Raw genomic sequence first — 136,153 nt, 5'->3', positions numbered from 1 at the left:
GGTATTTAAGTGGAGGACAGAAGGTTGAATGTCAATCTAGGCCAGTCTCGCTACAGTGCAGTTTTCGGCGGTTTCCTTTTTTAGTCACACTTTGTTCATTCCTGTGCTTCTCGTGTGAATCATCATGAATCAAGCAGTGCGGCACTGTCAGCCCAGCAGTAAAACTTTAACATCACGACTATGTTTTTTCAAGTGCAAGTAGAAAAGACGGTTGATAGAACTAGCAGATCCAGTAGTGTCGGGAATGCACGACAACGTTCACTTCGATTAGTCGATTGGGAAGACCTTGGACGAGATGTCAAAACATACAAGACGTACATTTCGGTCTATGTTTTGGGCGGCTAAAAAGCAGGCAAGAAACATTCTGAAGCCGAGAAGAAACAGACTGCAATATTAATTTTATTTACTATGCAGCCTCGTTGGCATCATATCCGGCACCACAGCAAGATTGCTTACAAATGGCATCGAGTACTGTTTCGAGAGCGGAGAATTCAAAGAAACCATGAGCATCTTTCACGTGCCGTATTAGTTTCGTGTTCTCCAATCCAAAGATGTCGAACATTAAGTTAAGTAACTCTTTATGTAACTATTTTAACACTTATGCCGATCTTGATTGTTCGTTTTTTGTGAGGTAGCATCCCTAATTTAATCAACTGTCGCGGAAAAAAAAAATAAAAAAAAATTCCTGTATGCTTTGAGTTGTACGATGTGAGTGGTGTTACAGTCACTCCACTATTTGGCTGACTTACTATTTTGAGATTGGCGTCCCTTTGCCAGGGACTCTTGTGAGCAGGTTTATGTTTGGTAATTTGTTTGTAAAGTGACAACCACTTGGTCTAAAGTGTTGGACGTGTATGGCGGTTATGGCTACTTCTCCACGGTATGTATTCGCATCAACCGAAATTGATAATTCGATCTTGGAGTACTGAAGAAATATGTATTCTCCCACGTTATTAGTTGATTGTCGATATAATAAGGCAGATAAACGTTGACTGGTATTAGATTGTAGGAACGTTATTTTTTATTTATTTTTGTGTTCAAATTCAACGTTCGTTGTTAAGACGCGTCTCTCGTTTGACAATTATTCGTTCGTGTGGAAAAATCAGGGCTATTTTGGATTCTCCCAAGATTCCAGTTACGGTCGTAGGTATTGTGTACCCAAGGCGTTTTACTTTGGAATTTGGCATTTCCATCGCGCCATGTTTATTCACAAAAATACCAAAGCGAAGGTAAGATGTTGGTCAGTTGCGTGTGTGTGACTTGGTTTTTGGTGAGCTTGCATCAACGTATCGATGAAATCAAAGCTGGTAACGATTTATTTAAATCTAGAGCTATTTCAAACCGTGCATGCTTGAAGGAATCAGTAAAACACTACAATTCCACAATAGGTATATTTGTGCCCGTTTTCATCATGTTAGATAAGCGAGTTAGGAATTTAATGTGCATGAATGGGACTACGCCATGCTTCCGTACATGACGGCCATGACGGCCATGGTGGTTTATAATGTTAAACAAGAAGGTAAGAGTGTATGTGGTAAGTGTTCTGTATAGCATTGTTGAACGTTCAACCTGGCGAGCACTCGTTGAAGCTCACTGTTTGTTATTAGGAAAGATTTGAGCGGATAACCAGTGGTGAGGATTGCATTTAACAGTAAATACTTAGAACGTCATACACCGTGTGTGGTTTTTTTATACTGACGCGTCCTCAATTGGCTATGGCAGATGTATTGATCAAGAAGGTAAGTGGTCTCTATAAGGACACGTTTGGAAGTTCAACCTAGAAGAAACTCGTTGCAGTTCACCGTATATTATTATGAAACAGTAAAAGTTTTGAAGGCTTAAACGTGCAATTGCGCACAAATAACTAGATCGTGGCGAAGATGGCGAGAGTCTAAAGTAGAGTATCTGAGTTACAGGATATAGCGTTATGCAATTTGATTTATGCGATAGCATATATATGGAACGCCGTCACTGTCTTATGTGGTTGTCACTAAGTATATGGCGACATTACTGCATTATATAACGAGTTGCTTTTAATATATGATGAAAATACGTTTATATATGGTGTCGTTTGACCAATATATGGCGACATGGGGGTGTGGGTGTTGGGGGTGTGGGTGTTGGGGTGTGGGTGGGGGCGTGGGGGTGTGTGTGGTTGTGTGTGTGTGGTTGGGTGGGGTTGTGTGTGGGGGGGTGTGGGGGTGTGTGTGTGTGGACTAATGCACAGATTTGATTAGTTTTTGGTAAAAATTCATGCATATAATTCTCCTAATTTGCATAATGATTAGTAAATTTTCGGCTCTTCCTCTTATGTCTCTGGTACTAATCATCACATTTCAATGGAACTTAGGACAATGCACAGACAGATATGTGAAAAATTAATTACCTAATTTTGCATAATTAATCAATTTTCGGCTTTTGATATTTCAAGTACTATTACTTCATTTCGTTTCAATGAAACTTGGTACATAGATGATCTAGAACATCGCAGAGACCTGATTAATTTTGGTAAAACTGCATATTAATCAACTAATTTGCATAATTAGTTAGTTTTCGGCTTTTACACTGATATTGCAAGTACTAATTGTCCCGTTTCAATGAATCTTGGTACATAGATGTTCAAGGACAATGCACAGACCTGATTAGTTTTGGGTTAAAATCAGATCATAGTAACCTAATTTGCATAATAATTCATATTTGTTGGTTCTAGTCACATTTCAATAAAACTTCGTACATAGATGGTCTAATTAGTTTTAGGTTTATACACATCAATAATAATTACCTAATTTGCATAATAATTTACTTTTCAGCTTTCTGCTAATTCAGTCAGGATTACTTCATCACATTATAATTAAATTTTGTACATGCGAGTTCTGAAACTATATACAGACCTGAATCTATATTGATTATCTATTAGCCTATTTCTGATATCTAAAAAACTCAGATTTAAATTGAAATTGTCAAGAGGTGCTCTGGAAACAATTAGACTAAAAACCATGGATGAAAATTTTGATAATGTGAATCACATTGTTTTCATGTCGTGCATCTCAAATAGCAGACAAATCTTAGTTGCCACACTTCTGGTTTGAAAAGCAAATTTTTAATTAATTTTAATGTGTCTCCAATACTCTCAGCACACGGGAGTTCTTTCTAAGCTTCCTTTGATTGTGTTATGGCATATGTATAATGATTGTTACTATGTTTAGTGGTATTCAATGTTTACTTTGTTGCAGTGAATAAGTAACAATGGTTACTGTATTTAGATAGAGATGTTCTACGACTACTATTTAAAAATTATTGTGACATTTATTACAACGGTTACTGTGTTATGATGAAGATGTAACATTGGTTGCTAATTAGAGATGTTTAACGATTACTATTTAATGATTACTTGTGACATATATTGTGACATTTTTTATATTGGTTACTGTTATGATGAATATGTGACAATGGTTATTATGTTTAGATAAAGATGTTTAATGATTCAGTTACTTTGTTATGTAACTTTAACAAAACAATATTTCTTGAACTTAGTAATTGAGAAGGACTGCAATTACTTGGTTACAGTATCATGAATAAAGAATGCATTGAGAATTCCCACTCTGTATTTAGTATGTCTATCACTAGCAGTGATTCACAATTAATGGGCTGCTTGTGGCTATACCTCTTTGTGAAACAGAGGGACACGCCCAAATGGATATTTAACACTTTTGCATTAATATTGACTGATTGTCCATATTAAATCATATCTCAAAACAACTTTGTGCTAATCCATTTCTTGGTGTACTGCTTGAATGAAATGCCCATCTCCAAGAAATAGCTATGGACACATTTGTAGTTTAAGGATTTTGGACAAAATGGCAGTAAATTCGTCAAATTTGATTGAAATAACAAAACTCACTGTATTATGTGTGAGTATTGTGTGCAAATTTTTCAACTGAATCTGACAATATTTATGTGATAAATCGGAATTGACATGAATAAAATCAAAATGACCACCAGTCATCAGTTTTTGTTCAAATCTGAAAAAATTGACATGCACCTGTAACCCAATTTGCATAATCAGTTTGAATGAAATTGTTCAATATCTGAGAAACTGCTTTTAAATGTCAGAATTTAGCATATTTTAGGTCCAAATGGCCGCCAGTTGATCATATTATATCAAACTGTAATGAAAATTGACGTGTATATGTATGTCCCAATACATTATCAAGTTTGAACGAGATCAGTCGAAGCATTCAAAGAAATGGCCCCAGACAGATGAAGTCCTAATTAATAGTTCAGGGACTAACAATACAAATTATTTTAATCACTATTCCTGTAATTATTTTTAATGCATTTAAGTATATGTCTATATCGTAGTTGACAAAAGACAGTGTACAAGGGAGCCTGTTTGATTTGCATATTTTCCATTTATGTTTTTGAGGAGGCACTGTCAATCACACAAGCTATTTTTGTTTACTGTACTAATAATCATGATTATGAGTAAAAGCATTTCAGGAAGCTCATATCAGAGAAACACTACAGTGTATTTATTGACTGTGTGGCACATCAACATGCATATGGTTATTAATTATGTCTCTTGCTTTTACATACAAATCAATACCATAACAATCAGAAGTTGATGTCTGAGGTACATGTGTGGTTAACTCCTGTAAGCAATGCTCACTAAATTCATGTGATAGAGAGTCCACTACTGGTCTTGTATCACCTTCAGAGGCTCCATCAACCATTCCTTCAACACCATACTCCTTTATTAAACTACCAGATAGCTCAATCCCCATCGGGTTGTGTAACTGCCCTCCTATCCAGAGGCGTAGAGGTGAGGATCTTGTGGTCCGCATTCTGTGTTGTGACCAAGCATTTTTCCAGGTATTCAATTTCTCATTGATTCTTGGCTTGAAGATATAGTGAAGAGCAATTATATGAATTTTGCTCAAGGGATCTAAGAGACCTTGATCTTCCATAAAATAGAACAGTTGGTGATACAAACTCAATACGCCATCGAACACATCTCTCCAAAGTCTTTCAATACGCTGATTATGGACACTTTTGCCAGTGATCATGCTTCCACGTTCTGGTCCTCTTTGTGCAATCATATAGTCTGCTATCAGAATATTTTCCATTCCCATGTCACTGCGTACTCGACTAGGAACACCATACATATCGACAGCAGTTTTGAAACATTGTAAAAGTGTAGTTGATGTATTATTATCTGTGCAGTCCAACATGACGGGTAAACTACTGAATCCATCGATTCCACCAACTATGATGAAATTCCATCGAATCAGTTTATGGTTTGTATCTACATGCCATAGATGATTGGGTCCTTTAACATTGTATATTCTCCTTTGTAACCTCCCCGTTTCCTTCCCTCAACTCCAATCTCATCGATTCCATGGATGCTGTCTCTCAGTCTCATTCTTTGGACTTTAATGCTGTATTTTTTGACAAGCATATGTTTTAGCATATTCTCTCCACAATATGGATACTCTGTTGTTAATTCTTTGACATTGATATCAAGGTGGTCATCGGAGATCTCGGTAAAATCCATCTGCGATAGTTTGAATTGACTCATCCTACGGTAAATAGTACTTTCAGGTACACTTAAAAGTGAAGCTATTTCTCGAATAAGGAAACCCTCATCTACGAGATTCTTTAGTACAGTTTTCGGGATGTCAAATTGTGGAGCTCCACAAGTTTGCACTTTACGCGGTGCTTCACTTCCAAAGATACTGCATACAGACCGCAGAGACATCATGTCAGTACGATTACTTACACCAAGAAATTCCATTTCATGTACAGAGAGCTTGGGAACTAGATTTGGCGTTATTTTCTCATTTTCAAATCTGCCGATCAAGTTGTTCAAATTCAGCCGGTTTAAAACATCTGCCATCGATTCCATGATGAACCTATCTTCTAAAAATTCAATATGGATGCCAATTAAACGAGCATGCGCAAATGTTATTATGGGAAAATTGAACGAAAATTCGTAGTTGTGGTACACATACAATAAAATATGCATCAGATAAACCATCATATATAGAAGCAATGTCACCATGTATTGGTCAAACGACACCATATATAAACGTAATGTCATCATATATTGAAAACACACCATCATATATAGAAGCAATGTCACCATATATTGTAAACACACCATCATATATAGAAGCAATGTCACCATATATTGGTCAAACTACACCATATATAAACGTTATGTCATCATATATTGAAAACACACCATCATATATAGAAGCAATGTCACCATATATTGGTCAAACGACACCATATATAAACGTGTTGTCATCATATATTGAAAACACACCATCATATATAGAAGCAATGTCACCATATATTGGTCAAACAACACCATATATAAACGTGGTGTCATCATATATTGAATACACACCATCATATATAGAAGCAATGTCGCCATATATTGGTCAAACGACACCATATATAAACGTTTTGTCATCATATATTGAAAACACACCATCATATATAGAAGCAATGTCACCATATATTGGTCAAACGACACCATATATAAACGTATTGTCATCATATATTGAAAACACACCATCATATATAGAAGCAATGTCACCATATATTGTAAACACACCATCATATATAGAAGCAATGTCACCATATATTGGTTAAACTACACCATATATAAACGTAATGTCATCATATATTGAAAACACACCATCATATATAGAAGCAATGTCGCCATATATTGGTCAAACGACACCATATATAAACGTGTTGTCATCATATATTGAAAACACACCATCATATATAGAAGCAATGTCACCATATATTGGTCAAACAACACCATATATAAACGTGGTGTCATCATATATTGAATACACACCATCATATATAGAAGCAATGTCGCCATATATTGGTCAAACGACACCATATATAAACGTGTTGTCATCATATATTGAAAACACACCATCATATATAGAAGCAATGTCACCATATATTGGTCAAACAACACCATATATAAACGTGGTGTCATCATATATTGAAAACACACCATCATATATAGAAGCAATGTCGCCATATATTGTAAACACACCATCATATATAGAAGCAATGTCACCATATATTGGTCAAACTACACCATATATAAACGTAATGTCGTCATATATTGAAAACACACCATCATATATAGAAGCAATGTCACCATATATTGGTCAAACGACACCATATATAAACGTTTTGTCATCATATATTAAAAGCAAGTCGTTATGTAGTGCAGCAATGTCGTCATATACTTAATGACAAACACATAAGACAGTGACGGCGTTCCATAAATGATGCTTTCTAGGAGCTTTGATGCCCTGTGGGATCCACATTTCATGGCGATACTCTACGGGCAATCTTTTTGTACATTATATTTTGCCCACTTGAATAAACCATTAATAGAAAATTGCTAGTATATTTTTATTTGCAAAAGAAATTCCACAGCATTTTACAATTTTTGTCATTACATTGAATATTTTTTTCACATCCAACAAATGTGTACACTTCCAGATACATCTTCGCCAGCCAAGGTTCGTTCATTCAGTCATCGCTTCAATTTTACATCACTGAGCATAATTATCTAGAATGGAAGCAAAAAAATAAGTAAATCGTAATGATTAGAACACTGTAAACAGCTATAGTAAACAATGCAAACTGATTTTAAATTGTATAACGCTCACCGGCCCACGGCATCGACGCAGAAAATTGGAGCAAAAAATATTTCCTGATCAATTGCGTTGTGTTCCAATAAAAAATATTTTATTCCAGTCCAAATCAGCTCAATTACTTTAATAAAGAGTTATTGTATAATGTACAAAATGTTGATACAATTTGATGAATATTTACAGCTCTGCTTCAATGCCGTAGACGATGTTGGCCCGATCGTCAACAAAACATCACCCGTCTCCAGGGAAGGCGACTGGAAAAAGACACTGGTGTTCGGTCGAAACGGTGGAAACAAAATCGTTACTCCCAGAATAACTATGCAAATTAACGATCTAAAGTCGAACCATTCGAGCCACAATTTTAACATAAAAATGACTTTCGTTGCATTTGACAATGATAAACTTACCGAAAAGCCGTGTTATTCTCGGTCGCTAACGTCAGTATAATCCGCCATTTTATTTGAGTGTGTTTGCCACCCGACTCCGCCCGGTGACGTCATGTGCGCTATAGAAGGAGGTCTGTGATTCGTTGACTAAAATCGTCGATAGTGGGTCTCATTGAAATCTCGTTACATAGGCGTCGGATCAGATGTAGGTAGGGCGGAATTAAAAAAAAATCACAAAATCAAAGTAAAATAATAAAATAAAAGGGCATTAATAACAAAAGTAATAAAAAATAAAATTAAAATAAGTTTATACCCAAAATAATTAATGCCCGTACACTACATCAGATTTTAATCAGATTGGATTGTATGTAACAGTAAATACTTTGAAGGTGTTTTTTCATACACTGTGTGTTTTTTATACTGGCACGTCCTCAATTGGCTATGGCAGGTATATTGACCAAGAAGGAGCTTGATGCCCTGTGGGATCCACATTTCAGTGGATATGTTTGCTTTTTGACAGCAACAGTAAATTGCGACTGGAGCAACAGTAGTGATGCTGTCCAGGAGCTTGATCCTCTGTGAGTTCTACATTTCAGTGGATGGGGTCGCGTTTGACAGCAACAGTAAATTACGACTGGAGCATCAGTAGTGATGCTGCCCAGAAGCTGGATGCTCAGAGATCTACATTTCAGTGGATAAGGATGCTTTTGACAGCATTAGTACATTATGCGAGGTTCAACCCTAGCTGAAAATGTCCCAATACTGAGACAATTGATGTTCTTTCCCAAAGTTGGGATGGGAAACAAGCACTCAAAAATGGCTTTACAAAATTAATGAACAAGGTATGTGCGAAGTTGAGAAGAGACCAAGCTCGTGGCACATTATTCATTCCCATGTGGCAGTCGGCCTCTTTCGGACAGTGATATGCCCGGCTGACAATATATATGCAATTAAAGTGGAACGAATGGTAAGATTAATACTTGTATGCCACCATGGCGTATTTAATGAAACTTTCAATTTCTATCTGGTGGCGTTACACATTTGTTTTGTTCAAACGTTTTGGCATGAGAAGCCATGATGTAAGAGTTATTAACAGTGTTTTTTGTTTCAGGTCTGAGCCTGGACGACGTCCTATTCGGCTGACGAAGTATTACTTTGTGAATCGCGCAGCGAAAATACTACGGTAACAATCAAGAACATCGCGTACATCAATAATGGAAACACTATTATCGGCAAGGAAGGGTCACTTTTGTATTTTTTTTCTTATTTGTTTGAATGTTTGCTTAGTCTCCAACAGTCATGTTTACACAATTACCTATTACAGCTGGTTACGGTTATCCAACCATCCATCTTTTCACTGATAGTCTATCCCAGCATATATAGCATAAGACTCTGTATCTGCAGAAATATTTTGAAGTCGCTTTGTATGAAATACTCATTATGTACAGTTTTGTTAATTTGAAGAGTTTTTATTTTGCTATGTTATTTACGAAAACCACAAGTCATTTTTTATTTTCTCAGTTAAAGCTGAGCAGTGCAAACGGGGGTAATACAGTCGTTATTTCTAGACTCGATTGAGTTGTGTGCCGTTATGTTACACCAGAGCGAAGGAGACGATTGTCAAACGTCTTGGGCAGTGCATGGTGATGATGCTTTAGATTTGGCATTCATTCTTTGCGGGCAGGAGGTGCAACTGCCGCATCTAATGCACGTTTACGGCCAGGGCCAATCAGATACCGCCAAGATGGCGACGCTTTTGACTCGCTGGCTAGTCATTTGTCAATTTCGCAAACTTTGTAGGTGTACGTACGGGCCCGTTCTTTTTTTAATCTACGTGGCCGAACCTGGCATGAACCTTACCTTATGTAAGTGTGTGTTGTACATTGTCGGATGTGACGAGTCTAGTAAAGCCAAAACACTCAGGTGTACCGATTTTAAACTATTGGTGGCGCAATTCAGTGTACAATACAGAGAACGGGGAAGTCAAAGAACGCATAACGCAAAATTAAAAGTTGCGAGAACGTATCACCGGGAATTCATTACACCCAATAACGAAGAATGAGAAATTAGCTGAGAACGAATCACCATGAATTAATAAGCCCTCATAACGGAAAACTAAAAAAGTATAAAGGGGCCTGCTTATAGACCAGGAATGCTTTACACTCGAAGCACAGTCTGTGCTTATGAAAACAAGGGAAACTTTGATTTTTGCTCACATTTGTGTTGGATTTGGGTATTTTACAGAGCAAAATATGCATATTTAAAAGTTAAAAAAAAATATTTATTTTTTCATCATTTATTTTAATTTATATATCAGCATTTTCACAAATTTAACTTTTTTGATTTGCTGAACAAAAACTGTCACAGCTCTTTGTACTAATTGCTGTGTTGTCTTTCCGTCTCCTGTTATAATTGGATAAATCCAGTAAATATCTTATACAATGGTGACTTCAGACTTTAAATCAAATAATCTGATATCAGCAGCACATGGACTTGGGATGTGCTTAAAACTTAAAAGTATAATTGGGGTTCAAGCCGCATTGCATAATCTGTTAGTTATTTTGCAACTTCAACCCCAAAATATTTAGCCTATAACTTTTTTTTCATCATCAACTTTATAGGCAATATAGGTAATAGTAATTATTGAGAACACATTTGTACGATTAACTTTATTATCTTTTGTTCTCAAATATTTTTTTTTTAAATATATGCATAAGCGCGTGTGTGAATTCTGGAAAACATGGTGACCCCCTATTCATGATATCAAAAACAGGGTGACCTCCCCTATTCGCAAAATCAAAAAGAGGGTAACCCCCTACTGATCCACCGACCCACCCCAGGTCGAAGTAACTGTCCGAACCCTAAAGCAGTGCACTGAATATTTTATTATTTGCCAATTCATTGTCCTCAACGACGATCATGGACACGCAGATCGCCGCAAACCAACCGATTTTTGCGGCGATCTGCGTGTCCATGATCGTCGTTGAGGACAATGTCTGTGCTGAATAGCGCCACCTGTGTTGACACAATGCAACGACGATACAATGCTACATCATGTTAAAATATGTTAATCACATACCACCACCCCGCCGTGCTTCCCTAATGCTTGTTGCTTGGTCATTTGCGGTTGTTATCGATTTCACTCAAAAATATGGAAATACGGTTTGACGGAAAGAAGGCTCTGGTTACGGGAGCTGGCAAAGGTAAACATTGGTAGCTCTGTGAATGAGTGATTCATTTGTTGTATACAATGTAGACGTACATGAGCGTTTATTGACTTAACAATGCTAGAAATGACCCCGGGGAAATGACCCGCAACAAATCAGATCAGGCAATTCGATCAATCTGTGAAAAGTAATCAATATCATAGAAGCCGACGTACCTACATAGAAATTGGTGACGTTACAAAATACATGACCTTCAATCGGGGTAATTTGTTTGGTATGTACGAACACAGGGAGCCCAGGAACTATAATCATCTGTAATACATAGTCTCTATGAACGGGGTTGGGGGGGGGTATCGGCTGGTATCTAGTGTAAGAAATAGACAAGGGATGAAGGCTCCAGTCAGCTCACATTTTTTAAACTCGAAAAAACAGACGAAAAGAATGAAAAATAAAATATAAAAAAAATACCAGGTTGAAGAATATTAGTTGCTTCTTCAAATTTCGCCAAAGCCCTACCTACATTTTACCGATATCTGCAGAATAAATCAAGAAAACTACACAAATTTACTCCATTTAGGAATTCCTAATGGTTTGCCCGAACGCATGGCACAGTTGGAGGCGTGGCCTGTTCAGCATTTGTCAACAACCAATCACAAGACTGGTTACGAACCACATCGAGGTCACGACTCGGTTAGCCTTGCTCAACTGGTTCGTAACCAGTCTTGTGATTGGTTGTTGACAAATGCTGAACAGGCCACGCCTCCAACGGTGTCATGCGTTCGGACTAACCGTTAGGCATTTCTAAATGGAGTCAATTTGTGTAGTTTTCTTGATTTATTCTGCAGATATCGGTAAAATATAGGTAAGGCTTTGGCGAAATTCGAAGGAGCAACTAATATTCTTCAACCTGGTATTTTTTTTAGATTTTATTTTTTATTTTTTTCGTCTGTTTTTTCGAGTTTAAAAAATGTGAGCTGGCTGGAGCCTTCATCCCTTGTCTATTTCTTACACTAGATACCAGCCGATACCCCCCCCCCCCGCTCATAGAGACTGTGTATTACAGTTGATTATAGTTCCTGGGCTCCCTGTGGTACGAATTGGTACGTGTATATATATAGTCTGTCGGGTAACCCAAAGGTCACGCACTTTGTTGCAATATGGCCGTGTGATTGAAACTGGGATGCACTCAATTTAACAACTTGTCATCATGGTAGATATTAATTAAACGACAGATATTTACTCGCAAATACATGGTCACTATTTGTCGAGACTTGTATGTTGCACGGAATAACATACGACATCATTCAGTGTAACCGTGTTTTTAGAATCGGAACGTATTTCCACACAAACTATGGTTGTATTTCGTCATTATTTATTGTACGTTGTCACCTTACAAGTATGAACTATTATGAATGAATGTTAAATTGAAACAGCCCTTGAACTGACAATGAGTTTGAACCATGACCGACCCAAATTGATTTAAATTATTGATTTAATAACTGCGATAATTATTGCTGGTTTTGTTAACTCCGTTCATGACTACTCTCAGAAAGCATTAAACGGTTCGTGGAGTAGAGACCTGGATCATTATTCGTAATAGTCCATTATGTCTGGGTGTCAACTCTTAATACTGGCTTGAATTGAACTCATACAATTTTAATTCTGACGAACAATATAATCATGAAAAAATTAGTTGTTATATAGTTACAGGTATTTTATTATAAAAACGATGGTTTACGTCAGATATACATATGACTCATTAATAAATGTTTTTAGAATACAGATGGTCTAAGCGAGTGCGTCATAAAGATAATTGTTTTCATAATTATGAGGTCGTGTAATCTGGGTATCATGGCTGTACTAGTGATATGTTTGTAGATTGATTTCTTTGATTCAGGAGGTACAGTAATCATTGATGTTGATGTAGCCATGAACAAGGAGTCAGTAAACAGGCAAAGATTGTCTTATTTTATAAATTCGCCAAGCTAACTTGTCTCTATCAACCTCACTAACAAAGTATCACAGACTTGGGGTGATGACCGCTTGATAACCGGGGAAGTTTTGACCTCTATCTGTTTATAGTTCTGTATTTGAATATGTATAATTTTATTTGTTAAAATTGAAAATGTTCAAATTGAAATGTGCAAAGTTCCATCTTTTCCGTATTCACATGAAACCCATTAATGATTTTGGTGTATACTAGCTTTGTGATATTTGGCAAACTGTGAAAGGGCGATAGTCGTCACATTCCAATGCGCTCTTCTAATGGAAATACGTAGGAGTTTTGACCTGGGTACAACATGCACTAAATACTTTGTCGATACATTACAATCACAAACAAAATTACACAGTTAAAGCTTAGCAATGTCTCGGTCTTTGTTCATATGAGGTATACCATGTGACACTGCCAATTCCGTGGAATAAAGCTTGCTCCAGTGGTGGCTTAAAATAAGTCAAAACATTGTGTTACCATGGAAACATCACGAACTTGGAACAGTCTCACAGGTTGTCAGCAGACATTGCAATTGTCTGAAACTCGATTCAGTCATTCAGAATAAACAGGAAGGCGTAGCAGACAAAATAAATGAAAAAATAATAATCTGTACTAAATAAAATTGTATTAACATTTCGCAATAATATGAGAATTGAAATAAACGGATAATTTGCATACCTAATTTTATCAAACAGTATTTCATGAGCAATATTTCATTAATTAATATTGTAATATTTATTATTGTAGGTATTGGTCGTGCCATTGCTAAAATGTTAGTGACATGTGGAGCTAAGGTGTATGCACTAAGTAGAACACAGTCTGATTTGGACAGTCTAAAAGAGGAGGTAAGATCGCTACATTCTCATTTCACTTAGTGACACATTTTTGCACATTTATTTTGAATGCGTGTGTCGTATGGTCAATTAAACTATTTCGTTCTATATAGGTACCAGGAATAAGTACTTTAACAGTAGACCTTGTAGACTGGGATGCCACGACTAAAGCTGTTGAATCAATTGGTCCGGTTGATCTATTGGTAAATAATGCTGGCTTTGGCATTGTTCGAGCATTCATAGATGTAACACAAGAAGAATTTGATGAGTATGTTAGGTTATCTAGATATAGCCTACCCTAAAAAGTCCCGATTCTTGTCATGATCGTGTGATCATATATTTAAAAGAAATATCAAACTTGTATGCACAATGTTGATGCAGTACACTGTGTTTCCTTACAGGACACTGAACATAAATTTGAAAGCAGCTATGCACGTGGGACAGGTGAGGATGTTGATTTAATGTACGCGATTGTCGAATGCTTAGTTAAATAATTACCAAATAATTTAAATTAATAGAAAACTATTTTAACAGTTGCTTTTTTTTGGAGGCATATCCATGTTATTTATTATGTTAATGTATTGAAATCTACCGTTTTTTTTTCAAGAGTCAGTGAATACTATATATTTTATTTTACAGATTGTGGCTCGTAGTATGATATCAAAAGGAACTGGTGGAAGCATAGTCAACATATCAAGCCAAGCTTCGTTGATGGCTCTCACAGGTCATGCAGCTTACAGTGAGCATATTTCTCTTTATTATTTATTAACAATATTTTATGGGGATAGTAAAATGTAAATGTATATTTGGACAATATATCTCACAGTGACAATTTAAAACAGTCATCAAGTGACTCTTTCAGAATATCCTGAAACTGTAATATGGATTATTTCAAAGTATGACGTTATGCCCCTACCCATGTTAATTTTGTGACAAATGTATTTGTTATTTACAATCAGAAATACATCGCTATGCAGATTGCTTTGATATTTGGTTTCCACCAAATCTTTGATGCGCCTTTGACGTTTTCTATTCCTGGTCATTCAATTTTGTGATTATTTGTGTAAAGATATTTTCAATTTCTTCATCATATCTGAGCTCAAATATCATAGCATAAGAAACAAATGGTGCTTATTTCAAAGTTTATCGTTTACATGTGTTTTGCTTACGTTCGTCTTACGGAAATTTTTGACTCTGTCTGCGCATGTAAAAATCTCACAAGATTACATCATACTTTTATTATAAGGTTAATGGTAATGGCACAACAACAACAAACCCCAAATAACGAACAAACAAATGACCGATACACTACAGAATATTATAAAGTATATAGATGTATATCCGCGCTATCCGTGTTAAAGGGCAGTGGTCGTCCTACTACGCATGCGCGAGGTATGGCCTTCATATGAGCAAAGCTGGCGACTTTGACTGTTGCGCAGACCAACTAGTACAAACTGGTTTTAACTAGTTAATTTCTTTGGTAATTGGCATGTATCCAAGTAGTCACAGGCGGTTAGTGCACATCGCGCCAAGGTTGAATCTCATACTTGTGATTGCCATTAGAAGAGTGCACTTAACTGTGGGGAAATCAATCTTTATTAACACGTTCGAGGCGTGAACCTAGTCTTGTCAGCCCTATGTACTTTTGCATTGACTTAGCAACATAAGGGTTAATCAAATTCAATGTAATAATGGAATTCTTTTACATTTAAGGTACTACGTTTCCCACTAATGGCGACTAATTGCTCTTACTTTATAGGTGCTTCAAAAGCTGGACTCGATATGCTCACAAAGACAATGGCACTAGAACTTGCAACCCATAAAGTAAAGAATGATTTACTTACTTCTCACCAGAAAAAAACATAGTATTCACTTAGATTTCATTTTCTAATAACGCTAATCCGCGGGTGATCTCAAACGTCATCAAGTTTATTATTTAGTGTAACCTCTTGTTTCTAACTTATTATGATATTTGGTGGGTGCCATGTGTGGAAGAATACGTTCATATATATGCCACAAGATAGATGTATCTTTCCATACTTATTTGACTATGGTGTACTGATTCGGTTGCTTTGTTCTTGTGGATTGTTCGTCAGTCCTTTGTTTTAATTCTTGTCCTGATCATGACGATGTTATTATTACTTTACTAGTTTGATGTTTCCTCAAACCAAATTCTTAAAATTTCATGCTTCATACATTCATGTTTACAGTTGATATTGTGTAGCCGCTGTGAGTGTGCTTTGAGTTGAGATGTGTTACATAACATACGCCATAAATGGTTTTAACATTTTAGCATCTATCATAATCTTTAAATAGGTGATTTTCCGTACAATTGCGAGATCTCGCGAGATGCATGAAAGACGCGCGTCGAACGTCTGCCGCAAAAATCGAACGATTTGATTTTGAACTAGAATTTCTTTATTTCGTAGCTTACATTGACCGGCCGATCTTCGACAGAGGAATATTGCTTCCGAATACCCTTACTTAATCGAAATTGCCTATCATCAAATGTGGACAGCACATTATTAAGCATGGAAATGTCCCCGAAATACTTTCGTGTTTGTGGAATCCCACGCGATGTTTGACGCCACTACGACGCTATGACCTTTGTTTGTCCTGTTTTTACGTTCGATTTCACGCATAACGCGTGATTCTCGCAGTGAATGGAAAATGGTCTATTAAAAATGATTAAGATTTTTTTACTTCTCAGATCCGAGTCAATTCAGTGAATCCAACTGTTGTACTAACAGAATTAGGTAAACGTGCCTGGGCGGATCCTGTTAGATCAGAAAGTATGACAAGTCGTATTCCAATGAACAAGTTTGCAGGTATTTGTGATAAGAATGTAATGCTATCTAAATAAGATAAATTATTCATTTAAAAAAAAATATTTGCACACAGATTCATTGCATACATTAGTATGACGCATTGTACAATAACTGAATAATTTCCGTTTTGTCAACAGAGGTGAAAGATGTTGTCAACGCTGTTATTTATCTTTTGAGTGACAAGGCTGACATGATTACTGGGAGTTGTTTACCGATTGACGGTGGATTCGTGGTGGCAGGAGTTTGAACATGATTATGCTTGTTATTATGTATATAAATCATAGAATAAAAGAAATACATGTTAAATAGTTGCCGATGTACCATACTCAGTCTGATGAAAGAAAGTAGTGCATTTATCACAATCACAGCAGAGAATGATTTTTACATAGAGTAAACAATGAATACCACAATTTGAAAAAAAAAAACTTCCTATAACTTACAATATAAAGGAATACCAATGCATATAGATGCCAGGGCTGTGAATTCACAATGTTAATCAACTACTGTTATACTATGAATCTCATCGATGACTAAGGTTATAAACTGGTAAAGAGAATACAGATAAAACATTTCTTAAGGGTTAAAATACAAACATTTGTGTGGGATAGTGTGAGTGTGGAATAGTGTGAGTGTGGGATAAACCTATTTTTAAATCAGTAACCAAATGTGTAAATTATTGGTTACACGTAACTGAACTGAAAAATAGTGTGTAAAACCTATAGACAATCACAATTTACCACGGACAACAGCAATTAAGAGTATTCTGTTTTGGTGCCGTTTGGTTAGCTCAGGGACTGGGTGATGCAAAATTGTTCATATTGATGTTCAGAATATAGGCAAGTTAAAGAATGATATCCGATTCAACAGCAGTGCATTAGGGATAAAGGCCTCACGGTGTGTATATTATTGTCACTTGAGCTTGTAATCGTGAAGGACAATAATGCAATTGTTTAAAGAAATACATTCAATGTGATAAATAAAGCATACTCTTTATACGGATAACATGTTTTTTTTAGCTGGTCATCTGGTAGGTAATGGCCATGCTTATTCAGTAGTAATTACCTCAACGATACATTACCAATAAACTGTTACACAATTGTTACTAAATATGAGGCCATTACTAGATCCTCGGCATCTAATTTCCATGAGAATCTAGCATTATATGTTGCCAATAATGAGTTACACTATTTCACCAATTAATAATACAAGTGAGTTATCTGATAAATCAATGTTGATTAATTTCTTTATCTTAATCCGTTACGCCTGTTTTATACATCATTTTTTTGATTGATTTTGTGATTATTCTAAGGATATGAATTATGTGTTACGATCTGGTATCGAGAAAGTTAAATAGTTTCTACTGCTCCGACTATTAATGATTTCAATTGCGTTCTGTCACAGTTGAAATGAATACGTTATTTCGTCAATTCCGTACATGTGTGTGGACAATTGATAACTAGCTAATTATACAAATTTCGATTTTTTTTTTCAATAACAAAAACAAGTCTGGTGCCACGTGTGGCAATTCGTCGTCAATTTTAAAGTACTCGTGCTTCTGCAATATAGCTATAAATGCTAAATGTTCAGACAATTCTCAGTACCTTGAATACAGCTTGCCTGTTCGATTCGACACTAACCACGTGACTTTCGAACTTCCAAGGCAATTGCAATGAACCGTCTGTTCAGCCATCATAGAAGTAGTGTCATATCGGCCCTTCAGTGTGTTGTGTATTTTCATACAAATGCAGTTATCGACGTCTTGTTGGTGTTAAATTTGTCATCTCTCTCTGAACTCATGTTGTCCATTTTTAAGCATCAACTAATCAAAATGTATGGAATATTGGTTTACCAATATATTAAACCTCAAAACATACCAGTCATGTTAAGAATACAATTTGTTCACTTAGAATCTGCAACAGGAACTATTTCCCATATAAACTACTAGTTTTTCTGGGAAAATTTGTTTTCTATTCAGCATTCTATTTTTTTCTGTGTCAGTTCAACTATTGGACCAAGTTCAGAACATTCCTTGTTATTTTTCTGGCAACTTAAAATCCGTTAACTTAATATCCGACTTTTAGTATGCCTTAATGCCATGGTGAGCCTATTTTTATTATTTTTTAGCGACATAACTGTATAAAATCCATCTTAGTTATAATAAGATTAACATTTGCACTAAGTCAAATATTTCAATACATTTTAGACAACCCTTAACACGTTTATACACGGATAGACAACATTAAATGTTGAAGGCAAATATTGAGATGGTTTGCACATGAACACGCCATGTATTCACTGGTTACTAAGACTGATTAAACACATAATACTGGTTTGATTGTCAAGTTATTCACTTATGAGTGTAAGCACAAGTGATGAGAATCATTCACTCAGTGCAAATTTTACAGATTCTTTAAACATTCTATAGATTCTATAAAATAGAGTGTACAACACATTTTAGCTACAATAAAATCCATTTTATTCATTCTAAAAAACAGTGTAGTACTGAAATACAAATCGATACCTTTACCAGCTCTAGTAACCAGTGCACTCTTCCAGTCAAATCGAAATTCCATGTTTATAATTATATTATCCTACTTCAACTGAAAAACCAGTTTACAGCATATGTGTACTGTGCTTAGGGGCGTGGGTGATTGACACATAAAAATGCTCATTCTAAAATCATGGAAATGAATGACAGTTGTTCACATCCAATCACCCTCCAGTTAATATTGAATTAACTATGCTAAGTTTAAATAAGCGATTATTATGAATATCTTATTATTTCAGGTAAATTATGAGTGAAAAATATGGGAAACCTGAAAATAAGACAATCAAACGAATAGGAAACGGTAGTATTGTAGTCACACATGGCCTATTGCCTATTATTTTTGTTTGCCCAGCACACACGATATGGAATTATGGCATGTGCTATTATTTTAAGAAATATTTTAAGAACCAACTGCCCAATTTGAAAGCTGTTTTCAAAATACTTTTCTGCACGAAATTAACCGTTTTAGTTATGCATGAACAAAAATTGTATAATAAATATAATGATACGAATGTCCATTGTATTATAGACTTGAATTCTACATTCCAATACATTTCGTTTGGTATATCACGCAATGTGCCTTGTGTTTTATATCCTTCTACTTTTCTTTTTATAGCTTACTAACACATGTTTCAGATAAATACCTTATGTTTACATTTTGGGGGGGGGGAGATTTCTAATATTTTCATAAATTAACTTTCCTAATGACTTCCGAGTCATAAAGAAATGGCTGTTGTTCAAAACCTGAGGTTTACATCAAACAAGTAACATTGATGTCATCTGAGCTCACTGCATGGCAGTCTTATTGTATTTAACCACAACCACAATTGTATCTGTCAAAAAAACCGTGAATGATAAAGCTAGTCGATTTCTACAAAAGCCTTGGTTCGAAATGTCAGCATACTATGGGGTTATTACGAGGATACCTCAAAATATGCACGAAGAAAGTACAGCGGCAGTATCGACCGACGCACAGCGTACTGTCTGAGTGCAAACTTTGAGGTATCCTCGTAATAACCTTATTATTATACATCTTTTCCTTCCAAGGATACATCAGGCACGGTATGAACCAGAAGAATCAGATTTAGTGTTCATGTTTATCTAAGGTTTAAGTGGATGTATATCATTGGAATAAAATTACTTAATTTAGGATTCTTGATCATCTAAATCATAACTATATCTGAATGTGAAATGGATTTGACTTCTTCTATTCATTTTTAACTAATTCCTGCCCGAATATACCGTCTTAAGTCTTCTTGAACGATTTTGACATATCTCTATTTAAAATTTCTATTAATAACCCCTACGGAGAGTTTACAATAAACAAGCCATGTTACGCATTATGAGGCGGCAATAACATATCAATAGCGTACATGCGAAATGCAATACATGAACATTCTAAAGCTATTAGTAAATCATCAGAATCTAATTTTCATTGAAACCTTATATTATACGTTAATTCAAGGACAATGTTGTGGAAAAAGTAAGCTGACATGGTTGAGCCAATCTAATTTCTACAATGTGAATTCTTTATTAGAATAATTCCATCTGAATAATCTCAATTATGATAGGCTTTTAAATAGACTGACATGTAATCAGTAAATCGGTTGAATTGGGGATTTATTTTTGAACACATTTATCAATACAATATTGAACATTAATACCAAGAATATTTTATACTTAATATTACACACTGAGATTTTTGAAAATATCGAAAATGATGGATAATTTGCCAGACGTCGCAGAGATCTGATAATAGTAATGTTGATTATGACTGGACTGAGGGAGTCCAAATGTCCATCTTCACGTGCCAGAGGGCGTTCGGGCAACAAGTTAATTTCTCAAACATTTATCGGCATAATTTTTTATTTACATTGCCAACTCGAATAGATGGGTTGTTACTGTAAGGGGGTGCTCTGACAAAACGAATGCCCAAGACACAATGCACCAGCTAATTCAATCAGTCTTAGCAAGGGGGTTGCCGTTTCTTTCTATGTAAACTTACTTGTTCCTAGGATTGGGGCAAGACTCCAAAATGCATGATGTTTCAGGCCTAGTTCCCCCCTGTTGTTACTGTAAGGGGGTGCTCTGACAAAACGAATGCCCAAGACACAATGCACCAGCTAATTCAATCAGTCTTAGCAAGGGGGTTGCCGTTTCTTTCTATGTAAACTTACTTGTTCCTAGGATTGGGGCAAGACTCCAAAATGCATGATGTTTCAGGCCTAGTTCCCCCCTGTTGTAACCAGTAATAAACCCGACTGCGTTCAAGCAGTATACAGTATCATGACAGTACAAGCTACTAATTTTCAACACATCACAGTTGGGAATGGATGAATCTGCGACAACTTCAGACAAATAAAAACACTTTTGAGTATGGATCGATAATCAGTAAGACTAATGACATCAAAGTAATTTGCGTTTCTTAATATAAATCTGGAGATAAATTAGGACACCAACTAGTTCCCATGGAGCCCTGGGACCCCTTAGGGCCAGTCATAATTCAAAAATGTCTATTATTGTATCTGTGTGGGTTTTGGCAGAAAATTCATCGTTTTCGATATTTTAAACTATAATCATATTCGGGTTGTATGACTTTTCAAACTCCCGCTGTAACGAATCCACCTTCAATTGGTAAACAAGTACCAGTAATCATGTCAGCTTTGTCACTCAAAAGATAAACAACAGCGTTGACAACATCTTTCACCTCTGTTGAAAAATAAATAAATAAATAAATAAATAAATAAATTTATTTAATTAATTAATTGAGTGCGAGTACACAAGATTGTGATAAATACCTGCAAACTTGTTCATTGGAATACGACTCATCATAACTTCTGACCTAACAGGATCCGACCAGGAACGTTTACCTAATTCTGTTAGCACCACAGTAGGGTTTACAGAATTGACTCGAATCTGACATGAAAAATGATTAACTTTACATTGTTTGTAATGTTCATTGCAAATGTCAAAAAACAAAATTGTGATAAAATGTATTTGTTCGATGATTGCAAGATATTGGTGTGCTAAGTAACAAAATAAACTTCGGCACACACTTAAAACCGCTTCATTACTAGAATATCCATCCATACTGTGAACATGTATAAGCCATGAATCAATGAATCCCGTTCGCGAGTACATCAATCGAGTGAGGTAGATATAACATAATCTAACAACAGGATTCATTAGAAATCATTTGTCTAACAACTAAAAAATAATATTTATTTTAAATTTTTTTTTTTAGATGAACTAAATCATTCTTTACTTTATGGGTTGCCAGTTCTAGTGCCATTGTCTTTGTGAGCATATCGAGTGCAGCTTTTGAAGCACCTAAAAAGGAAGAATAGCTGTATTCATTATATTTATCATTAGTGTGAGACTTACTGCATTTAACCCCACTCTCTCTTGAATAAAGATAGAATGTTTAATTTTGTCTTCATAGGACAATTTCGGTATATTTGATTGGCAAGAAAAATACATCCTGTGTGATCGACATATGTTATTACATTTGGTACTTGTCACATTAAGAATACAATTGCAGAGTTTGTAAAATTTCAAATGTATAAAACTTTGTACAAGTATCACATTTATTGTGTAGATAATATTAAAAATAATAATGCGAAATAGGCTCACCGTAAGCTGCGAAACTTTTGAAAGCCATCAATGAAGCTTGGCTCGATATGTTGACTATGTTTCCACCAGTTCCTTTTGATATCATACTACGAGCCACAATCTGTAAAATCAATTATTCACGTTGAACCTTGTGTCCGAGCTCACAATTACATCAGCAATCGCTTGGGGCTGAACACTTCAGCAACAGTTATTAATTTATTCATATGCGTCACTTTCTACCAATATATATATATGTTATAAATGGTTAAATTAACACTTGACGATTTGAGTTTGAATTCTCACCTGCCCCACATGCATAGCTGCTTTTAAATTAATATTTAGTATTCTGTGAATAGACATAAGTAAATCATGAATATGTTGCATGGAGAGATGGGGTCATTTGCCCGCCATTTCACTTCATTAATATGTTATACAAATGTTGGTTTAAGAAGTGAGGCAACTGTACTAAATATATGGTTTTCTGTATGTAATCAATGATTGGCTACAATCAGTACATTGAATTGTAACCAATAGTATGCATATTATTTCAACGAGTTACAGTATTGTAATTAACGTAATGAGTATAGAGTAAGTATACGTCAGTGTACGACTGGGAGTGTAATCCTTCAAATATTGACTGACATGAGGAAGTAAGCTCGATTGGTGGTCAAATATCAAAGCAAAACTTTAGTGTTGGTCTGCAAGCAACCTCGGATTTTGTCCAAATACAATATCACCCAACGATTGGGTGATACAGTTTTGGGAGATTCGGCACACCTTTTTTTAAACTTATAGCATAATCCGTACCATGGGTTTTTCAAAAAGTCAGGGGTAGTTCTACAACACGTATTAAAAAAATAATGCCTTCTATGATTCTCATTGTAGGTGGTGTAACATATCATCTCATGGTACATGCTGAAACTGACCTGCATTTAATTAAATGCAAGGTGATATGTTTATTTAGAGAAATCAATTTAACATACCCATCTATTTCTTCTTGTGTTATATCTACGAATGCCCGTACACTGACAATACCAGCGTTATTTACCAATAGATCAACCGGACCAATAGATTCAACAGCTTTAGTCGTGGCATCCCAGTCTGCAAGGTCCACCTTTATCGTATTTATTCCTGTTATCTGTATATAGTTTAAATTACATTAAAGGGCGGTGGTCGTCGCGCCGCGTCGTGTTCGATATAGGACACATTGCGACGTATACAACGCGTGTAAAATACATTGTTTACATGACATTTTAGCACGTATTTTGAAATATATGAACAAACGACTTATCATATGTCACCAAGTGAATATTAAAATGAAGCGAGCGCACCATATCTTACCTCCTCTTTTAGACTGTCCAAATCAGACTGTGTTCTACTTAGTGCATACACCTTAGCTTCACATGTCACTAACATTTTAGCAATGGCACGACCAATACCTACAGGAACAAATGTACAAACACGTTAACCTAACGTCACTCAAATCACAAGTAGTAATGTTGTTTTGAAAAATGTTTTATACAATAATATCTGACAATTAGTTATGGTGCTTGTCATTGAATGTAAAACTTAATCTTAGCTAATAACAATTGTCCGTTTAGTATATCACTGAAACAATGTTGATATGATATCTGACGTACCCAGACAAGAATTGCAAACACTGTAAATATACATATGAATTGAGTGCAATGACAAACACGTCAAATTTTGATGATGTGACGTAAATTGTAACATTAATTTTAATGTACAAATAATGTACGTATATGAAATAGTTTGATGATGATCTCATAGAACGTTGACAGTTTCTACTGGTATTAGTCCTGGTCGTAAAAAACGTCACTTTCCTACATTAGGGAATTTAATTTATATTAACTCCTGCAATGGAGCTTCTTGAATATTCAGGAAAATCTAGGTAACGTATGGGAGAAATATTCTGATATTCTCAAAACGTTCTGATAGTTAAAACAAACCAGACTCGTTCAAGTCAATTTCGATGTTTCACTGTAAAAAAAAAAAAAAACTGTAAAATATTCCTAGTCAATCCAACATTGATTTAGAACACATAAAAGTAATACAAATGCTAGTCACGGGAACCTCCCTACAACACAGCACTGACTGTCCTGAACAGAAAAGCTCGAAAAGACGCATAATAAATAAGGTCCGACAGTGGAAGCCGAATCTCGAACATTATAAACATAGCATATAAATACACACATATGAGGCATGTACTGTAATACATGTCTTTTTCGCGAGCATGTCTTTTTCGCGAATTTAGCGCGAGAACTGATTCGCTAATTCAAGATGTCGCTAATGACTTTATTATCAATTCAAAATGGCCGCCAAACAAAGAAATCAACAATGACAAGAGAGATTCGCTAAATCAACATTTCGTTTTTACGTCATTTTTCACAATTTGCTAAAATTGCATGCCGCTTTTTCAACATGTTTTACAGTATTCTTAGTTCAATATGCAGTCAAAAACAGATCGCAGTAAAACATGCTGGTATGTTTAACGAAACCTATTTTACCCTGTAATTTAACTCTAAAATGCACTCTGGTTTAAATGAGATCGTTTTTCAATAAACACTTTTTCAACACGCTATCCAAGGTCGGTAACTCGTTTTGTCAAGTCATGTGATTCGGCTTATATATGTGTTTCTTTCTAGCTTGTATCTCTTGGATTAGACTACGTGCCACATATTCGCTGCCATTAACTTGTCAGCAATAGTACCTGTATATTTCATTCATTTTACATATATGGTGGAACATTTCATTCACAATTCAAATATATTTAACATTGGTGACAACCAATATGGATGTCACTGATTCTAGTATAGTAACACATCACTTTCGAGACAGAACCATATTATTATTTGTTGACAGACAACGTGGCAGGAGATAACATAAATTTCTGTTTTTTATTACTCACTTGAAAATACGTTACATATTTACAGATTTAAAAAAACATTTAAATAATTGAATCAAAATAGAAATTGTTTAATGATATCTCTAATTACTCTAATTACATGTTGAAAAAGCGACATGCAATTTTAGCGAATTGTGGTAAAATGACGTAATAGCGAAATGTTGATTTAGCGAATCTCTCTTGTCATTGTTGATTTCCTGTTTTCACAATACTTGTGTTTTCTTGCTAAATTCGCTAAAAAGACATGTTTTACAGTATGCAGTGGATGCGAGGTAGTACTATGCAATAATAATGATTATTAATCTATGTTTATAAATTGTATTGGCGGCCCTGTCTCGACCAGAACAGCGACATAACACTGACCAACAACAGTTCAGCAACAAACTAGTGAAATAATAAGTCATACCTTTGCCAGCTCCAGTGACCAATGCTATTTTCCCGTGAAATTGCAATTCCATGTTTATAAAATAGAGCACCTCTACCTCAGTTATAATAATCAAATGCGTCCTCTCTGAAAACTGGCATGCAATTGTAATTCTCGGGGAAAGTGATTGACAGTAGAACACATCCAATCACTTTCCACGGTCAGATTAACTAGAGTTTTCAAATATGAATGGAGGAATAGGGCAACAAACAAACTAACTTCATACAGAAAATTTAAAACTACCTTCAATATGGAGAATTATTTAATTGATATAAAACAATTAAAATTAAGGCGATCTTTTTGCAAATTTAGAATTTCTGACTATAATCTACTCATTGAGACAGGCAGGCAAAAGAAATTCCTAGAAATGAAAGAATATGTAAAATGTGCACAGATGATGAAATTGAAGACGAGTACTTATAGGCACACAGATTAAACCTGTGTTGTTGATTTGGGAAAACACTACTGAAGCTGCCTTGCTTCCCTTCAGAAAATCTATATTTTAACCAACTTACATGACATTCTAGGTTACGTTGACTTTATCAGATGAAAGTTTAAAGTGCATTTCATCAATTAATAAATAAATGTGAAAATCGTAATTTTCAACGCAAATAATAGTCTCGCTACCTTAATAGGATGTAGTATGTATGACGTACCTCGTAATAAATTATTTAAATATATACAGAACAAAAAAATTGACTTTTTGAAAATGAATGAAAAAGAAAAAAATCGATTAACTATGACGAGCTTTGCAGAAATAGAAACTGCACATACAAGTATGAACTTAAGAGATGGAACATAGCAACTCCATCAAATAAGTCTGCAGGTGGTTTTAACGCAATGGCATGTTTAGTAGCTAAGTAGTTCTATTATACTAATTTTCATGTATGTTTTTATTCTTAGCGACATTTATTCAATGTTTTATTCGTGATTTTGGTGGAGTGAACTGTATTTCAGTTTTGCCTTGTCTTAAACAATAACATTAGCTTATCTTGTTTTTTTTCTCCCATTCTATAATTACTTATATTTAATGTGCTATTTGTGATCTTAGAATTATTTCTGTTTTTGTTTTACAACCATAAAATTACTCTCTGTAGTAGATTTTCGTGTTGAATAAAATTATTATTATTATTATAAATACACGTATAATGTTGTTTGCAGTAGAAGCGTTCATATACAGGTACTTAGCACGGGCTAAGGGGTCAAATAAGTACGGATTAAATCTGGCCTGTTTTTACATCGAGCGCAAGATATTTACATACACCTAACTCCCGCACCCGGCAGATAATCACCGAGGGACTTTGCAATATTCCCAGACACTTTCCTAGACACTCCGACGACCGTTGTGACGCAATAAAGTTAGGTTACATACACGCCTACGTGACAGTTAACCCTTAGCACGGGTTAACGAAGTGTGCGTGAACGCTTTGCTCGGACTAAGCCTCAATAACGTCATTGTATTCAATGTGCATTTGGAAGATTTACTATAATATTCATAACTGTTCATTTAGGCATGACAATCTACGCAAGTACATCTACGGTCATTGTTCTTGTGATGTCACAAACATCACACTTTTTGAGAAATAATAAAAAGTAACGACGAGACTGTGTTACTTCTATCTTCTAATCTATCCGATATGCAAACTTTAGCAAAAAACGTAGCCCGTAATTCGTGTAGCGTGAACACTACTAATATCACAGCGGGTACTAAATAATACTACAATGTTTTAGCTTTTTTGTTTTTTCATCCGTATATATAAATAGTTTTTTTCAGAAAGGGGTTGGCAAATCACCATCTGATATCTGTAACAAACCACGTTTGTTGGTAACCGTGAACAAACATATTAATAAACAGGCAAGGCAACACTTAGCGCTGTGACCTTCGAAATCTATTCACCTTGTACTAATAGTAATACTATACTACATTCTCACTTTCGGTCCGGTTAGACTTAAAAATACCTGTCCACGAATATTTACTTTTGAGATATAATTGTTAGTATGTGTTGGCTCGTCGTCCTTTACTTTGTTTAGTAATTCAGACGGGCACGTGGGTGTGTGCACTTGTAGCACATCAACCTCAAAGCGTTAGGCAATCAAACCAAAAAATACTTTCCGCTAAAGTTTTCACCTTCGCTTATTATGACACCCTCAAAAGCAAGTAATTTCCGTTTCCCTCGAGGGTAAACAATGGTTCAGTCCTGTACTTTATGCTACGATCTGAAGCAGTGTTTTATGCTTCACGTGTTTATTTGCCTTCAACTACGTTTTGGTGGTCGGCATATCCATTCCTGAAATCTTGCCGATAAGGTTTTGGTCCCAAATTACTTAGCTATCGTCAAGGAAGTTTAAAAAACTTTCATTTATTTCAACTTACACGGCAGAAATTCAATTAGCATAATAATGCTTTTGACCTTTGCCGCCATTTTTATATATCCTCAACTTTCCCCGCACTACAGACAACTAGAAGAATTTAAACCTGAAATTCACGTGCATTAAGTTGCGTTCACCGTGTTAGACAATCAAAAAAATGGATTTGCACTAAAGTACGTTTAGGATCTTCACTTTCCCATAGCATGAACACAGTTTTTACTCCCGCATTCACGCGTTGCCTTAAATAACGTTTTGCGGGTCTTAACTGCCGTCCCTGGAGTCCTGCCGATAACTATTTGGTCGCAATTTCCATAGCTATCGCCATGGTAATTAGGATAACTATAGTTTGAAACGTTCGTCGTGCCTAGTGCTATAAGTGCGTTTTTTTAGAGTTCTTCAATTTTCTTTAAACGTATAATCATGGCAAAAATGGAATTAGCTTAACAAGGTTAGTTGTCATTTGTCGCCTATTCCCGCACCAGAGTGAACTACAACATTAATATTGGTTGCCGGGAATTTATAATCATATAATACAAAACGTGTCACTATCAAATTTTCAAACTTCATTTAATTCCTCAAGCACCAGATGCTTAAGTCATGGTATACTGTGGAAATGTCTCCCAGTATCCCATTCAAAATGATCATGTGAATTCGTTGAATCTCACCATGGAGGTAAAAAAAATCTCTTTTTACCTCTATGATCTCACCATGGAAGGTACTAACGGAAGGAGTCACGACGCTATTGTTTTAGCTTTACGCTATGATCTTTTGTCAATGTATGTTCACAAAGATTGGTTCTCGTTAGCTCTTAGCACATTCTTACAATGGATTACGCTAATCTCGAGCATTCGATAATATTTGGAGCATGTTCGGAAGCGATAGAACCTCGCATGTACTGAAATACTGAAAATGGCGTCTAGTTTGAATTCCGTTAGTACCTTCCATGATCTCACCATTTTCACCAGACGGCGAAATGCTAGTTTTAACACCCTTTGACGCTTGAGAACCGAATGGACACCATATGTCGGACACTGCTCCGGCCATTGTTTACGTGATTAAAAAATCCATACATCGGATACTTCGTATACGTTTCCAAATTCAGTTGCCATGGCGAATTCTTCAAACTCAGCATCGAGTCAATTACATAATTCTTTGGATTCATTTATACCATTCATTTTAATACTGTATTTTTTTCATACGTTTTTCATGTTAGTAGCTTATAAACATTTTCTTTTCTCATTTAGTGTGTATCATTCATGCATCTGATTGCATTTCTCATATACCTTTTATCATGCATGTTAATATAATAATATTTAAATGCAGTTCATTCTATAAGTAATACAATTTATTTGCATGCTCACCTTATCTACTTTTAATCATATGCATTAAACTATGGCAACATTCTTACTACAATTGATCTCATTAATTATCCCATGATTTGCCATTTATAAATATATACGTTGTATATATATAAATATCTTTAAAAAATTGTCATCAATTCCATTTTAACTTTTCACCCCCCTGCTGAAATATGGATACATTTGTTTTGTAATTACATGTCACCTGATTTATTTAGCAGTTTTCGAAAATTACAGAACCAATATCAAGCATTCCAAATTACATTACAGTTTTGTTGTGAACTGAACACAAAGCTATGCATTTCAGACCACTATATGCTTTCGTAACTATCCAAATCAGTTTACCCATCGTGAAGAGTTAGGGCAGATTTCATTTTATTAAAAAAATCTTTCCAATAATTATACATTGTCATCATGTAATATTGCATTTTAACTGAGTGACTTGTTTGGCACATGACATAGAATTCTACTCATGACAAGACTTATGTATATCTATTAACTGCTGCTAGGGGGCCAGCTATCACAACTGTCAATGTTCCAATCAAACCAAATACATTGCCATATTTCTCAATTTATCAAAACAATTTCTTATCTAATATAATATAATACATCTTTCGTTGTTTACAGATTCAAGCAAATGTCATCAGAACATTCACAGCACTGAAGTGTCACTTATGTGCTTATTTATGTTATTGCTGAGAATGAGGTATATTTGTTATACTTATAATTTCTTATCTATATGGAAAGATTGTACTGGGGAGGGAGGGATTGAATGACATTCATCGGTGATGAGGTAAAATTAAAACTACATTTGTTTTAATAATATTATTAAATAATTAAAATGCTACCTATGACGTAAACTATTTACTATTGTTACTAGTAAATTCCATATTACAGGTATTATATTATTGCATCATCGACACCAGTGAATAGAAAAAAACATACACTAGAGGGGAAAAAAATTATGTTAGATATTACCTGATTAAGTGGTTAAATTAGTAGTATATAAAGCGTTTATGCGTATGTATGTTCTTTTATGCCGCATTTACTTGGATAATGCAGCTACTGTGTTTAAAACTTAGTTACATTCTCCAGGCAAATTCAGCTTGGAAAGTTTTCAAGAGGCTTGTTCTGTTCTGAATCTTGAAATAATGATTAGTAAGTTTATGCGACTATTTGCATTTGGAGCCCGGACCACTGATTATTATGTAGACATGATATAACATATTACACGATAGAAATGCTTCAATGTTGTGTCACAGAGAAGCTACTCTATGGCAGTCAAACATGTGCACACAGTCATTTCTTATTTTACATAGCTCTTGTTCCCAAGTATGTGTTATACCATAGACATGGACAGACACACATTTTGTAATATAGACAATTGAAAATCTACATCAGGTCAGCAACATCGACAAATAAGTTAATTGAAGATGGTCTGATATTTGATCAACAATGAAGACGTCAATAGGTTTTCTATTATGCGGTGTTACTGTAGTGCTAAACACGTTTAGTACCAGGTTGAGTTGAAATAGTACCATGTTTTCTGGCACCAACTTTGCGGGCGAATCATTGCGTCATGAAAGATCTGTAGCTTATTACTGGTATTGTTTACCGCATTACGAGGTTGGAATACATCTGTCGGGTACTTCAACATCTGCCTGTGAAAAAGAGTTTTGGAATTCCGGATTGTAGCTTCCTTCCGCATACAGAACAGGGCTTGCCCTGGCTAATAGTGTTTTCCAAGACAATCAAAGTAGAATTAATTTTCCTTGACAGTTCAGGCTTTGACGAGGTCTTGTAGATGAAGGCATTCAACTGGGTTGTACATTTCAGAATACCCTTACTTTATTCTTAATGTTTATTTATGGATGAACTCTGGCTAGGGAATTTGTCATTTATTTTATGCCAAGGTCTTTGAGGCCTCTGATTGTTTTTTTTTCTAATTGATCGTAGAAGGCCTGAAGTGGAAGTCATTTTCTCGAACGTGTGTTTCCTCAAAGATATTGCATAGATGCTTTTATTATGGCTTGTTTACTACCACGAGCATTGTCACAAGTTTTGGGTAGTCTCCCAATGGCGTAACTCCCAATATATGTCAGTTTTTTTACTGTTAATTACAGAGGTGAAAACCTTCACTCCACTAATATTTCAACCATTGGACTAATTTTGATCGAGTTGCCAGTCTCTGGACATGGTGCTGCACGAAGTGTTTTCCTTTTGCTGAAATTAGGCAGTCGGTTTTCAACCGACCTATTCACATAGTTCATACCCACCATAGACTCGGGTCAGTCAAAATGACCTAGTTGAGGCCAGTGAAGAAACGGTGTCTTACTTTGCCAGTGCCGTCCCTGGAACAAAGCAAAATGCTGAACAGTGACAGGGTTTGGTATGCCCAAGAAAGCGAGACCCAAATTCTTGGGTAACCAGCTTTCAAAAGAAAAGGCCAAAACAGTTCTGCATGAGGGCATAGGTCGAAAGCGAGTTCCAAAGAGCGCTGACGAGAGAAACTTTTCCGTACAAATCTGTAGAGACTACTATATCTTTTATGTGCAGGGATCCCTGAGGTCATCCAAGCTGGGTCAGTAACCAAAGCCTGACCCGCTTCGATGAGACCCTCCCTAAAAATACCCTTCTTAATGGATTGGGTATCTTTTGAGTAGAAGTGGCAGTCATTTGGCGTTCTCCAGAAGCCTGCCCTTAGCACATGTTCGAGGGGTCATCTGATGCAAGAGCTAATGAGTTAGCAATCGCACAAACCTCATGTGCTCGTAGTTGATATCTCTGTAAACCCTGTGTCGAGGAAGCCAAATGGTTATAAACCTTGAACTTGGTCGCAGTGATCCACCTGAAAATGGAAGTCAGGAGGCTATTCTGTTCTGTTTACCCTGGACATAACACATAAACATGTGCTTGCTGCCATGCCTTGACTCTATAGTACGGCTCTCGTAGCAACTCAGGGCTCGAACTGGGCACCGAAGCAACTCCTCCTGATCCTGCGGGTCAACAATGTTGCCAGCCGGGGGATGATGATCGGTTGTAGATCACGTCCTGGGATTTGATTCTTGGCGAGGAACCATATTTGTGTCTTTAGCACTTTAGGGCGGTCTTCTTACAGCGCACAACACAACCCAATTGGGTGGCTCCCTCGTTTGGGTCTAGACCTCTGATTAAGCAGTAAACAGTCTCGTAATAGTAGGGCAACCTGCTAGCCTCGTCCCCAGAGAATTCTCAATGGGGTGACAAGGCTGACCTGTAGCCAACAATCGCTGAAATGACATGCCCATTTCGTCAAACAGATGGACCCAAATTGAGCTGCCTGGCCAACAGAGGGATGGCATGGATTTCCCTTCCACTACACCAATCAGTGTACGCTCTTTATTTTGAGGCACAGGCTGTGTTGGTGGGATCCCTGTTTGCCCTGTCCAGGACATAGGCAGCCCACTCAGAACAAGCCATGCATGGCACAGTCCTGTTAGTTATCGAATTTAAGATATATAGTTTTGTTTATAGTAATATAGCTGGAATATAAACATGTCAGGAATATGATTATGATGATTGTTTAACATTAAAATGATTGACATTTGTATCCGATCGTCAAAAGAGTACTTGTCCACATTGAGAGATATTGCTCTGGAACAGCATTAATAAAACAAAATCAGCTATTTTGAATACATGTATATAACATGATGTATAATGAATATATAGATTTTGAACAAAGCATTCATTAAATCAGCCATTTTGAATCCGATCTAAAAAATAAAATGACGTGCATCAGGAACTCGTAATGTCTAATGTATATTATAAGTTTGAACAAAATCCATCCATAAATGCCAGAAATGTTTGATATTTGATAATTTTGTTAGCACAAAAATGGCTACCATTCGGCCACTTTGAATAGGATCGTCAGAGAAACCAATATATCTGTATATATATGACATGATGTATAATGAATATTTAAAATTTGAACATAATCAGTCAAAGCAAGTCAGAGATATGGCACTAGAACCACATTCATTAAAACAAAATGAATCATTTTGAATCTTATCTGAAAAACAAAATGATGTGCATCAAGGTCCTATAATGTCCAAAGTATATACCAAGATTGAACAAATGAACAAATCCATCTGTAAACAGCCGAGAAATGCTTAATTTTGATGATTTTCAGTACAAAAATGGCCGATATTCGGCCATCTTAATGTTCATATGTATAATATCATGTATGATGTATGTATGAAGTTTGATTGTGATTGGTCCAAGCATTTCTAAGATAAAGGTCTGGACGCACGGAAGCACAGACGCACAAGGGTCAAAACATAAGTCCTTGTTTTCGGACTGCATCCAAACCGGGACTAAAAAGCCTGAGTGAGTCAACTGAGAGCCTTGATGCATGTAAGTGGTACTCCAAGGCAGTGCGCCATTCAGTTGGGACAGCAGATCCGGAAGTCTGGAAGCACCCCTAGTGTTTTGACTAACATTTCCAACAGTAGTGGAAACCAGACCTTGCCTGGCCCGTTGGGCACCACCCGCGTCAAAGTGCAGGTGCACTCTTGTCAAAGTTTTTCCAGTACCCTGTTAATAGTCCATGGGGGGTCGAGACAAAGCGTCCCTGGCCTAGGCTCCTGGAGTCGACAGCAGTGTCGCGTACGTCGGAAGCTTGGCATTCCAGAGTGTGGTGAATAGGTCTAACCCACCGCCAAAACAGTCTGGAGGCTACCCCATGGGGTATCTGCCACTCCATTCTGGAGACGGAACCGCCACGAGAGGGCATCCACTTAAAGGTGGTGGGTGTGTGGCTAGCTCCACATTGTATTTTAGGTATCAAAGAAGAATTTGCTCTGCTAGGACTGACAACGATGGGGGATCTGGTTCCCCCCTCCTTGTTGCTATAGGAAATCGCCACTGTGTTGTCCATGTGAAGCAAGACTGTTGTCTCGAACTATGGGTAGAAAGTGTATCAGTGTAAGTGCACTTCTTTCAGTTCGAGCCAGTTGATATGGCGGCCCTAAACCCAATGCAGGGGCCATATCCATTGGGCTTGCTCGTCCAATAAGTGAGCTCCCCAACCTGTGAGGGAGGCATCCATTACCAGAGTCATAGCCATGGCGAGTGGGTACAAGGGTACTCCCTGCCTGAGGTTGCGAATTGACGACCATCAGGACAAGGCATCCCTCACTTGGTCTGAGAGTGTTACTTGCCTCTCCAGTTCCTGTAAGTTAGCCCGGTGTTGAGACCAAGTGTGCTGCACCGGGCAACTGCGTAACGCGGCCTGGGGGAACTACCCTGCGAACCAAGGTCATCATTCCGATGATCTGCATCATTTCTTGGAGGGACACAGAGGGAACGCTGACTAGGCATTCGGCTAGGTCGCGTAGGCAATAGGCCTACAGTGACTGTACCAATCCCCCCTCCGTGTTGAACTCCATGCCCAGGAAGACCAACTGTCGTGTTGCAGATAATGGGACTTTGCTCGATTTACTAGGAAGCGCAACTGGTGTAAGTAAATCCTGTGTTAGCCTTACTGTTCCTCTAACCACTTCTTGTTCGAGTTGTGTAGCAACCAGTCATCTAGGTACGGATTGATGTGTACCGATGCCAGGCGTAGCAGTAGCACTAACTATTTCCACACTCTGGTGAATGCGTATGAGGCTATGCAAAACCTGAACGGGAGCATCATGTACTTGACTACTTGGCCCAACCGGGCGAATTGAGAGAGTCGAAACAGAGCACAGGAGAGTAATACTGTGCTCAGTGTCGCCAGGAAGCACATACTGATTTAGTCTGCTTAAGTCCAGAATGGGGTGCAGCCACCTGTAGTCTTTGGAACCGGCGCAACTTGCGAGTAGAAGCCACTTCTCTGTCCTGCATATAGCGCCCTTTGTAAGCAAACTCGTCTACCTCCTGTCAGATAACCTCCACTTTGCACGGATCCCCTGGTAGCGCCCCGAACAGGGGCTGATGGCAGGGGTTGAAGATTGCAGCAGGATCTTGTAATGGTGTATCACCACCTGGAGAGTCCAGGGATCGGTTACAATGAGACAGAGATGTGTGGGCTGTGAGACCCCGCAGGGCCTGTAAAAGTCGGTCACGTTCAACATATGCCAATCCCCCTCGTTGCAAGCGGAACCATCAAACTTGCTTCCCCTGCGAGCTGGATAGGCGGACCAAGAGGAAGAGGGGGCCGCCACCTGGTCCCTTCTTCCCTCTGGGTGTGTCACCACTCTTCCTTCCCCCAGAAGAGCTGGGATGCTTGCCTCCTGGCTACTTTTGGCCAGTGGGTGTAGACTTTGGTCATTACATTTTTTCAGCTTGGGGTCCTTTCCGCTTGCCGTTAGCAGAAGCCAAACTGGCTTGCAGGTCTCACCTGTACTAACTGGTCAGTGGAATCCCGCAGCACCAAGACTGCTCCTTCCACCCCCAAAGGAAAGAGGGTGGGGCAGGCCCAGCCTGCATAATTGAGCTGGTGGTGTACCCAGTGAAAACAGTCAAAACCGCATCCCACTGTACAGAGGCAGCCCCTGCCACGAGTGCAAGACATCCCGCATAGCAGTGTGGTGTCCCACCAATGGCTGTGTCTGCTGGTCTAGGAGGCTAGTGCATTCTGCCTTTGAGACTTCAGGGCTGGCGACACAAAGCAATGCATACCAGTGGGCTGGCCACAATTTGAAGGGTGGAGGGTCGCCACAACTCGAAAGGTGGAGGGTCGTCACTCTACTCTCAATGCGTGGATTGTTTCCGACTGAACTGTTGAAATATTTCATGAACGCCTGTCCCACCAAACCAAAATCAAAGAAAGCTTAGAAAGAACTCCTGTGTGCTGAGAGTATTGAAGACACATTAAAAATTAATTCAAAATTACTTGTACATGAGATATTGATGGAAAAGCTGAAAACTAATTATGTAAATCAGGTAACTAATATGAACAGAACAAAAAAATTATGAATTATTATGCCAATTAGAGAATTAATATGAACAAATTTTAACCCAAAATTAATCAGACCTGTCTAATGTTCTAGAGCATTATGTACTAAATTTCATTCAAATGTGATGATCAGTAATTGAGATATCAGTGTTAATTAATTATGTTAATTAGGAGATTAATAAGCATAAATATTTACCAAAAACTAATTGGGTTTCTGCATAGTTCTCTTTAAAAGTTTCATTAAAATCTAATTCGTGGTTCTGTATATATCAGTGGAACATTATGCAAATTAGGTAATTAATATCCAATTAAAACTAATCAGGTCTCTGCATAATGCTAGAAGATCTAGCAAGTCTCATTGAAATATGATTACTACTTGATATATCAAAAGTTGAAAATTAATTAATTATGCAAATTAGGTAATTAATATGTACTCATATTACCGTAAAAACTATCAGGTCTGTGCAGTGTCCTATGACATCTATGTACCGAGTGACATTGAAATGTGATAATTACTACTTGAAATATCAAAAGCTGAAAATTAATTAATTATGCAAATTAGCTAATTAATATATACTGATATTACCCAAAAAATTATCAGGTCTGTGCAGTGTCCTATGACATATATGTACCAAGTTTCACTGAAATGTGACAATTACTACAGAAATATCAAAAGCTGAAAATTAATTAATTATGCTAATTAGGTAATTAATATGTACTCGTATTACCCTAAAAACTATCAGGTCTGTGCAGTGTCCTATGACATCTATGTACCAAGTGTCATTGAAATGTGATGATTACTACTTGAAATATCAAAAGCTGACAATTAATTAATTATGCAAATTAGCTAATTAATATATACTGATATTACCCTAAAAACTATCAGGTCTGTGCAGTGTCCTATGACATCTATGTACCAAGTTTCACTGAAATGTGACAATTACTACAGGTCTGTGCAGTGTCCTATGACATCTATGTACCAAGTTTCACTGAAATGTGACATTTTACTACAGAAATATCAAAAGCTGAAAATTAATTAATTATGCTAATTAGGTCTATGTACCAAGTGTCATTGAAATGTGATGATTACTACTTGAAATATCAAAAGCTGAAAATTAATTAATTATGCAAATTAGCTAATTAATATATACTGATATTATCCTAAAAACTATCAGGTTTGTGCAGTGTCCTATGACATCTATGTACCAAGTTTCATTGAAATGTGATGATTACTACTTGAGATATCAGTGGAAAAGCCGAAAATTGATTAATCATTATGCAAATTAGGTAATTAATATTGCACAGATTTTTACCCAAAACTAATCAAATCTGCGCATTAGTTTGGAGCATCTGTGTGCCAAGTTTCATCAAAATCCAAAGAGTGGTTCTTTAGATATCAGTGGAACAGTCATGGAACAGCTAAAAATCAGCTAATTATCATGCAAATTAGGTAATTAATATGCATGGATTTTTACCAAAACCTAATCAAATCTGCGCATGCCCAGAGCATCTATGCACCAAGTTTCATCAAAAACTGATGTATGGTTCTTGAGATATCAGTGGAACAGACGGACACACATATACACACACACACACACACACGCCCACACACACATACAGACACACTAACTGCAAAGACTCCCTTTTTGTGCTTTGCACACGGGAGTCAAAAATTGTGGTACTGGGGGTCGGGAGAAACCAAAGGATCTGGCCTGAACGTGAGATTTGATTCCAGACTCTGCTGGCCCTGGTCTCAAACACCGCTCGATCAGGTAGCACTTGGTCAAGCAGAAAGCGTTGAGCATAAAATGCCCCACCCTAAGGACTTAGGCCACTCATTCGTAGAGGACCAAGGTCCGCCCATCAACACAGTTTGTGTGTTCCCCCTATGTCCAGCACTCTGCCAGACCAGGAGAGCCATGAAGTCGGTATTGCTTTGGATCCCGCCATCTGGATCCCAGAAGTGACAGCCCTACCATGAGTGACTGCTTCCGGATTGGGGATTGGAGGGGGGGTTTGAACATCCCAGAAAGAAGCATCCTGCATGTGAATGCAAGGGTCAACTGCATTTGGTCTACCCGACCTATAAGGGACGCAATTTGCCCCTGCAGGTTCACAACCAAAGCCTGAGTCTCACAGGCAAACCCGGCACCGTGCAAGAGTGGATCCACAGAGTGATCCGCAACAGGCCCCATAGGAGTTAAAACATCCAGAGGCACAGCCTCCCCATTGCAGGTATGATCGGGCAAACCGCCACCTGCAAAAGCAGACTGCGAAGAAGCCCTCTGATCAGCAGCCCCTCCCCAGAAATCTCTGGACCTTCACTGTCGGGCCTCTCACTCGTCACCGCAGTACATGAGCCATCGGTAGACTCCACTCATTCACACTTACATTACTGTACATGTGACTGCTGCAAACCCAAGCGACGTGCTCAGTCTCGGTAATTTGCATGCAGACTTGGAACGCATCCCAGGCCTCAGAGCCCCAATTGTTACAAAAAATCTCTAGGCAAAACCATGAGCCCCGCACACAGTCGAAATACAAACAGCATTGCTATGTGGGTTGTAAGCTGGTAATTCCTGGTGGCAACTACCATACAATTGCCCCGATCTTTGGGGTGACGAAAAGAAAAGGAGGTTACCTTTTCTTGCTATCCATTTCTATAAACAAATTGGTAAAAATGAACAAGACATGCATGAGAGAAACGAATTACAGTTAAAGAGAACCAACAACGTGGCCTAATTGCGTCACCAGAGTTTTTTCTTTCTTATAAGCAAAGCACACAAAAATGTGACAGGGGGGTAAATAATAAGAAAGACCATCCTACCAGCCAGTGTCTGCTGCCACGCAGGTAACAGCAAGTCAGACAAAAAACTCGAACAGGAAAAACAATCTGGATGACTGATCGCACCGTTTTTATCGAGCCACCCACTCCGGCGGGGAAAAAACTAGAGTGAGGATAAAGGCAATATGGTGGCGCCTCGGTCACGTGGTTCGTGACATGAAGGAAAATCTTGAGGTCATCGGGCTTCCCCTTACCAAGATTTCTCTCTCCCTCATTGGCTGAATCGCAGATTAATGCCTAGAGTTCAAAATAGTCATGTTGACAGACCGGAGCCTATGGTGGGTATTTGAACAGAGTGAATTGAGCTTTTAAAGTCTTTGCTGATACAACTTCTGGCCCAGCTATGATCCCTTTTATTAGGGCAGAAGCATTGTATGCAATTCCAATACCACCTCCACCTCTGAAATGTTAATTTATTCATTGGCCTGATCACAATCCCTCTATCCCCGGTCTGGAAACACTTCAGTCTATTATCCCAAGGCTGGTTGAGGGCAAATAAACCGTTCACACCTTGATAATTAGCCACGAAGCTGAGCGTACACAAACTTAAGCATTGCAATCACAAACTGCACGCAGAACAGAACATAATACCGTGATTTATCAAAATACAAACATCCAAGAGAAATGTACATATCTATTCACATTGAAAAAAATATTATGGTTGAATGCAGTTTTCTTACTATAAAAGGAGCCAACCCACTGACAACGTGTCAAGTTAGTTCAGTAAATCAGAAACAAAATTGCGCCCGCAAATCACTTCTCATCGGGGAAAAAAAACCTACTGCCTACTAAATTTCTGGCTGTGCTAAAGAATTGATACTGCAGGATGTTGTTCACATGTCACCAGCATTGTAAACTACATTCCAAATGTATGATTGGAAACAAAAATAATGACACACAAATTCAAATGGCAACGAATCGACAAGAGGCCATCTTATTTTTAACGGAAAAAGTGATGCCTAAATATGATGCGTATACTGTATATAATATAACAAATCAAGCAAAATAAACCAATCTGCCAACTACAACTAGGTTTAAGCTATACAATAAACGAAAAAACAATGAGCTTTCTAAAACACATGATGAATAAAAGGGGCCAACCAATCAATGTTGTTAGAAGTTGCGATCCCAGACAGAGTACCTCAAATTTAAGTGCGATATTCACGAATAATAATGTCTGTATGCCACTATGGAAAACTTGACGGCTAAAGAATTGTGTTGGGTTTGTATATTAAGTATAAAAACATATGGGTTTTTTTCGGTTGTAATATGAAGGGAACAATGAATCGATCGTTTCAATAGAATGCTCTGCTATCAAGAGGCTATGCTTCACGAAAAGCCATACCCAGCACAGTCGGAGCACAGCAGGTAATTCACACCTTAGACAATTAGTTTCAAGACCGGGATAGAGGGACTATGGCCTGATCAATGGCCATATTGGAGATGACATTCTGATTTTTGTACCACAAAGCTATGACATAGCATATCCTTGATGTAGAAGGGAAACCATGTTTATGCCATACAGCCTTGTTTGTTTTAAGGGCAATTTCAATATCAATTATTTAATCTAATATTGACATTCTGAGGTAAACAGTTGATTATGTGAAAATGAAAAGAATATATTTTGTGCAAAGTTTATAGCCACATTGTTTCTTCACAACTATGATAGAATAATGCATATTCTGTTGTGAGCTTTGAACTGACAACACATAAACATGTTTTACAGCCACCTGCAAGTTATTCAAACCGTGAATTTAAAAAAGCCAATGAATATGCCTGAAATGCTAAATCAGAGAAATTAAAACCCAGTGAAAATTAATCATTTTACAGTACTTCCTTTGCCTTGTTGAGGGAAGGCTATCTTGAAATCCAAAATGGTGGTTTGATCGGATCACATGGGATTGCTCTTGAAGGAAAAACCATACACAAATGAGTAATTGTGCTAATATTCACATTTTGAACACTTTCAATTTCCAATCTAACCTAATGCGTTACGAGTAGTACAAAACAAGCAGCCTGTCGGCTGAGATAGCTACACTGTTAGCAATGCATATTTAAACTAAAAAACTGAAGATATCATTAGAAAATGAACAATATGTATAGTATCAAAGCAATCTGACTTGTTTTTTTTTAACAAGAATTCGAAAATATCACTTTTCACCAAAAATTACAAAAATATTCACTAAAATTAGAGAATCGAAGATATCACAAAATGAACAAGTCTGAGGGAGGTCCACATGTAGTACTGTACCTATACATATAATATCAAAGCATTTGGACTTGGGGTTTTCAACAAGAAGTCGAAAATAACACTTTTTACCCAAAATTACAAAAATATTCACCAAAATTAGATAATTAACGATATCATTACAAAATGAACTAATCTGAGAGAGGTCCACATGTAGTACCTATATATGTAATATCAAAGCATTTGGAATTTTGGTTTTTAAGAAGTCGAAAATATCACTTTTTACCCAAAATTACAAATATTCACCAAAATTAGAGAATTGAAAATATCATGAAATGAACAAATCTAAGAGATCTACCCAAGAAGGAGTCGAAAAAGTAAAAAGTTGACAGGAACGACGACTGACAATAACTCGTATGATAAGCTCTGCTCAACAAAGTCAACAGCAGAGCTAAAAATTAATCCTGAACTGTTTTATTACAGTCCCCAGTTTATCAATTAGTTATGTCTGCCCGACTGCAAAGTAGTCCAAAAGATTTTGCCTTAAAATCAAACACATTATAATTTACAATTATTCAAGCATTTATTTAGTAGTTACTGTTATACAAATGCAAGCTTGTAATCATACAAGCAATATTTATTGTAAATGCTCATTATATAAATCTTCAAGTTGAAAGTCGACAAAAAAGAAAGCATTTACTACAAATGAAGAAGTCTCCTTGCAGGGCACAAACAAATAATGAATATCTCTACTAATTTATTTGGGTGGAGGTCAAACTAAATATATGTAAAACACAGGTGGGATGAAGCACAAACTTATTTTTATTATTAAAGTACTACATTTTTGTTTTGAATGTAAATGTATTGAATTTGGAAACAAAATTAATACAAGGTCAATTGTCGCATGTTGAGGGGTCATTTGTTTATAAAAAAAAAGTTAAATAAAGAACTGGTAACAGAGTTGTTTCAATGAACAAAAAGCAGAAATGTTTATGAAGTATGACCCACCACCCAGAAAAACTTTTTTCAAAAATCAGTCCCCCTTTACTCTTCTGCACGACAATGAATTTTTTTTTTATAAGATATTAATACTGCTTATCCACAAAAATAAAAAGGCAATTCCTTTTACACATCCTTGAATTTCAACACTGCTTCATATACAATTCTATATATTGTTGTATTCCATGAATATCAAATAAATTTTACAAAAACGCATACAAAAACAAGTTAGTTGAATGTTTCATTAATGAGCATTAACAATTTATAAGATAGTTATAATTTAAAGGTATAATGACCATTATTATACATTTGTGACACCATAAGTTACATCCGTAACTGTACGTATTTTACGGGGTATTTTCATCCTACCATATTTGGAAATACAAATTCCAAATATGGAATGATTACACACCCTCTAATAATAAAAACAAACATGGCTGCCACCAGAGTTTGACCGGATTCAACATGAAGAAGTTCGCTGATTCTGTTCTAAACATTTTGAAATTTGGAATTCCCATGATGTATCCTTGGAAGGAAAAGATGTACAATAAGGTTATTGCGAGAATACCTCAAAGTATGCACTCAGACAGTACGCCCGCGCATCAACCTCCGCTACGTGTCGGTCAATACTCAAGCTGTACTGTCTTTGTGTATGAGGTATTCTCGTAATAACCTCATATTATTATACAAATGCCATATTAATAAGTATCACAGTAGTTAAACAGGTGCTAATAGTTGTAATTACCACCATTCATTTTGGGCACTAGAAACTCTATTTACCTGTATACATGTGTATTTGTAATGAAATTTCACCACTGCAACTCCCCGTCTTAGAAACCAATGAAATGTTTCAGGACTTGTAAAATGGTTTCTCTAACAAAATTAAATCTGTTTACAGTGTACATCACCAGACTATACAAATACTATGATGTACATCACAGTATAATATCATGACTTGCCAAGATAAAATCATACGCATACCTTGATGGAATAATAAGTTTAGCTTGTTGATCACGTTTTAGTACATTACAAAATTCAAAAACATGTTACTTGTGTTATTGATGGACAATTGTGATCAAATATCACACATTCAATGTTCTTACATGACACACAGCAACATATATGCATATTGGTCTATGGGTTGCTATTTACACACAATTCAAATGCATGTTTTTACATACCAAAAAAAGCAAGTCAAAATACCTGGTACTAGTAATTAATGTTAGCACTAAACCTGGTTAGAAATAAAAGGGAATTTCTCCTTTAGCCAATGCATATTTATAAATTGTGATTTCTTAACCAGATATACAACATGCGCATACAATTCTAAATTATAATACACATACACTTTTCCATTTAATCTACATCAAATTGGAGCACCAATTTTAGGCTGGAGATTTCTGTACTTTAAAATTCAAATTGTTAGACCTCTTCAAATTGCTCCCTTTTCTTGAAAAATTCATTCTGAACATTTTGAAGTTCAAAGTCTAATATGCTGTTGTTTTTAGTGACATGCGTTGAAGTGGTTGACAATGAATGAGCTTCCATTATCTCAGACCTCAATTTGTCAATGCGATCAATCAGCATCTTGACCTGGCCATGCATTTCCTGTTCTCCGTCGTCATTTGGCTGATTGGTGGTCATGTTGTTCTCAATTCTGAGTATTTCTGCCCTCAGCTGAGTTGCCTTCTCATAGAGCAATGGATAATTCACTGGAACTAGCTGAGAGATCATTTTTATTGCTTCTTTTGACTCTTTTGGTTCCTCTGGCCTGGCAGGATTCAGACGCATTGCAACCTCAGCTATGCTGGGATTAATAGGTATTCTAACTGGTATTATTGGTAGGGCTGGACCAGGTTCATCGACGGAACTTGTTGATGCTACTGGGTTCAGTAGATCATCATTTGAAAGCATTGATCCAGGAGAGGACTGGTGTTCTTTGCAAGTACTTGTTGATGCAACTGGATCTTGGCATTCCTCGAGTGTTTGTGATGATACTGTTTCTTTACCAGTGCTTGTAGATGCCACTGGATTAATCAGTTCATCATCAGAAGTGGATAATTGTTGTGGTTCTTTGCTTGTTGATGCCACAGGATTTAGAAGATCTGTTGTCAATTCTTCAGTATCTTCACTAGAGCTTGTTGATGCAATTGGATTTGAGAGTTTGTCATCAGAAGATGTTGATAGTTGCAGCTCCTTAGAAGTACTTGTTGATCCAACTGGATCATCGAATTCACCATGTGTTCGTGGTGATGCAGTTTCTTTGCCAGTGCTCGTTGATGCAGCTGGATTCATCAGTATCTTGATGTCAGAAGATGTTGACTGTTGTGGTTCTAAGCTTGTTGACACTGCAGAATTGAAAGGTTCACTACCTGTTTCTGTCAGTTCTTCAGTATCTTTGTCCGAGCTTATTGATCCAACTTGATTCACGAGTATGTCATTGTCAGAATTGAGAAGTTCACTATCTGTTGTCACTTCTTCAGTTTCTCTACCAGTGCTTGTTGATGCGACTGGATTTAAGAGTTCATCATTATAAGATTCTAATGACTTTTGTGGTTCCTTGCAAGTACTTGTTGACGCAACTGGATTGTGTTCAGTATCAGCACTCAAAGAAGTTTTTTCTGTTTTTTTGCATATACTTGTTGATGTCTTGTTAGAACCCAGAGGTTGCTCACACATTGATGATGCAAGTGGAATTGAAAGGTTGTACGATTCATCAGAAGAATTGGAATGCAGTTTAGCATCTGAACATGATAATTCCTTCTTAACCTCATTTTTCTGACTAGTTGAAGCTTGTGGTGTTGATAACTGTAAGTCCTGGCCAAGAGTACAACTTACTGGTAGATGATCTTTAGTAGCCAGCGGCAGACATTTAGTTTCAGACTTCGTACAACTTTTTGTTGATTCAGTGGAAGAATAATCTACTTCCATATCTACCTGTTCATTCAACTCTTTTACAGAAGGTGAGGTTTCAGGGGATTGCAACGCGAGGTCATCCACCTCCATTCCTTCCACACCTGAATCTACCGAGTCACCATCTGCTGAAAAATCCGTTCGTGAGGGTTCTGCTACTGAAACTGATGCTCCAGCTTCTTTTTGTTCATCTTTACCTGCAGACCCATCATCCTTATCTATGCTCTTATTTGTTACTTTCACAGTACTGTTTTCTTCACTGTCATCATCAGAATCTGCTGCCAATAATAGTTTTTCTTCTTCAGTCAGTGTGAGTGGCTCATCATCTGAATCTGAATCATCTTTGTCAGAGTCATCACTTTTTGTATCCTTTTCAAAAAACCGACCACCTCCACCATCCCCTGCAGATAAAGCAGTCAAAACAAATGATACAAACTAATTGCAGACATTTTGATTACTGTAATTAATATTGCTCAAAACACCAATACTGCCAGCCAAGTAGACTGGTTTGCCATGCATGTCTGGAGATCATTGGGTCAAACGATCGTTGTATTGTACTGAGGCAGTCTCACAAGTTGTGTCACATATCAGTTGCCGGTGTGTCTAGTGTGCAGTGTAAAGATAGTGAATGCACGCATTTATATGAATGGCACACCCCTGTAAACCAGTTGATATAACCAGTTATAATCATGCAATGATCATAAGACCAGTCAGCAACTTAGCTGTTTTGGGGTTTAAAACAATATGGCAGTGACAGTAAAAAATTTGTAAAGCCTTTGAAGCGATTCACTATATTAATGTCCTGTTTCCCTTCAAAAATACTGTAAATTCATTATTCACAGGGTTTTAATTTTACTATTTTCTCTGAAAAGTAAAATCTGCTGAATTTTTGAGGCATCTAGGCAATGGTATATCGTATTTATCTGGGTAAGCGCCCATGCCCAAGCAAACGCGCACCCCCTACCCCTAACTTGAGACATTGTTTCATATTGAAATTGACAAGTTTTGATCCGAGGAAAAAGCCTGCAATATAAGCCGCACGTCAAACTTTCACGAACCAAACAACCATCACATATTTCAGAAAAAGATATACCATTTAATTTTAAATTAAGGCATAATTTTTCGAACATTTCAATGATTCCTGACGCTTAGATTAGTCTAATTTAGGTTATCCATAGTCATTGACGATTATTCCAGAGTACAGGTTTATTGTGGGGTAGCGTGAATAGGTAAACTGCGTTTCGACAATGAGCTGTTATTATCGTCAAAAGTGTTAAATTCTTTTTCAATGCTCAGCTTATCTTTCGAAAACAACTAATTTCTTGATTTAAAAAAAAATCATCAAAATCAAAGCCAAACGATCGCACTACAACAACGGTAAATCTCTTCAGTGTTTCGTTTACCATGAGGATGCTGAACTACATTGACATATTTGAATGAGCTATGGTAATTTAATCAAGTTGGCACCATCCAGCGTTTCGATTGGTTAATTAGCGACTTGACCTATCAGGTCAAAAAAAAGTCACTAAAGATGTTTTAACAAACATGGCGGATATTGTATCGGATCGAGCATTTATATGTGACCGAAATCATTCGCTTGCGGTGAAACTAAGTTGAATTTTCACAACAATTCAACAAATTTATTTTTTGTACGTTATTGTAATCACTACTGAGTAATAATCAGCAATTGTAACACTTCGAAAACAAGTAAGTTATTCACTTGTGTGAAACGCAGCATGACAGTTACCATGATCATTTGCTACTAAGAATGCATTCGTTTTTGTTTTTACTTCTTTTAGAATATAATTTTCGTTATCAAAAAAAATAAGAAAATAAATTACATTACATTAAACAATATTTTTTAGTATTTTTTTTTATCATGTGAACATTTTTTTTTTATTGACTTTTTTTATTTTTTTAATTTAATTTCCCCGATGTCTAAATTAAACATTGAATGTACAATCACTCTGCCGAAATCGAACATGCCAGTAGTCAAACACAATCGACTGTGTCAGACGGCTGTCTTTCAGTTGTGACCTATACCGGTGCTAACGAATTAGTCTATTCAGGAGATTGTAGTATACAGTACCGTAATCTGCAAATGCATACAGTATGCTATACAGTGTGAAATTTTGTTTGTGTACAAGTTCGTCTGTGTGTTAATCCAAAAATGCGCTTAGAATGGCAACAAAGTTGCAATCGAGTGTCGTGCATCTCATTAGCATATCATTATCCCTTCTGGCCTTTGTTTTTTTTACAAAATTTCCCACTGTTACTGAAGTGCATGCTCTAATTAAAGCCGCACCAAGACTTCACGCATCTGAATTCGTCCATTGAAAAACTGAATTTTAATTAAAGCTGCGGCCTCAATTGGGAATTTTACGGTAGTTCTCTTTTTGAAGTACGTCGTGGCCCTGAAAAGGGTCGTTTGGTTTGTGTTTCCTTAGAAACAATTCATGCAAATATTACAGCGTACGGAGAGCCACGTATGGCAGGGGCATGTCCGGGCAAACCCCTGCCCCTATTTTTTGGCAATTTTCCATGTTCAGGACCGTGGGAGCGTACACAGATAAATACGATACATGATAATGAATCCAGTATATATACTGCTGAATGAGACTACATGAAATAAGGGCTGCTTATTTGTATAATCCTAAGGTAGTACATAATGATAGTGGGAGGGAGACTATATAAGCATTCATTTTCACAAAATTTCCACTTAAAGTTCTACTGTAATTGAAATGGATTTAATTAAGTGAATTCTACTTATCAGTGAAATTAAAACCTAGTGAATGATTAATGCATTAACAGTATTTACAAAGATTAGCACAAAACATTTTAGTGTTGTTATACTTACTTCTAGTGAAGAAGCCTTCAATTGCTCTGCATTCTTCAAATACGTATGATACACGGAGTTTGAGTGGCAAATTCAAGCGTTCTGCTTCAAGCTTCATGGCATATGTGACAAATTTAGGCTCCAAGTCCCTGGCAAACTTTTGCATCCTACACTTCCCTTTGAACTGTAGAAGTGAGAAGAAGTTGGGGAATCCCAAATGGAGGGTCATTGTGGCTACCTTAAAGTCTCTAAGATATGCATGGCCATGGTAAAGGCAGAGTCTTTTTACAGATTCCTCCCCTTCCATACTTCGCATCAGAACTCTAGATCTCATGACTAGTTCTCTCTGGCAAATCTCTTTGAACTCTTCAATTTCTTTTTCCCTTCTCACCAAAGCTTCTCCTTCTAGGTTTTCTTTCTCCAGTTGGTCATTGATAGCTACCAAGTCAAGACCAAGCTTTGCAAGCAAATCTGGTGAAAAAAAACATTCAAGAACATCTATAATATTAACTTAAACTTTACAGTTAACATTTTTAAAGCAGACATTGCAGCATGTGTCAAAAACAGATGCGACAATTACATGTTTACATGAAATTTTACTATGGTCAGAGGACTGTAGCACATGGGTGTTGTCGTGCATTGAAATCAATAATACATATATACCGCAGATGAACAACTCTTCAATTACTTCCAGAAATACTACATACCTGGAGCAGCAGGTAGTGGAGGTGGTGGAGGGGTTATGGTCACCTTTAGTCCATACCGTGCACAGAAAGCTGGAATAAAATCAGGATGATACCGGTGCAGAAACCGAATAAGATTAACTAGGGAATTCTTATCTTCTGGTTCTGCACCCCTGAATCTCTTGCGGGGTGGCTCTTCCACTCTTTCAGGAGGTGGTGTTGCCTCAAACTCCTTGTTCCATATGTCCATCTGTTCTACTAACTTCTCAATTTCAGCAGATGGTGACTCTAAGTCACTGCAGTCTTTTGGGAAATTCTTGTTGACATAGTAGACCTTGGCATAAGGGAATCTGATGTTACGAATGTCTTCAGTATGATCAGCTGTAGCAGGGTTATACCCAACAAGGTAACGCACGTTTTTAAGAGGAGTAAACTGCGGGAAGAATGACTCATGCTGTAACAGCCAGTCAGGATTAGGTTTTGATATAAGATGTGGCCGTACAACTGGTTCAAATATATGTACTCCAGATTTTTCAGCATCTGCCTTTTCCTCTGGAGTTATTTCAACAACAGTAGCATAAACTTGTAGTAGACCTTTCTTTTTTTTGGCCAATTCACATGCAAATTTGACATGATATGCTGGTAATCCAGTCTGACCAAGGGTCCAGCGGTCAAACACAAGTATCACCTTAGGAATGTTGTTTTCTGCCATTTTAAATCTGCAAAAGGCAAGAAAATTAGTATTATTTATACAAATTTAAAAAACAAATTCTGGATTCAGTTGGTGACATTAACAAAGACTAGAAATTTATAAAACTAATTTTAATTTCATATGGCTCAAATAGACTGTGAAAAATACAATACATCAATTCGTTATGCTGAATTTGTAGTACATATGCCATCTTACAGACATGTAACTCGTATAAAACTACAAGAATAGTATTTAGGTTATGGGATTTCACTGCAATTTTGATTCCCTAAAAATGAAAACCTTGTCAGAAATGGCAAGGATAAATGAAGAGATGTTTTGTGTTACCAGAAATCTCCTGTATACATAACCATTTCTGGGGGACCATATCAAATTTTTGATCCCATTGAGAAGACATACTGTAGAATGATTATGTGTTCACCTATGTCAAATATGACGTTTGCTTGTCCCAAGATGAATTTGCAAATAGCAAAGAGAATTTAGATTTAAGTTAATAATAGTTTGACAACAGAACTATTGTCACCGGTAATTAGAAATTATTTGCACATGTACATGTATAAAACAAAATTCATGTACTGTAGTTGCAAATTTTGTTTGAGGAACAACAAAATTCTAGTCACACATGCAGCATTCTTGTGTCAGACAATGTTATAATGAAAGTGAAACCATTACTTATCAAAACATCATTTTACTTAACAAAATGAATTGCGACATTAGACAATAGAAAAGTAAGCAACTAAATTTCTTAATAGTTTTTCTCTTTGTGTTTCATCCTTTTATATCTACCATACATCTACATGATCTAAGAATTAACATGCGCAGAAAGTCAATTAGTATTGCAGATGACTTTATTTTTACTGTCAGCATATTTTTCGAATACAAAAATGGTGACATTGCTAGCAAAATTGCTGACTGATTTGCTCCATGTAGGCAAATCTCAAATTCATTATGTGATTGAAGCAAGTTGGGTCAACTCAACATCAATAGGAGACCTCAAACTATTACTGAGGGACATGTTGAATATAGATAAAATCAGAAATTCACATTCAATTTACCTCACCCAATTGTATAAACTGACGTATAACAAATAGAAAACTATAAATTAAACAGTATATGTACTGATGCATCTGATGTGCAGGACACAGTTGCTAGTGAGTAGAAAAATGCTACTACCTGGTAAATACAGTTTGAGTTACTAGTTTGCTGCACGCATTTAGCCAAACAGCACACTCTTGTTAAAATAGTTTGATCAAACCAGTTTTAATAATCACATTATGGTCTGTAACAGTCTTGAGATGTGCATAAAAAACTAGCCAGCAACCAAGCTGGCATTATTGCTATCGAAAACAATATGGATGAGGCAGAAGCTGTTACAATTTTGTCTAGCAACACATTTTCACAGATTTGTACGTACATGTACATTGTATGCTACTGGGAGTAGGTTCTGTTCTTTTTGAGTATGGTTGTGTGCAAAAAAAAAAAAATTTGTTTTAATAAATGTCTCTAACTGTAGACAATTATTGTTTGTTTATTCAGACTTTTTCTACATAGAGCATTTTAGTACAATTCAAATGATCTGGAATAACAATAACCGGATCTCCAAATAATCAAAAGTGGTGGTACATGAACATTCAATACACATAGCAACATATACTTGTATTGTATATGTTTATTTATACAAACGTCATAAAACTGCACACAGTTGCAATGAGCAATACCCCTTAAGAGTGCAGGATTAGGGATTAGGAATTACAACAACCAAGTTAGACAAAATATCTCCATCAAACCTAAAAATACTTTTACAAAAATGAAAAAAAAAAGTCTGGCAGGTGATATATCTGGACGCCTTACAGTTTATTTTACTTGACCTTTTCATTTCAAATGTCATAGTAGCCATTTCAATAACTGGTCTCTATACAGCACAGGTTATAGCGTTCCTCAGTTCTTCAAATGTTACACAAAAATGTAAGGTTTTATGGGATGGGTTATTTTACTAACCCACCTGAAAAGTGGCAACTAAAAATAATGGTAGGCATGTAGTCAAACATACAGGAGACCTAGAATTTATTTTTTTACTTCGTCTTCCATGGTAGCAGATCAAATTTACCACCATATTCACTTGTTAAATAAAACATGAATGTATTCCTTAGCTAACACACATAGTGAATTTTACTTTGGTTTAACAAATAAACCATTATTTATAGTGGATGGTAATTATTTTAACAAATGATCTGACTGCTTTCACGCTCTAAATGATGGGCCCGACATATTTATCAAAGCTATTTGAGGGTGAATGAATGTCAAAAATACCTTGGTTGCCGCAAAGTGAATGGACTTTGTCCACATACGCAACAACATTGATAAAATATCACAAAATCAATAGAAATCTTTCCTTTTCCTAACTTGGTTTTAAAACTTAGTCAGGTGGTCTGTCACTAATTAATATTGCCAAAAAAAAGACAATTTTATATATTTAAGTATAATTTCAAACTTGCCAGACAGAGGCCACTGACATGCGAGCTTTGTAGGTTTGATTGAACACTTAACTTCACACATGGCCCTACATGTATGTATACAATGACTGAGATAACGTATATAGCCAGACAACACTTACTTAGAACAATACAAATGTATATGATTCAACCCAGGTTAAAATAGTTGAGTCATAATTTCAAAGAATATTTCACAACCAATGTAGCACAAAATATTTGTTTCACGTTAAGAATCATAAACTGAACAATGTTACTACATGCACTATCTAGACGTTGAACAATACAATCCTAAGGTCATGACAGTCATCAAGGGTCATTGACAATAACTTGGTAAATAAGGCAACAAACAATTTTTGAATTGGTTGACTGCACAACTTATCCAATCTCTGGTAAACACAACAGAAAATTGTTTGTGCGGTACATCCGGTGATAAGCCATTTGGTTAACTGTCAGGTTGGTGACGTCATGGAAATATTACCTAATTATGGATGTAAAAGCAAAATTTTCAAGCAAGTGACATTTTTTTTTAAATAATAAGCAACATACAATATTTGTCATGCAGCCATGATTCATTCATAAATGTATGGTCTGTTAAATCGCACAAACATGTTACAGACACAGTTGGCAACGGTTTGAGTTTGAGATTATTTAATGGCAACGGTTACACTCTAATACCATATACCAGTATATTTATGTAAACATGTATTTACACGATATACCCACACCCAGATCTTATGAAAATTCAAACTTTCTTTGTTCTGACTTGTGACAAGAATCTAGCGTTACAATGTTACAATATCAATAAAGTTAAATACCTACACAGTTACTACAACAACTGAGCCAAAAATACATACCAGGGGTAAACATGTTTTGTGTTTGGGCGTCAGCACAGCAAGAAATAGACCATTAGTTGGCTATTTGGGGGGGGGGGGGGGTCCTTAAGGTAATTGGCTACCACTAAAACTTCTGGTCATGAGTTCTACCATATGGCTTTATTCTTAGGAAGCAAGGTCTTACTTGACATCTTAATGCCTGCTGTCATTTTAGTAATCTTATATTATTTGGTATTTTAGTGATTGATTTGGTATTATTTAGTATTTTAATGATTATATTTTGTTATATATTTTGTTATTTAATATATTTTCTTCCTTTCCGGGGATTGTGTAAGTGTCAATAAGTAAATAAATATAATGCTGTTACTCACAAAATCTGGTCACCAAACTTCTCTTGGCACTAATAATTATGTGTCAAATACCCATGAAAATGGCAATTGTTTAGCAATTTGCCATTGGTTTTTATGGTAAAAGGTGTTGCACGTTTAAAAATATCATTCAGTTACATATAATAATCATATAATATTTTTTCCAAAATTATTACGAAATTCTGACGAATGTGTGAACCTGGTTTAGGTTATAATCAGATTTTGAGAGGAAATTCACATTCAGTTTTAGATCAAGCATACCATAAAATGTAACCCTACACCACTGCTATACATGTTTAAATTGTGATCTACAGTTCTTAGCATTATTATCTGTAATTTGTAAGTCCTAGCGACTAAACCCTAACACTATCATCGTTACCAGATCCATGGACTGGGCTGGAATGTTTAATTAATATAGAATATTAGATCATATTATAACATAATTTCACACTTTCTTATTGTGATCGTATATTGTGGACGTGTAACCAACATCTTGCTGTATCATGTGCATAATAATCATGATAACGAATTAAATGTGGGAGTATCGGATATCGCAATGCAAAGTGTCGCAATAATAATAGACACCACATAAATAACACTACAGCATAACTACACACAGCGTACACATATCCAGGTATGTTCTATAGTGTCGTTGGGTTAAATCACTGTCGATTTTAACATTAAACGTGATGATAAACTAAGACAAAATTAGCAGTTTTATAAAATTACTAACTCACCAAGGTTAAACATTCACGAGGAAACAAAATGGCAGCCAGCGGTAAACGGTAGAAACAAACAGAAAACAGTAGAAATATCAAAGAAACTGGCATAATAACAGTTGAAAAATACTTACTCAAAATATTATTTGTATGATAGTGTGTAATATAATAAACGAAAACTGTTGTATGACGGACAGTCTGTTGAGTACTGGTCAGAAAATCATTTTGAATCCAGACAGTTCGCGTTCAGTCCAGATCTTTCGATCGAAGACAGGTCATCGTGACTATGTGACTACAGAGGGCGTATTCACAGGAAGTAACACTTCTTTTATGTGTTGATGAAAACATGTATTACGCGTCATTACAACGGGTTTTTTTTAATACATGACTGGTAACAAATATTTGTTTGTTTGTTTGTTTTTTATTTGAAAAGACGAAATAAACATTTTGAGTATCTACAAATCTTATAAAACTTATAAAAAGATAATAGTCATATTTAAGGGGTTACTTGTTTGAAATATGGCCGGGCTGGCAAATTTTGGAAAAAAACAAAATCAAGGTAAAAATTATTAGGTAATATTAGTAAGAAAATATTTTTTTTTTCTAAACAGAAATTCCAAAAAACACACACCTATAGGGGGAGGGGTATAACATTCATACATGCTCTCAGGTACAGCTCACTTCCAGATTTCAAATGGGTCACCCCAAATTAATAAAGTATTATATTTACAAGTTGAGCAAAACTTCAAAGCAATTGGGTCATCACCTGCCGCTTGTTTGTAAACAATGACACGCTATGGCCATCTGACGACTGCTTTAATTTGCTCAGTTATTGAAAATCAACGAGAGATAGACGCATTAACCAGTTCTTCCAACTCCAACCCAGTTCAGGTCCTTCCTCATTTACTATGAACAAGATACAAGATTGGGAAAGGTGAGGTGAGGTGGGGTGTGAGTATGCCACCCTGTTATTAAGTATTCAAACTATTAGTTTTTACTTTTAAGTTTCATTAACTTTACTCAGAGGGTTGACGACTACCAAGTTGAACTGTTTTAAAGAATATAGTGAAATGTTGGACGGTTTCTGAGAAAGAAAACATGCAATCACATAATCAGAAAGGCCAAAATAAAAGTGATTAATTTTAAAAACTCCTCAGATAACAACTTTTCAGTACAATGCATATAGAGACTGCTGTAAATGTTTCATAATATCTGGGGTCTTTTTTTGAATGGGTAAAGAGTGTGACCTTTGCCCTATCCTGATAAAACAAGCCCAAAACAATATAATTAAATGTTGGTACCGGTACATCACCTGCCTGAAGCTTGGACTAGTAAAAATACTATCTTTAAATACCAAGCACAAAACTTTTGAGGTGCCATCTGGTAAGTAACTGGCTATAACACCTTTCTTTTGATCAGTAATTACAAAGAATTGATAGTCTAATCATTAATGAAACCCATACCCATAGAACTTTCCACTACAATAATATTACCAAGGCAAATTATGAAACTATTTTAACTTTATTCCACTTCATATTTTAAAAAAATTACATATACGCATAATGTGAATACAGAATCATGATCTTAAAAACATTACATATGTTTACTTTATAACTTAATATTTCAACCTCCATTGTACTATCAATTTAATGAAGACATGAACAGCTTTTACGAAAATTTATATCTACAAAAACATTTACCCTGGAAGATCCTCATACTCCATTCAGATCCCAAAATGATGCTTCCATTGGCTTTAGAACCCATTTGTTAATGCTCGTCACCCACAAGTCTTTGTGGGCTTCCTTTAGTCATTGGATGATTTACTGCTGCATGTCCCTAAATATGTAGTGATTGGTCAAGTTGTTTTCAATTGTCAATTGAAATTGATAAAACATTTCTAAATATTAAAATATTACAAAGACATGTCATCATAAAATTCACAGTACCATAACATCTACAACCTTGTTTCACTGACACTGCAAATACATTAGGTCACTCTCCAGTTATGCATTGTCTGCTTGCGCAGTTTCATATTCATTCATCCCTATCTCCATGAAGATGTAGAGGTACTTGGTGGGAACATTATTCCTTGAAAATTCAAGATTCAAGTTTATTTCACAAAAATAGGTGAATAGCTTCAATACCATTGCAACAAAATGGAAAAGATAACATAGAAATTTCCCTAGACTGGCAAAGTCGGGACTACTTTTTTGTTTTACAAAAAAAAAATATAATTAATTGTCAATTTATCCTTTTTAACCTGAACGCGAAAACTAGCGTGACTGCGAACTGGACGCATCTGCAGGCGACTCGATCCCTGCGTTGGAGTGAAAACCAGAGCCGAATTACTTCGGTAATTAAGCTAATCAAAAGATGTTAACTGGCATTGACAACGAATCAAAGTGCAGCTGTATACGTTATATCTTATCTATGTTAATGTACGTGACCTTTCACTTTTGAGGTCCCGGCGATTTTGAAAGACTACTTATATACATTGGACATTTAAATCAACATGTTTTCAGTAAACATGAATGAAAGTATCCATCTCTGCATCGAATCGAATCAACCTTTAAAAGATCACGTTTAGTTTCAGACACCCACTCATAAATAATCAATGACATCATGAATAATTAATATCAGTCAAGTACTCGCAGACGCGTACAGTCAGGATTTCTTCAGCGGTCAGGTTAGTTTTCGCGATCACGCTAAAAGAACTAAAACAACAATTAATTATTTCTTTTTGTAAAACAAAAAAGAAGTCCCAACTTTGCCAGTCTAAAATTTCCCTTACAAGAACAATAAAGTACTACAGTATTTGCTTTATTAATAGCATATGCAAAAATGACAGAAATGTGTCCACAGTCAAAATAAGTTATATATTAATATCATACAATAAGGTTTTTTTTCATTTATGTGCACTAAATCTATTAAAGATGTGTTTATAATACCGGTAGAGAAATATGGTACATGTATATTCTATATTATTAACCCCCCCCCCCCCACACACACACACACACACACATACACACTGCAAACACTTGTACTAATTTTGTGTCTGTTCTTATACAAATTCTATTTTAAAGCCCCAAAAGCTGCAGATTTACATATTACATCTTTTATCAATTATAGTAATGCTACATAGCACTGCATTGTAATAATAAAATCAGATGCCCTTGTACTAGAGAAATTGTACTGACAGATAGAACAATAGAAAGTGAGGTGTGTCAAGACCGGGGATAGAGGGACTGTGGTAGGAGCCATCCTAAATTAAAACAGACATATTGTTTCATTTCTCTTTTTGGATATAGGCAATACGCCCACTGGAAGAAAATTGGGGGGAGGGCCCTCCAAAGTCAAACTGAAACCCTTTGTGCCCTTCAAAATGCAAAAAATGGTGTTTCAGAGAGTCTAGATTCCAAATTTGTTAAGGGGGAGCATGCCCCCGGACCCCCTAGTAAGGTCGACACGAGGTGGTGAGCAGACCCCCCCCCCCCCCCAATGCAAAATATTGGGTCACCGCCTCTGCATTGATGTGTGATAGCTTCACGATATACCTAGCCAATTGTTTTATTTGAATTTGAATAAGGCTGATTTCAAATGAAAACAATTGAGTTTATAAACTTGTATAAATATATTTATAGTGATAAACGTGTCTTCGCCGACTCTAGTGTAGATTTCTGCAAGTTTAAACTACTACAACATAGATTAATCGGTGCAATAAACCTCAGCACATATTTCGTAAAAGATCCCTCCCAAAAAACATTTGTACACAAAGAATGTATTTAGCTCACAGAAATGAAAGAAAGAAAAGAAAAATAATTGAAAGGTAACAACAGACATATTGCATGGAAATTGTCATACATGTGACATCAAAACTAAGACTAACACTTTTAAAGGGCAGTCATGAGCATGTGTGTTCAAAACACATTTCATCCATATACTTATACTGATTGAACATGTGAACATTGATATAAGATGTTCAGATTCATAAAGTATGATTCACTGTAAGAGTTGAGCAATTTTTGAAAGGCGTTGTGAAACCAGCATTATTGACAGGCTGTACAATCACTTTGAAACTATATGGTGTATCTGCCTTTCCACTTGACACGCATAGATCACAAATTCTGTACATGTTAACAAATGCTTGACCAATAAAAACTCTGGATGACGTGTCAATTTCAGTGTTGTCATGGGGATCTGTTTTGAGTCCAACACAGAATATATTAAAATGGACACCAGAGGTTGATGGGTAATTCCATTTCAATGTTCCACTAACAAGGGCATTCCTGTCAGCATCAGTTGATTCAGTCCACTGGTCATCACTCAACTGAAGGTCACTGACCTCTTTAGAGTTATTAATCAAAGATATAGGATTGACAATCTGTAAGAAATTAAAAAAAAAAAAAATGCTACTGTTAACTATAAACAAGTTTTTCAGCATGATGCAATAACAATGTAAAACTGAGTAATGGTGTCACTAATGGTTTCACACCACAATTGGAATTTCTCTCTATTTTGTAAACAACTCTTTGCAAGGAATGGCATGTCTGTATTTCAAACTGTTTAACTTATTATGATACAAGAATAAGCAAGTCTTAGGTTTGCGCAGACTGATACATTTAGAGTAATGCATTATGGGCAATCAATAAGGATTTGGGAAATAATAAATAAAAAGAAGTCCAGAACTTTCTCATCCATGATTTCTTTTTCTTTTATTTGCATGTTGTTTTTGACATGTATTTTGCTTTTTACATTGTTTATTATTATTATTATTATTAGAAATGAAAGAAAGAAAAGAAAAATAATTGAAAGGTAACAACAGACATATTGCATGAAAATTGTCATACATGTGACATCAAAACTAAGACTAACACTTTTAAAGGGCAGTCATGAGCATGTGTGTTCAAAACACATTTCATCCATATACTTATACTGATTGAACATGTGAACATTGATATAAGATGTTCAGATTCATAAAGTATTATTATTATTATTATTATTATTATTATTATTATTATTATTATTATTATTATTATTATTATTATTATTATTATTATTAGTCAACTGGATCAACTTTTCTAATATTGCCAATACCAGTGTAGTTGAATTATTTTTTGAAATTTCAACATATGTGATGATGCTGTTAACCATTAGACCTTAAAAACCAAAACAAATTTTATAAACTTGTTGGTTACTTGACTCATTGGTTCTATGTCTTCAAGTGTTTACATTGTTGTCTATGGGGAGACCTAAATTAAACAAAATCTATGGGGAGACCTATAGTAAACATCATCTATGGGGAGACCTGTAGCAAACATCATCTATGGGGAGACCTATAGTAAACATCATCTATGGGGAGACCTATAGTAAACATCATCTATGGGGAGACCTATAGTAAACATCTATGGGGAGACCTGTAGCAAACATCATCTATGGGGAGACCTAAATTAAACAAAATCTATGGGGAGACCTATAGTAAACATCATCTATGGGGAGACCTATAGTAAACATCATCTATGGGGAGACCTATAGTAAACATCATCTATGGGGAGACCTGTAGCAAACATCATCTATGGGGAGACCTATAGTAAACATCATCTATGGGGAGACCTATAGTAAACATCATCTATGGGGAGACCTGTAGCAAACATCATCTATGGGGAGACCTAAATTAAACAAAATCTATGGGGAGACCTATAGTAAACATCATCTATGGGGAGACCTATAGTAAACATCATCTATGGGGAGACCTATAGTAAACATCATCTATGGGGAGACCTATAGTAAACATCATCTATGGGGACACCTATAGTAAACATCATCTATGGGGACACCTATAGTAAACATCTATGGGGACATCTATAGTAAACATCATCTATGGGGACACCTATATTAAACAAAATGTATGGGCAGACCTATAGTAAACATCATCTATGGGGAGACCTATAGTAAACATCATCTATTACACCTATAGTAAACATCATCTATTACACCTATAGTAAACATCATCTATGGGGACACCTATAGTAAACATCTATGGGGACACCTATATTAAACAAAATGTATGGGGAGACCTATAGTAAACATCATCTATGGAGAGACCTATAGTAAACATCATCTATGGGGAGACCTAAATTAAACAAAATCTATGGGGAGACCTATAGTAAACATCATCTATGGGGAGACCTATAGTAAACATCATCTATGGGGAGACCTATATTAAACAGAATCTATGGGGAGACCTATAGTAAACATCATCTATGGGGACACCTATATTAAACAAAATCTATGGGGAGACCTATAGCAAACATCATCTACGGGGACACCTAAATTAAACAAAATCTATGGGGAGACCTATAGTAAACATCATCTATGGGGAGACCTATAGTAAACATCATCTATGGGGAGACCTATAGTAAACATCATCTATGGGGACACCTATAATAAACAAAATCTATGGGGAGACCTATAGCAAACATCATTTATGGGGACACCTAAATTAAACAAAATCTATGGGGAAGACCTATAGTAAACAACATCTATGGGGACACCTATAGTAAACATCATCTATGGGGACACCTAAATTAAACAAAATCTATGGGGAAGACCTATAGTAAACAACATCTATGGGGACACCTATAGTAAACATCATCTATGGGGAGACCTATAGTAAACATCATCAATGGGGAGACCTATAGTAAACATCATCTATGGGGAGACCTATAGTAAACATCATCAATGGGGAGACCTATAGTAAACATCATCTATGGGGAGACCTAAATTAAACAAAATCTATGGGGAGACCTATAGTAAACATCATCTATGGGGAGACCTATAGTAAACATCATCTATGGGGAGACCTATAGTAAACATCATCTATGGGGAGATCTATAGTAAACAAAATCTATGGGGGAACCTATAGCAAACATTGTCTATGGGGAGACCTATAGCAAACATTGACTATGGGGAAACCTATAGTAAACATCGTCTACAGGGAGACACCTATAGTAAATATGTGAAACATTGCTTATGTAAAAGACCTGTTAGGATAAATGAATTTTGATAAAAGCAATCCCATAAAAGCAAACATTTTGGGCTCACATGTGCCTCTATTGGATATGCTGAAAAATATTTATGCAATTGTTAACATTTATTAAGCTGTAAAAGCTGAATTGTTGAAACTGGCACCAAATTTGAATCAACCCTAACATTTAACAATCAGACCAATCAGAGAGCAGCAAATTTGAATCAACCCTAACATTTAACAATCAGACCAATCAGAGAGCAGCAAATTTGAATCAACCCTGACATTTAACAATCAGACCAATCAGAGAGCAGCTTGTTTGTTGACAGGTCAAATTCTGCCTTGGATATGTGCTTTGATTCAACTGTGAAATCACAATCCAATAAAACGTTGAACTATTGAAATTAAAAATTAGTTATAACTTTACCTGAAGGTAGCCTAGTTTAAAAGTAAAGTCAACAGAGCTCACATCTTCTTTTTTTCTGGCATAACAGCAGAGAGCAATCTCTTGAATGTCATTGTTGAACTCTTCTGATGGAACCAAGTAATATCTGTGAAATAAAGATCAAATCTCTCAAATAATATAATTGTTGTTGATAATTGCAAAGGTTTCTGCAACAGTTGACAACTGCAGCAGTTGTGGCTGAAGTTGATAATTGCAGTGGTTTCTGCAACAGCTGACAACTGCAGCAGTTGTGACTGAAGTTGACAATTGCAGTGGTTTCTGAAACAGTTGACAACTGCAGCAGTTGTGGCTGAAGTTGATAATTGCAGTGGTTTCTGCAACAGTTTACAACTGCAGCGGTTGGGGCTGAAATTCATAATTGCAGTGGTTTCTGAAACAGTTTACAACTGCAGCAGTTGTGGCTGAAGTTGATAATTGCAGTGGTTTCGGCAACAGCTGACAACTGCAGAGTTGTGGCTGAAGTTGTGGCTGAAGTTGATAATTGCAGTGGTTTCTGCCACAGTTGACAACTGCAGCAGTTGTGGCTGAAGTTGATAATTGCAGTGGTTTCTGCAACAGTTGACAACTGCATCGGTTGTGGCTGAAATTCATAATTGCAGTGGTTTCTGCAACAGTTTACAACTGCAGCAGTTGTGGCTGAAGTTGATAATTGCAGTGGTTTCTGCAACAGCTGACAACTGCAGCAGTTGTGGCTGAAGTTGTGGCTGAAGTTGATAATTGCAGTGGTTTCTGCAACAGCTGACAACTGCAGCAGTTGTGGCTGAAGTTGATAATTGCAGTGGTTTCTGCAACAGTTGACAACTGCAGCAGTTGTGGCTGAAGTTGATAATTGCAGTGGTTTCTGCAACAGTTGACAACTGCAGCGGTTGTGGCTGAAATTCATAATTGCAGTGGTTTCTGCAACAGTTGTCAACAGCAGCAGTTGTGGCTGAAGTTGATAATTGCAGTGGTTTCTGCAACAGCTGACAACTGCAGCAGCTGTGGCTGAAATTCATAATTGCAGTGGTTTCTGCAACAGTTGACAACTGCAGCAGTTGTGGCTGAAGTTGATAATTGCAGTGGTTTCTGGAACAGCTGACAACTGCAGCAGTTGTGGCTGAAGTTGTGGCTGAAGTTGATAATTGCAGTGGTTTCTGCAACAGCTGACAACTGCAGCAGTTGTGGCTGAAGTTGATAATTGCAGTGGTTTCTGCAACAGTTGACAACTGCAGCAGTTGTGGCTGAAGTTGATAATTGCAGTGGTTTCTGCAACAGTTGACAACTGCAGCGGTTGTGGCTGAAATTCATAATTGCATTGGTTTCTGCAACAGTTGTCAACAGCAGCAGTTGTGGCTGAAGTTGATAATTGCAGTGGTTTCTGCAACAGCTGACAACTGCAGCAGCTGTGGCTGAAATTCATAATTGCAGTGGTTTCTGCAACAGTTGACAACTGCAGCAGTTGTGGCTGAAGTTGATAATTGCAGTGGTTTCTGGAACAGCTGACAACTGCAGCAGCTGTGGCTGAAGTTGATAATTGCAGTGACTATGACAAAAATAATGATATATGATGGTACCAAAATAAATTGTTATTTAAAAGTTCATGTCAGATGTGTATATGAACCCTTTTAAATCAATTCACTCAGTTCAAATGGTGGAATCAGTCCATATATACTCACAATCAAATAAGACCCTTACCTTGTTTTCCATTTTGAACTAGTGGAAATGTCTTCACCATGGAATGTAGCTTGTAAACTGATTTGGCTGTCACCGGATAATGTTGCGTAAACTGAGGAATGCTGGGATATATCAGTCATGCAAGGCAGCGATGAATTGAAGAGTTTATCAGAGAAATCTATGCCGTAATCTGATACAGTTGATTGTGACTGCCTCTCACCCACTGAATTAATATGAACACAAAAATAAATGCAAAAAATTGTTTTCAAATGTGAAGACAATTTGTACAGGTTGCAATGAACCACCAATATGAAAAAATATTAATTTTTCTTCCAAATTTGTATGGTTACTCTTTAAACCACAAACCCATCCATCTTTTACAATGTATTATAACAAGCTAATACATTCTGCATTTTTAATTAAGAAGTCATCGTTTTTTAATAGTTTCTCATTATGTTTTTTTTTTTTCTGTGAAATGTATTTTATCATTTGTCTTTACCATACAGTACCCTCTGATGGTACTTATTGGATTATTATTATTTACTGGTACATTAGCACTAATAAAAAAACTATTTCTAAACACAACTCAGACCACAGGGCGGTGGTTTTCCTGTTCGATATGGGACTCATAGTGTACATGTAAACAATGTATGAAAAATACATTGTTTGTTTATATAAAATTTGAACACAAACTGCAAAATGACCATTGCTCTTTAAATACCCATGTGTAGCTTAATTTAGATTTTAAAGGGGGAGTGTAGTCACCTGTGCACACACAGGAATTGAGTCCCAAGCGATGATAACAACACATGCTAAGAAAACAAAGGCTCATTGGTAGATGCTTGTTTGTAAACAATGACACGCTATGGCCACCTGACGCATGCATAGGTGACGACTCCCTCGGTTTAAATGTTGTGAATCATATTATAATTTTGTTCTGTTGTATTGCTATACCCACCTTCCTGATCACTGACCAAAGATATAATCTTCTGACCACCATCACATCGTAGATAAAGACAGAAACCAACATCCTTCTCATCTGCAATCATTTGATACGTATAAGACACCAGTAGAGGATGGTCGACTTTTATAGAACTTGAAAATATCCTATAGTAAAATATTATGTTTTAATCACCTTCTGTAGAACACTGTATGAATACATCACAGATAACTGACAAACATATTCACAATATGTGACCATTCTCAAAGGTTTGTGTCGCATACGACTTGTTTACCACTTCCGTGTGACTGAGAATGTTCTAGAACCGTACTGTGTCTGGGTGAAATTTTTAGAAACTGGTTGAATAGGTAATAGGACACTGTAGAAGGCAACAGAAGGTAATGGAACATTCTAGAAATTTGTAGTAAATTCCAGACTCATTATGTATGCTGATGTAATGGTCTATTTATAGACAGTATGGGTATATATAGGGGAGTTGTTCAGCACTGAGATCAGATCAGAGATCTCGTTGAATTGTATTGGAGTTTAAGTATCTAGTTATTGGAGTAATGGAGTTTTACCGCGTTATTGTACATGTACTTGATGTTTGCAGAGTATAATAATACCAGTACCAGTTGAAACCTCATCTGTTGGCTCCGTGTTCGTATTTTATCATCGCCGTCAGCGAAGTCTTTTTGTTACTGTTGCCATTTTGGTATTTGAACCATCACACCTGTACTATACCAATTACGGTAATATTACGTTGCGTGTGACAGTTTGAAAATGGTCAATACAATACAGTATATGGTTCACTCTGTTAAGAGTCTTAGGTATAACCAACTCTTAATTGTAATGACATTCCCATGCATTAGTTTTCAGGAAAACTGATTTTTTTCCAGTTATCTAAAGTTCTAAAAAAAAAACCTGAAAAAAAAATTAGCTATGCATGTTGAATCGTGTTGCATATGTATGTATGGCAAATTCTATGAAGACCGTTTATCATGGCATTTATAAATCGTTATCAGGATCCAGTGCTGTGCAATTGTGATATTTATTCAGTAGTTAGATATCCATGCAGTGATTTCTCACTTACAGTATAATGAGCAAAGACACTTCTACATTATGCTTTACTGATAATATTTGCAGCAGAATCTATATTGTTGTTGAGTGAGAAGGAGGAGCTGTTACTGTAATAACATGTAAATGAACTGTTTTCTACTACATGTTTAAACATGGGTCTATTGAGCAAGGATTTGTTTGTGAGACCAACTCACCCAAGTGTTGTATATTTGTCTGATTTAAGTTTGCCAGTAACCTCTAAGCATCCACCACCATGGTAGGCATCCATAGTACAATAGTCTACAGTTATGTCTTCCGCTGAATTCACTATATTTGGTTGTAATTGCTGACAACTTAAGTTACCCCATGGTTTGTTCTTTATAACCTAGAACATGAAAATCCAACATCATCCATTTCATTACACATTTCATTCATTTTAATCAGCATCAATCCATTCCTTTGATCCATCAGACCTACCTTCATAGTTAACATTGGTGACATAATCAACCTATTTAACATGTATTAAATTAACAATAGTGTGATATAGTTAATTTTAAATGTAGTTTAAGTTATTAGAACCACAGGACTTGACACAGCATTATCATATTTATGAAATATCAATCTATTTAATAAATGGCGGGCGTTGTGCCAAGAAAATGCAAAATTTGTGTGATTTTTACACAGTTTGATGCATTCTCCAAGTGGCAACATGAATGCGAGTTTTGATCTGGTCAAAGTGTGCACTAAATAATGACCCATATCTTGAACATCCAATGACTTTCACTATTATTAAAAAAGTCAAGAATCAATTTTTACAACTGTAGACAAATACTTATGTGACATTTCTAACCTGTAAGGAACAAAGCATTATTATGCCCACATTTCCTATATTAAAAGTGGTTCTAATTGAACTACAGTACACAAAACATAACTGATGATTCATACCTGTCCATGTCGATAGTATTTTGTTCCACACCCATGACAGAATGACGTGACTATGGGTAGACAGCTGATAACATTGGGTGTGCAAAACTCTGACAGCAAATTCCAAAATCTGCAGTGAACACAAAGATGTAACAAAATACTCATTATTGCACTTTGCCTTTTTGTGAATCTTGTGAATGAATTTTGGTCAGTAGAATTGACCTTTCCATTGAGTCTGTAGCACACTCACCAAAGGTAGGTGGTGTTTAGCCAAGTTCAGTAGGAGTTGAACTTGGGTCTACAAATCATGGGTCTGATGCGTCAACCACAAAGCTACCAGTGACCTGTCTGTATTGGACTTTGCTATTGCTCCATGAAATTGCAGGGAGATTTTTAAAGTTTGAAGATTTACATGTTAAAGAAAAAATATAATATTCATATAAACAATATATATATATACCAGATTCAGATAACAGTAATACAGAGAAAATGTCAATGCATAGACCATATAGAAGTGTATGAATAATGTGAGAAATGTATTTTTTTTAAACAAAGATTATTATAAAAACATGATACAAAACAAAACATTCTACACAAGTATGAAGACATTTCTGAACAGCATTTGTTTCAAATAATGTTACTGAGCAATGTGATTAATTATTCATGAAGAAGTTTGTTTCAGACAAACAAATTGGTAAACAAAAATTGAAATTTCAACAGATGTATTTATAACTATTGTGTTGAAATAATATCTCAGCAGGTTCATTCAGGCAATCAATTTTCTTAAGATTCACTGAAAAATCACTGAAAAATCACAGCCAAGTAGCAGATGGGGTTAAAAATGTCTTTATAATCTGCTCATGTAACATTAGTTATATTTTTTTGTAAGATCTTGAAATGATGACAAACATTATTTCTGTGGAAGGCATAGTTACCTATTTTGGTTTTCAACAAAATGTTCATGTCCATGTTTCTCACACACCCATCCGGGAGCAAAGATGGCAGCCGATAGCTTATGATTACTGATAACAGACATTGCCTGAAACAGATTTAAATCATAAACAATGTTAAAATATTATCTATAACAGTCCTAGGCTGTCAAAATTTTTATTTAAAACAAACCAAAATAGTTTTAAAATATTATTTAAATAGTATCAAAAGTAGCACAAATTTTAAACAAAATCTATTAGTGATTGACTTTCATATTATATTATTGTTAAGGCAGCAATAGCTGTAATTTTGAACATTTTTTTGTTTAAATATAACCACATAAAATCAAACAATTCTTACCAAAATATTGTTTGTGACAATATGTATTATGTAAAATGCAATGTGAAAAATTTTGTTGAAATTGTTCTCATGATGATTTGTGACGCATGATGCATACTATTATGAGAAAATGACACATCTAATTATTAATGAGAAGCTATCAGAGAGAGACGCTTAGCCTCTCAAGATGGCAACATAATTTCTATTTCTACAAGATTCGCTTGACAAAATTGGATTTCAATAGATGATGCCCACTGGGACGTAACTCAGGGGCTATATTTTTCAACTTGCAAGTGATTTAATAAATAGGAAACGTCAGAATGTAGCGTTTATGTTATGCTTTCACATTATGGCAATAGCTGTTACAAATTGGACAGAGGAAATGTTTTATTAAAAAATAAATATTGTAGGGAAAAAAGATGACCACCAGAGGGCGCTATGCAAACTGACCTTATTCGTGTTCCAGCCTCCACCCCCAAAACAATTCCTTCCAAACACATCCACACCTACATACACATCACATCGCCTGTCACCAGCCAAGAGTACAGAATTCTTTAACTTCTCTTCATTCCATGTGTAATTCAGAAAGATGGCATCACATACATCAAAAAACATTCTGTTGAGACATATTGGCTGGTGTTATAAATGACAAAATATTACCACATTAGGTGTCTGTCAAAAATGTGGTAATATCTTTAAATATTTATATATACAAAACATGCCGAAAATCAAGATCCTAAACTGGTTAATAAAATATCCAAGTTTGAAAAAGATGATAAATTTGTTTTGAGTTATTGTAACCAGAAAATAAAGTTTATGCTGAAGCGACAACGAGGAGGACACAGGCATTTTCACCTTACCCTATATACATTTTCCTTAATCTATTATTTGGGCAAGACGAAAATGATAAAGTAAGAAGAGGAGAATGATTTGCTATATTCTGAGTAACAAATATAGTCATATTCAGCTTGCCTTGCACATCTGGATTTCAATATATAGTGCCCTCTGGAAAACAAGACAAAACCTGGAGACCATTTTTTTCACTTGCAAGTGAAGTTTTAAGAATACTGTATACAACATTGGTATAGAGCATATATGCTGTGCCTTCAGTATCCACATTTTGGCAATGGCCTGTACAAATTGCAATACCGGTAGTTTTATATACAATGTGGTCACAATAAATTTGGATATACCCAGGTACCTGTTTTTATCATTCAATTGATCTTGCCATTTCAAGCTGCCATCTTCAATAACGCTGTCATACCATATGACCTTGGAATTCGGGATCTCTCTGTGTAATTCAACTGTTAAATACTCAACAAAACCGAGTAAGTTTTTCACTTTTTCTGGCTTTAAAAAAAATAAATAAATAAAAAACAGTGATCATCTGGCAGATTCTATGCATACGTATAATAAATATGAAGTGAAGAAGATAGCTTTCTTACGTTTTGCAAGGTTAATCAGATTTCATAACTGACTGTTTTAAGGATATGTTTTAAATTAAAATAATTCACATGTGATAGTGTGATTGTGTTTCTTATGGCAACTACTAACAATTAAAATTTGATTAACAGTAACATATGGTTATTATTATATATTTCTATATTACTTTTATTATTTCAGTATTAGTTTAATTAACCAGTTAAGGCAACATTGATGTTATATAACATACACATAGCCGAAAAGTTTGTCTTCTGAAATGGTTGCCAAAACTGCTGTATGATACCTCGCATAAATTGTTGTGAGTTTTTATAAGACAGCATACCTCAATTTTGTTTTCAATGTTGACAAGCCAACCATCAAAGTTATAAAACTTAGTAATTGCAACCATTTTATCAGCCAAAGATTTATACGTGTCTTCATCTTTGAGGAATGCCTTACATCTTTCAAGACCGTCATCCCATTCTGTGATGAACGTCCCTGTAAATGAAAATATAACTACTCGCACACCTTACATACAGTAGATATCAAATGAGTGACTAATGATATCAGATTTATCAAAAGGTGTGGTAATTTTCATATTAATTATTAACTACCAATGCATTTACAGTTATATAGACTCTTTGGCAACATTTTTACTAGATGTTGTTGTGCACACGAAACTTTTGTAAATTTCTGTATGCCCAGATGTTGCAGAATGTATCAGCACTTGTTTGAATGTTTCATATGGGGGTGAACCACCTCACCAACATTGGTGCGTTCAGGGCTATTGACATCACATTTGAACATTTTCCTTTGTTTACATTGCAGTCAGTAGCACTATAGTGTATGACGGAAATAGAATCCCATCACCGTGACTATTTGCACAGTGTAAAAAACATGTGTTGTTGCTATTTGGACAATATTCTCTCATTAAATTCTCACTACAAACAGGAAAATAATGTATAATAATCTTATCACAAGAGTAATGCAAAGTATGCACTCAGGCAGTATGTGGCTGCATCATCTGTTATACGGCAGCTGATTTGTTCATTATATTTATGTGATATTCATGTGATAACCTCATAATATTGATGTACAATTAAAACAATCAAAATGAAAATGATATCACGATAAACAGTGTCAATCATCTTAAATCTCATGATTTAGGGAATTCCTATGTGCTGAACTGAATTGAATTGAAAACATTTTATTACTACCACAATTAAGTGATGTTTGAATATATTAGGATGACTAATAACACTATATTTATTGTTGAATGTCTCGGAGTCCACAAAAAGTGCATAGATTCTAGGCTACTATGTGACATGGTATGGTGGCGTTAAAATCCAGCATTTATAGCAATCACCTACCTAACATAAGAACACCATGTTTATGTGCAGCATTTGTCCAACCAGGTGGTGGTATTGTTACAAAATAATGACTAAAATAGATGAAACTGTCCAAATATTGCCAATGATAGTGACGGTAGTATTCACTGCTGTCAGCTCCTTGAACAAACCTTTGAAGAATCATCAATATATATACATCAAAAACAATAATAATAAACTGTCTTCAATTTCTGCATTCAACAATGAGGCTTTTATATGAATAGTTCGAGTATTTTTTAAAGTGTTTATGTTTGACTGATGAGTTATGATTTAACTAATTCTTCTTAGCCAATACAAGTTGGATGGATCATTCAGTACTCTACCTGTCTAACAAATAGCCTCCAGCCATATCATGACACACCAAAGTATGTGGTCTGACTTTCTTTTCAACATTATTCTTCACAAGTGCCTGCGTAGCAATGTTGAAACAATCATCACCTGGTTGCCATGACAAAACAGACTCCAAAGTTTTCAAAGGTTGACATATTGGTTCTGTTGTTCCGGGTTCAAAATTAGCCAATGTTTCTGGAATATAATGTTTTTTAACAACTTTTTTTAACTACAAAATTATGAAAGTTGGTGAAGAGTCTGTTTGAAGACTCTGTTTGAACTGATTGTATTGCTATCATAAGAATTAACTAACATATTGCAGTGTTCCCCTCATGCAAATAGCAAAATGGGTGATTTTTTATGTGAATGACAGAAGCTGTACTCATAAATCAACCATCCAGCTAAGAAACCACATCACAAGTGTTTGCACTGTTAGCATTAACAACAAAAATATTGACCCGGAAATGTAGAAGACAGAACAAATTTAAGACTTTTTCCAAATAGAAACAATATTTCAAAATGTATGGTCACTTTTTGTGTAAATCTGCAAGACAATGACAATGGGACATTCACTAAGCATTTTACAGGAAATATTTGCAAACATTCCATACATTTTACTGCAACAACAATTTTGTTTTTCAATTGTTTTTTTTTACAGAAATGACATATTGATTTGTTGCTCAATTTCAGAAGAAAAAAATTAGATTAAGTTGAGAGACTAACACCCTGAGTTTGATAAAGCATCAGCTGAACGACTAAATATGAATTACTGTGGCTCATCTGCTTAATGTGCCAGAAAAACACCTACATGTATTACATGGATGTGTGACTATGATGCATTTCATTGTTCTTTTCGGGGAAACAAATGATTTTAATGTATCAATCATAAAATATACTTACCGCTTTTGCTCAATTAGTAACACATGTACTTATGTGATTGATCCAACAATAAAGATATGGAACTTCAAAATGCACTGTGGCAATTAAAGCTATGCAACAAACGCCACGTTTTGGAGAAAGGACTAACTACTTTACCAGTACAGAAGTGAAAAATACAAACAAATGATAATAAATAGTTTTTTAGTAAATTTAAATCAGATTGCATGTACATAGCCCTGAGTACAGTCCTGTAGGTTGGCCTCCTTCCGTTGATCATTCGGCCCCCACAGTCCTGAGAAGTCGCATAGACCGGGGATTCGACACCCGCCTACAAATTTATGGCGGAGAACCGTTCTGCAGTTTTCATGATTGTAACCAGCTAAAACATCTATCGACTAATCTAGCGATCACAAATACCTTTTTTGTGGCCGAAAAATGAACCTACAGCACTGGAACGTTGGCGAAAGCCAGTTTTACGCAACGAAACAACGTTTTGTTTATGAATGCGTCAAGAACAAGATGGCGGCGTATATTTTCGGTTGACGTTGGAAAATGTCGATTTGATCGACCCTAGTGGGAAATCTTATGTAATTTCGCTTCCAGTTAAGGTATTTAGAATAGTTAGACGTATCGACCTGCTTATTTTTTAACTGCAAAGCTGAATGCCTCTTAAATCGCCCGATACACTCTTTCACAATAGTGTCGAATCCCCGGTCTATGCGACTTCTCAGGACTGTGGGGGCCGAATGATCAACGGAAGGAGGCCAACCTACAGGACTGTACTCAGGGCTAGCATGTACAGTAAATGGTTGGCACGCTTCCATCATCCATGTTCATGATAATTCACGTGTTCGGAATGCGTTTTGGAACACGTAGATTTAGACAGCATATAATGAATTATATATATCTAGTTTTACCTGTCTTACATATCTCACCTCTATTAGGATCATCTACCATATCAACAGCAGGTTCACAGCAAGGCACGATGAGTATTCGGAGAACCAGGAAGTGGGAACAAAAACAAACTACCGCCGAATGATGTTTTCGGATTAGTATTCGGTTACAGTTGTTCGGATTCGAGTTCGCTATTCAGCGAGTGTGTTACTTATCATAAAACAAAAGTGGAGTCGAAGGGGGGGGGGCAGTGAATACGTCATTTTATCCATCTTTGACTAAAGCATGGGGGTAAAATTAAATATAAGTAATACATTACACTGTTAACAACTCAAAAACAGAAAATTCATAGACGTCCGCCTTTGATTATATATATTGTGCTTTGTAGATTTTGCAGTCTCACAAAAAATGTTGTCCAAATGTCATTTTTATTTTGTTACTAAACGAGACCTAAAATTGGGTAGAGGGATGCCATTGAGCCTTCAAAAGTGTGTGCATTTTTATACCATTGTGTTTACGAAATCCATGCCCATATTTATACGAAAGTACACTTTTTATACCGAATAAAGACAAGATAACACTTTGTTGCTTGATTTAATTTGACAAATGTGAAATCACAGTCCTTCGTCTTTTGACCTCTTCAAACCATCAGAAACTGTGGATGTTCCATGATCCATGTTCTGTATTCGATATTTAAACGGAATTCGGGTGGGATTTAGGTCTTGCATATAGATCAATGTTTCATTTATACCTTGAATTCATACCTAATTGGACAGAAAATAAGACCCATAGTTATAACTACAGTCTTGAAAAACATAACGTATCTCAATTGCACGTTCCCAATAAATAATTTCTACATATTGTCCGGGTCTGGTATGCAATGTATGCAACGTGAAAAGTTACACAAATGTTTAGGTTCGACAAAGTGAGTTTTATTTTCACGAGGACAGTATGACCAATCCACACAAAGAATGATCAAACTTTATTTGAATGTATGAACAGGAATATTTTGTTTAATGCGTCTACCAGGCCTGGCATATTTAAACAAATTAAAATATTTTATATGTGAGAATTCCTCCTTTCGCAACTACTCAATTAGCAATCATCCTACAATCGGGTGAATCTTTGCGCCCTTCGCATTTTATTTCTGTAAAACATATAAACATAATTTTGTAATCTTTCATGAATTGCGTCACCATCAATAATCATTTTATGAATGGAGTGCCAGCACATACGTACACCCCGGTATTTAATATATGAACAGAAGTTTCTCCTAAGATTTCGATTTGTTAAATTCGTGATTTCTGCTTCCGCGTGGCATTTTCAATGTCGGATAATCAGGATAATTAACTAATTTAAAATTGACTGTTTAATTAATGATTGTTTCAAGCTGTTAAAGACTTGGTTTTAAAAACACCTACATGCACGATCCTCAATTTTATGGCCTTTCTATATCAGACTACCATAGGAAAACAATAAACTAATCCGTTAGTTAAGGGAAATGTGGGGGGAAAAATAATTTGATAATTTTCAAGTTGACTCAAAACAAAGATTTTTATCAAATCGTATTGTTGTTTGCGAATAAATCGAAAAAATATCGGGGAAAGTTGGACTCTCCACGTGAGAAAAAAAATGATGCCATGTAGATAGGAAAAATCGCTGTTTATAAATTTGACGATGAAGATTACAATAGTCGTAAAAATAACAGCGTGGCCATGAACTGTGATTTTGATAGCGGGACAGTGGTGTTAATTAATATACTGATTGGAATTGTGATTTGGCCAGGAAATCAGCTACTCAGCTGTTTTAGGTTTAATGTTCATTTTTTGGGTTTACTTACATTTTCAGTTATGTAATATGGCCGGGAATATGTAATTTTGAAGATTGTTGTTTTTACTGTATATTTGCGAATACAGGATGTGTAAAAGTAAAAGAAGGCCTAACTAAGCTATTTCCAATCCAGAAAGGTATAAGACAAGGTGGTGGATTAAGTCCATTGCTATTCAATATATACATAAACGACATTAAAAGACACATTGATCTATCACAAAATGACCCACCAACTCTACTGGACAGTCAGTTGTGATGTCTTTTATACGCAGATGATCTTCTTTTGCTGTCACACACTGGGATATTAAATGCATTAAACTCACTTGAGATTTATTGCAAAAATGGCAACTAGAGATATACATATCAAAATCAAAAACAATCATTTTCAATAAATTGGGGACAAGTCTAAACAAGTTTAAATTTTATGTAAATAAGAAAGAGCTTGAAAAAGTTTCTTTTTATACATATCTGGGTATTACAATTAATTTCACAGGAAAACTTCACAAAGCCCAAATTGACTTTAAAAACAATGAAAGCCCTATTCAGTCTAAAACAGCAATTATATTAAGTCTGAGAAACAAATATCCCGGTAAAAGCATATCTAAAGATGTTTGACGCAGTGGTCAACCCATTCCTGCTTTATTGGTCATGTGATAACATCAAACAATCGTCAAACCTATCAAACTGCACAACACCAGCAGAAAAACTCCACCTGAAATTCTGTAAATTTCTTCTAAAAGTTGGCTGTAACGACACAAACATTGGTTGCCTATTAAAATGGAACTGGTTCGCTACCCACTACGCTTAGCAAGTCTGACCCAAATGTTTAAATATTGGCTGAAAATTGCTAATAAGCCGGAAAATACACTGGTCAATGAATGTTACAGACTATGCGTAAAAACTGATGAAATCTAGTATTAAACGTCTACTCAAATTATTAAACATAGCGATAACCGCATGACAATCTAATCATTAGATTTAAAGAAAAAATGCAATTTCTCTATCAAACAAATGCCAAGGAATCACTATATAATGACAACAAAGGCGGAAACCAAAAAATGAACTACTAAAATATAGGAAATAAAACAAGATTTCACCTTTGAAAATTATCTAGAAACTATTAATCCAAAACACAGGTCCGTCGGCGACGACCAAGCTAAGAAGAATCTAAGTGCACATACACTGCAAATGGAAAATATTGATCTGATCAAAATGCTTAATATGCAACAATGATCAGATCGAAAATGAGACACACTTCCTTCTACAGTCACTGTGCAAATATTACAAAAAAGAGAGAGATGACCTCTTCGACAAAAACAACATACTCCAGGACAATTGCTCTGACTATGACAATTTGATAAATATACTAAAACTAAAAGATAGACAAATATTAAAAGAGTTGTTGTGTTTTACTATGAGGGAAGACAGTTTAATAAAGGATTTCCAGCTGCCTCATAACTGCCTTTTTATTATACGTGTTTTTATGCTTTTAAAATTGTCTGTTTTTCTTTCTCTCTTAACTATTATGTATTTTATTAGTTTTAGTTAATTTGTAAATTGTTTCTGTCATTATTTTACATATATATTACCTTTGTTGTATGTTCTTGTAGTATACATCTGATGAATAAAAGACATTCTTTAATACGCCTTTATGCTTGTTGTTTTGGTAGTACGTACACTAACAATCAATGAACGTATAATTGTTTTTGATTTTTCATCTGGCGATTCTGATTCTTTTTTTTTATAATTATTACGAATTCGAACCTAAACTGATTCTGGATCTGAATCAGAATCTGATTCCAATGTTGTTTGAATGCTTGCACATTATTTCCTCTTGCTTTATTTACCCGCGAAGAATTTTGTGGACAGCAGCATTGACATGCCTCTGCTTGTGGGCGGCACAACATACGAACAGGTCACATCAGTCGCTGATTTTGTGAAGAAATACTCTCATTTTAAGGTATGTGGTCTCGAATTATTTTAGCTAGCAACGATGCAGCTTTCACTTCGGTAATTTATATGACATCGTATCTTATATGCGTACCATGACATGTACGGAGTAGAAAAAGTCGAATTGGCACATTTTTTGCAAGTCGAAATAACACTCCTTTGACACATTTCAAAATCGTCGTGCAATATCCGTTGTAAGAATATAGCGTATTTTTTAATTTTGCTGACCTAGTAGGACTTTTGTTAAAATCTATTTATAAAAATGACGCACATAGTTACCCATAAAAAGTGCTTGAGTCAGCAAGAAAACTTAATAAACGACGACGACGAGGGCCGAATACCCGTCTCCACGGTCTACAGCTTCGAGAGCAGCGAGTCTTGCTGTAAACATCTGCTCCGTGAAATATTATCAACTGCAGGAGTAGAAATTGGAAATGGCCGGAGTATTGAATTCCATATTGAGCTATGTGGTAGGGACACCGCAGTCTGAACCGATGCGTGAAGACCAGGTGATAAACAACGCAGGCGGGTATGTTTGGGAAGTGTCCGACATCAACCGTCTTCGCAGATTTATGTGCCTGGGCTCTGAAGGCGGTACATATTACGTAGGGGAGAAGGAACTAGGTCTGGAGAATGCTCAGTGCATTAGAAGAATGATAATGAACGGCGAAGGTGAGAAAGTGGTGAACGAGATCAAAACCTTCAGTGTTGAAGGGCGAACGGCGAAACAAAATCCCATTTTGTTTGCCCTGGCAATCTGCGCTAGAGACAAAGATTTGAAGACGAAACAAGCTGCATATAAAGTACTAGATGATGTCTGCCGAATACCCACTCATCTTTTTGCATTTTTAGAGCTGTGCGAGAAACTGAGCAGAGGTACTGGATGGGGGAGAGCACACCGACGGGCTGTACAGGATTGGTATAAAAGGAAAAGCGGTAAACAGCTTGCCTTGGCTGTGACAAAATACCGACAGCGGAATGGTTGGACACACAGAGATGTACTGCGATTAGCTCATATTAAGGCAACCAAGAAACCCACTGCTGCTGTGTTGAAATACATAATCAAAGGTTTAAAAGTCGCTAGGGAAGATTTTGCCATAGATGAAGAAGCAGACATGGATACTGAGAATGAGAAAGAAGAGAAAGAGACTGCCCAAGTACTTGAATTCCTCACAGCTGTGGAGGAGGCAAAGGAGGCCCATGAAGAAGAGAAAGTAGTGCAGCTTATTGAGAAACATAGACTTGTGAGAGAACATGTACCAACACAATTTCTCAGCTCAAAATTGATTTGGCAGGCCTTGTTGAGAGAAATGCCGATGACAGCAATGATAAGGAACCTTGGAAAGATGACATCAATTGAGCTTTTGAGTGACGAATTGAGTGACGAAGTCTCAATGGTGTGTGAACAATTGCAATGCGAAGAGTCACTCAAAAAAGCACGTATCCACCCTTTTAATGTTCTTCTGGCTTTGAAGACCTACCAATCAGGACATGGTGATAAAGGAAAATTGAATTGGCAGCCGAATAAGTTGATAATGAATGCATTAGATGATGCATTTTATGCTTCATTCAAGAATGTAGAACCAACTGATAAACGTTTCATGTTAGCTTTAGATGTCAGTGGATCAATGAGCTGTAACATTCATGGTGCTTCAAACGTGTCTGCATACTGTGCATCGGCTGCCATGTCTATGGTCACTGTGAGAACTGAAAAAAACTCTCATACTGTAGCCTTTTCTCATACCATGGTTCCATTGAAAATAAATGCTAGCATGAAGTTGACTGAAGTGATAAATGAAATGAAACGTATTCCCATGGGTGCAACAAACTGTTCTTTACCAATGATACATGCCTTAAAAAACAATATTCCCATTGACGTGTTTATTGTGTACACTGATTGTGAAACATGGTGTGGAAATGTACAACCTGTTGAAGCCCTACGGCAGTATCGTGAAAAGATGAACATAGACGCTAAATTAATCGTATGCGGTATGACATCTACAGGTTTCACTATTGCAGATCCTGATGATACAGGGATGCTGGATATTGCTGGTTTTGACTCTGCTGCACCAGAGGTCATTAGAAACTTTATTATGGGCTTTATTTAAATGAGTTGCTTTATAACAAAAATATAGTGTAAAAAGAATAATTATTTACCATTAAAATCTGTTGTGTTTCAGATATATGTAAGTTTTGTTTTCCTTGATTGGATTTTATGAGTGTAATAAATACATGTACTTGATTGAAGTTAATATATACATTGTATATCAATCACGGTAGTTTTCAAATTTGGTTTGAAATTTTTACATGATATATGTTTGTTATCACATTAATTTTTTATTTTTCAATTATCTATACAAAAAATGAATATTTGGATTCTCACATATATTATAAACAGTAATTACACTACAATTTTTTATTTCAGTGTTAAACTTAGATAAACTTTTTTATATTTTTAAAATATGACCACAATTTATTATTTAATTAAATGAAGTTTTATTTAAAATCTGTTCAGTTACATATATTTACATTGGAGGTACTAATAAAATGTGTGAAAATTTGTGTCATATTGTATGATATGAGAGAGATTCAAAGTGGATGCAAGGGACCTCCATCAAATTGTATTCTATATGAGCTTTGAGTAGACTTGAACCATCAACAGAAACATTAATTCACCTAGCTCAGAAATGACCCAAAGATGAATGTCACTTTGACAAAACTTACCTTTGCCCTATTCATCACTTCATGTAGTTTGATTGAAGCCTGTCTCATTACCATTAGAGTCCAGGAAGTATGCGTAAAATATGCAAAATGTTTCGGCACGAATAATGGTGTTAAAAAGGTTTGTAAATTGCTATGAATACTGAATTATATTGATTTTTAGTCTACCAGTATAATGAAATATGCTTTAGGTTAATATAGATCTATGTTAAAAGGAATCACAAATCAAAATCATGTACTAATTGTTTTAGCAGCTTGTACATACCAACCTAATGCTGTCACTATTATGTGAACTTGATAGTATTTAGTAATTTTGAGTGAAGTTAATAAATATGTTACCTGTGTTTTTGGGTGTTCATATTAATTTTCTGATTTGCATTATTAGTTTTTGGCTTTTCCATCACTATCACTATCTCTGACAAGTAATTTTGAATTATATTTAATGTGTCTCCAATACTCTCAGCACATGGGAGTTTTTTCTAAGCTTTCTTTGATTGCAGTTTACATATTATGAATCTGATGCAATATTGAATTGATTCTATCCTCCCAACACTGCCATTGACTGCAGTATAAAAGTTTGTGGAAAATATAGTGAAACAGTACAGTTTTAACAAATTGTTAAACTTGTTGTCATGGTTTTGAAAAATGTTTCACAAGTTTGACAACTTGTTCATTTGGCATTCATGATATTGACCATTTCCCTAAGTGTCAAGTTATCCACAGAATTCACATTATTATTATACTGCATGTATGTATATTACTTACAGGAGTCAGCAGCAAAACTTTGTAATAAAAAAGTAAAGAAGTGCCAACCAGAAGGATTGTTGTATATTTATCAACGCGAGTTTGCTACTACTACACCACAAGATGGTAAGTGTGATTGTAAAAATTATGGCAGTTTAGTTATTTGTTTGAAAAGATGACATATGTCATTCTCTCAATAGACCATTTTCCGTACACTGCGAGAATCACGCGTTATGCGTGAAATCGAACGTAAAAACAGGACAAACAAAGGTCATAGCGTCGTAGTCGCGTCAAACATCGCGTGGGATTCGACAAACGCAAAAGTATTTCGGGGACATTTCCATGCTTAATAATGTGCTGTCCACATTTGATGATAGGCAATTTCGATTAAGTAAGGGTATTCGGAAGCAATATTCCTCTGTCGAAGATCGGCCGGTCAATGTAAGCTACGAAATAAAGAAATTCTAGTTCAAAATCAAATCGTTTGATTTTTGCGGCAGACGTTCGACGCGCGTCTTTCATGCATCTTGCAAGATCTCGCAATTGTACGGAAAATCACCTATTACTGTAGAATGGACCAAATAATGGTTCCTATCTCCCTCCAATAGAGGTGCATGTAAGCTAAAGTGCATGTGTGTTGCTATCAACATTATGCTGCCTTGAAAAGATATTCACATTTAGTAACTCGCATACATAGTCAGTATTTGTACACTTATGCAGGATTCTTGATAATCCCACAGCCGCTGTACGTGTTTTGGGAACTGAAGATGCAACCACTTGTCACATGACAGTTTTACGACATACAGGTAGGTATGCACATACAGTAGTATTTGTGAGGCTGTAGTACTACTACACACCCTTCAATGAATTTGTAAACACATATTAAAAACAAGAATATCTGCAACTTAAGTTTCCTTTCTGACTTGTGATTTAACTAGTGTCTGAACTAATCAGACAATTAGTTTTTAATTTGTTTACATTTGACTGAAGGGGATATTGGAATATCCCACAAAGCACCCAACACGGTTAACCTTTTCACCTAGATTTTTCGTATATTCTTTCAATATATCTGGAAATACCGTAATTTTGGAGCCAACAGACAAAATTTGAGTCTATTTTCAGTTTTTACTCAAAAAAATGTACCTATTTTTGTTGCAGACTATAAATGAGACAGACTATTTTGTGAATTTGTGATGAAAAGAGGGAACTGGTGGTGTGCACAAATAAGTCTGTGTAGTGTAGTGTAGTGTATTATCTACTAAAGAAGTTTGGTGAACTGTCTACTAGAGGAATCAACCATTGCAATAAGTGTCATTTAAATAAATAACTGACTATTTTAAAATATGTAAAGGGATGGTTTGAGTTCAATGGGCATGTTGTCATTGTAGGAAGTGGTGCTGTGTGCTTATCACACTGTGATGGCTCTGGTATAGAGAATGGTGTGAGATCCATGGTAAAGGAAGTCAGTGATTTGTCAAAGGGAAGAGAAGGACTGTGAGTGAGGACTCTTATACCAGTTTTATGAGGGCAGCGGTGCTTAGTTTTTTACATCTACACTTTGGTTTATCATGCAAGATCCTTAGGCAGTGCATTCAGTTTCATCTTATATCAAGAGAATTAAGAACCAAATAAAACCTGGTGCAAGCTTTACATACTTCTATGTGTTTATCACATTATTAGCACACACATAACTAGAATATCCACAGTAGCAAATGAAGCTGCCCATACCTGCAGCAAAAAAACATTCCACAAAATGTCATCTTGCTAATTCAAATTTTGGCATTGGTTCTTTTCCAAAAATGAGTAAATTATTACATGGTGAGGATTGACTACCGGTACTGCAAAATATTGTTGCAGCTTAATCAATAGGAAATGGCAGATATCTATTTCTTGTATGATAAATGTTCAGATAATTACAAAAGCCAAGAAATATTGTGAAAATACAGTAATGAATCAGACAACATTATGTGCCACACCGCAGAAACTGATTTAATAATTTCACATTGATCGAAAGTACTCTATGAACTTCCTTTGTATGCATTTTAAATAATACATTTATTACAGTAAGTCAAATAAATTGCATGTGTCTTGATATTTCCCTTTAGTTTTGAATTACACATCATTGGAGGATTTACAGATGACAAAAAATGTTCTGAGAATCTTTCTATTGAGTTACTGGGTGAGTGAGTGATTTACATAAATTATGACACTTGTATTAATTAAGTATATGGATATGCATTCATGCAGCCTGCAGGAGATCTCTCGTGTCATTTTCATTTGGTATCAAGCTTCCAAAAAAATACAATGTTCTCCACGCATTGATTTGGTAGGGCGGGGCCGCCATGGTAAAATCATATGCCGCCAAGCTAAATATCGCGCCGCCAGGGTAAAATTCTTCAGCGTCATGCTAAAATGACCAAATAGACTGACGCAGTTGGGGCAATTGATTTGTTGTAGTTTAAATTAGAAAAAAAAAAAAAAATTACGTTTAAAAATTGTAATGATATTTTCAATTCTCTAATTTTGGTGAATATTTTTTTCATTTTTGGTAAAAAGTGATATTTTCAACTTCTTGTTAAAAACCGCAAGTTCAATTGCTTTGATATTACATATATACCGGTACGTACTAAATGTGAACCTCTCTCAGATTTGTTCATTTTGTGATGATATTTTTAATTCTCTAATTTTGGTGAATATTTTTGTCATTTTTGGTAAAAAGTGATATTTTTGACTTCTTGTTAAAAACGGAAAGTCCAATTGCTTTGATATTACATATATAGGTACTACATGTGGACCTCTCTTAGATTTGTTTATTTTGTGATGATATCTTTAATTCTCTAATTTTGGTGAATATTTCTGTAATTTTTGATAAAAAGTGATATTTTCGACTTCTTGTTAAAAACCGCAAGTCCGATTGTTTTTATATTACATATATAGGTACATTTTGTACTACATGTGGACCTCTTTCAGATTTGTTAATTTCGTGGTGATATCTTCAAATATCTAATTTTGATGATTATTTTTGTCATTTTTGGTGAAAAGTGATATTTTTGAATTCTTGTTGAAAACAGCAAGTCCCATTGCTTTGATATTATACATATTTTCTAATGATATCTTCTGTTCTTTTATTGAAATGTGCAAGACTGAGGGAGGAAGGGGGTCTTACAATCAGAGTGCTGTTGTCATATCATGTTCCTTATAATTTAGCTTGATTGTTTTTTTCAAAAATATGTGACTGGTTGGTTCAAGCTCCATTGTCACATCTTTTGTTGCACAGAAAGGACCTATACATGTACATATTTATTTTATTTCATGTTTATGGAATTAACAAGTTATACTAAAATAATTTTAAGCAAATAATATTTTAAAAATTATTTGTAGAAAATGTTCCATATTTATTCTGTTATATTTGTCTTATTACAGATGCATTTCACAAACAAGCAGAAGAACTGCATTTAATGACTGCATGTATCACAGGTAGAAATATATCAAACTTTTTGACATTTATAAATGGTTATGAAGTGACAAGTGTGAGACTTTTAAACCATGTCATTTTATAACTGAATTTCTAAATGGCAAGAAGTAAAAATGTTGTCAATTTATTTTGTTTTTTACACATAGTTTAGTTCATTTGATGACCACCACCACTCACTAGCGACAAACAAGTCTTTTTCGATGTCCATAAAAAAATACTGAGCAGTGGATAAGAATGAAAACTTACTAGCAAGAATACTACCTATGCAACACCATGATTATATTTATTGCACATTTAGTTGGAATAATTAAACTTGCAGATTTTAATAAAAAAAAACAATATTTGCTAGTTTTGGTGCCTGACGAAATAAGAACTCGTGCTTTACGACACTGATGGCTGTGTAGATATGACTGTGTACCCTGTCTATCACAAAGACCCATGTTTTAAATGAATCCTGCTAAATGTATATATCTTGGTGGAAAACACAAATTTAATTTATTGATATGTTTTTTTTAGATTTAAATGATGTTGTAAAAAATGGTGTACATTGGCCTGTTATATATGGAGTAGGTTAGTATATACCGGTAATATCACATGACTCATGTTTACAGAAATCACAACTAGCCTATAATCTGTGTAATGTTTCATTCACTATACAGAACATATAATGAATGGAATGCCCCATTGATTAGAGTCTACACAAACAAAATTTCTATACAGATAAACAAGATAGGTACAAGCATCAATCTTATTTACGCCTTGCTGTAATTGTCAATTGTTGTTACCTTCCATAACATGCATAGTCCCTCAAAATATATTTCAAAATTAACTTAATTATAAAATTTCAAACTTCAGATGTTTGGAGAATTTTTGGATGAAATCAGAGAAAGAATTGAACATTGCAATGTACACTTTTTGGACAATACCCATACATAATTTACACCCTTGATCACATGACGTTCATTTTAGAATTCATTGATTTGCCATTTTACATATTTCCCTAATTTTGTAGTATCACTATATATGATAAGTCAGTCAGACAAGCTTTTTTAACAAAATACATTACCAAAATTCTCAAAAAAACAGTCATTTCAATACCAACCACCAGAGGGCACCCTCTCTTTAGGTTCTCATAATTGCATCAATATAGACTAGTCCACTAGTCTGTTTTACCATGGAAGGTAAAAAGAGAGGAGATAGGACGCTATTGTTCTCCCTTGTTCAATGATTGTTTCGATAATTTTACTTGGTAAACAATTCCGTAATGCGATTACGTGAATAATTAATATTCGGGTCGGCTCAATTCAAACATGACAACAAGCAAGACAGCAACATAACCATAACCCAACATCTTTCCCTATTTGAGTATTTCAATTGCGGACAATAACTGTAAAAATCGTTAAAATGAAATGAAAAATATGTATTTATATGCTCATATCAGAAAACTGACACAACAATAACTGTTCGTGGTCACACCATGGTTCAAACATCGCACCACCTTCCATATGACCACACACACAACGTATTTATAAGTATATTTGTTGTGTCGAGGCGGTAACAAAATGGCGAAACTATTGCGAAAAAAAAATCGTTTTTTTCACCGTCGCATATCACCGCATACAAACAAGACAAAGCTTACTCGAAAGTGCCTGACATAAAGTCCCACTTGAGCTTTTTAAATACTTCGGGGAAAAAACCGGGCGTGTAGTTTTTTCGTCTTTAAAAATGGAACAAGTTTACGTGCAGAGACCGAGCAACGTATTATCCGCTCACGCTGGAAAACAACTGACGAGTGTTTCGTTTCCGGTGTCAGGCCTTGTCAATGACCTATGACGTCACATGAACCTTTCTGCGCATACACTCTTTCGTCTCTTCGCTGATGCGCAGTGCCACTCGTGATGGTGATTTTTTTTCAGTCACGAAAAATGTGAGTTCATCCCATTTCGCTGAGTAAATAAGCAGTAATGGTGACTGGTAAAATGAAATATAAACAATAGCAATAAGGCGATATTGTCAGCTTGAAACAAAAGAAATAAATCGGATTAAAAGTCGTCCTATCTCCTCTCTTTTTACCTTCCATGGTTTTACAAAGTGTTGATCCACAACATCATCAGATTTAATTTAATTTTTCTACCCATCCAGCTACTGATGTACAGACAGGCGACATTTACCCAGCATCCTTTGCAGATAAAGGCCCAGATATCTACTGTAGATCAGCTGGCAACATGCTTGGCAGTCAAGCCGTAAGTTGATATTTCTGTGAATCAGGGTTATAGCCAGAAAATAGAAAGATATATTACCAAGAGAAATGCAATTTCATTTGAGCATATGCAAGTTGCAAGATCTCGTCAGTTTACAATCTACATAAAACAATCTATATTATCCTAAAATACAACTTATCTGTTTCAGATGAAGAATGTATATAACTGCAGTAAACATCAACTTCAGATTGGACCATTTGAGTATAAGCCATGGCCTCATGCACACATGTGGTTACAACAACCTGATAATATAATTCTGAAGGTGAGACAAGGTTTTTAATGCATCATTGTGCATTTCACCACAGTCCCTCTATAAGTCAGTCTTGCAACTAACCAAATTTTTTTGGGACAAAGCTTGTCCCAGATAAATAAAAGCTTCACAATTTTTGGTTGATCCTAGTCATGCATATCATTAATGCTATTCAGATCCTACAATAGCAGTGAAGAAACCATTTGTTGACTATCTCGAATCAGCCCACCATATTAAACTTACTTCAACAATGATTTTAGGATTTTACTATCAATTGTTCAAAACAAGCGACCTTATGGTCAAGCATTGCAAACCCATAAGACGGTTAATCCACAAAAAAGTAGTTGAGAACATGTCAAATTAACAAATTTTCACTTGTGACAAATTAGCATAATACTTTTCACATACCACTGTTCAAAACAAAAGAGCATAACAAATGATCACCAATCATGGCTGGTATACACATAAGACGAGTAGGCATCCAAGCATTTCTATTCCAGTTTAAAACATTTCTTTTTTGACTCCTGTGTGCGAAAAACTTAGTGCATAGATGCTCTGGGCCAATGCGCAGATTTGATTAGGTTTTGGTAAAAATCCATGCATAATAATTAGCTGATTCTTAGCTGTTCCATGACTGTTCCACTGATATCTAAAGAACCACTCATTGGATTTTGATGAAACTTGGCACATAAATGCTTTGAACTAAAGCGCATATTTGATTAGTTTTAGGTAAAAATCTGTGCAATATTAATTACCTAATTTGCATGATTAGTCAATGTTTGGCTTTTCCACTGATATCTCAAGTAGTAATCATCACATTTCAATAAAACTTAGTACATATATGTCATAGGACACTGCACAGACCTGATAGTTTTTAGGGTAATATCTTTGCATAATTAATTAATTTTCAGCTTTTGATATTTCAAATAGTAATCATCACATTTCAATAAAGCTTCGTACATAGATGTCATAGGACACTGCACAGACCTGATAGTTTTTAGGGTAATATCAGTACATATTAATTACCTAATTTGCATTATTAATTAATTTTCAGCTTTTGATATTTCAAGTAGTAATCATCACATTTCAATGAAACTTGGTACATAGTTACTTAAGGACTGTGCAGAGACCCGACTAGTTTTGGGGTAAATATTTGTGCATATTAATCACCTTATTAGTATAATTAATTTTCAGCTTTTCGCTTGATAACTAAAGTGCTGATCATCAAGTCTCATAGAAATATGCTACATAGATCTTCTAGGACTATGCAAAGACCCAATTAGTTTTAGGGTAAATAATTGTGGATATTAATTACCTAATTTGCATAATAATTTTTTTCCCATGAATGTTCCACTGATATATAAAGAACCATTAATTGGATTTTAATGAAACTTTTAAAAAGTACTCATCATCACATTTCATTGAACCAAGGACTATGCAGAGACCCAATTAGTTTTTGGTCAATATTTATGCTTATTAATCACCTAATTAACATAATTAACACTGATCATAAAATTTGGTACATAAATGCTCTAGGACAATAGACAGGCCCGATTAATTTTGGGTTGAAATTTGTTCATATCAATTCTAATCACATTTCAATGAAACTTGGTACATAGATATTACACAAGCCTTATTAGTTTTACACTCAAATCTGTTCATATCAGTTACCTGATTTACATAATTAGTTTTCAGCTATTCCCTCAATATCTCAAGTATAAGTAATTTTGAATTAATTTTTAATGTGTCTTCAATACTTTCCGCACACGAGAGTTCTTTCTAAGCTTTCTCCTTTTTTAGTAATGTCTAATACAGCCCATCTATTAGAAAGTGCAATTTTTGCATTGACCACTAGTGTTCTCAAATATCTGATTGGACATTAACACGATTGCTAGCATACAACTATGATTGTGGGAGTTACTGTAGATCATATTTATTTATTCCTATCCCATAGTACTTGTCTACATCACCACAAGTGGAACCACCAGATTTTGTCAAGGACATGAGGAATACAATACAACATGTGATAGAAAACCCTCATCCAGAAATTACACTCTTCCCAGACAAAAAACCAAGAGTATATGAAAAAGACAGTACCGGCATTTGGACTAAAGTTAATCCATAAATTGTATTGGTTGCTGCATGATTAGCTAAGAATATTAACACTGAGGATGACGAATTAGCACGTTTATTTCTCCAGACCATACAGTGTGTATAATGGTAATGAGAAAGTTATTTTCGGAGTCTTGTATAGTTTATGGAATGATCCGTTGGCCTCAATTTTGCATTTAAACTATTTTTTTTTACTGAATTATTGAAATATATATTTATAATAACCAAAGGACATTTTTTCACAAACTGGACAGAAGACAATATATATTTAATAACTAATTATCAGTAGTATACATGATTGTACAGTTTTATATAGTTGGAAAATTTACATTGCCCTCCAACATTTAAAGTGTCAATTCAACATTATTTTTCACTTGATACTACATATTCATAAAATCAAGGCTGCCTAGATCAAATATCTACTCTGAATGATACTAAAAGACCACACTGTCTTTGTATATTCAATTAAAAACATCTGAAAGATTAATAAAAAAAAATACAATTTTTTTTTGAGTACTGTTGTGATTCTTTGAACCATGCTATCGTGGGCAGTGCAATAAGTTTAGTTGCAATTAATTTTTACTGATTTGGTATATAGTATATGAAATGTTTTCACAACTTTAAAGTGGGAGTCATCACCTGCGCCAGCGTCAGATGGCCATAACAAGTCACTGAAAATGACACAGACCCAGGTAAGTTCTCTTTGTGCTAGTCATTAAAGCAGAGGGATTGTCTTGAGCGTGTCCTTGAAACTTGAGTTCCAAGTGGCGTATACAACAGATTGTTTATTTACATCAAAACACATGTTTCGTGTCGTAGTAATATGGCCAAAATAAAAACGGCCATTATTCAGCCATCTTTGATCTGATTATGAAACATGTGCCAAATACGAATGAAAACTGACAGAGCACGTCCAAGATACTGCATAAAAAAAACAAGATGCCTGCCAGTCGACCATCTTTGATCCAATTGCGAAATAAATCGTCATGGACATGTATCCTAACATGTATAATCTATGTACCAAGCTTGAATGACAACTGACAAAGCATGTCCAAAATACAACATTTTCAAAAAACAAGATGGCTGCCAGTCGGCCATTTTGAATCGAATCGCTAAACCACTGCATGTGCATATGTCCCACATAAAGTACTAGGCACAAACATAGAATGAATGGAATCGGTCCAAGGGATTCTGAGATAACTCTGCACAGACGGAGACCAAATTATAAGTCCACGTTTTCGGACTTCGTCCGAACGGGGACTAAAAACAAGCGTCTACCCATGAGCCTTTGTTTTTTTAGAGCGTGTTATCGCTTGAGACTCAATTCCCATGTGTGCGCAGGTGATGACCCTCTCACTTTAATTAGGTAGGAGGTTCATTAATCACACTCCTTATGTGCTAGGAATGCCTTTTTAACAGTACTGAATCTGATATTGAAATAGTAAAATAAAACTAAGTAAGGGACAACATCAAAAGTTCAATGTAGGATAAAAAACTTAATTCCTTTATTTTTTTCCCCTACCCCCCACTGAAACTTAATTGATGAATATTGATGATGCCGTCAGGCTACATTCACCATTAATCAACAAATATATAATCGAACAGTGGTATGGCATAGCAGTTGGTTCTAGGTCCATGCCCTGAAATTGACCTCATTTGACGCACATATTTACACTCGAACCAAACCATAGATAGAAAAAAAAACGAACTACAAATACTCCATGATTTTTTTGACTTCAATAAAAAATAAAATCGTTTTTGTAGGATGGAAACTTTTTGAGGTCAAAACCCCTCACCCCCAAACTAAAGCAAATAAGTTTTTTATCCGACATCGATCTTTTGACGTTGTCCCTAAATACACTTAAGTTGTAGTCATATGGAATAATTATTAGAAATATATTGACATTATTTATAGTTTACACAACTAGAAATTTAGGGTTTGGTACAAAAACAAAACTGCAATGAGCCATTTTTGTTTTAATTTGCATACAAACACTACTACATCAAAAGGTCAGAAGGATTTGGAACTTTTATCATTTCTAAGAATTGAACAGTGTAAAAATCTTGATTTGCTAACAAGATAATAGTTACATTCAAGACAAAATAATTTTTCAAAAGTCATATAAACACCTGTTTGGGATCATGTACCATATGTTATTTAAAGAAACACAGTCAGCTTCTAGTATCTCAGCCCGCTGACATTCAGGCACTGTTTCACACAGTTTAGAATTTTAAGTATACTAGGGGAGCGGATTATGTGCTGAAGAGTTATTAGAATATTTAGGTCCTTTAACATTGTCAACTTTTGGCACCATGTACAAATGATTCTCCTTCCCACATGAAATGTTGATGTAAATTGACAAGCCTTTTGATAATAAACTAAAAACAATATCTGAAACATATGGTTCACAATGATGATGAAATTTGGTGAAAATTTTACAAAATTTGAAAATATTTGCTCTGAATTTTGGGTATAGGAAAATATCTGGCATGTAAAATTAGATATTTAGCCAAAAAAAAAGTTCACTAAACTAGGGTACATTTTTTTCATTGGAAAAACCAACACATGTGACAGATCTCAGGATAATGGATGCATGATATGTGTCATTATTCCAGTATGTTTAAACCCTGGTGATACGCCATGTGCACTGGTTGGTGTGATACCCAGAGGTAGCTGACTTTCTGGTGATGAACCATACCCCAAGAACTCGTCATCTTCATCCTGTCAGGAAATAAATAACATTTAAAAATCGATTTGCAAAACACCATTGAATAGGCTCACCATACAAGGTATGCAAACAAATATAATATGATTCACACATAAGATTCTCTTAAGCAGTGTATGTTTTTAAAACATAGCCAAGCTTTCAGGATATGTATATACGGTATATGTGTTGAGTAACAGACTAAAAGTGACAAATGAATTCCATGTACAAGTTAAAATTTTGTTCTCAAACCCATCAGCAAAGCTAACATAACCATAATTCTTCAAATATAAGACCAATAAAGTTAACTCAGATTCAACACATCTTATTAAGTTGCAGGAAAAATTGAAGAAATCATTTAACAGCAACGCCCTCCTGTGGTCAATTAAGGAAAGGTGATTACGGGGCCATATACTTCTCTCCGAGTTTTAATTATTGGTGTTATGATACGGGTAACCCTGAAAATGCCAGGATGTGCAACCTTGGGGGGGGGGGGGGGGCAAACACAAGCCCAATAAATTATTATGGCAGAAAATTCTCACCACATCATCTTTGTGTTCTTCCGGTAATGTACCTTCCCATTCTTGGTAGATGGGTTTAATATACTTTTTTGATCTGTCAATGAATTAAGAAAATTAGTTAAAAAATCTTGAGATTGCCTGTGACCAAGACAACAGGTACTAGTATACTTATTGTTTTTTTTCGTTAAATTTTGAAACAAAATATCACTAAGAGTATAAGGTGAATACAAGTGCTGCACATGTGGTAGAAAGATTGTAATTATGATCATCATATTCAAGGGAAATTTTTTAGACAGTATATGTCTTGAAAAATTACTTTAAACTAGATACAAACAAATTTAAATACGCGTGTGTATAAATTTTCTTACACTTGAAACAACATTCAAATTTTGACCATATTGTTTTATGAGTTGAATGTTCACGTATCCCATTGGTAATGTTATACTGGAGACAGTGAGCTGCTTACCTGCTGAGTAGGTATGGATCAAACGGGAAGTACGAGTCCAAGGGATTCACATTGGTTAAAACATTGGTATTATGGCTCTGTGTTACCACTGGAAGTAGTGTTCGGTTGTTGCGTTCAATAACAGTGTAACAATACACTATCTGATGCATTCTATAAACAGAGATAGCAAATAGATTTCAACATGATGTATGGCTTTAACACACTGACTGGCAACTTGATATGCATAATTGTTGGTTTCAGTGTGCCCTTCTAACGGGACAATTGGAATTCCAAAAATCAAGCATACTGTAAAAGGATTAATTATTCACTGGATTTTAATTATGCTTATTTCGCTGACTGGAAAATGCGCTAAATTAAAACCCAGTGAATATGTAAAATTTAGCATAGAACGCATTATCTAAATGATAAAACCGTGAATTTAAAACCTACTAAATATGCCTGAAATGGTAAATCAGCGAAATTTAAACCCAGTGAAAATTATTCATTTGACAGTAGTCAGTTTGTTGACTGCTGGAGTGGTCAGTTTTTAAAAGAAAAATATAATTATATAGAACTGTATAGTCACAAACAAAAATGGTTTCCTTTGTTTTTATACTTCTATTGATTATAAACTGTGAATTTCATTTCACTAAATTACAAACTATATAACCTCTGGTATGATATAAAGTAGTTCAAAATCATTATATAAATGTATAATTTTTTTCTTGCATCAATAGTGCGCCAGTGAAATAGCATAACTAGTTGTAGGATATTTTTGTGCATCAGTGGCATGTCGGTGTAGAGGGCACACTGATGGGTTTACAATATGATACGTTTTCAACTGCATAATACTGGGCAAAGTATAAGGTGTGCATGATATCTGTACCAATCAATTGTTCTTGTAACATCATGAAATTGTGAGTACATTGCATGATACCAATAATTAGTTTAACATACATGTACATGAACACCATGCCTGCTTTTCTTCGTGAATTGTAAAATGAGACAACCAAGAAATGCGACGAAACATACCTTGTAATAGTTGCAAACATATTGACTACAGTTGGTAAGCATACTTTCAAAGGATTCAACCGACAAGTTACGATTCTGTCGAAATTCAGACTTCTTACATAGTTCAGTCCTTTGTTGGTTTCCAAGAGTTGCTTGTGTCGAAATACAAAAATATAAAATGCTGCCTATAAAGAAAGAAAAACTTGTTGAATGAATTGTTACTTCATTCCATTTTTGACAATGAAAAATAAGACAATGCTGGATACTGTTATTTTGAGGTGCAACCTACCTGGCACACAGAATAGAATGGTCCATGTAAATTAACATCAGGGTATGATCTACTACTTCCTTCTTGTCTATCAATGTATTTATGAATCCAGGGTATTAATACATCAAACATTGCCTTCACAGTACTGTAAGAAACAAGATAAACATATTAGGCCAAAAAGAAAGAAGCAGATGCAGCCTAAAACATGAACTTATGTCATCCAAGTTGACATTCCCTGACTGTTCATGTTTAAACATCAATTTTTTGAACTTGATAACTCACAGGAAACATGAAATACAATTCTTTGTTATTTAAGTATTGGCCAAATAACTTGCCATAATGTTTTTATTGGTCAACATATTTAATATTGTCCTAAATAAATTGTGCTATTTTATTTACCGTGTTGCAATAATGTATTAATTTCATTATCTTCTAGAGGTAACAAAACAGTGTTCTCTCTCAATTATTTTCATTTGCATAATAATATACATAATGTAACTTAATTTACATAATAATATCTAGTTCACTTTAGTCGCATAATACTAACTGCTGTTGTTTCTTTAAAAACATGGTAAGGTTGGGTGCACAAAGATACTTGGGGAGAACACAGGTATGAGTACTATTAACACATTCAGCTTGGACATTCACTCACAATTAAAATATATTTTATACAAAATATAACATATATAATGAACTTTAGAAACAAAATTATTCTATTCAAAGTGTTTTTTTGTTTGTACTAACAGAATACCAAATACAAAATTTTGAATATAACACAATATAATTTCTGTAAACAAATTCGTCAATTCTTGTTTAGTTTTAGAAAACAAAATCAATCAAATTTACTTACGAAAGGGGAATAAATTTTGCTCTGGACAGGAGACTGGAAATGAAGGAAGCTGATGACTGTCTAAGGATGGCAGCAGTATCTGGATTCTGAATCTTTTTCCACAGAAAGTCAATGAATGCATCAGCTATATTCTGGATATAAAACAGAAAGATTAGTCAAATTAATATAATGATAATAATAATTGCATCAGTATTTGTGAATATATATATATATATATATATATATATATATATATATATATATATATATATATATATATATATATATATATATATATATATATATATATTTATAAGTTATTAGTATTAGTGTACAATGTATTTCTCCCATTAAAAAAGACAATCAATGTAAGTATTTCTCGACCACTAAAACCAACTAATCAGTAAATGTATTTCTCAATGACTAAAAAAAAATCAATCACTGAATGTTTTCCTGAATGTTGTACATGTACTTGGCTTTCATGCTATGATTGGCGATGCGCATTACTACTTTATTGTTTTGGTATAATTTTATAACCTGTTAGAAGAACAACTATTAAACATAATTATGACTCCATGATAAATAAGTTAATAAGATATTTTATAAACACTGTCTACTGAAACAAATGAGGACTTTATTAGTAAGTAAGACATTCCTATCGAATTCCTAAAAGAGTACTTTAATATTCCATTAGGGAGTAATATTCTATTATTGTATGCACTTACACAAAATATAGATGTGTATCTATAATAAAAATAAGTAGTTTTTCAATGATCCAGCATACAATAAACACAATTATATATATATATATATATATATATATATATATATATATATATATATATATATATATACATACATCTATTATAGATAAGTGGCAAATACATTATCATCTTTTCTGCTTGGGTAAGTGTACTGCAAATATCACCAGCTTTGTGACACCATACAAGTATAATAATAAAATAAAATTTACCTGATTAAAACTACACATATAAAACATAATATACTGAATGTGACAGGAACCATGGGTGGGTAAAATAATCTTGTTGAATATACCAAGAAACTGTTTCCACAGCAACCTTGTTGGCTCCATTTTGAAAATACCTGAAATAGGCAAATGTATACCAAAGATGCATAACAGTGGTACATGTAGTTGGATTTAAATTCTGGGTGGTCGTGTTTGTAGTTCTCATTCAGATTGACATTCTCATTCAAGAAGCTCATACATGTGAACTAGATTTTTCGCTGCTAGAAGTTTAACTCCGACAAAATTCCATGATTTTCACAGAATCACAAAAAATTTCTCTCTTGAAATTAAAGCAGGTTACAATAATTAATAAAATATGACAATTATAGAGAAGAATGACTTTGCTATTTTGACATTCGATAATGCATAGATACTGACATTTATTTTCATTCATTGAAAAATGATGCTTATTTCAAACTGAGTTGTGCTCACATGGGTCCCACAACATATACAATGCAGGTCAAATTTCTTCAAATTCAGATGCATGCTGATGTGTGATGATCCCCAGCTTTTAACGAGACCAAATTATTTTAATATCTAAAAAAATTTTTTTTATAGAATAAATGTATTCACAGCTTGCCCTTTTAGGGTGTTTATTTATTACAGCTGGTAGCAGTGTTCTCCCCAGACTCTAAGCCAAGCATCGTGGCTAATTTACATAATAATACATCTTATTTGCATAATTTTGTTTGCATAATAATTAGTTTCCCCAACAAACATTGTAACTGCAATAAAGAAAAGATACATATCTCATATTTTATTACATTTAAATTTATTGTGTTTTATTTGTCTGTTAAATTTGTAAAATCTGCAAGATTGCGGGTTATCAAAATATGAAGAAATTAATAAATCAATAATGACATTTTTTTTTTTCAACGGCATTTCAAAACTAAAGTCAGCGATTTTTCATTGATCTATCTATTATTTGTGTAACGCTACGATCACCGTAACATTGTCAGCATTGCGTTGAACGGGTATTCACCACTGCGGTTGCGATCATCGGCCCCTGACTTTTTTGTTTAAAAATACACAAACTTAGAATGTTTGCTTAATTAAAACGATTCATTGATGATTGACGTAGAAATTACATCAAAATCGCCAACGAAATGTTGTTTTTAAACATCGCGGAAAAACATGTACTCTGCGCCGCCATCTTTGTTAGCTCAATCAAAATCTCCGTTGTAACCCAGCATGCATCGGTTGTGATGTCACTACATGCATTACGTTGCCTTAGGGTGGCGTTCCTCGGTAATGACACTATGAATAAGGTATTTCTAGAGGTCAGGGTTCGTTTTTTCTTCGTCCGTCTCGTCTGCAGTTGAATAATTTTTACTTCGATTTATTTACAGTTTTCTTTCCAATGCGACTTAATTTCACTTGTTTTTTTAATTCTTGGTAATCAGTGTCACTGGCGATGAAGTAGTAAAAACGCAATTAACCGCAGTGCAGCAACTCGGGATAGACCATCCCGACGCAATGGGCAAATTATTACTACCCTAGTATTTTGGGTTTGCCAGCTCCGCACCCTTGATAGACTTCTTCTTGTAGACTTCCGTTTTTATCACTGTTTTTGTAAGGCTAACTATGTACAAAGGCGGGGTTACCTTTCGATCAATACATGTTATTGCTTTAAAGATGTGCTAGACGAAGCTGACACTTGTAAACAATACAAGTGAATAAGCATCGCGGGCAGGATTTCAAGGATCGTGGGCGAAACAAAAGCGACGCGGCTGTTTGTCTAAGCGACGCGGGCCCGCAGTGCTTGAAAGGCCTGGGGAGAACACTGTGGTAGTGTGATTCACATCATGCATCTCCTCACAATGAGTTCAGAACTTTTTGGTCTATGTTTCAATTAAGTCAAAGCAATATTTTGTTCACAGTACCTTGTGGATGGCATACACTGAATGTGTATTTAAATAATAAATTCATCATCACATCTAATCTATCAGCCATCTCATGTGTCATTGGTCCACCATTCTCTGCCTCATCTCCTGTACAGTCTTTCTCTTTTGCAGTATCTTTATCATTTTCTATTCCGTCTAACTCATCCTGATAAGAACAGACAGCTAAATTAGCATGGGTTTTGTTGCTTGAGTTGGAATCGCTTGAGTAAATGAAATCACAAGAAACAAGGACAAACATGTGCCCTTGCATAATTTCTCATCATCTAATGTTATGGGCAAGTTAAAATCCAGCCCAGCTGTCATCTTATCATGTGACATACCATATCAAACTGCATATCTTCCTCCATCAAGTCGTCTTCCTCATCTTCATCTTCCTCCTCCTCAGCAGCAATTTGGTTTAATTCATGTTTTGGGGCATGGACCTGTAGCCAAACACATACAATGTTGGAATAAACACAGATGCTTTCCTGTTGTAAGACACTTTCTCAAAGATGATAGATGCTGACAGACATCATTGCAGACAATTACTAAGAGTTACTTACATCGATTTTTGTCATCTTTTCTACTATCAGTTGCAGTATTGAAGCCCGCATATTAGGAAGATATCCGATGAGTTCAAGTAAGTTTTTCACATAGCATTCCTATTCAGAACAAACGTATGAAATCAGTAAGCCATTTTGGTTAAGCCTAATCTCAAAAAAAAATTTACAACTGGATTAAAATTACAACGAAAAACAGATGAATAGAGAAAACATTGTAAACATTGGTATCCCAAGATTCCATGGTACAATCCCTGGGATTTACAGCTTCCTCTTTAAATATACACAAAATATCAAATAATGGATGGTAGTAATGATCACCTGTATGTGCGTTTCTTTCTTCATGTAAGGAAAGCATTCAGAACATGTTTCTGGTAGTATAGTTGGTGTCCTGTAAAACATAAATTTGCTCATAAAATATCTGAAAAATGATTTCCACAGTGAGTATGAGATATAGGTACAGTCCTGTATTTTATCAGTTTAGATTCTGTTACATATACTGGAATTTGTTCAGTATCATATCCGACACCTGCACTATCAAGATATGAAACTGTGAGATTATAGCAATTCTACTAATGAAATAATTTAATAATAAGTAATTTTTAATATTTCCAAAAAAATTGTTCATGAAAACTTGCAATATTTTGTTATCAGTAAAAATATCACTGGGGTCCACAAGATGGGGCGGGGTGGGTAGTCAGTGATTATTTCAAATTATCAAACCATGAAACCATTTGTTAACATTACATGCCATTATGTTTATTTATATCAACAAAACAACTTACATTGGTGCAATATGAATGATAGATTTCAATGCACAATGTGTGCGCTGAAAACAGATAGCTTCTTTTTCTTCTGTTATGCCTTCTGGTGCTGGAAATTCTGTAACAAAATGAATAGAAACAAGTCATTGAAAATGACAGCCCCCGTTAAATTTTTTAAAGTTCTCTTTGTGCTTGTTATATTAAAGTGGAGGGGTTGTCACGAGCATGTCCTTGAAACTTGAGTTCCAAGTGGCGTATACAACAGATTGTTTATTTACATCAAATTCGAACATGCGTTGCGTGACGACCCCTCCAGTTTAAGACATAGCAAAGAAAAACATGGATCACAAGTGAAAGCATGTCCATGTTATCACATTTTAAACAAACAAGATGGCCGCCAGTCGGCCAAATTTTATCAAATTGCAAATTGAAATGACATGTATCCATTTATGACATGATAAATATCAATGAAAATAGTACATGGGTGACAGAGATATAGTAATATGGCAACAAATAAAAACAGCCGTTATTCGGCCATCTTTGATCTGATTATGAAACAAAGTGACATGTATGATGTATGTGTCAAATACAAATGAAAATGGTACATAAATCTTGGAAATATAGTAGTAAGGCCAAAAAGTCAGATGGCTGTCAATCGGCAATCCTTGATCCAATTTTGAAACAAGCAGCTTCTCGGCTGAGATAGCTCCGCTGTTAGCAATGCACATTTCAATTAAAGAACGGAAGATATCATTAGAAAATGAACAATATGCATAGTATCAATGCAATGGGACTTGCTGTTTTCAACAAGAATTCAAAAATATCACTTTTCACCAAAAATGACAGAAATATTCACCAAAATTAGAGAATTAAAGATATCATCACAAAATGAACAAATCTGAGAGAGGTCCACATGTAGTACCTATATATGTAATATCAAAGCAATTGGACTTGCGGTTTTCAACAAGAAGTCGAAAATATCACTTTTTACCAAAAATGACAAAAATAATCACCAAAATTAGAGAATTAAAGATATCATTACAAAATGAACAAATCTGAGAGAGGTCCACATGTAGTACCTATATATGTAATATCAAAGCAATTGGACTTGCGGTTTTCAACAAGAAGTCGAAAATATCACTTTTTACCAAAAATGACAAAAATAATCACCAAAATTAGAGAATTAAAGATATCATTACAAAATGAACAAATCTGAGAGAGGTCCACATGTAGTACCTATATATGTAATATCAAAGCAATTGGACTTGCGGTTTTTAACAAGAAGTTGAAAATACCACTTTTTACTAAAAATGACAAAAATATTCACCAAAATTAGAGAATTGAAGATATCATGAAATGAACAAATCTGAGAGAGGTCTACCCAAGGTACATATACACCAAGTATCAAAGCATTCAGGCTTGTAGTTTTCAAGAAGAAGTCGAAAAAACATTGACACGGACGACGATGGACAATCACTCATATGATAAGCTCCGCTCGACAAAGTCGACAGCGGAGCTAAAAAGTAAAACATTGACATGGATGACGGACAATCATATGATAAGCTCCGCTCGACAAAGTCGACAGCGGAGCTAAAAAATTGTCATGGACATGTATCCTAACATGTAAATGTTTAAAAAAAAAAAAAAGATGCCTGCCAGTCGACAATCTTTGATTCAATTGCGAAAGCAATTGTCATGAACATGTATCCTAACATGTATAATCTATGTACCAAGTTTGAATGAAAACTGACAAAGCATGTCCAAAATACAACATTTTCAAAAAACAAGATGGCTGCCAGTCGGCCATTTTGAATCGTATCGCTAAACCACTGCATGTGCACATGTCCAACATAAAGTACTAGACACATGCAAAGAATGAACAGAATCGGTCCAAAGGATTCTGAAATATTACCCCGGACGGACTGACAGCGATCGAATTATAAGTCCCAGTTTTCGGACTTCGTCCGAACGGGAACTAAAAACAATATAGCAACTGAAAATGCATTGTTGACATGTATATCATAGCACCCATGTGATTTTTCATCTGAAACTATTTGTAACTGTACAATTGACATGCTGTATCTTGAATCTGCACATAACAGATAAGGTAATAATGACATGAAATGTTATCTCTTGTCTTTTCAAGCAAGGAGCAAAATATGGAAGTATTGATGTGGAGTAACTAGACCATTCACAGGTCACTATGGTGACATTGTTTGTTGATCAAGAATGAGAAAATGCTATTCAATGGTGCCATGTGTAACTTTATATGTCTATGTCATTAGACTAATGATATGCAATGACTTGCCAGTGATAAACAATTTTGTTTTCTCTTGATAACTGAAATATCTTTCAACCTGTACATGTCTTGTATGGCTAATCATTTGGAGGTTAGTTTGGTAAACTTAAAACAAATCAAAGACAGCAATGAGATGTTGATAATTTTACTGTTCTAATTAAACTTATCATTTATAAAATCCACCAAGATTGTACCAACACTGTACATGCATCTGTATTGTGCTTGATACATGTATGCAGATATTGTTGTAACATATTGATTTTCCTAATTGACAAGTTATTAAATCAGAACTTGTTACATGGCTTTAAAGCCTATAACACTGTTTGAAACTCACAGAGGCAATTACCTCACCTGTGAAGCTCTTAAGTACTTTCATAACAATTTCAATCAAAGACTGTTAACAGTCCCTCCCCTCTATAAATTACCGGTATGCATCATCTGGATTAAAATGTCAAATTAAGGGATTTTAAATGTCACACAAGTGTTTATTCAAATATCTTGTTCTGACATTTCCTATTTACTGTCTAATAATCAATCTCCATCAAGTTTGTCATTGCAAAGACAGTGCAAGTAAATGTTAGTCCACTTTTAGGATGTGCAAGTAAATATTGCATTTTCCCCTGTGACTTGCAATTAGTTATTTCATGAGGTCATTCTACCTATCAATCATCTTGATGTAGCGTACACATACATTACAGGAAAATTTCTCTACAGTGGCAAGTGATGGTGTAGCAGCCTATAATTGGCATTTTGCAAACACATTGTGGCATTTTATTAAATGATTTGAGTTGACATCAAAATAAAACCATTAGGCCAAGGGGAATTTCGATAGTCTATTTTAATCAGTTCAAAGTTTTTTGAAATTTTTGCCTTGAAATGGGTGCCCTGAAAATACAAAAGCCCTGTTATATACAGGACATGTTTCCAAAGTGCACAATAAAATGATCAATAGAATTTATTATTCTTACTTGGCATAAAATGTTTAATCAACATTCTCAGAACAGCTCGTAGATAGAACGTTTGCGCCGATACAAGGTGAGTCAGTAGAGATATGTACTCAGCAGCAATACTGTCATCTTTATCCACCCATTCTATTTTCTACAAGGAATAGAAAATAGGTAAAAATGCGGTGAAAATGAATCATCATAATCAAAGATACAAAGAACTTGCATAATTATACAAAGTCTTTTTTGTTTTTTAAATATTATTATGCCCCGCGACATTTCCTGACATTGAACATCACCATTGTCTCTTTTTTTTATGTGCACAATGAAGTGCTGATGGTCCATATAGTACATTGTTCCACAAAAACCATATTCCATGTGTTTGAGACTACGTGATGCGACTGTGAACCATCTTGCTGTCATAATCATGCATTATAGCAAGTTAATGTGTTATCCTGGTGACAACCTGGTGTGGTCAAAACTCAAGCACCTATAGTATTAACCAAGATTCAATAAAGTTTGAATCTGTTTGTGAATGACTCTCAGCCAGTAGCTACAGTGTATGGCCTCCCCCATCGGAGCACACACACTTAGGGTTGGGAGGTTGACCCTTTTCAGTGTTCTGTCTCAGGTATGACTTATACTTGGAATCCCATCACAACACTGATCCAACAACCACTATGTTATTGCTGAATACATATATCAACTTCAGCTGCTTACAGCTTACATGTATCAAATTAGGGGGTGAATCAGTTACACAATTGACAAGTACATTACTAAACGCAGTCCACTGATAGAAAAGAAATGAATCACGAACAAGCAATGCATGAAACAGTATCACAGTGATTATCTGTCACTAATCATCCACCAGTACACACATAGAAAATAACTACAAAGACTATATCAAGAAAGACAATGTGGTTCCCCTGCAAAAGAAAACTGCAATGCACCAAAATGTCATGATTTTTCAGAATCTCAAATATTCTTATAACCTAATTGAAGTGTTTTACAATACACAATAGTTTATGCTAAGTTTTCTTACAATGATTTCATTCTGTACAGTGGTGTCTCTATTTGCACTTACCAGTAGAACTGCTACTAGACTTTCAAACTCTCTTGAGAGATGAGAGACGCATCCTTTTAATTCTTTCAGCCAACAAATTAGACTGTTTGGCTAGGAAAGAAAAGAAAAACAGCATGTTTAGCTACAATCAATATTCATACACAATATCATGTTGTACACAAATACCCTGCATAGATATAATTTATTCATGTGCAGACAGTACCTTATTTTATATAATAGAGTTCCTGTGAAGATGAATATGTTACTAAAAGTTCAGTTTTTGTGGCAGGTGTAAATTGATAAATTGGAAAAATCATTAATTCAATTTCTACTACCAACATAAATAAAATTGGTAGGATAATATTGTGAGGTTACAGAAGTAAGACACTTCAATTCCATTTAAATCATTAGGTTTTAGTTGCTATTATTCTAAATACATCAATTTCAGAAACAATTCCAGAAATATTTGTCTGAAAGTTGTATGTTTCATTAAATAATTCAAAAAATTGATCAAGTTTTGGTTTTCCAATAATGTTAAACAAGCAGCAAATTAGAAAACTTATCTGATTATGTTAAAATAAATATATAGAAACCTAGGTAGGAGAATTTTAAAACTCACCTTTATGTCTGGATCAGCTAACTGTAGTGTCAGAAGATCATAATCTTTATGACAACCCTGTGATGAAAAAAATTACTTGATTAGTGGTTTCAACTCAACTAGTTTTAAAGTGGAGGGATCATCACCTGTGAAAGCTTATAGATGCTTGTTTGAAAATAATGACATGATATGGCCAATTCTCGGGGCGGACATCCAGGCATTTTCACCACATGGCAACCATCACGGTGAAAACTCTCAGAAATCTTTGGGATGGTTGTTGAGACTCCCCTGAACAGTGTAACAAGATTACCCCTGTGTGTGTAACTCATATAAATTTGATTGTTCAGGATTACTTCAAAGTTGAGTTCCTGTTGTTTTCCCGCGTTCCTCAGCAGCGTGCACAGAGCCCATAGAAATACGTGGTACAGTGGTGTGCGTCTTAGCAACGTGGAACGTCTTGTGACGTAGCTCCGCCCGAGGATTGCTGTATGCCCAGTTGATGACTCTTGCGTTAAATACTAGTACCCCCAATTATGTACATTTCATGCCTATCACAAAGCATTAACTGATCAGTGTAATTTTAAGGCACCAAATTAAAAGGAAAACATATCTAAAAATGCAATCACGGCCCTTCTGCTGCTTCATAATTATACAATTACAAGAGAGAGTACAGAGATAAGCATTTTATTTCATGTTAGTGAAGCTTGACAAATTGTTTAAAATTCGTAAAAGTGGCCCACTACATTAGGATACAGAGGAAATGTTGATAATCATAATAAATACACATACCTCATTGTACTTTCGAAGTACATCAGTTACTTCTCCTCCAAAACGAACAGCTTTGGGAGATCCAACAAGACAGTCTTCTTCACCCAACATTCTATAATAGATCATGATATATCACTTATTATATTATACCAGTATATTGATGGTGTTAATCCATTGATTTGATTGGTCCAAACACAAAATTTGCATATGCAATCCATGGTATATTGGCTGATAATGCACGGCTAAACCAAGTGGCCCTGGAACATGAATTGACTACAGGATTAATACGGAAATACATAAAACCGGTATTATTTGATTTTTAGGGAAATATAGTGGTTGAATTTTAGAAGAATATTGAAAAAAATACTGAATTAAAAACATCTGAAAAGTTATATAACTATAATATTGCTTTTAGTAAATGTTGGGATCCAAGTTGTGAGCGTCGGTCGTTGGGTGATTGTCGTTCGCCACACAAACCTAAACCACCGTCCCTTAACACCGTGAGGTGCCTACACGAACGCCAGAACGCTATGTTCTCAGTGTTGTTACTTTGAGATGGAATGCGAACTTCCAACAAAGAAAACATGATCTTTAAGTACAAGATATAATTGAGGGATTTATTGAAAATAAAAATGCAAAAAACTATGAGTCAAAGGCAAAAATGTATGCCACCAATAACAACCGGTGTCCGGTAGCGGCAGCTGACAAAATTGCAGTGCACCCGGGTAATTGCCATCTGTTTCAAAAAACACGGGACAACGCAGGATTCGACGACGATATATGGTATTGTAATTCTTCACTATGTGTAAATAAATTACATGAGATGATGAAGGTAATTTCGAAAGCTACAGATTTGTGCAGAGTGTACACCAACCACTGTATTAGCAACGGCAAAGTCTTTCGGCCGGAGTTGAGATAAGGCATATCATGTACGCGTCACAAAATTGATGCGAAAATCCGATCTTACACCATCAAACTTACCCCAGAACAACGACAAAACTTGTCAGTCATACTGTCACAAAACTTTGGTTATACCAAAGATATCCAGGTCAGATGTTGGAACTGAGGTCGCTGTGCCGGTCGCCGTACATGATACACCGCGTCCCGCCGCGTACCACTGAACGTCAAATATCCACAGTTACAAGTAGTATGATGAGTCACAAAACCGGTTTATTTCACAACTGTACTTTCAATGGGCAAATTACAGTCTAAATTGTACAAAAACCGGAATGAAAACGTGGAAAATCCGTTGTTTAAATGATCCAAACTGTACACGACCCTGTATTTCAAATCGCGTTGTGTGTCAGTAAAAGGTCAGAAAGGTCATCCTTTGTTATGCTAATTTGTGTGTTTACGCTGCTCTATTCAACGTGGATATGTTTTTTTTCATGTGGAATAAAAATTAGTTTGTATTCAATTTGAACTGTGTTGCGCATGTAATTTTTGTATGCATTCAGCGTACAACTACATACTATTCTTATAAATATTCATGTTCAAGGGCCATAATCATGATCTTTTAGTAGATGAAAGTAAACTCTTTTTTTACAAGTTTTATCGAATTGTCAATATACTGGTATAATATAATAGCAATAACCCCCGCCGAAGTTGGGTATACCACTTGATATTGCACAATTCACTCCATATATGCACTCGCCTGCAGCTCGTGCATATATGTCGTGAATTGTGCAATATCTCGTGGTATACCCGCCTTCGGCGGGGGTTATTGCTTAAATATGTGTCGATTTTGGTTGTTTCAGTACATGAGTATTCAAATATGATGACATATGGTTTCATTACATCACCAAACTGTTTTAATTCTATAATTTCATTTAACTCGAGCAATAACAAGGTTCTGTACCAGAACATAGTCGTTCATGTCCATGTATTGACTTCAGCAGCCAACCACACGAATAGATCGTCAGGCCCCTGTGCAACATGTGTACTACAACAATGGAAATATGCTATAGATTTTACTACTAGTAATTAAATATTTTGTAAAAAAAAAAAAATGTTTTTGTACCTCTGTTGACGTCCTGGCGTCCGGACAGCAATTCACAATATTGAAGTTATTCTGCAAATATTATAAATATCCTTCGTTGGTCGACGAATATTATTCAAATCCTCTCCCAATGTCACTCGTCCTTGCACAACCACGTGTAAAATCAGGTTATGGTTTGGTTTTGTTATACATCAAGGACGGTCCTCTATAACAAAGTCATGTCTCAAACAATAATATCAACTCACGTATCAGTACATGTATGTCACGATATATAGCATTTAATCTCTAATTCAACAAGAAATCCAGAGCTAAAGAACACGCAACAACAACGAAGGAAATTATTCGCCATCTTGGATGTTGCCTGTAATGTTTGATTCGACAAAACCCAACATTCGTAAATCGATAGGACCATTCATCTTAGAATAATATATTTCAAAAAACGCACCTTAAGCACGAAATATATGCATTTTCTACTTCTGTGTTTTTTTTATTCTCCATTTATTGAATTTCAGTATTTAAAATCACCTAATTTGAGCTGATTCGAATTGACATTTTAGAAGTTTAGCAATTACATCAGTAAACAGGCCGTGGCGGGCGGGCTATTCAAAACACCTCCCGGCCCCAAAACGGCGAAAGTGAAAAACGTGATTATTATCATCCGATCGGTATGTCGAAGTTGTTGTCAACTTTCAACAAAGTATCAGCTCCCAATACGGCTACAGTGCTGGTAATTTATTTTCTTTGTAGTACATATTGTGTTTCGATTGAACGGAGTATAACTCATAAGTTTTATTGTGTAAAGTTGTGTTACAGCTGTGTGATGCCAGCACCCTTTAAAATCTGAAAATAAAAACCCTGTGGTGTCTGGTGATACATCAATAAGTTTTAACTATTTTACCAGTCGATTTCATTCAAGATCATAAATTCTGAGTTTGTCAACTTCAGTGCAAAAACTGTTGAAAAGTAATACTGATATTCTCTAAGACAGACCGGAAACGGAAACGAGACAAAAACAAAAGATTTTTCAAGTTAGCGTGGGGGAAATAACGTTGCTAAGTATTATCGTCAGGGAAAGCTATTGTGATTGGTTGCTGGCAATGTTTGGGGGATTTTGACCAGTTTGTGACGTAGGCTTGTCTTAGAGACATGAATAATACAACCAAAGGTTTTGTGATTCAGGTTACGGTCTATTCAGCTGACTTACAGCCAATTACTGTGCAGGGAACCCCATAATATTACTTTTCTGCTGCTACGGTAATGAAACCAACCAAAACTGTTGAAAAACTAAAAAAAAAAATGGTAGGAATGGTTATTAATGTATTCCCAGGTTTTTCATTTTTACATTTTAGGTTAAAAAATGGATCTTTGAAATAGACAATTATTGATTTCATGCTGGCAGTGTTTCATAGCTTGTGTTTGCTCAGTGTAGTGAGAAAAAATTAATAATAAATAGTACTGATCAAATTATTTGGACTGTACAGAAAAATGTAAGTGACTGTGGCACAGAGCGTTTTACTTGTACATGTAGTATTTGTAATATTGCTATCTGGCTACATTGTATTATGTTCACTGTTACTGTTCTCTTTTGCAGTTGGTTGGAGCAGAAGGTACATCCAAACATAAATTAGCTGAAGCAATGTTGAACATAGACACAGATTTCAATTTGAATATGTAGGTATCCATAAGTATTTATTTCAGATTAAATAATGATTTTACCCAATTGTTGTTTTACTGGTTTTATAAAAATAACATTTATATTCATACATTGTTTTTCATAAAGCTATGAATGTTGTTTTTTTTTAAATTTATAAAACATTTACCATGGTACCATTGTGACTTTCAAATATGAATAAGCAATTTTCATTGGATAGGGAGACGCTTTGGTAACACCCAATCCCCACGAGTCTTTGCATCATTCCCTCAAAAGTGGCTGATAAACATAAATGGAATCAATCAATTGTATCCAAACAACTTCAAATTAATCATCAACATCATGTTTTTCAAATAGACATGCATTATCATCAGTTTAACTTACACAGAAAATTATAAGTTTAAAGCATATTCATCTTCGCAGTTCGCAGGGTAATCATCATAATGGGTCAAAGATAAAACACTCTGGGTTGTATTCATCTGTCAAAGTCTTTAACATGTAAACTGCGAGGGGACTATACTAAAGTGGTCGCTATGAGCAGGTGGCCGCTCTGCACAGGTGGTCGTTAACACAGGTTTGACTGTAATGTGATTGGTCAAGTTGTTTTCAACTTGTAATTTATGAAACTGCCTTTTAATTTTACCGGCATATGAAGTCACTATGTTTTGTCGCAAACAATTTCCATTTAGTGCAATTCATGGCGACCTGCTAAAAGATCTACGTTTTCCTGCATTTAGATCTCTGAAAATTACTATGTTTTCAAGAGATTCAATCATGTGCAATAGTTTCATAAATTTATATACTATATTGTAGGAGCTTAATAATTTATTGGATTTTAATTTTCACTCATTTTAAATAAATGTGCTAAAATAAAACACAGTGAAAACATGTAGAATTTAACAAACACATATAAATACATCAAATTTAATCCAGCGAATATTTTTTCTGCTATAATATTTCTATTTGTATACTGAAATAATGATATACATTGTACATGCATCAGACTACCAATTAATAAATAATCATTCAAACAATTTCATAAACTCAATATAAACCACTGTTGATGTATACAGATTCTATTATGTTGTGCCATTTTATCCACAGGTTGACTGCATCCAGTCTACCTCTACCTAAAGATGAATCAGATTCAAGGCCTCCAGTCAATTTTGTTGTCTTTGTGATAGATTTGTCAAATGTGTTAAGGTGAGAAATTTTTTACAACAGTGCTTGATGTAATTACTGTATTTGCTCTATCAGAAGTACATTTTCAATAGAAGTACAACACAAACCAAAAATTGTGTATATTGTATGTTGTATCATTAAAAAATTACTTACGTTGTATTTTGACCATAAATGCCTCCCAACATTTACATAAGCAAATGTACTACTTATTTAGCAAATACTGTATTCAACATTATAATTTGTAATGGACCAAAATTTGCATCTTGTTCACTACACTACACTACACTACACTACACTACACTACACTACACTACACTACACTACTTGTTCTAATAAATGAAGATCACACAAGTTCTATAATAATTTGGTAATATTTGTATACTATTATTGGATGATTCATTTCATAGTCAATGATAGAGGTCAAAGGTGACCAATAGACAATGTAAAATTTATTATTATGTTTATGACCATAAAATGGGTCAGTGAACACATTAGTTTGAAAGATTTATGTCCCATCTTTTTTTATTTTTGTCAAAATATTGTTTTAATATTAAAACACAATATTTGGCTTGTGCATTATTATCTAGTTGTTGGTCGGTGTTCAGTACACTGCATTTGTTGGTGCAGTGAGTATGGCTCGGTAGGCGGTGTCTCTGTCTGCGTTGGCAGGGTGATTGTTGTGATTGAGAGTTTGAATATATATATATGATGTTTGTGACGACTAAGATTCGGCTTTTTCATCTATTTGTTGTTGGGTGGTGTTCACTACATTTCTAACTGAATTTTTTGGTGCAATGAGTATGGAGTGGAAGGCAGCATGATGTCTGCGGTGTTTCACTGTGCAATACGTGTCTGTTTGTTTGCACATACAATTACAAGCGAAGCCAAAGTACACATTTTTACAAAAAGTCTAAGCCTATTTGCTTACCCATGAAAACATTTATATAATTTTGTGTTGGTTTCAGTATGACCATTGTTGAGTCGTCAGTCAAGTATCTGGATGTTGACTACTTCTTAGGAAGATGTTGTTTTGTCGTGATGAAAGCTGAAGATCCTGATAACCAAAACGTTGAGATGATGGCTGTGACTGGCCTCTCAGATGTGTATCAGTCACCTATGCTTTGTGGTGATGTGAAGGTACAATGGAATATTATATAAAATGTATAAATGCACTTTTGAATCATAAGAAACAAACAAAACATAAATTGTGTTCACAGCAATCTTTATATTGAAAATTAATCCAGAAAATGTTTTCGAATGCTCCAGAATGATCAAGAAATTGCTGTAATTATCTAAAACTGGACATTTAGGAGATTGGGACTACCTAGTAGATGCTAGTGCATACAACACTTCCATAAGATCATTACAACTTATGATGTGTGAACAACACTCAGTGGATTGTTCTGAAAACCTCTCAAACAGAAGAAGCAATATGAACATGTTTGCAACATCTTTCTCGCCCTAAATCCACTTATCTAATAATGGTAGTACCCGGTAGGGGAGAAGTGTTTTTAAAATATTTTAGGCTTTAACAATTCATCAAAATTATCTCTCATTGAATTATGTGAACATAGTTTATAAATACTTCAAATAACTTTTGTGTTCTCCACAATTCAAAATGGTCATGGTTGGCGTAATTTACTTAAATTTGCATATTAATTTGCATTTCATTTATATCTCTACAGACTATTCGTAATTGTCAATGTCTGGCCAGGAAGTTGCTGTCAATGGTGGAAATAGCTGGTGGTTTTAAATTTGGAGTCACACCACTGCTGATAGATGCCACAAGAAATACTTTTAATTTTGAAGAAGAACTTTAACAATACCTATGCAAATGAATTACAAGACTTTCTCAGAGAGATAAAATAAAAAAATTGATGGTTATTTTGCTATATGTCACTTGCATAACTGTTATCTAATTCACAGAATCATTGGCTTCTTGTAAATATGGAACCAATTTAAAGTGCGGTAGTCGTCGCGCTGTGCATGTGCAAGATATATGGGTCTTATATAAACAAAGATGGCGACTTTGACTGTTTCACAGATCAACGAGTACGAATTGAGACGTTTCTAAGGTAATTTTCATGTTATTCGAAGGTATCAAGGAGTCACCGGCGGTAATCAGTGCAAGTCGTGCCCAGGTCAAACCTCATACTTGTGATTTCTATTTGAAGAGCGCATTGGATTGTGGGAAAATCAATGTTTATCAACGACGACTACCTACGACTACTGCGCTTCAAATAATATTTTGACATATATTAGTCGTGTATGCTGCAATATGTTAATGATTATGCATAATGATAATACCAATGTCATTAGATTTCATGTCAGTATGCCTTGGCTGATCTACATTCTATAGAATAAGATATGATATCATGATTAGACAATCTTTATTATGACTGATTAGAAAAAATACATTTCTATTTCTAGACAATAAATTCTCTAGAAAAGAATCAGTTTACTGGCTGTTTTTTGTCTCTAATAGAAAATGCAGTTCTAATGAAATGAATCACTTTTAATATTTGTCTACAATTTGCATGCGTAATGTAAATAAGTTTGTCTTTGTTTTTTAACAATTCAAATTCTCTTTTTTTTGTGAATAGATTATTGTTTATTTTCCTATTTCTGTGTATAATTGACATTCTGTGAAAAAGTGAAGTTCATTTTCTAATTGGTTGTAGTAATGACATTTTCTTTGTTCAGTGTAAAGTTTTGGCCTACGAGGTCTATTTTTTTAAATTTGTAGTCTATGTGCACAAATTCTCATTTTAGCCTAAATGCCTATTTCATCTTTTCAATATGATACTGTGCTGTATGGAGCAATCTGTTTAGTTTTTAAACAGTTTTAAATTCCTAGTTTCAAATAATTTTTGTTTTATGATGCAGTTAGTGCTTCTGTATGTGTATGTGTATGTGTGTCAGTCTGTTCCACTGATATCTCAAGAACTAGGTATGTGCATTGTACTATGACATCTAAGTACCAAGTTTCATTGAAATGTCATGATTAGTGGAAATGCCCAAAATTGACTCATTGTTATGCAAATTAGGTCATTAATTAGCCCAGAGCATCTATGCATCAAGTTTCATCAAAAACATATAATTAGTTTTAAGTTAATAATATTTGCATATTAATACCCTAATTTGCATAATTAGTCGGCTTTTCCACTGATATCTCAAGTACTATCACATGTCAATGAACTCTAGTACATAAATGCCAAAGGACAATGCACAGATCTTTTTGGATTAAAATCTGTGCATAATAATTCATAATTGTTTGGTTCTAATCACATTTAAATGAAACTTGGTACATAGATGGTATCCCGTTGTGTGAATATTTAAACATCCAGCAGGTAAACGTCGGCATATATGGGATTTGAATGTTAAAACCGTTCAAAAGAGTAATTAAAATACTGTAACATGATATGTTGAACATAACAGATCTTGGTCGCCATTTTCACGCCTTCTATTAGTTACGTGCTGCAAAAGTTGATTTCCAAATGCACCATTTGTTGTGCACACATATATTTACAATTGATGTGAAGAACCAGAATGCAGTGCGAGTTGTGATACAAGGCACCTTCATGATTACCCGTCTTATGAGGAGCATGGAGACTGAATATTTCGAAATATCGTAGTGTGCGTTTCATTACTAGTTATGATAAAATATTCATACATTCCGTAATGTATTCTAATTTGCAGCCATGTCATGATCACAAGATTGAAGATTACTGCACTGCCATTTCTTTTATAATTAACCATATACAGCACAATAAATAAATAAAAAAGACAGTATAGAAAAAATGGATGAGTACCAAGGATGACAATAATACAATAAGGTACTCTTATTAAACATACACTGGACTGTTTTACATTTAAATAATACGATTTCAATTACTTAGAATGAATAGCAATACAACTTATGTAACAAAAGCATGCAATAATGTACAGTTCAGATACGCTACTAGAGTTACTCTACCATTTCCATTCATTACATCATGAGTTCTGCCAATTTACCCAATTTTCAATAGAAAATCACCTTACCATTTCTGGCCAAATACGTTTCTATTTCCAGACAAAATGTGCGACACCCATAACAAACCAGAGAATATCGACAATTTAGTTTTTGTTTATACTGCTATATGTAATAGCGTGTACATAATAAAATCTGGTTAATACATCTGGCATTTTATTGTTTCCCAAAATTCCCAATACTGTCATGTTCATAGATAATCTAAATCCATGGCAAACCTGACTAAGTATTAAAATATTAATTTCTCTTTTTTGTTCATAATATTCAGCCTGTAGCAATAAATCTATGAAGCACCTTAAATTGAAAATAATCTTAATCTTGTATCAATTGTTGTATCCTCGGGGCGGACATCCGGGCATTTTCTACCGCCTGGCAACTTTCGCGGTGAAAACAAAGACCAAAAACTCACAGAAAACGGTACTTTGCGATGGTTGTTGAGAGTCCCCTGAACAGTGTAACAAGATTAGCCCTACGTGTGTAACATATATGAATTTGGTTGTTCAGGATTACTTCAAAGTTGAGTTTGTGTTGTTTTCTCGAGTTTTCACCGGCTCCACTGACTTTCCACAGCAGCGCGCACAAAGCCCATAGAAATACGTGGTACAGTGGTGCGCGTCGTAGCTCCGCCCCCGAGGATTAGTTGCTAATGTAAAATATTTTTTTAAAGTCAATATCAGGGATGTTGAATTTGTATCGTATGCTCTCTGAACATTTTTTCAGAGCTTCTTGAGCTTTGGGGTTACTTTGGTGTGTATATCCTCCTGGTATCATTATCATAATTCTGTACCAATCACCAGATAAAAAAGTGTTTGGATGATATTATTTATATTATCATAACATTTTGCATAGTCACATCTAAAAATAAATAGTTTCCGTTCGGGCTCTGAACCTTCCTGTGAATAATAAAATCTAAAGAGTTATTAAAAAGAATACCGGCAGATTCTTATTCTTTCGTTCTTCAGTCAGTTAAATACATCATACTTTTTTGTAATCTGACAAGCCTTTAACATTAAAGGATAACATTTATATCATAGATAATATTCGAATTAGATATTCATACAAACACACAAGAAAGATAAAAAAGATAAAATAAAGATTGTACACTCATCACAATTAAGAAAAGATTAACCAGAGCGTCGCTCAAACATTTACCTATCAACAATAAGAACATAAGGACAAACATTATTGCTAGTATGCCTCGTAAAAATAACATTCTAATGATACTGGATATTCAGATTCCTGTATGAAAGGGAAACGGTATAGTTGCAAAATACCCGTCAATTTATCCTAAAAACAACCCAAGCTAGCAAAGAAAGGTATAGATAAAATGATCATGTTTACTGCTGTCAATAATGTACTTCATCAAAAAGAAATAATGTATATGTTAATATATAAACAGTGTGTCTTAAATTATCTTATTAAATAAAAAGCTATTTTATATGTATAAAAGTTGATCACCGACAATTTCATACATAATGTTGGAGCCTCTGGGTGTAAACTACTCACAAGGTATAGCAACTGCGAAGTGGTCGCCAGTTCAAACATGTCAACAGTTGTTTTACAATTCACTAATTTTCAACTACAACCGTAGAACTGTTTTCATCTAGAATCATTCACAATTCTCTTCATATCACTTTCATTTTGTCATTTTTCATCAAACCATGCTACAGTTGCTGGATACTTCAAAAACACACGCGTCCCACTTGCACGGAGCTCTTAAAAATCTCGGAAAGTTCAGTCTTTATTCCCTGACCCCATCATTAAAATTCGAGACTGTTTAATACAACTCATAACCAAACATTTTAAAATCATTTTCATAAATTGCGTATAATTTCTCAATTTCACTTTTTCTAACTTTTGAGAAATACTCATTGGTCAATAAAGATAATGACGAGTTTGTTCCATGCGGTTCCCAGCCCGGGAACGTCACAACGTCATCAGCTCCGATGTATTGCAGCACGTAGTTAGCGTCACGTGATAAGGTCTCGTATTTTCCGATAATATCATACTGTACGTCACATGGCTTACACAGCTTTTCATATGTCTGCCAGTGAACGTCAGCTGATGCTTGGTGACCTATGACAAACCTCACAAAACTCTGAAACGAATTAATATTTCCGTGCCTACGTCCGAGTCGTGTCGTTTTTCGTTCAATTTTATCACGGTATGCAGACAATAACCGTTCAAAAGGGTGCCTAACGAATAACACTTTAGTATACGTGAGAAGACGCCGTTCTTTCTCTTCTGAGTTAAAGCTACTAAGCCTTGGAAAGTGTTTTACGTAATTTCCCCACGTACTATCTGAAATGTTAGTGGTACTGTTGTAGCGCCCTCCCATGACCATCAACACTCTTCGCCAATTTGATGTTGCCACTTTAGGAACAGGACAGTACACCATTTTATATTTGTCATCGACGTACATCTCATGAGACAGCTTCACGTTTTTGTAATTTTTATCCTTTTTACCTTCCATAATCGTCGTGTTTTGCTCCGTAACAGCCGAACAGTTCTCATTTTTGTTGAAACGCAAATTCTGCCTAGTCCCCAGCTCATCGCACGCACATTGAAGGTCTGCCCTGCGTCTATGTAGGTCTGCTTTAATCATTATGTTCTGCAAAAAATACAGAAACAGTATATTATGGCAGTACATTTTACAAAAGCTTGTCCTATGTGAGTACTCAATGGATTTGCTTCTTGCATATGGAAATAAACATTTGTTTAGTAATCCATACCCGACCACATGATACTTAAGACTGCTATATAGGAACCCCAGAATTACTGGTTGGAGTTCGGAGTTGCACTATATGTGCCGTTGTTATATTTTGACCCAAGGTAAAAATAACACGGGTGGTGCAAATACCGTAAAATATAGTATCGGCGCCAAAACAGTGGAACACCATAAATTTCACATTTGCCCATACGACAGTACAAATTATTGTGAAATTACTGAGCATTATTTTATTTAGCATATTTTATTTTACTCACGTGTTCTCTTACTGGCGAAGGCTTGTGTTGTAATGGCATCATTCTGATGGGCGAATATTCTGAAAAAAAAATTGAAATTCAGAGGTACACCTTGTTGCAGAGTATAAAATATACAACAAGTAACTTGTAGATTTAAGCGGAAAAGACTCTGTTAGGTGTCTTGGGTGTTGTTGCCGATGCAACAAATTATTCCCAAACTCCGAAATCTGTTATCAAAATCATAAACCACTAGGAGTTGATAAACGTTTCAGTTGTGAACGCATGGCTTAGAAGGTGGGTACTCAATGGAAAAGTTGCACTAAACTGACTGTAGTCGGAATGATTAGTTTTTGTTTTCAAAAATTGGAGATGTGTTATCCAAAATTGAAGTCGTAATTGCGAAGTCACATAACACGTACTAACAATTCCACCACCAATTAAAAAATCACATTTAATCCAGGAACTAATCATCCCGATTGGAGGTAATCGTTGATATTTTGCGCAGACCAACCCATAGTTGAGGCGAGGGCTCCGTGTCGGCCTCCGTGTTGTACATCGAAGGAACGGACGGAATAATCGTGTCTGTACAATACTTTTCGACCATGGTCCTTATAATGTTACTGTGTTACACGATATCCTATAACGCGCTACTGTGCTCGGAAGTTCAACACGGGTTTAGATGCTACATTCTGCCTGTCGCGCAAGGTTCCAAGACCAAAGTCAATATATCCTGTCGTGCATGCTTTGCAGTTTCATTTTCTGTAAAGCGTCATCGATCACATCGATGCTCTCAGGTGACAGTGATCCACAGTCAATGTCTCCTGCTCAATGATGACCTTTTGCCATCGTTGTTGCATGCAGGAGCAGCGCCCTCCATGCTCCTAAATTCCACAAGCAAGCCAGTTTCACGAACACAAATGAATATTTTACAATAACGAATTGTGATTTTACAAGCACAGAAGGAGATTCTTAATACAAATAGAAATGTTTCACCAATACAATTTCAAGTATTACAATACAATTGGAAGTTTAAAGAGTAAAAATGAGGGTTTCCCAAAGACACAGGGAAAGTTTTAGTAAAAATAGAGACGAATACAAATGGAGGTTTTGTGAAGAAAAAATGAAGACTTTATGAATATAAATGGTTGTTTCACGAATTTAAACATGTAATTTACAAATGCGAATTTAAATCCTAGCATATTATTTTTAATAAATAGTTCCACACTCTGCCTTCCATGCACGACAGTATGAATATGATTCACTTACCGTTTACAGCAACCTTGTAATACCATACACACGTACAAAACCAGATAATTGCCATGATGAAGATACCATATCTGAGATAGCATGGCGAAGCTAAAAACAATAAAACCATATTAGAAAAGCCGGCCTATGTGAGTACTGATATATCGTGGTAATTCGCCCAGACACTATTGTGTATGTACGCTATTTAGTCAGACCTCTTTATTGGTTAAAATGAATACAACGTAGCGTCATTTTTGTATATATGTTGAAAAAGCGATAAAGTGAAATAACACTTACACATTTCGCCCGTTCCGGAGTATTCCACCCTGGCGTATCTCCAACTGTATCTGTTTTTTTTTTTATTATAAGCTCTCTATAAATAATTGAATGCAGATGCGGGTATTCAACTATTGTTATTACTAGCAACATCTGAGTTGGGCGTAACGACCACTCGACGTAGTCACACTATGATGGCGATTACAGAATGTGTAAAATTATAATGTTATGGTTGTTTCACCCATAAGCACTGCGCGATGTTTCCAATAGTGCAACAATGTTTCAGTTTAGATGATAAATTACTGGTCGAACCTAACGGTTATTGGCGTCCAGGTTACCTGTAGCTGGCTCAGTAAGTCCATACAGAACTTCAGCGCAAACCAAAACCTAATCAGCTTGTGAGAGAATATCGTTCTGGCAAGCTTTATCAGTACATTGGTTTCCTGGCAGGCGTATGGCGTAAGTTTATAAAATAAAAATGCAAACTGTGTTACACTATTGTTCACCATACGCTACATGCTTATCGGGGAAACAATCATACCAGTAATTTATTCCTTTACACTCTCTGTAACCGTCAGGTTGTTACCGGTAGTATTTAAACAATAATAAAGGGAGTTGTGTATAATATATGAAGCTCCAAACGTCCCTGACTTCAAACAATGGTTTATTTTATAACGTTTCGGGGAGATGTAAAACCCCCTTTATCACCTGTATCATATGAAAAATTCCACCCCCTTTAGTAAATTACTCAGAACCCGACGTATCTGTTCCAGTGATTCTAAACTGTCGTCCCATTTCACTAATTTTGCCACATACAACAGGGGGTATCCTACCAATACTATTTCACGGTTAAACACACCTCTAGACAATCGGCCCTAGTAGGTAATAACATTTCTAATAAAAATAACATTAATAACACCAGAACTCCTTTGGTTGTTACTTATAACCCTTCACTTCCAGCTCTACCCAGCATTCTATGCAAATATTTCCCCCTTCTCCAGGCTGATGAGAGACTGTGTAAGATTTTTACATCTCCGCCTATAGTATCAGACAGGCGGTGTCCCAAATTGGGTGACATTCTCATTAGAAACTCAAAACTAGAATATTACAGCATCGTTCATCTATTATTTACAACAAGAACTTTTTCCCCATCCCAGCTCATTTTAATTCCACAAACCACAGTATTGTTAATCTTAAAGTCACATGTATTGATGCTGGCTTCAAAAACATTCACCACCATACAATTTTAGTTTGTTGTTTGATAAAGAGGTTTTACAACTCCCCGAAACGTTATAAAATAAACCATAGCTATATAAAATTTGCCTGAGTCCACTATAAGTTCACAGGAAGTACATTGTTATTATTCAGTAGTCAATAACCATGAAATCAATTTGAATTTTCAAGATGAATGTTCCGACAAAGCACTTGGAGAGGAAGGAATGTCTGAATGGAACAACACCGTGCAGGCGGACGATGATTCGGTGCCTTGACCGAATCTACCTGCAATAAAATCATTCTGAAAAAACATCCATGCATTTACGGAATCATACAGGTAAATAATGAGAACGAAGCAAATCCTTACCGGGCATTGGTAAATGATATGTAACCATGGGTAACAATTATTGCTACAGTGCACGGAAATAAGCCATATTCCGCGTTAAGCGAGATCATACGAAATCTCGTGTGACCTAAATAACGCACTTAGCAACCGGGCGACAAAAGCTTTTCATTCACGACGGTGGCAACTACAGTATATTGATTGCAGTGTTGTAAACAACAATCACTCAACAGTATCGGCATTTAAAGCATCAATGGGAGTTAAAACAAGGATTACATGAATGGAGTGTTTTTTGCGCAAACCGAAACGCCAACCAGAAAAATGTGATCGGTGGATCAGTGCGTGTTCTCGTGGTGACGACTTCGGAAGACATCGAATCAAACAAGACACGTACGTGTGTTCTTTACATTTTGTTGGTGGTAATGGTCCTACGGAAGAACATCCCGATCCTATACCAGCCACAGCTAGAGAAGTAGAACTGAGAATGTTTGTGACAAGAAAGAAAAGACCACCCCCGAAAGACCGAACCGTTACCGTTACAGGAAATAAACCAAAACGACCAAAGGTACAACAGTTGGTGAGTACAGTGTTTCTTTTCTTTGGAAAGGAAGCTAGACAGACCAGACCATTCACCCCATTCTTTTTTATTACTATCATATCTTGTTAGTATATGTTTTCACTATATATATATATAAACAATATAAAACATATGGAAACAAAATATCTTTGAAGTCAGTTGATATTTTTCCTAACTGTAGTTGAATGTATGTTTATACGTCTGCATGTATATAGAGCATTTCTACACGTTATTCATGGGACAGAAACATTGTTTTTTTATTATGAATCTTCCATTATGTTTGTTAAACACATTTTTTACACATCTTACATGAATGCAGTGATGCTTAGTATGGTTTCTTATTTCCAGGTAACTGATAAAAATACACCTATCGTGCCTCCTCAGAGTCCATCATGTCTGAACCCTTTACTTACCACTGATAATATGAATAATGTACAAAAGACCCCATGCAATTACATCACCCAACAAAGAGAATAATAATAATAATATAGCCTATGCCTGTGGTATGTATGCATAACACTGTCTTTATCAATTTTTTTATACACCTTTTATTCACAAACAAATAATATGCTGTGATAGCATGTCAGATTATTTTACATTTGTTGACCATGAATATAATACAAGACATTGCCTTCAAAAATTGTTATATTCTATTCATGCAAACACAACATTAGGACAATTTGCTATATCGAATCGAAATCAGAGAAGAAATTTCAAAATCACATTTTCGTCAAATATTTAAAAAAACACTTATAGGATGAATATGTATAAATCATAAAATGTATTTTTATTTTAATAAAAATGTCTCTGTTGGTGGTTTCTCGCATTTTGGTTTTTCTTTCAGCATATTGCTTTATTTGTCCTCTATGTACTCAAAAATTGTAATTGACAGTTAAAATTTGGAGTCACTGGAGTGTACATATTTAGTATTTGCTTCCAGTTTTTAACTTCTCCTGATATATTTTGTTCTGTTTATACATCCGAGTTTTATATCATATAATTCATTACAAATTAATGGTATGATGTATAGTTACTTTTCGTCTTATAATTTATTTATCTAAATATTTTGTGCACCGTACAGCCAACATCGACGACACATTGGTGCCCCCCCAGATCACCTCCAGAAGTAAGGATTATTGAGAAAACCCTTCTTTGTCACCTATATCTGACGGGATCGGATTCTCTATAGGGTGTCTTTTCTAGGCATAACAGCTTCTACTCTTCAAAATTCTGCACGAAACTTTAAGGTGAACCATGTAAAACATGACAATTTAAATAATTTCCAGAAATGAAAATGAAATTATTGACAGTGAAGAACAAACACATTTGCAAACCATGTGTCTTTTAGGAAAAAATCTACCAGATTGCTAAAGAATATTTCCTCTTAACGAAATATTTTCTCAAACAAAAATTTAATTAGGCATTCATGCTGACATTGTGGTGTCACTGACAAACTTGTCAGATTCAAATGATAAATGTTATTTCGTATTGTATCAATTTTCGAATTCCCTGTATCGAGATAGTTATACTAGAATGCGCTCCCACCTGGTTAATTTACCAGCTCAAATACGATAAGATACAGTCTGTTGACAGCATAGAACAAACGTTTTCATCATTATGCATGATAGGCGGTTTCTATGAACATACACATTATTTATGACATACTTTTAAATAGATAAAGATAATCTGAATTAGTGTAATGGCTATAGAGGTTCTTGTGTGTATAAAATATGCTCTTCATAATTCTAGATCCAAGTAAGACCCATGAGTGCCAAACAAACAACTAAATTCCTAAAATGATGGTCAATAAATTCTAAGATAAGTTCAGTGCAAGAGTTGGATCCTGGAACAATGGTTCTATCTGCTGTTCCAGGTTTAACTACTTTCTAACATCATGGAATTATTATGATCATGAATAATTCACTCCACCAGCAAAACATGCGAACATAATCAAAGCACCACAATTTGACCAAGAATTACCAATATTTTTAAAATCACTACATAACTACGTATTACTGTCGCTGTTACTGGAAACACTCAGAGATAATATTATATCTTCATTTCTTGGAATCACTTAGATTATGTCATCTCCTTCGTTCTTGGTACAACTCAGGAATAATATCACCTCTCTTCTTTTTATGGGACCACTCGGGATAATATTATCTCTTCATTTCTTGAGACAACTCAGAGATAAAATTATCTCTTTATGTCTTGGTATAACTCGGGGATAATATTATCTCTTTATGTCTTGAGACAACTCAGGGATAATATCATCTCTTCATTTCTTGGGACAACTCAGGGATAATATTATCTCTTCATTTCTTGGGACAACTCGAGGATAAAAATTATCTCTTTGTGTCTTGGGACAACTTGGCGATAATATTATCTCTTCATTTCTTGGGACAACTCAGGAATAATATTATCTCTTTATGTCTCTAGAGAACTCATGGATAACAATATCTCTTTATGTCTTGGGACAACTCAGGGATAATATCGTCTCTTCTTTGTTTATGTATGTTGGTGCCTACCGGTACAGGAAAACAGGTAACCTCCATCACACAGGAGGAAGCTTATTAGAGGGAGGGGACGACGACGCGCTTTCAATATTGTATTCTAACTGGGTATAGACGAGGATGTGCTAATAATTGGAGAGACACAGTCTAAACCAATTATTCAAGCAAAGATCACCGGGACATCCCGTGGGCATCAGATGATATCCAATGATCAATAAGAACGAGTCGTTTTAATAATTGACAGCGCACGGTTTTATCATAATAATTTAGCGACATGCTCAATATGACGTACGGGGAGTGCCGCTGTGACGTGTTTTACGGAGTTAGAGCAATGACGTATAAAAGCATTACTCTTGTTGATGGGTGCGCAGTGCGGATGCTTTTCACGTAAGTATATATTACAATGAGTACTCGTACATCTTCGGTATCAATGCATTTAATGGCAGGACTGGTAACCCATCTATTATTAGTTACGGAGAATATAATATCGATTTAACTATAAAATACGGCGAACATCAGTTACACTACACTAAATCCGAGATAGAGTGAGAAACGTGAACACATTACATATATGTATTGTCACATTGACCATGATTACGGAGTTCAATCTACACCCCGTGCGCATACACTGTTTGCATGATTAATAATTGCATTTCAAACCTATGTAATTTAGTTCACAAGGTAGTCATGGTAACCTCTGAGTGCAGTAATACATTGTGTATCACGTGTAAGGCGGCTTCTGCTTGTCGACAATAACTGCTACCAAATGAATTACAATAATGACCTATCGTACTTTACAATGGTGAGTCAGAGGAAATAGGCTGAAATAATAGTAGTAGTAGATTATGTATGGCGATGTGTACATATATATGTGATATATTCCGTGTATACATGTACTTACTATTATGATAGGTTAATAATAGATCGAGTATGAGTATCAATATCAATGTAATTGTGTCAGTGTAATTTGTGAAGGTGATACATTCATAGTATGAATATAATGTATTGTGTGAAGGTGATATGTTTGTTGTATCAATATAACGTAAAGTCTGAAGGTGATACATTCCTAGTATGAATATAATGTATTGTGTGAAGGTGATATATTCATAGTATGAATATAATGTATTGTGTGAAGGTGATATGTTTGTTGTATCATCATAACGTAAAGTCTGAAGGTGATACATTCATAGTATGAATATAATGTATTGTGTGAAGGTGATATATTCATAGTATGAATATAATGTATTGTGTGAATGTGATATGTTTGTTGTGTCAATATAACGTAAAGTCTGAAGGTGATACATTCATAGTATGAATATAATGTATTGTGTGAAGGTGATATGTTTGTATTTATCATTATAATGTAAAGTCTGAAGGTGATACATTCATAGTATGAATATAATGTATTGTGTGAAGGTGATATGTTTGTTTTATCATAATGTAAAGTCTGAATGTGATACATTCATAGTATGAATATAATGTATTGTGTGAAGGTGATATGTTTGTTGTATCAATATAACGTAAAGTCTGAAGGTGATACATTCATAGTATGAATATAATGTATTGTGTGAAGGTGATATATTCATAGTATGAATATAATGTATTGTGTGAATGTGATATGTTTGTTGTATCAATATAACGTAAAGTCTGAAGGTGATACATTCATAGTATGAATATAATGTATTGTGTGAAGGTGATATGTTTGTTGTATCATTATTACGTAAAGTCTGAAGGTGATAGATTCATAGGATGAATATAATGTATTGTGTGAAGGTGATACATTCATAGTATGAATATAATGTATTGTGTGAAGGTGATATGTTTGTTTTATCATTATAACGTAAAGTCTGAAAGTGATACATTCATAGTATGAATATAATGTATTGTGTGAAGGTGATATGATTCGTGGTACATCGTGGCCATTCCAGGATGTAAACTCGTTCTTACAATTAACTAAAAACAACATTAGTATATTAAGCCCATTTATATGATATTTCAATCGTGTGCATGCGACGCAAAACTTAATATATTGCCAAATATTTTGATTTCAATTATTTCCATGGGATAGCAAATTTAGTATTTTTTGCCAAATTTGTAATTCATTATCAGTATCAGTGTTCATATTTTCGCGGATTAACATTATGGCATTTTACGTCTGTGAAATAACGGCCAAATAAATACGTGGAATCATTAATTACTAAGGACCTGGCGTAGAGTTGGAAATTACTCCAAATAAACAAATGTCCAATTCGGGAACAGGATAATAGTATATTTGGTTATTGATGAAATAGTAGGGCGCCACCAGACGGTCTGGCTTCGCAAGTGCGTCGTGTTTTTCTCATAAAGTTGACGCTGATTGTGCACAAAGGAAGCCGCTCATTCCGCCATTGGATGGTGGCACATCGTGTATGTGGTGTTTACAAAGGGGGTGTAGATGATCTGTGGTACATCGTGACCAATAATAAAATGTTTGGTTGTCCAACTGTGGGCGTGTCTTTTATTTCTGTGCTAAATGTGCAACACCAAAATCCCGCCATTTATTTTTCATGGTTGTTCGAATAGTCGTCTGCACCAGTATCGCGAGTTCTAAGTTTGGTTTACTATGTTGGCCGCTCGACACCTTATTCACCACCTCTTTCTCGGTACCGACGCCCAACTCAGCGTCCTGGGGAGGAAATCTACTCACCTCGATACCTCTCCTTCCCGGAAACATGTTTTCCAATACGAGACTGATTTCTCTATAAGTTCGGCCATTTAAAATCATATTCTGGACAAGATTTGTATCAATTAAATGGTCGGCTTCCATTGCTGCTCCAAATAATTCAAAAAATGGCAGCGCAGAAACCGCGCAAATTCATTTTACCGCCTATTTACAGCGGTTTTCGCACCGACACCAATTAATTCCGTTACCCAATGGCTGAAGCAATTTCACATCGTTAGACACGCACCAAAACAGATGACGAGATTTGACAGGATCGGCCAATGCGCATGCGTATAAAACAGCTGGTACTAGTATCCTAATTTCCTAATAACTTATTTTGCACTCGTACAATGCAAAATACATATTTGATTAGGTTGGTTGGCCATCAAGTACCATCCTATGGCACCCAATTCATATATCACCAATACCATAGTACAGAGTTATGTTAACAACGAGTCACAAATAAGACTAATATACTAAATTTGTATTTAATTAATTGCAAGGATGAGATTACATTGTGAAATGGCCACGATGTACCAAGGATCTGATATGTTTGTTGTATCATTATTACGTAAAGTCTGAAGGTGATACATTCATAGTATGAATATAATGTATTGTGTGAAGGTGATATGTTTGTTGTATCAATATAACGTAAAGTCTGAAGGTGATACATTCATAGTATGAATATAATGTATTGTGTGAAGGTGATATGTTTGTTGTATCATTATAACAAAATGTGGAGGTGATACATACATAATATTATGATAGGGTATGGTATGGTATGAATGTGATCATTTTGTTTAGTATAGTGTAGCGCATTGCACGGCGGTGATAAAAATGCACAGTATAAAGTTATTATTTTGTGGTCTATTCAGATTGGCAGCATGTGTACCATGTGGTTTATATTGTTTCTTCTAGTCGCTACCACTATTTATTAGTAATTAATTCATTGATTGATAATCAAGTATAATTATTATAATATTATTATTATATACTTGGCTGCTAACCTTTGACCCGAGAATTTTACCTGGGGTACCTAGTATAACCTTGCGGTTCACTGCATGCTGGATTACACAGATAGAATAAGATTGTTCAAGTTCACGTCCAAACAGGATGTGAATTTGGAAGCCACATAAGTACTATACCTGAGCAGCGTTTGCCTAACCGAACTGCGGTTGTAATATTATGCTCATGCACTATGTGAATCATTCCCTGTTTTAGTGCCAAAATCAGGGGACCTGAGATTAGTGGTGAATTTATCACCTTTAAATCCATGTGTACATTTGAAGAAGTTCAGAACAGTCAGTTCCGTTCCGGTCAGCGAAACACTATTGTGGCATACCAGTTTCAAGTACTACTGTTTGGCTTCTGTTTGGATGTGAATGATGTCATGAAAGTATTAATATCACCCAAATAGAGGAATATGTCCCACAAGAGACTACTCTGTACACCTCCTGAACATGTGATGAGAGTTCCTAGCTTGATAAACTATCAACAATCACTTGTTGATCAGAGTGTCATTCACCCCAGCCTTCCTGAGCAGTCATGATAATATCAGATGCATCAGGCACAGGATTTGGGCACACATGATGGATCTGCAAACACAGGGACACTTGGATGCCAATCAGTTGGACAGACATATCAAGGAGTTGGAAAGGGTTGGAAGAGGTTCCGTTGGCTCTACAGACTTTTTTGTCAGACATGATGAACAGATCGTTTTTTTGTCAGAAGCGACAACTTGACGACTATGACCTACCCCAACAAAGATGAAGTTACTGAATCTCAATAACTTTCAATCCTCACTTTCATTCCTCATTTAATATGCTCTGTGCAACATTAATTTTGAGAGCAGGGGAGAGTACAGTAATTGACTTACTGTAGAAGTTTAACAGCTCATAGTGGCAGTTCTAGTCAAGGATCAACGTGACACTGTTCGATCTCTGACCAAAGCAAACAATCAACTTCTTCACACACCATTCAAAAACAAGTGCAGTCAAGCATGGGCATGTGAAGCAATCAATGTTCCATAAGACAATCTTGAAGTGTATGCCTTTCCAACTTTTCCAATGATAATGAGAAATGACAATAACACTTTTCTACTTGAGTCAAAGTCAAATCCTTTCCTGTGACCGGTACTCAAACAAGCAACCAGGGAGGATATATATATGACGACCCCAATTTTCCTCAGGTTGGGCCAAAACATTTCAGAGGGATCACCCAATTTCATGACACAATCACTCAGAAACAGTACAATTCGGTTATATGAAGTGAATCATATCTATCCCTCTACTCTTCAATTAGTAGATTTCTTTTCCCATTCGTCAAATAAGGATACATTGGGTAATATCAGAACCACTATCAGCACCATACTTTGCAGTAGCACGTCTGAAATATCACAGAAGACAATTTCTTTAAAGCACTATTCGTGGAACTCCTTTGAACATGTGTGTGTGTGTGTCAGGACCTCATTGAACCTAGTTACTCCATCTTAGACTTTTTCATTAGTATTGGTGTTTCTTCAGCATCAGTTGCAGGCTCGCTCATGTACTGAGGATTTAGCGTTCTTTCAAGCTGACTTAGTCACTTTTAGGGCTAATAACCAGCCAATGATCCACGCTCGATTGAGATCATGTCTAACTACTACTTTTCTTCTAGTATTAGACATTTCTGTAATTCATCCTCCCCATGCTTGGCAAGATATGCAAGTTTTTTCAGGTTCGGTTTGAACTTATATTTCAATTAAATATCATACTGCTGAGACTGTGTACATTGCCCTGTAAGACGATCTTGAACTAGCGTTTCTTGCAAGCTGGGCTTAGTGGGTGGAACTCATCCATTATTTGATTATTAATAAACAAAATTAATTACTAACGAATGTGGGTAGTGACAATATAAACTACAGGGCATTGGCCTCTTGTGTATTAGTCATTCCAAGTCACTCACACTAAACTCTGTACCCCCAGAGCAGCTACCTTCTCAATGATTGCCCTGTTTGGTAGCGAGCTTGATTATATATTTGATTATTAATTAATAAATTAACTACAAACAATTAGTGTGACTGGGAGTAACTGGGAGTAACTAATGAATAAGGGCTTAGTTAGGCCCTGTATACACTTATGAATGTTAAGTTTTTTGATTATCACACAGTTTGTGGCCAGGTCAATGCAAATTATCGCATCTACCAAGAATTAAATAAACACATGTCTTTCAGGATGACAGATAATTGGAGAAGTTTCGGTGTTAGCAGTGTAACCGTCCGTCTGCCATTATAGTCAATGGTGAACATAGTTTCCAGTTTATTTCCTTCCTATAATGATATCTTCTGTGTCAAGTCATTATTACCACGATGGCCAGCAGTTGGAATGTCTACCTCACTGTTTCAAGAAACATATTCGAAAAATTATGATTTTTTCATTTGGTGTGGTGATTTTTATTGTTGGGATGTTGATTTCCACGGACAAAACACTGTATATTGTGGGTATACTCTTAGCAACCTGTGGAAGTATGGCCTGTTTGATTGTGTTGATATCTTGCCTGAAAAACGATTATCTACAGGGAATGTCGTGCAGTGGAGGATTGAACTCGCGGCAACAAAATAGAACTTTGGATATCCCCATGGCAGCAATCTGATTGTTGTGAATACACGTGCTAATCTGGCGGCTGTGATCGACTATAATATACCTGTCATCCTGACCATTGTGAAAGACTTGATAATATACCTGTTGACAATATACCTGTGATGGACTTTATATACCTCATAGTTTGACCATTGTGATTCACTTGAAAATACACCTATCGGTCTGGCCATAGTAATAGACTTTATACAACTATCAGTTCAGTCTGGCCATTGTAGCCACAGTCACTAGGGGGCTGAAAATCAATAAATACTAAAAAAAATGTTTTAAATCATCGGCTATACGCATATAAATAAACAAGTTGTGAAACATGGCACCTAGTAAATCGACACCTTGTCGGTTTCAAATTTCGATTTCTTACCTTAAAATGCGAAACAAAAAGTTTAGAGGGGGTCGGGTGTTACGTTAAAAACCATTGTTCATAATCGCTAACTTGGTTTTATTCAAAACTGCACAAATCCCGCGTTTTCTGATGATATCCGACGATTTCATGAACGAAAATGGCCAGCAGTCAGAATCAAGGGGGATTCGCACAAAGTTCTGGGTAAATCAAGGAAATACTCGCTATTACGGCACGCCTGATTGGCTGAAAATGTGTATGCGTCTGTTCATTGTTATTAACTACAAAACTGTCAGTTTCACTGTTTTTTTTTTAAATACAATTCAATCTGTTAGTAATTAGAATGTAGGTTAAATATTACAATAATACAAGAAATAGTGAATGTTTACACTCGATCATATTAATGCCAGGTAGAAACAGGGGCAAACGAATTAGAAATTGATCTGTGATTCAGAAATTCTCTTAAAGTTACCAAGCATGATTTAATAACAATTATATTGATTTGGCAGCTAATTGATGGATTGTTAGTAGCATGTCTGTAGCTATTTGGTCATAGATAGACAACAAAGGAAGATAAAAAACAAACCATTCATCCAATCTACGATGTTACAAAAGTCTCGTGCAAATCACATAACTCGTGCAAATCATCTGCATAACTGAACGTGTTAAAAATCGTTGTTTGGGATAGTGTGAAAAATTAATTTGAGTGTTATTAAACTTCACGTCAGAGGTACCAAGTTCGGGGAATTCTCCACCTTTCTATCGAACAAAGACACACAGAGAATCGAATCGTTTCGACCTCTCATCTCAGCGCCAAGTCGGAACTCTCCCACGACCGCGTTAAGACGTGTGTGCCTCGTTGTGAGCTTGCCATAACTAACTGAGATCAGCTTTATTCACATTCCAACTGTTAGCCAATCATTACAGAGAAGTTCAAAAGCTCGAGGCGTGGCCTCCACACATATAGCCAATCACGCAAAGTATCTAACACGCCATAATGTCTGATTAATTGCCCCGATGTCGGGACATAATTCTCGCTAAAAGCGGCCCCACCTAAGGACATGAAAATATAAATCATTACATTACATTTAGTAATAATTAATAAGCACATAATTAAATTCTTGTGTACAACACAACTCGTTTCTTATAATTACAATCCAGACAGGAATGGCTAACAAAAAGATAAAAATTGTGCAAAAGTGCACTGCATTACATCGCCAATGTCATTACAGTAAAATGACAAATATTTAATAGGTTATGGGGTGAAAAGTGGAATCCGTCTTGCTGGTTGGTTGGTTTCTGAATTGTTAACATCCTACAAAATATCCACAAGACAGGTGGTTTAATTGTGTTTCATTAAAATGTTAAAACAGACCTTACTATTTCCCAAGCAAACTACTGTATCTGTGCAGGTAAAGGTTTCCATTTGTGACGTTGGGTACAGGCATAGCATTTTATACAATTTGTTTTCTTGTTAAGTTTAACCAATTGACCTGTGCAATATGACATCTGTTAACATTAATATGTACATAATAAATTTCCATGCATGTGTGATGGTTAATTTCGTCTTCTTGTGTCTTCACTAAACAAATTCCCCATCTTGTCAATACAAGGAAATTCTCGACAATAAAGCTCGCTCGTTCAATCAAACGTTCAACCAGCGCAAACTAAACGTCTTTATTCTACTACCAGCGAAAGCATATAAGGATTTAGACATAAACCCCGCCCTCTAAAGTTGCTCGATCGAGTGCACTAAGCTTCTCATCAACATTAAACCACTCAAAACCACTTCCGTTAACATGATGTATGGGGTTGTCATTCTATATATTGCAAAATACTTTATTTTAGCTGGAATTAATTTTCGCTTAAAAGACTTTTTGGGTGTTTTGTATGAAAAATATTTTCACTGATTTTTGACGAGTGTAATTTAAAATATATGAAAGAAGGTAATAAAGTATTTTACGGTATTGAACTATAACTCGTGCTAATACAGGTATTGTCAATGACCGACAAAATAATCATCACACATGTAAGGATTCGTTACTATATTAGTCTTCAGAATTCTAAAAAGTGGAACTAGTGTTAAGCTAATTATTTCACAACCAAATGAAGTACATCACTTATGGATCATGAGATTGCTGTGTGTACTCCCGTTCATGAGATATCTCAGTCATACAAATTCAGGGAATAGTGTATTGCAAAAACACAGAGGAAATGTTACATATACAGTCGTATATGTATGTTTTCATTGTGTTGAGCCTGTATTACATATATTTTATACCAATTTAATATGATTGCATTTCTACTTTTTAAATGTAAATTTAATCTTTTCGTACTCTTAATGACGATTGTCAATAATTTACTGTTATCTGTATTTTGTTTATGTTCTTTAATTATTGGATGATTTGATATATTCATATTGGATGATTTAATACATGACATTTGAATGGTTTTTTTTTTTCGTTAAGAATATTTTTATTGACCATTTATTTATTGTTTTTCTGTTTTTGTGGCAAACAAATAATTGCAATACTGGTTCTCAAGTGTAAGAACTATACAAAGTTTGAACATGAACGGTCAGAACATATCAGATTTATGGCTTCAGAGCCCGGGGGTTCACTCTATATGCTGTTACTATCCTATGTGCGTTCCAAATTTAGCGGGAAAGCGGGGTGTTTTTCATCTTCCAGAGCGGGCCCGCGCGGGGGGCAAATAGGTCCCCTTTAAAATGCAAATGTCTGCAATAGGCCCCCAGAAATAAACTCACAGGGTTGCTGCGCCCGCTGTTGGCCCTCTCTTGAAACAACCACTCTCATGCGCCGCCCTAGGCCCCGAATTGGCGGACCCATAGCCCCGACTAGGCCGCAAACGTCCGCCTGAACTTTCCCACTGGGAGAAGGCTCATTGTAATCAAAGAAACGAAACGAAACAGGATAACACACACAATAAAAAATGAACTGTATTCAGTGAATATGGGTTTTATATGCTCAATATTTACAAAATATTTGCCGAAAATAATAATATTTAATACGTATACGGCTCGTTTCGCTAATTACAGACAATCACAAATCTGTAATTAGCGAAACAAGGTTTTTACACGTACAAAATTTACAACTGTCGGTGGGAACTTGACCAGTATATTTAGCTTTCAGTAGTGTATACAATAACATAAAACATTTACCAAAAATAACGGAATTTTAATTAGTAAATGGTTTGTTTCGCTAATTACAGATAATCGAAACAAGGGTCTGACACGTACAATGTTCACAACTGTCGGACGAAACTTGACCAGTATATTCACCCTTGTTTCGCTGATTACAGATTTTTTAATATGTTTTATGTTGTTATATATACACTACTGGAAGGTCACGGAATATACTGGTCAAATTTCAACCGACAGCTGTTAATATTGTACGTGTATTCGCTGATTACAGATTTTTGATTATCTGTAATTAGCGAAACGAGCCATATACGTATTAAATATTATTATTTCCGAAACGTCTTTCGCGCCTCGGTCTCATTTGCATCCAGCTCCTGCTTTTTTTCTGGGTTTTCTGCCCTGTATTCATGCCAAAGTCACTCGGAGCTGAACATAAAATTGCGTAATGGTATCTGATGGAATAAGAATCCTGGCAAAGTTGTATGCATTGTGTATTAAGCTATAGTGAAAATGATCATATTCACAATCATGTCAATAGTCTCATCTTTCTTCATCTAACAATGAATGACACCAACAGGAGTTGCATACATAGTAACTTGTTTAGGTTGATCACAAAAAACGGCAGAGAATGCTCGCAATATGGGGTAGGGTGTTCTCAATATGTGTCTGAAATAGGGGGTGTTTTTTTCTTCAATATGTCTGCTCTAGGGGGTACTAAATTTACATTATTTACGTCCGCAATAGGGGGTATGGTTTGCCAATGTGCTGTCAGCCCTAGGGGCCTATTATTTTTTTTTAACAAGAACGCACATGGTGTAAGGTTTTAATATAGAGTGACCCCCCGGGCTTCAGAGCTGTATTCACTAAAACAAAATAACCACCAGTTTTATTGAATCCAATCAGACAAACACAATGACATGCATCAAGTTCTCATAAAACTCATCGTCCAGGTATGAAACAAATCTGCCCACGCATAAATTCGATCCAGATTTGCAATTGCAGAAATGCTTTATTTAGCTGAATTTTCAAAGTTAAAAAATGGCTACTATTCAACTTGAAGCACCCTGAATCTCGTCATTAAATGAAAATGTGTGCATATGTGTGACATGATGTATATTTGTTACAACAAAGTAGCTAACATGATTTCAGCCATTTTGAATCCCATCTGAAAAATAACATAGTTGAACTCTGGTGACCTTGCCCTTTGTTATATAATATAACCTTTATCATAGTTTGTTTCAATATAAATATGCAAATATTAATTTTGAATACAAACAAGTTTTGGGGTTGAAACAACAGTGGGGAATCAGTCTACCGAATGTCCTTAAAAGATGTAAATATCTTACAAAAACATTGCCTAAATTGTTTAATTATTTTAAGGGACATAATTTCCAGCTTTATTCAAAGTAATTCAGATGTTTTATTATAAAAAAATGCTACATTTAAACGCGAATAGCTTCATAAATCATGCAAGATACCAGAAAATCTTAGCTGGCTTTTGCCCAAGTATTTTGTACAGGTGTCTGTCAAAAATTAATGATTCACTGAGACAAATATGAACTGCCTTATTATATTCATTGTGTGACTACTGTATTATTTGAAAAGTAAGAAAAAAAAACGTTGCACGCTCTGCTTTGTAATGCAAATCAACTTAAATAGTTAGTTGGTGTCCAGTGAGAGAGAAGTCAACAGTACTTTTGCCTCCTGAGAATCTACATCTTCAAACACTGCAATCTTTGTTTTTAAAGTGCATTTGTTGAATTATTATAAAAGCTCTTTATAGACTATTATTCTGTTCTAATAGCTAAAACAAATTCCTGTGAATTTTCATTTGTCGAAGGAACTGTTTGTCAAATACAGAATACCTATTTTTGAGTACAATTTTCTTTTCAAAATGTGGATGTATTTTTTACGTATTGTTTTTAATTTGATAACTTTGGACGAAACAGATTTTCTATTAGCTTCAGATCTTAATCAAAGTTTGGCACCCAATTCATAAAATGCTTGATTTTGAAGAATTTTTCACACAAAAATGGTTTCCAATTGGCTATCTTGAATCTGATTGCAAAGCGAATGGCGGTGAATACTAGTACATATCCAAAGTTTTAATGTGATCAGTCCTGGATATTCAAGATACAAGTAGAGATGCACACATGCATGCAAGGATGCATGAACTCTTTTAGTGTTGACAAAGTGAACTATATTCAATGACATATTAACAAAGTAGTTTATTTTTTCTTGTTTGTTTGTCACACTTTTTGTTTTGTTTTAGCTTCATTTCCTTCTACATGTGTAGAAACCAAGAAAGAATTGTCAAATTTTCTTTAACGTTGTAATAAAGCAATATTCTATTCTATTCTATATCTCTCATCTCAAACGTAGAAATGAAGAATAGTGACTTAGAGGTTACTCCGTGGGATGTTATTGACATCTTCAAAAGCCTAAATGAAATGCTTGGAATTATATTTTACTTGGAAATATAGATTTGCTTGCACCGTTCATCAAAAAACATCCAAAACAACTTGATTGGTGGTTAATCAGTCCAGACATTCTTGGAGTCATGAATAAGAAGACAAAGTAGGATGATTATGTTGAATCACAGAAAGGAAATTTTAATAAATCAATTTAGCAGTATGGGAAATCTTTGTACCTATCTTCTGTCTGTTATACTATAATATTTATCAGAGTATCTTGCCAACTTTGTTTTCCACTGTGCCTGACAAACATCTGTCTCAATTTGATGAATTAAATTCATCTAGTTTCATCAGTTTAGATGAATATGTCATTACCAAACTCATTGATTCTAGTGGGGTTTATGATTTTACCAACTATGTCACACTATGGTGGAGCCAACTATGTCACACTATGGTGGAGCCAACTATGTCACACTATGGTGGAGCCAACTATGTCACACTATGGTGGAGCCAACTATGTCACACTATGGTGGAGCCAACTATGTCACACTATGGTGGAGCCAACTATGTCACACTATGGTGGAGCCAACTATGTCACACTATGGTGGAGCCAACTATGTCACACTATGGTGGAGCCAACTATGTCACACTACGGTGGAGCCAATTATGTCACACTATGGTGTAGCCAACTATGTCACACTATGGTAGGGCCAACTATGTCACACTATGGTGGAGCCAACTATGTCACACTATGGTGGAGCCAACTATGTCACACTATGGTGGAGCCAACTATGTCACACTATGGTGGAGCCAACTATGTCACACTACTGTGGAGCCAACTATGTCACACTACGGTGGAGCCAACTATGTCACACTATGGTGTAGCCAACTATGTCACACTATGGTGGAGCCAACTATGTCACACTATGGTGTAGCCAACTATGTCACACTATGGTGGAGCCAACTATGTCACACTATGGTGGAGCCAACTATGTCACACTATGGTGGAGCCAACTATGTCACACTATGGTGGAGCCAACTATGTCACACTATGGTGGAGCCAACTATGTCACACTATGGTGGAGCCAACTATGTCACACTACTGTGGAGCCAACTATGTCACACTACGGTGGAGCCAACTATGTCACACTATGGTGTAGCCAACTATGTCACACTATGGTGTAGCCAACTATGTCACACTATGGTGTAGCCAACTATGTCACACTATGGTGGAGCCAACTGTCACACTATGGTGGAGCCAACTATGTCACACTATGGTGGAGCCAACTATGTCACACTATGGTGGAGCCAACTATGTCACACTATGGTGGAGCCAACTATGTCACACTATGGTGGAGCCAACTATGTCACACTATGGTGGAGCCAACTATGTCACACTGGTGTAGCCAACTATGTCACACTACGGTGGAGCCAACTATGTCACACTATGGTGGAGCCAACTATGTCACACTACGGTGGAGCCAACTATGTCACACTACAGTGGAGCCAACTATGTCACACTACGGTGCAGCCAACTATGTCACACTACGGGGTAGCCAACTATGTCACACTATGGTGTAGCCAACTATGTCACACTATGGTGTAGCCAACTATGTCACACTATGGTGGAGCCAACTGTCACACTATGGTGGAGCCAACTATGTCACACTATGGTGGAGCCAACTATGTCACACTACGGTGGAGCCAACTATGTCACACTATGGTGTAGCCAACTATGTCACACTATGGTGGAGCCAACTATGTCACACTACAGTGGAGCCAACTATGTCACACTACGGGGTAGCCAACTATGTCACACTATGGTGGAGCCAACTATGTCACACTATGGTGGAGCCAACTATGTCACAATATGGTGTAGCCAACTATGTCACACTATGGTGGAGCCAACTATGTCACACTATGGTGGAGCCAACTATGTCACACTATGGTGGAGGCAACTATGTCACACTATGGTGGAGGCAA

The 136,153-nt window shown here is 35.5% G+C and overlaps 10 protein-coding genes and 1 long non-coding RNA gene across 16 annotated transcripts; 5 read left to right on the top strand and 6 right to left on the bottom strand.

Annotated features, from left to right (window-relative positions):
- Positions 1–7,433: 7,433 nt before the first annotated feature.
- Positions 7,434–8,191, bottom strand: LOC146739325 (uncharacterized). Its single transcript, XR_014930155.1, has 2 exons — positions 8,105–8,191; positions 7,434–7,612 (listed from the first exon to the last, which is right to left on the bottom strand). It is a non-coding gene; the product is annotated as an uncharacterized LOC146739325 (long non-coding RNA).
- Positions 8,192–11,139: 2,948 nt separating this feature from the next.
- LOC100378189 (L-xylulose reductase-like) lies at positions 11,140–17,210 on the top strand. The gene is made up of 8 exons (XM_085502907.1): positions 11,140–11,286; positions 13,991–14,088; positions 14,190–14,344; positions 14,478–14,520; positions 14,716–14,815; positions 15,836–15,900; positions 16,787–16,904; positions 17,042–17,210. Exons 1-8 carry the CDS (start codon positions 11,235–11,237, stop codon positions 17,149–17,151), a joined length of 741 nt encoding a protein of 246 aa, XP_085359033.1. The 5' UTR covers positions 11,140–11,234; the 3' UTR covers positions 17,152–17,210.
- A 4,841-nt stretch (positions 17,211–22,051) lies between these two features.
- Positions 22,052–26,496, bottom strand: LOC102806070 (L-xylulose reductase-like). The gene is made up of 8 exons (XM_085502906.1): positions 26,397–26,496; positions 24,406–24,503; positions 24,048–24,202; positions 23,368–23,410; positions 23,086–23,185; positions 22,718–22,782; positions 22,251–22,368; positions 22,052–22,161 (listed from the first exon to the last, which is right to left on the bottom strand). The coding sequence occupies exons 1-8, from the start codon at positions 26,446–26,448 to the stop codon at positions 22,052–22,054; spliced, it is 741 nt and encodes a 246-aa protein (XP_085359032.1). The 5' UTR covers positions 26,449–26,496.
- Positions 26,497–42,661: 16,165 nt separating this feature from the next.
- Positions 42,662–54,928, bottom strand: LOC100378040 (uncharacterized). Its single transcript, XM_002740386.4, has 4 exons — positions 54,784–54,928; positions 49,553–50,247; positions 48,867–49,316; positions 42,662–46,410 (listed from the first exon to the last, which is right to left on the bottom strand). The coding sequence occupies exons 2-4, from the start codon at positions 50,238–50,240 to the stop codon at positions 44,519–44,521; spliced, it is 3,030 nt and encodes a 1,009-aa protein (XP_002740432.1). The 5' UTR covers positions 50,241–50,247; positions 54,784–54,928; the 3' UTR covers positions 42,662–44,518.
- A 1,223-nt stretch (positions 54,929–56,151) lies between these two features.
- LOC100377893 (cytosolic endo-beta-N-acetylglucosaminidase-like) lies at positions 56,152–73,033 on the bottom strand. Of its 2 annotated transcripts, none has more exons than XM_085502221.1 (13): positions 72,939–73,033; positions 71,118–71,319; positions 70,777–70,925; positions 69,750–69,904; positions 69,186–69,334; positions 68,435–68,600; positions 67,651–67,754; positions 66,737–66,845; positions 66,007–66,176; positions 64,751–64,899; positions 63,814–64,015; positions 62,101–62,224; positions 56,152–59,030 (listed from the first exon to the last, which is right to left on the bottom strand). In XM_085502221.1, the coding sequence occupies exons 1-13, from the start codon at positions 72,958–72,960 to the stop codon at positions 58,635–58,637; spliced, it is 2,097 nt and encodes a 698-aa protein (XP_085358347.1). In that variant the 5' UTR covers positions 72,961–73,033; the 3' UTR covers positions 56,152–58,634. The 2 variants fall into 2 exon arrangements, with proteins under 2 accessions (XP_085358347.1, XP_085358348.1); XM_085502222.1 differs by lacking the exon at positions 72,939–73,033 and adding an exon at positions 72,025–72,926.
- A 3,495-nt stretch (positions 73,034–76,528) lies between these two features.
- Positions 76,529–88,753, top strand: LOC100376842 (protein N-terminal asparagine amidohydrolase-like). 2 transcript variants are annotated; one of them, XR_014930080.1, is made up of 11 exons: positions 76,529–76,687; positions 80,166–80,268; positions 80,883–80,948; positions 81,531–81,636; positions 82,248–82,321; positions 83,566–83,619; positions 84,134–84,187; positions 85,760–85,860; positions 86,027–86,140; positions 87,183–87,273; positions 88,083–88,115. XR_014930080.1 is itself a non-coding variant. In XM_006823662.2 (10 exons), the coding sequence occupies exons 1-10, from the start codon at positions 76,541–76,543 to the stop codon at positions 88,251–88,253; spliced, it is 990 nt and encodes a 329-aa protein (XP_006823725.2). In that variant the 5' UTR covers positions 76,529–76,540; the 3' UTR covers positions 88,254–88,753. The 2 variants fall into 2 exon arrangements, 1 of the variants encoding a protein (XP_006823725.2); XM_006823662.2 differs by lacking the exon at positions 87,183–87,273 and having other exon boundaries at positions 88,083–88,753.
- Positions 76,983–79,239, top strand: LOC144363541 (RNA-binding protein RO60-like). Its single transcript, XM_078014124.2, has one exon. The coding sequence runs from the start codon at positions 77,112–77,114 to the stop codon at positions 78,783–78,785; it is 1,674 nt and encodes a 557-aa protein (XP_077870250.1). The 5' UTR covers positions 76,983–77,111; the 3' UTR covers positions 78,786–79,239.
- Positions 88,754–90,171: 1,418 nt separating the features above from the next.
- On the bottom strand, positions 90,172–106,279 carry LOC100377593 (RNA polymerase I-specific transcription initiation factor RRN3-like). Its single transcript, XM_085502220.1, has 17 exons — positions 105,946–106,279; positions 103,947–104,037; positions 103,179–103,235; positions 102,581–102,670; positions 101,521–101,650; positions 98,275–98,371; positions 97,811–97,880; positions 97,493–97,591; positions 97,271–97,372; positions 96,930–97,095; positions 94,993–95,123; positions 94,041–94,171; positions 93,212–93,335; positions 92,944–93,107; positions 91,933–92,082; positions 91,488–91,560; positions 90,172–90,962 (listed from the first exon to the last, which is right to left on the bottom strand). The coding sequence occupies exons 2-17, from the start codon at positions 104,034–104,036 to the stop codon at positions 90,819–90,821; spliced, it is 1,818 nt and encodes a 605-aa protein (XP_085358346.1). The 5' UTR covers position 104,037; positions 105,946–106,279; the 3' UTR covers positions 90,172–90,818.
- A 229-nt stretch (positions 106,280–106,508) lies between these two features.
- LOC100372895 (centromere protein M-like) lies at positions 106,509–110,651 on the top strand. Of its 2 annotated transcripts, none has more exons than XM_006824634.2 (5): positions 106,509–106,651; positions 107,516–107,595; positions 108,680–108,778; positions 109,723–109,894; positions 110,443–110,651. In XM_006824634.2, exons 1-5 carry the CDS (start codon positions 106,592–106,594, stop codon positions 110,575–110,577), a joined length of 546 nt encoding a protein of 181 aa, XP_006824697.1. In that variant the 5' UTR covers positions 106,509–106,591; the 3' UTR covers positions 110,578–110,651. The 2 variants fall into 2 exon arrangements, with proteins under 2 accessions (XP_006824697.1, XP_085358345.1); XM_085502219.1 differs by having other exon boundaries at positions 106,523–106,589.
- Positions 110,652–114,510: 3,859 nt separating this feature from the next.
- LOC100372745 (carbohydrate sulfotransferase 9-like) lies at positions 114,511–118,926 on the bottom strand. 2 transcript variants are annotated; one of them, XM_078005574.1, is made up of 5 exons: positions 118,855–118,926; positions 117,294–117,369; positions 117,018–117,107; positions 115,773–115,831; positions 114,511–115,398 (listed from the first exon to the last, which is right to left on the bottom strand). In XM_078005574.1, exons 2-5 carry the CDS (start codon positions 117,295–117,297, stop codon positions 114,565–114,567), a joined length of 987 nt encoding a protein of 328 aa, XP_077861700.1. In that variant the 5' UTR covers positions 117,298–117,369; positions 118,855–118,926; the 3' UTR covers positions 114,511–114,564. The 2 variants fall into 2 exon arrangements, with proteins under 2 accessions (XP_077861700.1, XP_002741234.1); XM_002741188.3 differs by lacking the exon at positions 118,855–118,926 and having other exon boundaries at positions 117,294–117,364.
- A 55-nt stretch (positions 118,927–118,981) lies between these two features.
- Positions 118,982–120,728, top strand: LOC144342472 (uncharacterized). 2 transcript variants are annotated; one of them, XM_078005576.1, is made up of 3 exons: positions 118,982–119,407; positions 119,756–119,910; positions 120,489–120,728. In XM_078005576.1, the coding sequence occupies exons 1-2, from the start codon at positions 119,111–119,113 to the stop codon at positions 119,882–119,884; spliced, it is 426 nt and encodes a 141-aa protein (XP_077861702.1). In that variant the 5' UTR covers positions 118,982–119,110; the 3' UTR covers positions 119,885–119,910; positions 120,489–120,728. The 2 variants fall into 2 exon arrangements, with proteins under 2 accessions (XP_077861702.1, XP_077861701.1); XM_078005575.1 differs by lacking the exon at positions 120,489–120,728 and having other exon boundaries at positions 119,756–119,924.
- Positions 120,729–136,153: the final 15,425 nt, after the last annotated feature.

This window comes from Saccoglossus kowalevskii, chromosome 8 (genome assembly GCF_978046115.1).
Source record: "Saccoglossus kowalevskii chromosome 8, keSacKowa6.1, whole genome shotgun sequence".
In the NCBI taxonomy this organism is placed as follows: Eukaryota; Metazoa; Hemichordata; class Enteropneusta; family Harrimaniidae; genus Saccoglossus; species Saccoglossus kowalevskii.
This window is presented reverse-complemented; position numbering and strand designations above follow the sequence as displayed.

Excerpts from the sequence above, each read along its gene's own strand:
- LOC100378189 (XM_085502907.1), top strand. The coding sequence starts at position 11,235 with ATGGAAATACGGTTTGACGGAAAGAAGGCTCTGGTTACGGGAGCTGGC. Across the intron at positions 11,287-13,990 it reads GGTTACGGGAGCTGGCAAAG|GTATTGGTCGTGCCATTGCT; the intron begins GTAAACATTGGT and ends TTATTATTGTAG. Across the intron at positions 14,521-14,715 it reads CAGCTATGCACGTGGGACAG|ATTGTGGCTCGTAGTATGAT; the intron begins GTGAGGATGTTG and ends TTTATTTTACAG.
- LOC102806070 (XM_085502906.1), bottom strand. The coding sequence starts at position 26,448 with ATGGAATTGCAATTTCACGGGAAAATAGCATTGGTCACTGGAGCTGGC. Across the intron at positions 23,186-23,367 it reads CAGCTATGCATGTGGGGCAG|ATTGTGGCTCGTAGTATGAT; the intron begins GTGAGAATTCAA and ends TTGATTTTACAG. Across the intron at positions 22,783-23,085 it reads CAAAAGTTTCGCAGCTTACG|GTGCTTCAAAAGCTGCACTC; the intron begins GTGAGCCTATTT and ends CTTCCTTTTTAG.
- LOC100378040 (XM_002740386.4), bottom strand. The coding sequence starts at position 50,240 with ATGGCAGAAAACAACATTCCTAAGGTGATACTTGTGTTTGACCGCTGG. Across the intron at positions 49,317-49,552 it reads TCCACTACCTGCTGCTCCAG|ATTTGCTTGCAAAGCTTGGT; the intron begins GTATGTAGTATT and ends TTTTTTCACCAG. Across the intron at positions 46,411-48,866 it reads TGAAGGCTTCTTCACTAGAA|GGGATGGTGGAGGTGGTCGG; the intron begins GTAAGTATAACA and ends CTTTATCTGCAG.
- LOC100377893 (XM_085502221.1), bottom strand. The coding sequence starts at position 72,960 with ATGGTAGATGATCCTAATAGAG. Across the intron at positions 69,335-69,749 it reads ACATTGAAAACAAAATTGAG|CCAGAAAAAGTGAAAAACTT; the intron begins GTATGCTGTCTT and ends TTTTTTTTAAAG. Across the intron at positions 66,177-66,736 it reads AATACTATCGACATGGACAG|GTTATAAAGAACAAACCATG; the intron begins GTATGAATCATC and ends TTCATGTTCTAG.
- LOC100376842 (XM_006823662.2), top strand. The coding sequence starts at position 76,541 with ATGCTTGCACATTATTTCCTCTTGCTTTATTTACCCGCGAAGAATTTT. Across the intron at positions 80,269-80,882 it reads TACTACTACACCACAAGATG|CCGCTGTACGTGTTTTGGGA; the intron begins GTAAGTGTGATT and ends ATAATCCCACAG. Across the intron at positions 84,188-85,759 it reads GCCTGTTATATATGGAGTAG|CTACTGATGTACAGACAGGC; the intron begins GTTAGTATATAC and ends CTACCCATCCAG.
- LOC144363541 (XM_078014124.2), top strand. The coding sequence starts at position 77,112 with ATGGCCGGAGTATTGAATTCCATATTGAGCTATGTGGTAGGGACACCG.
- LOC100377593 (XM_085502220.1), bottom strand. The coding sequence starts at position 104,036 with ATGTTGGGTGAAGAAGACTGTCTTGTTGGATCTCCCAAAGCTGTTCGT. Across the intron at positions 98,372-101,520 it reads GATTAAACATTTTATGCCAA|AATTTCCAGCACCAGAAGGC; the intron begins GTAAGAATAATA and ends ATTTTGTTACAG. Across the intron at positions 94,172-94,992 it reads ATATGTGTAGTTTTAATCAG|AATATAGCTGATGCATTCAT; the intron begins GTAAATTTTATT and ends TTTTATATCCAG.
- LOC100372895 (XM_006824634.2), top strand. The coding sequence starts at position 106,592 with ATGTCGAAGTTGTTGTCAACTTTCAACAAAGTATCAGCTCCCAATACG. Across the intron at positions 107,596-108,679 it reads ACAGATTTCAATTTGAATAT|GTTGACTGCATCCAGTCTAC; the intron begins GTAGGTATCCAT and ends TTTTATCCACAG. Across the intron at positions 108,779-109,722 it reads GATTTGTCAAATGTGTTAAG|TATGACCATTGTTGAGTCGT; the intron begins GTGAGAAATTTT and ends TGTTGGTTTCAG.
- LOC100372745 (XM_078005574.1), bottom strand. Across the intron at positions 115,832-117,017 it reads TTACAAGGTTGCTGTAAACG|AATATTCGCCCATCAGAATG; the intron begins GTAAGTGAATCA and ends TTTTTTTTTCAG. Across the intron at positions 115,399-115,772 it reads CTTCGCCAGTAAGAGAACAC|AACATAATGATTAAAGCAGA; the intron begins GTGAGTAAAATA and ends TATTTTTTGCAG.
- LOC144342472 (XM_078005576.1), top strand. The coding sequence starts at position 119,111 with ATGGAGTGTTTTTTGCGCAAACCGAAACGCCAACCAGAAAAATGTGAT. Across the intron at positions 119,408-119,755 it reads GACCAAAGGTACAACAGTTG|GTAACTGATAAAAATACACC; the intron begins GTGAGTACAGTG and ends TCTTATTTCCAG.